This window comes from Perca fluviatilis, chromosome 2 (assembly GCF_010015445.1).
Source record: "Perca fluviatilis chromosome 2, GENO_Pfluv_1.0, whole genome shotgun sequence".
Classification (NCBI taxonomy): Eukaryota; Metazoa; Chordata; class Actinopteri; order Perciformes; family Percidae; genus Perca; species Perca fluviatilis.
This window is the reverse complement of record NC_053113.1, coordinates 10,456,930-10,601,108: the sequence shown is the minus strand read 5'-3', so window position 1 is coordinate 10,601,108 and position 144,179 is coordinate 10,456,930. Positions and strand designations below refer to the sequence as shown.

At 42.6% G+C, this 144,179-nt stretch overlaps 2 protein-coding genes across 2 annotated transcripts in view; one reads left to right on the top strand and one right to left on the bottom strand.

Annotated features, from left to right (window-relative positions):
* Positions 1 to 33,717: 33,717 nt before the first annotated feature.
* On the top strand, positions 33,718 to 107,994 carry si:cabz01090165.1 (uncharacterized protein LOC100333421 homolog; the record flags this gene model as incomplete). Its single annotated transcript, XM_039788477.1, has 10 exons — positions 33,718 to 33,769; positions 37,497 to 37,765; positions 42,075 to 42,275; positions 49,014 to 49,180; positions 59,004 to 59,244; positions 66,341 to 66,553; positions 68,109 to 68,419; positions 104,257 to 104,440; positions 105,325 to 105,553; positions 107,888 to 107,994. Coding segments are annotated over exons 2-10 (1,908 nt in total), but the record flags the coding sequence as incomplete, so codon positions are not given.
* A 28,761-nt stretch (positions 107,995 to 136,755) lies between these two features.
* The window catches only part of LOC120551211 (scavenger receptor cysteine-rich type 1 protein M130-like), an 8,597-nt gene continuing 1,173 nt past the window's right edge, over positions 136,756 to 144,179 (bottom strand). The window contains exons 3-7 of the mRNA XM_039788464.1: positions 143,173 to 143,481; positions 139,294 to 139,599; positions 137,935 to 138,267; positions 137,455 to 137,540; positions 136,756 to 136,866 (exon numbers count right to left, since the gene is read on the bottom strand). Of these exons, the coding sequence (XP_039644398.1) occupies positions 136,756 to 136,866; positions 137,455 to 137,540; positions 137,935 to 138,267; positions 139,294 to 139,599; positions 143,173 to 143,481 (1,145 nt within the window). The remainder of the gene's footprint in view (positions 136,867 to 137,454; positions 137,541 to 137,934; positions 138,268 to 139,293; positions 139,600 to 143,172; positions 143,482 to 144,179) is intronic.

Here is a 144,179-nt window from a genome sequence, read left to right as displayed (position 1 = left end):
AATGACTGTAACGGCACAGTAGCGACACTTTCTACATATATATATATATATATATATATATATATATATATATAGTGTGGTTGTGACATTATAATCTTACAGAAGTCCTGACGGCTCATTTAAAGGCACAGTTGACTACTGGCTGTGGTGCATTTCTCTGTGGAATGAGTGTTTTGATACGTTCACATTATTTGTGTAGCACATCAACCTGCTATATAATACAAAAGACATGGACATCTTACTTTTCACAATATGGGACCTTTAATATTTTAAATATTAGTACACTCTGTAACATCCACAGTGATAGCTTGTTACACTGTAGGGTTTGGCAATGTCTGTATGTTTCTGTGCTGACGGTAATTTAGTCATTAGTTGTGGAGGCATTCTGTCAGTAAGTGGACCTATAGTTGGTAAGAAGTCGGAGGATCATCATAGTCTTTAGGATTCATCTTCTATGGACCATAGATGTCTCTGTTTCACGACAAACCGATCCAATTAAAGTCCAGACATCTGAAGTAAAACGTTGGACGGACGAGTGAGAACATCCCATGAGCCACTCGCCAAGTCCACTCTTACCATCTCTGTTCATGCAAGGAGACATTTTTCAGAGGATTGTTTCTCTACTTTAAAAAGGACTTTATTCTTCCAAGGCATGATGAGCTTTCATCGTAAGATGAGGAGTCTGACAGCCCTTCGAGGGGAGCGCTGTCCCTTGTGATGGTTTACCGTCGCCAGAAAAAGAAGATATAGTTCTGTTGGGTCTGTGTGAGCCTGACAAAAGGTTCTGTCTCCATTACTTTGCCCTCCCTTGGCAACCGCTGATGCGCTTGAAGTGGTTCAATTAAGGAGGCGTCCCCTCCCTCTGCTTCTCATCAGCAGCCAGGGGAAGCGCGATGAGCTCTCCTTCTGCCACAGGAAAATTAATTTGTCACATTGTTTTTTACAATATTACGTGCTACGTAAAGCCTCAGAAGCCCCCATGAAATGCGTAAACCCAGGTGTTTGGAGGACTTCCTTGCCTTCTGACTAGCCGTTTTGTCCGTGGACCCTGATGGGGGACCGATTTGGCCCTTTGCCAGATGACTTTATCTTTCATCTGGTTCCTGGAAGGGATTTTACTTATTCAATATCTCCATTGACGTTTCATTAAAGGCTGATATAAAGGCTTTTAAGCAGGGAACCGAGGCAACCAGCTATGAGAGGAGAAACATTGGATTCAGTGCAAAAGAACATTTTGAAAATACGTCAAAAAAGGCAATGGTACAAGTAGGGCTGCTCGATTATGGGAAAAAAAAATATAATCACGATTATTTTGGTCAATATTGAAATCACGATAATTTAACACGATTACTCGTTGAGTTCTGGAAAGATGTTGCAATTATTGAACTTAAAAAAATAAATCAACAGTAAAAAAATCACAACTGTGAAATTTGCCTAAATACTTTTCCTATTTAAACTTTATTTTTTCATTCAGAACACAAGAGACAATAAGAGTTTACTTGCAAAACGTAATGAGCTAAATAATAGTTTTTCTCGATTTTTCTGTTTTTGTGATCATTGGGAGCAGAAATCATAATCACGATTACATTTCGATTAATTGTTAGATTAGATTAGATTCAACTTTATTGTCATTGTGCAGAGTACAAGTACAAAGACAGCGAAATGCAGTTTGCGTCCAACCAGAAGTGCAAAAAAAACAGCAGAAAAGTGCAATGTGATATACAGGCACGCCCACCGATGGGGGGGGGGGAGACAAACGGGTCTGTTGTCCCGGGCCCAGGGTAGGATGGGGGCCCTCATTAAATTATGGAATAATTAAAAAAAAATTTTTTTAAATAGGCCTGTTTCTGGAAACAATATGTAATAATTGAGTTACATAAAAGCTTTGAATTTGTTTTCTTCCTAATTGTCCTTGAAATAGTGGTCAAGAAAACCGATAGGGACTGGATAGTATATAGCAGCTCAAAAAAGGCCTTATTTTGCCTACCGTGCTTGCTGTTCTCCTTCTGAAGTAGAGGAAAAAGTCAACTAGTGCGTTTAATTCCACAGATGGGATGAAAATATTGACTATAAAATACAGAAAGCGTTATGAGAGATTTGCAGAACATGAAAGAAACTGTGCACACAAACACTGTTATTGAAAATGGAAGAACCTACAACATTCTGTTCTACAGACTTCTGGAATTGACAGCCAACAACAAAAATTGATGGAGACAGAAATCGAAAAAAAAAAAAAGCACTACTGAAGTGGCTGCTGGATGTAATGTTCTTTTGCAGAGAGGAGAGGAGAGGAAAAGAACAGAGGAGAGGAAGAGCAGAGGAGAGGAGAGGACGAGCAGAGGAGAGGAACAGGAGAGGAAGAGCAGAGGAGAGGAAGAGCAAGGGAAAAGGAGAGATCTGGAGGCCCAGGCAAGACTGTCAGCTGTGCCTGTATACAGGTATAGACAGATGGTGCATAGACAGGACAGAAATATATTGCAGTAGAGCACAATAAATATGGAACAATGTATGAACAACATGTACAGATTATGTGCAATGTAGTAGCAGTGACATTATACTCGTAGTATGAATAATATAGATATAGATATATGCAGTGTATTAACAGAATATATAATAAGAAAAACAGAATAATAACATGTATGCATGCATCTAAAAAAAATGACAAAAAACGTTGAAAAGAATCAGTGTCAGACAAAACGACTAACATTTTGGAAAAAGCGGCAAAAACTTCGAAAGAATTGACAGACACTTTTTTTTTAAAGCCGAAAAAGGTGTCCAAAGACGCCAACAAAAACATGGTAAAAAATTTTTCTGAAAAAACCTTGAAAACGGCAAACATATTCAAAAGGAACAAAAATGATGCCTTTGTTTTTTGTTTTTTTTTTGCGAAAAGAACCAGCAATGCATCCGTTGCGCGTTTGAGCAACGTTACATCCCTGTACGAACACAAAGACAGCGTAGCTTCAGCGAGACGTCATCCGTGCGACTTTCAAGTGTGTAGTCTTTCTAATTACTTTATTATAATTATTTTCACAGTCGCTATACTTCAACAATTAGTCTCTCCCCATTCACTACTGCACATATCTTTTTTTTCATGTTGGTCTACCGGAAAAGGGAGAGACTTCGCCTCTCTATACCCGTTTGCGTGTTTCGGTAAATGGCAAGCTCCACCAATCAGAGACATGGCTGTCACGCTTAGGCTTCTGGGTAGTGTGGTACTTCGCCACATTGTGAAAAAAACATGTTTTTCTTTAAAAAAAGGTTGATTTCATACAGACTTCTAGCTTCTACAGGAGAAGAAACCTTTGTTTCCCAATCTCCTAGCTCATGGTCAGTCTACCTCGGATGGTTTAGAAATTATGGATAATAATCTAAATCTTTATGGAGAAAATGAATGGGATTTTTACTTCCAGAACACACTGTTGAGCTCTGTATCCGTAAGACGGTAAACTATTTCGTTAGCACCGCATTTTCTCACTTACTCTTTTTCCTCTTTCTTTTGCAGGGAGTCCTGCGAACCCGTGTTTAGACCTTGGTTCACTAAACCAGATTATATTATTAGCTCGGGTCACTGGAAGGGAGAAGTGGGTCTTTTCTGTTGTGAGTATATCAATCACAGTGTTTCCCTCAGAATGTTGTCAGCAGGGCGAAAGGTCTCGGAAACAGACTGTGTTGCATCAAACACGGAGACAGTTAAAGGTGAAGGCAGGGCAGAGCAGTCCACCCTGAGTTCTGACTGGCGCTAGCTTCACTAAATAAATGGTAGGTGGGATAAAGTGATGCACTGCTGTGTGCATTTATCTCTCTGTCTTTCCCAGATAATCCTTCCCCCGGTGGGCTGGAAAGCCAGTGCAACAGCATTCAGACAATGTGACACTAAACTCTCTGGATGCGAAGGAACACGAATTAAGTTCTTTGAGCCAGAATGTCAGTTTCTCTATCTTTTAAATGGTCCTTCCTGCCAAAAAAACTGTGGAGAGGGAAACATTCTCTGAGGTGATAATAAGATAGATAGATTTTTTTTAACCTTTATTTATCCAGGTAAGTCGATTGAGAACAATTTCTCATTTGCGACGACGACCTGATCACATTCGCACATTTCCACATTCATACCTGGAAGCTGCCCAGTACAACCACAGTCTGATCTGCCGATCTGTGTTCACGGGGACGTTTTTGTCGTTTATTTCGTGGTGGCCAGCACGAAAATGTAAACTAATGTATTTAAATGGGAAGCATATGTCGTGGTCACAGCACGTCTGCGGTAGCGAGCACTATGCAATGCCGAAAATCCGCGTAAGGAGTTTGGTTGGGGTGGTGGATGGATCCCAAAATTCTGGACTTTCACGCCGGAGGCCGGGATCGCGTCCCGCGTGTGGCGTTTTTTTTTCCCCGTTAACCGTCCCGTTATTGTCGCGCGTTTCGCCGTTCAAAAACGCCCCCGTGAACACATATCAATAGATTAAAAATAACGTGACCATTTCACAAACTGCCGTGAGACCGGGTTAGATCTGCTGAGCCACTGAGCAGCTCCACTGGAGCGGCTGGAGGTTAAGGGCCATGCTCAAGGGCACATCAGTGGTGGTAATGAGGGAGGGACTTTCCCCATCCAGATTTTATGGGGATTGAACCGGCGACCTCCCGGTCCCAAGCTTGCTTCCCTAGGCCAACACTGCCCTAGGGCTTGTCTATGAACAACATTTATACTGCTGTGCCGTAATCCTTCACACTCACACAGTGAGTATTTACTTGCAAGGGTCAATTTATTTAACTCCCTCGTTTAGACCGAGGGGAAATGTAGCACCATTCAGGTCATCATTAGAAAATTTAAGAAAGTTTTTTTGCTTTAGTTTCCTCCGACAGTTTGAAGACGTGTTTGTCAGGGGATTCAAGTCGTTAAATTGTCCACAGCTGAGTTTGTGTTTCTCTGTGGCCCAATTTTTTGAGTCTGCGTTCTTGTCTGGACTTGTTTTGATTGTCCTACTTCAAAGTACCAACCCCGTTCTCATTCCCAACTCATTAAAATCCAGACGCTTGGTCAGTGGCTCTCAGCGTCAGATACCGACGCAAAAAATCGCCCTTCAGCGTCCGTATGGAACGCACCGCACCGGGCAGAGCAGCTGCTTGACCGCGCCGCTGTAAAATCCAGTTCAGACCAAAGATATGAGACAAAACCGTTTTAGAACAGGACCAAGTTGCAGCAGTCTGAACCAGCCTGTCTCAGTTTGACTCAAACCAGCTGATGGTTTCAGCTGGTGGTTAGCTGGTTTTAGAACGTAAGAGACGTCTCCTGTTTCAGCAGCCAATAGAGAAGTCCGCTGCATTTTTTTCTCATACTAATGACACACGTACATTTGTTTGTTTGTGGAAAGCCCGCTTTTATTGAGCAACTGTAGGAAGGCATTCGGAAATGTCAACAGATGAGCGCATCAGCGCACACGGGGCAACAAGCGCACGTTAATAAGCTGTTTAATTTAAAATGTTCAATGCCTTATCGCGCTGATGTGACCGAGCCCGACCCGAACATCATCTCTAAATATCTGTCCGAACCCGGCCCGGTTCGGGTATCCATCCTCTAAATGTCCGCAGCTCTGCCTGCTTGGAGCAGATGTAGCATTAGTGAAAAGAAATAACCCATATTCTGCAGACAGGCAGCAGGAGAACAGCAGCACCAATCTGTCATTGTCAGGGTGGAGGAAGAGTGGATCAGACTGGCTTTCAGTTTGCATTTTTGTATCCGTTGATCTGGCACAGGGTTTTTCACAGGCGGCACTGAGGCTGTGGCGAACATGGCGCATTTCTTTCAAGCGCATCACATTCAAATGAATGAGAATCGGTGTCATTTGGTTTTCACAGTGGGAGTGAGAGTTTGCGGTTTGTTTGGTTATTTGGATCCCCATTAGCTTTAGCATGAATTTACACAATCACATTAAACGCAACAGACAAACATCACATTACACAAACTACACAAAATACAACTTCTATGTAATTACAAAATTACAGCTGACACAATTAACCAAAAAGGCAAAGAAAAACAAACATTACACAACTCCAAATTGATCTGTATCTAAAGCAGGGATCTTCAACAGGTGGTCCGGGACCCCTAGGAAAAAGTTTTATCAAAAATCATAAAGCCTTAACATGAATCCAACATTTTATTAGCAAATATAAATCCCCACTGAGGACAGGCTTACTGACCTAGTCACTAAGGCAATCCACAGATGCAGTTAATCCTTATAATGATATTTTTAAAGCTTTGTATTCCACGCAAAAAAGGTATGTAGAAAGGCTGTCGGCCGCCCTACATGTAATTGTCGGCCCAGTTTAATATGCAACTTCATTTTATATAATATACAGTATGTAGTAGGGCATCCCTGCATCTCACTCTCAGTAAAGGGGTCCTTGGCTTAAAAAACGTTGAAGACCTCTAATCTAAAGTGATAACGAAAAAGCCCCTGTTACCGACTCACTTCAAGAATTAGTATTAGATACTGAAGTTTCTTTGAAGGTAATATTCTTTAATTTTTTTAGTGTATTAACAGAAGATATAATAAGAAAAACAGAATAAATATGGATATACAGAATGAACCATATAGACAGATATGTACAGTATGTACAGCTATGTGCAGTGTGGTAACATTAATATAAGAGTAGTAAGTATATATATATATATGTATATATAACTGAAGTCAATTTGGTTTGTCTTTTTTCAAAAGCATTTAAACGACAAATGTCATGTCATGAAATACATCTTTTTACGAGAATTACTTTTACAGTACTCGGGTGCAAAATGTACTCCATTGACGGCAGCTGATGGATTCTAATGCTTCACCCAAAATGTCCAAGAACAGGAGAGAAGTCTCTCATAGAGGGTTTTAAACCGAAGTGTGCCATTCAGTGTACATATGCAGTGTCTGGTCTCTGCACACGCTCGTGCTACGCAGGCTGTGCAGCACTGTGTTTGATGAAAGACTCTCTGATCTGAACCTCTCAGCACCGTCGCCTCAGGCATTGCACTCAGCTCAGATTTTATACCTTTAACCGCATTTCCCACTGACCTTTTCAAAGTGTGTCCTATCAGATTACCAAAAAGCTTAAACTTGAGACACCAGAAATATAATATTACTCTATTAAAAAAAAAATGAGTGCATTGGCCGTTTCGTTCAGTACAAATCTAACAGCCACGGTGTTTATTAATGATAAAACGTTCTCATGTGCAGACGTCCTTACAGGAATTGAACGTTGCGACGATTTAATTGAAGCCAATGACGGCATTGTCTGTAAAAGTGACAGCCAGGTGGCCGGGTTAGCTCAGTTGGTAGAGCAGGAGCGTATATACTGTACAGAGGTTTACTCCTCGACGCAGCGACCACGGGTTTGACTCCGACCTGCGGCCCTTTGCTGCATGTCATTCCCCTCTCTCTCTTTCTCCCCTTTCATGTCTTCATCTGTCCTGTGGAAATAAGGGCCAAAAAAAAAGTGACAGCCAGAAGTGGAAGAAGTATTCAAATTCTGCTGTGCGCGATCACGGAAGGCTTGTATCGTGTGGACGCGCCGACAGTTTTGTTGTCATTGCTTAGAAGTCCTCATGGGGGAGACAGAAACTATGCACTATAGCTTTGATTAAAAGTACTAAAACCACATTGTTAAAACACTCTATTACAAGGAGAAGTCCTGCGTTGGAAATGTTAGTTAAGTAAAAGTATGTATCATCAGCGAAATGTACTTAAAGTATTAAAAATAAAAAGTACTCAATGCGGAAAAATCCTCCCATTTTAGAAACTGGAAACGATCCAAACAGTTGTGTGTTTAATAGGCGGCGTGGTGGCCCAGCAGGTTAGCACAGTGGCCTCGCAGCAAGAAGGTTGTGGGTTCGAATCCAGGTCATTCCGGGGCCTTTCTGTGTGGAGTTTGCGTGTTCTCCCCATGTTTGCGTGGGTTTCTTCCAGGTGCTCCGGTTTCCCCCACCATCAAAAACATGTACTAGGTTCTCCAGGGGCAGAAGAGGCATGAAAGTCGAAGGCAGGGGACTACAGATGAAAAATAGCCTTTTGGCTAATTCTGGCTTTATTAACCCATGGGAAATCGTGTGTTTTATTAATTTGCGCTGTCCCCTTTTATAAATAAACTAAACTCAAACTCAAAAGAAGTGCGCTGGCTGCTGCTGCTGCCGTGGTTTCTTTCTTTATTTCCACAGACTCATTTTCTGGCGATAGCTGTGTCGACCTTGCCTCCTGCGTGGACCTTGGCCCGAGCGGTCGGGTTGTTCGGGCTGATTAGGGCTGGCGCTGTCGGCCTGTTAGGAACGACGAACCCTCCGAGGCCCTGACCTCCGGTTGCTCTGCAGGGGAAGATGAGAAAATAGTATCTGTACCTCTGTGTGTGTGTGTGTGTGTGTGTGTGTGTGTGTGTTCTTGTTTAACTATATTCGTGGGGTCCCATAACCGGGAGTCCAGTATACTTGTGGGGTCCCGACAGCTTTGTGGGGCCTAAATGCTGGACCCCACAAGTTTAAAGGTCTGTTTGAGGGGTAAGACTTGGTTTTAGGATTAGGGTTAGAATTAGGTTATGGTTAGGGTGAGGGTAAGGGTTAAGGTTAGGCATGTAGTTGTGATTGTTAAGGTTAGGGTAAGGGTTAAGGTTAGGCATTTAGTTGTGATGGTTAAGGTTAGGGTAAGGGGCTAGGAAATGCATTATGTCAATGACGGGGTCCCCACAAAGATAGTGCCACAAACCTGTGTGTGTGTGTGTGTGTGTGTGTGTGTGTGTGTGTGTGTCCGCCCACCTGTTATCACTGGAACTGGCAGTTTATCTCACCTTTCAGACAGCTTAGTTTTCATTTTTTCCAGTGGGGCTTTTTTACTCTTCCATATTTCTCCCAAATCAAACATGTTTTTCACTATCACTCTTCTCCATGTGAAATCAACAAAAAAAGCCATCTCTGCGTGAGGGTTAAGGGTGCATTTCTGCAAAGCTAGATTACATATTAATAAACTCATTTTAGTCCACAAACGTTTGCACAATGCACACTGTGCAGTTACAGACTGTGCCTACTGTCGTTGGGGAAAGGTTTTACATTAACAGAAGTTCTGAACAATAAATATAAATGTGTGATATAATTAGGAGGAAACCAGTATTCTTTACATACAGTACAATCTTGCTATGCAATGATCCATCTTTTCAGCCTCTTCCCATCTGTTTCTCTCAGAGTCTATCAGGGAGCACAGCATGTACTGCACATAGTGTTGAGGTGTCAGCCTTCCTGCTGCCGTTCTCTGCTCCCGTTTTTTTTTTTTTTTTTCATCTCTGTCCCTCCCCTCCTCCTCTCTTTTCCCACTCATTTCGTCCTCTCCTATCTCTCTCTCCTCTCGGTGATTTATCTAACATCCTCTAGTCTCTTGCCATCTCACTTCTCTCCTGTCGATCCTCCACCTCCTCCTGACACACAGACTAGGGCAGAGTAAATATGAACATGCATGTGCACCCACACACACACAAACACACACACACACACACACATCACTGTGAGGCTGAGAGTGTCAATTAGCGTGCTGTTGATGAAGAATTTCCTAATGCTCTTCAGTGAAGAAGGAAAAGCAAAACTGTAGAACAAGAGGCAAATGTGAAGTTTAAATTTAGGCCGTGCAGTGTATGATTCATGTCTGAGTATAGGTGTAGATTTCGGTTAGGATGCACGTAATATTCAATATACAAATAATTTGACAACCCACTCCCCAAAAGCGGTAAAAATAACCATTCAGGGGGCTCAAAACATGTATATATCCTTCTTACCTGTAAATATATGATTTCACACAGTGGACCATACTATCTCAAACTTTTTACGTCACTTTTCTCAACGCCTTCTCATGAACGGGTCCGTGTGATATAGTACGAAAAGGTATGCACACCGATACGTATGAGATCCTATGAACTACATCCTACGGCTACAGTGGCCGGCTACGAGCTCCACGGCGCCGAGCGGCAGTTGCTAGTTGCTCAAGCCGCCACAGAGCTTCCTGCCGCCGGCTACAGACCTCCGTCACAGCTCGGTCACATCAGCGGCAGTTGCTAGATGTTTTATGGCGCTACAGAGATCTGCGGCGACGCCGGCTACGGTGCTCCGCATGGTGCTCCGCGGTATCAGCGGTAGTTGGTGGGTCCCTTACCTGAGAATAGGTGACTGTGAGCCGGTTGCAGAGCACCGCGAGCTGCCTGTCGTTTAGGCCGACATCACGGTTAAGTATAGGCCACAAACAGTGAGGGTTAGGCAGAAATGACAGTTAAGTTCAGGCAACAAAACGACTAGTTAAGTTTAGGAAAAATATTTGGGTTTTTCCAACAATTTCAACATTATTTTATTGAACAAATAAGGCATCGTAATCTATACTATACTATGACTTGCTTAATATCTATCTGCATCAGCTGAGGGGGGGGGGCGATAAGGAGCAGGAGCAGCGGAGGATGTTCAGGCATCCGACTTGGCAGATTTGTTTGTCAGCTTCTTTCTTTCGCCACGATTTTGAAGGTAAAATGCATCTTTGGCAGAGTTTGCCGTCATTCTCTCAAACTAAAAAATAATGACCATCCGGTTTGCCAAAGCATGAACAACTGTGGGTGGATTGTTTTTTGTTTTTTAGTCCCAGGGGGAAGTTAACAACTAAACCCTTCCTCTACATGCCTCCTTTCATCCCGAATTGTAGCCTCCATCTTACTTTGTCCAATTCTAGAAAGAGGCCAGTGTCAAGCGTCGGGTCTGGTTCTTAGAACTACTCCAGCAGAGCGTGGGTTTCCAGAGACCTAGGGAGCAGTTCACCACAGTCCTCAGAAATCCACCGGATTTACAATTCCAACACAAAGAAAGGGGAAGGAAACGGAAAAGAAATAGGATATAGACTATAAACATTTCATTTAGCATTGATGGAAACACTGATATTTCCATAAACCTTTGCATATTTTTTTTACTGCCAAATCTTGCTGACTAAAACAACTTTTAAACGTACACCCGTTCCACCAAAAACAAGTTCCTTTCCGAGCCTGTTTAGCAGCGGCGCCGCGACAGGATGCTCCGATAACGACGTCCGGCTTGGTGCGTGTACATCTGTCGCGCCTCCGTCCTCGCTCCTGTTGCATTTGACGCCACATTTCTGCACTTCGCCTGACCCTCTCATGTGCAGCGACTTCCAGCGCGTGCACGGAGCGCCTGCGCCAGCTTACGTTAATGCGTCTGAGCCGTCGTCAGGCCAGACGTCTCACAAACGGTACAGACGCGACGCTGTCGGTGCTATCGACGAAGAGATGCTCGCTTTTTCCTTTTCTCTCAGTCACTCAGTTCTCTTCTGTCCTCCTGTTCTCCTGCCGGTAACCCATCTTCCTCCTCTTCCTCCTGCTCCTCCTTTCTGCTGCTGCTTTTTCTTACTGACATGATAATCCTCTTGTCAACAACGAACAGCCGCCTGCGCTTGTAGAAACAGCACTAAGCATGTTTATCTGTGGCGTGTGGGTGCGTGTGTGTCGTGTGTGTGTGCGTGCACGTGTGTGTGTGTTGTGTGCACACGGTATATGACTGTGTGTGCGTGTTTTAGTATATTTTACTTGCACTTATGTATGTTTGTGTTAGAATTAAACTCTCTGTCTGTCTGTCTGTCTGTCTGTCTGTCTGTCTGTCTGTCTACAAATAAACATATGTTCAAATCATTTCCACAAGCTTTATTGTCATGACAACGCTGCCTAACCGCGTAAAAACAAGGGCACAATCCATGTAACGGCAGCAGAAATATGAAATATGTTAAAAATGTCAAATCCACTTCAGAAACTATTTACTTATTCATCCAAGCTGAACACACACACACACACACACACACACACACACACACAAAGATGCACACAGAAACTGGAGTAATTACAGTCACTGCTGTCTCTTTATTTCTTCCTCAGAGTGTGTGTGTACTACTGGCTACTGTTGCAACACATTACATTTTAAACGCCCCGCTGCTATAAATGACATCGGTTTGACTTTAGTTCTTCAGAATTTACTTTTGTTCCTCACAACAGTAGGAAACTCACAACAACAAACACTCATTTAATACACTATTTAAAAAGAATGGGGATTCTGTGGCAGCAATTAAAAGCTGAACGTTTGCAACAATCAAGCTGTTATAATCTTTTTTTTTTCCTTTTGATCTGACATGTAGCATTTTGAAATGAGACTGCCAACACACACAACACACACACACACACACACACACACATTAGCATTAGCCAGCAGAAAGCCCGTTCTGTGCAGAGAGCTGATTGGTGTTTCAAATGTCTGCTTCGTTTCCGCTCTGTGCTGTCTATATTCGGGGATTATGTAAAATTATTCAAGATAGACTCCAAAAGACACACACGCACGCATGCACGCACACACGCACAAACACACACACACAGACAATCCTGTATAAACAGCAGTAGCGCTGAGATTTAACTTGTAAAATTATTTAAATGCAGGATTTCGAAACATGCACATGATTGGATTGTGAGTTTAAACACGTATACACACACACTAGTGACATTTAGGGATGTAATTAAACAGGGTCAGCTCACAAAAACAAACTCAAGTCACATAATTAGACTCTGTCTCTTACAACACACACACACACACACACACACACACACACACACACACACACACACACACACACACACACACACACACACACACACACACGTACACAGACACCCTATTGGGAGCATACACTTTCCACAACCAAAGGCAAACAACTGATGTGTGTGTGTGTGTGTGTGTGTGTGTGTGTGTGTGTGTGTATGTCTGCGTGCATGTGTGCGCACACGGTGACTGGCAGCAGCAGTTTGTCAGTTTAAGATGAGCTGGGATTCTGCCACCACAGGGGCTTCCTGAAGTGAACTGTAGGAATTTTTTCTGAACATTATTGAAATGAAATTCATATTTTAGTCCTCAAATCAGTCCTTCCAGAAAAACGCTGCGTTTTTTTATGATTGTTACGGGCAAAAATCCTTGATTATGCGACACGTTTTCTTAAAAAACGCAATGGAATATGCTATATGATATTTATGCAATGAAATTGCGGGAATTTGCAAAAACTGCGGTTTTATGAAAAAGAGAAGAAAAAGTGATTCCCCTCAACACCCTGCTTTTTTTAAACTTCATTTCCAAAAATAGTTTACAGATATTCAGTCATTGTAATAAGTAAACAAATAAGATACAAAAATATATACAAATAATATAATATTAAAGTAAAAGTAATAGTCTAAACAGATTGAAATAAAAGATACAAAGGAGACAGACTTTCAAAGATTGTTAATAATATAGACAGCAGGAGCACTTAATAATAATAATAATAATATCATAATTAGGCAAGATAGATAGCTTTCTTATTGGATACCAACTTAAGAGACTCAAAGTACATGTCAAATTCAACCTCCAACACCCTGCTTTTCAATGATGTTCACGTCACTTCATAACGTTCCCATGGCAACAGGGGAAAATGGCTGCTCTTGTGTGAAGTAAACGCAACATTTTTTCCACTTTCTGCTAAGATATATTACGGGACTTTTTTGCAATGAAAATGCGGGGGTTATGAAATCATGCAAGCACCGCATATTTTGCGCGGAAATCTGCAATTTATGCGGCGAAAGTGCGGCATATTTGAAAAAATGCGGCCCCCGCATGAATATGCGGACTTTGGCTGATTATGCATTGAATTATGCGATCGCATAATCGCGTTTTTCTGGAGGGACTGTCAAATGTTTCACAGCTTCTCTTGTATTTGACAGGTAAAACACCTGCGTGTGTGTGTGTGTGTGTGTGTGTGTGTGTGTGTGTGTGTGTGTGTGTGTGTGTGTGTGGTGTGTGTGTGTGGAGGGGCATAAATTTGCGTTTTCTACTTAACGCAAAACACTTTAGGTGATAAATATATGGAATAAATACGATTTACAGTTCTTTACTTTCGTTGCTATATATGCGAATTGTTCATGACGACAGCCACGTTTCATTTCTGGGCTTGCTGCGGTGCTGCTGGAAAATTTTGAATTTCGAATCGAATTTTAGGCCGGATGTCCGTTACCTTCCTCTGTCTCTGTGTTGGCGTTCTAACCTCCGGGGGATTTGTGAGGACTATGGTTAGCTGCTCCTCAGATCTCTGCAGGGTAAATCCAGACAGCTAGCTAGACTATCTGTCCAATCTGAGTTTTCTGTTGCACGACTAAAACAACCTTTGAACGTACACACGTTCCACCAAAACAAGTTCCTTCCAGAGGCTATTTTGCAGCGGCACCGTGGCTCCGTTCGGCGCTTTGCGCCGCCTAAGACAATTGTGATTGGTTTAAAGAAATGCCAATAAACCAGAGCAAGTTTTTCTCCCACCCAGGAATGCTGTGTGGACTAGCCAGACCCTCCTCCAGCGCACTTTGGAGTAGGGTCTGGCAAAGCAAGACTAATGTGCACATCGCCTACTTATGGTGCGTTCAAATCCACTCCGACGTGTTATAAGCGTGGGGGAAGGAGGGCGCCGACATGTACATGTCCCCCACTTTTACCCTGTGTCTGTGTTTACACATTATTGATCGGATATAAAAACACCTTTGTCGTGGAACGTGATCGTCGCCTTTGCAAGATGGTCCGATAATGACGTCCGCTTTGCGCCGCCCAAGACGATTGTGATTGGTTTAAAGAAAATGCCAATAAACCAGAGCACGTTTTTCTCCAAACCCAGGAATGCTGTGTGGACTAGCCAGACCTTCTTGTGCAGCGCTGTGGAGGAAGGTCTGGCAATGCGAGACTACGTCGCCGTCTGCCTGAATTCTTGTGAATGCGACATTAAACTAATTCTGATTGGGCTGGTGGCTGGCAGCGATAATGGTATTCCTGTTTGTTCGGGAGATGAGCTGTTCCCAGGGCAACCTGGGGACATGCAAATGGGGTGATGATGATGTCACCAGAGGGGTCCTGAAGCCGACTGAGATTAGAAAATCTACCGAGATTGCTTCCCTCACTGCTGAGAGCTACACTTGCAATGAGTTCAGGTTTCTTTTTTCTTTTCATTTTCCCCCCCCCCAAACCACCTAATGAATTCAAAGTTAGACTTCCATTAAGTAAAACATTGATTAGTGTGTTTTTTTGATAGACACATTGAAATGTTGCAACATACCCTTGATTATGAGCGCTATAAATCTTGTGTAGTTCCAGTGAACTTTTGTTCAGATATGTGTGGATGTCAGTCAGGTGTTACTGAGAAGCAGCCAGTCTACCTTTCCTGGAAATAGCCAAACAGTAAACTTCCATCCCATTATCCGCTGCTCCAAACGGAGTCACACACACACACACACACACACACACACACACACACACACACACACACACACACACACACACACACACACACACACACACACACCAAATCACTGATTGTCTGCAATCCTGTGATCAAACAGGAGCGAAACACAATGAGCTTTCTGGACAAAAGCCTCCCACAAAAAAAAACAATCGTTGATTTGGAGAAGTGCGATGTGCGTGATCAAAGGCTTATTAAATTGAATTTTTTTATGAAAGGCAAACCCGATTTGTGTCTGACTTTGATCTCCGCAGCCTTTTGAGGCAGATTCGACACTGCTGGCGAGCTGCGATCACAGCGAGCACAGCTGCTGGACAGTGATTGATTCTGGCTGCGGTGGCGTTAATATGAATGGCAACGTTCAGATATCCATCACCGCAGAGAAAAGAAAAAAAGAGCAGCCAACAACGACGGGTAGAGCGGGGGGAGAAGTATTCAGATCCTTTACTTAAAGCTTTAGTGCGTAACTTTTCGATATTAATAAACGTCCATTACATTAAATCCGTTACTATATGAGTAGCTACAAAGCTAATGAAGACTAGAGAACTCTCTCTGGATTTCTCAGTGTGGCTATGCTCAGAAGGTTGTGGCGTCCGGCGACTTTACCGCGCAGAAACTCGAGTGAAGATAATGACCTCTTCTGAGGAGTCCATCATGTTTTTGTAATCCTCCGTGTCCTCCTTGGCTACTAGCAACTGCGTGGAGAAGGGGGGGTGGCTGTGCGCGATCACGGAAGGCTTGTATCATGTGGACGCGCCGACAGTTTTGTTGTCATTACTTAGAATTCCTCATGGGGGTGACAGAAACTATGCACTATAGCTTTAAGTAAAAGTACTAATACCACACTGTAAAAGTACTATGTTACAAGGAGAAGTCCTGCATTGAAAATGGTACTTAAGTAAAAGTATGTAACTATCATCAGGAAAATGACTTAAAGTATTAAAAGTAAAAGTACTCGATGCAGAAAAATCCTCACATTTTAGAAACTGGAAACGATCCAAATCCAAACAGTTGTGTGTTTTAATGGTCTAATCATATCAGCTGGACTTGTAGGTCGTTATATTGTTGGCTAGATTTATTTATAATAAAACATCAGATTTTATAAATGTTATGTGTAAAAAAAATCTTAATGTGTAAAGTAACTTAAGCTGTCAGATGAATGTAGTGGAGTAAAAAGTACAATATTTCTCCCTGAAATTTCAACCCGGTCTCACAGCAGCTCGTGAAATGTTCATGTCATTTAATCTATTTGATTTGTGTACACGGACACCTTTATCGAGTTTTTTTTTGTAATGGTCAGCACATTTTTTAAACTAATGTATTTCAAAGGGAAGCATCTTTCGTGATCACAGCACAATTCCACGATAATAACGTTTAAAGAACAACCTGAGCTCACAGAATTCCATGAAACGAACACGGCCCGTTCACGAACTGCCGTGAGACTGGGCTGGAAATGTAGCGGAATAGAAGTAGAAAGTGGCATGAAAAGACTCAAGTAAAGTACACGTACCTTTACCGTAAGATTTGTACTTAAGTACAGTACTGAGTAAATGTACTTAGGAATGTAACTAAGGGCTACCAATGAACCACAGCCACTTCCTCATTGGCTTCTCTGTTAAGTCTATTTTTAATAGTAAATTTGCTCTAGTGTATATCTCACTATGTAAAGCTATTGCTAAGAGCCAGTTTAGAAAAGTACTGCATCTCTTACATGTCGTTGTTCTGCAGTTTATCCCGAAGAGAGTTTTTTTTGTTTATATTTCAGCTGCTGAGGGATATTTGAGTTTTAATTTCACAGAAGTCTGATTAACTTCAAAGCGCCTTGGAGGATTTCTGAACGTTGAACCTGCTGGTGGTGAATATCTCGTGCCAACGTTGACTTGGCTCATTTCAAAGTTGGAGCGTGTAATCAAGCCAGAAGTCTTGAATTAGTTAGTGATTCTTACTTGATCAATTTCAACTAGGGCTGGGTTTTAAAAAAATCGATTTTCCGATTCAAATGGATCTTCATTTGATCCATTGATGCGATATCGATTCATGAAATCCCGAGACGGATCTTTTAAGAGGCCTCGTTTCAAAGATATTTGTATCATATGAAACTAGACGATCTAGAAAATCCTCGTCATGCTGAGTAACTGATAACTAATGAACTGGTATTGTTACTGAAATATCTCTGATCCAACCGATATTGAATGAAATCGGAAATCAAATGGAATCGGGACCTAACAGCAGTATTTTTACCTTGTCCAGTTCAGAGTGCGGATCGGGACGCATTTTTCTGTCCGAGCCCGGCCCGTGTCCGACAGAGCAGTAACCGAACCCGGACCGAGCCCGACAGGCATTAAGATATTTCTGTCCGAGCCCGACCCGAGCCAGACACAGTGAAAATCTCATACTAATGACACATGTACGTGCGTTTGTGCGGAAAGCTTTTATCAAGCAACTGTAGGAAGGCATTCGGAAATGTCAACAGATGAGGTCATACAACATAATAAGCTTTTTTCAATGCCTTATGTGACCGAGCCCGACCCAAACCCGAACATCATTTCTAAATATCTGTCCGAACCCGGCCGGGCCCGTCGGGTACCATCGGTTCGGGTATCCGTCCTCTAGTCCAGTTGTGTCTCGACGCCAAAACATCCCACAAAAACAAGGATTGAGTGTTTTGCCGGCTGGTGGTTGGTGGAGTGGACAAGTCTGAGTCCCAATGGGGTGCAGGTCTCAGTCTAAAGATGCTGCTGTATGCATATTTCTATCTAGATCTAATCTAGATGTGTTATTCTCAGTGTTAAAGTCTTTACATATAGACACATGTGTATTCCCTGTACAATGTATAGACTACCTTTATAGTTCAGGTATTTGAAGGTATGTTACAACATAAGAGACAAACATAACAGTTTGTCTGTACTAGACGGAGAGGTGGAACGGCAAGGGGTTGGCTCTTGGGTCAGTGTGTTTATTCATTTTTATTTATTTAACGAGGAATACCTCTCGAGATGTAGCATCTCATTTTCGAGAGGGTCCTCGATAGGACCGGACAGCACAAAGGACAAGACATTACAGTACAACATACAAATCCACTCACATACTAACCTCCCCCACCCCTACACCTCTGCCCAGACATCACCAGAATTATCATCAGCATTTACAGCAATTGCTTGTTTGCAAATAGATGAACAAAGATGTCTTGAAGGATCTCAAAGACGTGATTAATCTTAGTGACCCAGGCAAGCTATTCCAATAGAAAGGAGCTTTAAATTTAAATGAACGCCTGCCACTTTCTTTGAAATGCGAGGCACATTAAAGGTGCTCTAAGTGATGTGACACGTTTTTTTAGGCTACAACATTTTTTGCCACATACAGCAAACATCTCCTCACTATCTGCTAGCTGCCTGTCCCCTGAACACACTGTAAAAAAACATCTCCTCACTATCTGCTAGCTGCCTGTCCCCTGAACACACTGTAAAAAATATCTCCTCACTATCTGTTAGCTGCCTGTCCCCTGAACACACTGTGCTTGGTGTGTTTGTGGAGCCTGGGCTGTCTTCAGAGACCGCGTTTTTTTTACAGTATGTTCAGGGGACAGGCAGCTAGCAGATAGTGAGGAGATGTTTTTTACAGTGTGTTCAGGAGACAGGCAGCTAGCAGATAGTGAGGAGATGTTTTTACAGTGTGTTCAGGGACAGGCAGCTAGCAGATAGTGAGGAGATGTTTTTACATGTGTTCAGGGGACAGGCAGCTAGCAGATAGTGAGGAGATGTTTTTACAGTGTGTTTAGGGGACAGGCAGCTAGCAGATAGTGAGGAGATGTTTTTTACAGTGTGTTCAGGGGACAGGCAGCTAGCAGATAGTGAGGAGATGTTTTTTACAGTGTGTTGAGGGGACAGGCAGCTAGCAGATAGTGAGGAGATGTTTTTTACAGTGTGTTGAGGGGACAGGCAGCTAGCAGATAGTGAGGAGATGTTTTTTACAGTGTGTTGAGGGGACAGGCAGCTAGCAGATAGTGAGGAGAGGTTTGCTGTTTGAGACAAAAAATGTTGTAGCCAAAAAAACGCGTCACATCACTTAGAGTACCTTTAAAGTATAAAAATTCAATTCAAGTGTGTGTGTGTGTGTGTGTGTGTATGTGTGTGTGTGTGTGTGTGTGTGTGTGTGTGTGTGTGTGTGTGTGAGAGCTGGAGAATCTGCCCAGAGACAGGAGGGGGGGGGACGCCTTCAAGCAAGATGATAACAGATTAGGAATATGGTTAGACGGCGTTCATAATCTGACATAGACTTTGCTGACTTGAACTCCGTATACATTTGTCTGCGGTTAGTGAAACTTTTTGTGAACCCACAATTGTGTTCTGCTGCAGTCAGAAAACAGAATAAATTTGCGTAAAAAAAGTGCTGACAGAGAGTTTTTTTTATATATATATATATATATATATATATATATAGCCGCTTGGTTTCCCACGTCACTCTGGTATGATTTGCGTGATTAGAAATGACTGGTGGGACGGTAGGATTTGGATGGTGGTGGGGTTTTCCTGGCATCATATTAAACATTCAATAATTGCAGCAGCAACAAAACGTAGGAAACACAATTCTAAACATAACCAGCAGCGATGACTGGGAATGTGACAGATTTAAAATGTGTGAGATGCTCCCGTTGTTGTGAATGGTACTGAGGGATATTGATTACAGCTCAGAGTTAAAGATACGAAGCTGCCAGCTCTACCCAGTCTGGCTTGTAATGAGCGTTAACAGTGATGACTGCAGAAATGAAATGACATTTGAATATAAGAGACAATTTCCATGACATGCAGTCGCTGTGTGGAACATGTCATCGTCGGTATGAATGACAGTGATTGATGTTAATTAAAATGGCAATTTTTTTTCCTGCATGCTCCTCTTCTGCTTTCTTACACACGCATGCGTGCGCACACACACACACACACAAAAGCAGACAGACAGACACACAGACAGACAGACAGACACATGCACACACACAGACAGACAGACACTGACACATGCACACACACAGACAGACAGATACTGACACACACACACACACACAAAAACACACACACACAGCCACACACACACACAAAGGCAGGCAGACAGACAGACACACACATACACACGCACACACACAGACAGAGACAGCCACACACACACACACACAGACACTGCCTCACACACACACACACACACACAGACTGACAGAACACGCCACACACACACACACACACACACACAATAACACACACACACACTCGTACACACGTGCGTAACACACACACACACAACACAAAGGCAGACACACACACACAATAAACACACACACACACACAAAGGCAGACACACACACACACACACACAATAACACACACACACAAACACAATAACACACACACACACTCGTCACACACACACGACCACACAAAACAACACACACACACACACACACAAAGAAGACACCACATACAACACACACACACACACTAACACACTACCAAACAGACTGATAGATATTGCCACATTATGCACGTAAGCGTATTACACACATACAATAACCCCAACAACACACACACACATATCAAACACACACACCACACACACACACACATACATCCACACAAAATAATAACACCACACACAATACATTCCACAATAATACAATATTATTAACTACCCACCACACACCAACACTGCCACAATAACACACACACACACAAAGCAACATACACATATCACACAATAACATTATTACAACCAACACAACAAAGTAGCACACACACACACACAATATCAATACACACACAATAACACACACACACACTGCCACACACGTGCGTGCACACACACACACACACAAAGGCAGACACACACACACACACACACACACACATACAGACACTGCCACACACAGACACACACACACACACACACTGCCACACACAAACAGACTGACAGACATTGCCACACATGCACGTGCGCGCACACACACATGCACACTGCCACACACACACACACACACACACAAAGGCAGACACACACACACACACACACACACACACACACATACAGACACTGCCACACACAGACACACACACACACACACACACACTGCCACACACAAACAGACTGACAGACATTGCCACACATGCACGTGCGCGCACACACACATGCACACTGCCACACACACACACACACACACACACACACAGACAGACACTACCACACATGCACGTGCGCACACACACACACAGTTTGCAGCATTAATGGCTTTCTCCATCTGCTGCTGTAAACTTGTATTTTTTCATCTACCTACTCTTGATGTGAGCATGCCACTGTCACACTGCAGCCGGGTCTTCCCTGGTACAGATCGGAGTTCTGAACAACACTGTCGCCACTTTAAGTCCTCGCAGCATCATTTTTTGGTGCGATCCCCATCAGTAGACACTACAGTAAACCGTATCTGCAGTGCGAGTACGGCATTCTACTTAAGGAAAACTGTTACAGTTGAGAAGTTTGCTCCGAAACATCATCACACTCCCAATTTATTTCATCAGCAAATCGTACAATCAGGGCAAATGATGAGCCCACGGCTGCTGCCTGGGACGGAGGAGAAGTGCTTCAGTTAGCCGTGGACGTGATTGCTTTGCTGGACTCTATAGCTTCAGATAAATCCCTGTTCTTCCTCTCTATTATTAAAGAGTCTTCGTGTGGAGCTGCTCTGACAGTAGGACGCTCTCTGCTCTGTGGAAGAACAGCACGCGTGCAGATGAAAGGGTTCGGCTTTAGACGCGCGTACGTGCTGTGGTCACCAACTATTTCATTTCATGTTCGTCTTTTAGAACAGTGGTCCTTAAACTTTTTAACACAAAAATACCCCTTGAAATATTCTTTTCAGCTAAGTCCCCCCAAGACCATGCAGCGCAAAAAAAAAAACATTTTTAGTAGGTAGGCCTACAATACAGCGCTGCGTTATCAGTGTCTGATTTACTCAACAACCTTATTCATTCATTCATTATATTACTATTAATTATTTTAGGAACAATGCATGACTGATGTTTTTAAATTAAATATTACCAAATACCAAATAATATTTACAACAAACAAGACAGCAGCAGTAATTAAATTAAAAGTATGAAAACCTTCCACTGTTAGCCATGAGAGGCCGAAGACGAGACTTGAAGTGCACACGCGGTTGCGTCTGAACAAGAAAACCTTTTAAAAAAAAAAAACGAGATATTGTTCATGAACGATAAATCCATCTTTCAACAGAGATATTGTTCATGAAGGATTCAGAAAATGTTTGTGTCCGTTGTTCCAGTATCTTCCGATGTCTGAAGGTTGTGTTCCAGTACACAGATGGGTTTTTGAAGGCTACATTTAAATTGTAACCTTTAAAAAATCTTTTAATAGGCTTCTTTTTCTACGAAATATGTTGGGGTTTTTTTGCGCTGCATGGTCTCATTCCCCCTGCTCTGGCGTTTCCCCCTCTCATTCCCCCTGCTCTGCGTTTCTCCCTCCCATTCCCCCTGCTCTGGTGTTCCCTCCCTCCCCTGCTCGCTTCCACCTCCTCATTCCCCCTGCCCTGGGTTCCCTCCTCATTCCCCCTGCTCTGGTGTTTCCCATCTCGTTTCCCACCCCTGCTCTGGCATTTCCCTCTCATTCCCCCGCTCTGGCGTTTCCCCTCTCCCCATTCCCCCTGCTCTGGCGTTTCCTCCCTCATCTGTTCCTCCCTGCCCCTGCTCTGGCGTTTCTCCCTCCCCATTCCCCCTGCTCTGGTCTCCCTCCTCATTCCCCCCTGCTCTGGCGTCCTCATTCCCCCTGCTCTGGTGTTTCCCCTCCTCATCCGTTTCCCTCCTCATTCCCCCTGCTCGGGCCTTTCCCTCCTCATTCCCCCTGCTCTGGCTCCCCCTCATTCCCCCCTGCTCTGGGTTCCCCTCTCATTCCCCCTGCTCTGGCGTTTCCCCCCTCTCATTCCCCCCTGCTCTGGCGTTTCCGGCCCCTAAACCGGAGACATTTGGAAACACTTCTGACCCGTTTCGGTTGGTAACCTGCGGGGTCGTGTTGCAGTCTCAACGGCCGCAAACGGAGACCTTTGGCAACGCCGACACCGACGCCAACCTTTCTCCTCCTGATTGGGTCTTATCGGTCAACGCCGTCTCGTTCTCTGAGACGTAAAGCTACTAACGTTACCATGGCAATAGTCTCGCTTTGCCAGACCTTCTTCCACAGCGCTGCAATGGACGGTCTGGCTAGTCCACACAACATACCGGAATGGGGGAAAAACGTGCTCTTGTTTATTGGCATTTCTTTAAACCAATCACAATCATCGTGGGCGGTGCTAAGCGCCGGACGGAGCCACGGCGCCTCTGCTAAATAGTCTCGGGAAGAAACCTGTTTTGGTGGAACGTGGGTACGTTCAGAAGTTGTTTTAGTCGTGCAACAGAAAACTTGATGAAGATTGGACAGATAGTCTAGCTAGCTGTCTGGATTTACCCTGCTGAGATCTGAGGAGCAGTTAACCATAGTCCTCACAAATCCACCGGAGGTTAGAACGCCAACACAAAGGAAGAGGAAGGGGACGGGACATCCAGGCCAAAAAGAAGGACATCCACCGGCATCGTAGCAATGCCGGAAGTGGAACGTCGTGGATATAGACTGCCATGTCTCCATGCTGCCTCCTGTTTACGCCCAGTATACCAGGATGTTGATGAGATATTTTGGTTTTGGCCGTGTTAGTTTAAACAGAGATTAGTTCTTCTACTGGAGCTATAAACACTTGTGTGCACGGAGATCACCTTTTGGCTCAAAACTCCGCTTGAAAACCAAAATGTAGCAATTTAACTGTAGCCTTCAAAAAACCCATCTGTGTACTTCGAAATACAAATACAATTCAGACATCGGATGATATTGGAACAATGGACACAAACATTTTCAGAATCCTTAATGAGAAAATCTCTCTATTGAAAGATGTTTTCTTGTTCAGATGCAACCGTGTCTGCTCTTCAAGTCTTGTCCTCTGTGCTCTCATGGCTCATGGTTGAAGGTTTTTACATTTTTAATTACTGCCGCTGTCTTGTTTGTTGTATTTTGGGTCAATATTATTATTATTTGGTATTTTATTTTCTGTATTCATAAGGACATGAGATCATGTCCTTATGAATAGCGTTTTTATTGTTGTCGTTTTTTTAAATCTCGCTTTAAATTTGCTGCACCAGCCCCACCTGCTGGCAGCAGAGAACAAAGTCTGTTACAAAGTTGTTGTTTTTTGTTGTATATGACTATTCATTTAGAAATAAATATAAATCTGGATTAACGTATGACATAGACACATTGGTTCCGCAATTTAAGATCAGTGGATGATAGAATAGTTTTAAAAATGATGCTTTAATTAACAGAACAGGTCCAAATAATTCATTCCTTTGATCCCACGTGGGACTGATTGTCCAGTTGCCCCGCTGCAACGTGATTGGCTGTTTTCCGAGTAGGCCCACTGTTGTCGGCATCTCGTATTTGTCAGAAGTTAGTATTTCTTTTAAACAGCATGAACGATGTGAATCATCTTCGACATATTTAAAAGTCTGCCTTTTTGAAGAAAATCTCGAAATTAAACAACTCGCGGTGCTCGCCAGCCGTGGGATATTATTATCAACCAACAAAAAAATCATCAAATTTAACGTTGGAGGGAGTGGTTCTCCGGGACAAAATGGCTAACTGCTAGCTTATCAGAGAAGTTTCTTTTTGTCCTTCCCGAGTTTGTTATTTGGAATCAGGCTAATTACTGATCACTAACATGCTAGTTAACATTAGTAATTAAACTTAAACAGCTAATGTAAGTCCAAACTGCCTGAGAGCTTTTCCTGTACTATACGGTAATTCCTCTACTATGCGACAGTAGCCTAAGTCGCGTGGTTATAACACAATCGTTAGCCTATTTTTACAAAACATAACGTGAGGTACAAGGTAATGGAGCCTTTTATACATTGTCGGTTTCTTTAGAAATAAACAACGGACAAATAGAGTCTTTAAACGCTTCAGATGTGAAGTTATTCGCTGTCAAAGTGGCGCCAACATGAATGGGAGTCAATGGGACGCTAACGGCTGGTGATGGCTTGATAGCGTCAAAATGGCGCCAAAGGAGCTACGCTTTGTGGACGCTTGATACTAACGGGGAACGGAGCCCTTTTAACAGCACGTTGAGGAGAACGGCTATGTGCTCAGTCACCTGTGTTAAACTGAAATATATTCTGGGATCATTTTTGCCAAATTGTATATTTTTCTCGCTTCATCATCCGTGCAAAAGCAGTTGTTGCCCCGCTATGAACTCGGTTCGTCCAGATCCTTGTTCCATGTGTATTCATGAACCTCCGAGAGATTTACAGCCTCATTAGCAGAGGCTAATGGGACTCCTGCAAACAATAGCAGATTATACAAATCATGACATGGATTCAGCATCCTGTACATGCTGCAGCCTGCTGTCTGTAGACGTCTCAGCATGTCATCCATTGGTATGAATGCTAACACAGTCTGTATACAAAGGAATGAATGCTGTTTAGACATCCTCCACCAGTGCTGCAGCAGCAGCAGCAGCAGCAGCTGGCCCTGTGGATGTCAGTTATTATTGATTTTAATCCCATTTGAAATGCATCATTCAAGCAGCATCAACAACAGGCTGGCTGTGGCAGAGCAGCACTGTGAGACAGACAGGTAGGCAGGCAGGCAGGCAGACAGGCAGACACAAAGACAGACAGACAGACACACAGAAAGACAAACAAAGAGGCAGACAGACAGACAGACAGACAGAGACATGCACAGACAGAGACACGCACAGAGACAGACCGACAGACACAGACAGACAACACACACCACACACACACACACACAGACAGTAACGCACACACACAGACAGACAGACAGACAGACACATAGACAGACGGATAAACAGACAGACAGACAACACACACCACAGACACACAGTAATGCACAGAGACAGAAACATAAACAGACAGACAGACACATAGACAGACAGAAAAAAATGTGGCAGAAGTGTTCAGCTTGATTCCTATCTCCTGCTGTGAGTGGGTCATGATCAGTCTGCAGAGTACTGTCTGACGCATGAGTCAGACAGTACTTTCACAACGGGAACATTACAAGACTGGATATAATGGAACACGAAAGGACAGGACATGGACAAAGCATCCACAGCTTTTTATGAGCTCCAGCGAGGGACATTTTACATCACAAGAATACATCTGATACCAAATTCTGTGAGACAATTTAAGAAAAAGTTGACAATTATCATTGTACGATAAAAAGAAATCAAATCAAATAATCCTATATAAACTGTTATTTAAAGACAGTATTACAATTGAAGTGTTGCATTCTTTTTCTTATACATCTTCCTTTGCAAGGAGAAGCATCTTCTCACAAACTTTTGACAGTTAGTACAACTTCATCTTCTTCAAAAGGCGCTGTGAAAGCGAGCTGTGCAACCCAGTTTAACAAAATAAAAATATCGGAATTCTGTAACTAATGTTGGCTGGATTAGTTTAAAAAGTGTCATGCATTGAAAGATTTGTCCGGCAGTATCGACGTTGAGGAGAAGTGCCTTCAGAGAGCTCGACACACAGGGTGAAAAGAGGAGCTGCAGCAATGTGCAGTACGACAAAAAGATGGTGTTTTTTTTTTTTTTTTTAATTAAACCACGACAACCTCTAAATACAATTATAAACCTGACAATGAGCGGAATATGAGCGCTTTAAAAGATCGATATTGGGATTGTATTAATCAATATCAGAGCACTCAAACAAAGGTCGATGTTAATTGGAGAACCAAATATTTCAACCCAGCCCTCCTTGGCAGCTACTTTGATTAAACCCATCTTTTCATTGTATGGATTAAATGTAATCTGGGTGGCATTAGGCTTCTCCCAAAACGTACTGAATGTTGCAAATAAGATAAGATCAACTTTATTGTTCCGCAGTGTGGAAAGTTTAGCTTGGACCAACACCCATGCTGCTGCCATTACCATCATAAACATACGTACATACATACATGAGTTGTATATGAGCGTACTATCTAATAGATACAGCAGGAAGATTGAATACAAAGGAAAGTAGGACGTAAACAAGAGGACAGCGAAGTGGTGATTTGTTCCGTGTACAGTGTATGTGACAGGGTGACATGTGCCGGCCACACACAGCAGCATGTGATGTAGAACGTGATATAGGGAGCATATATATTTTGGGATACAGCAGCAAGAGCACGCACCACATAATGACAGCTGTGGAGCTTATGGAGACACCGAAGAATCCAGAATATTTTATTCACAGGGTGATAAATGTAAAAGTGCTCCAACCCACCTGTCGGTCTCTGTCTCTGTTCCAGCTCGCTGTGGCACAGTGGCCTCCCTTTCCTCTCAGCCGAGAGAGAGAGAGAGAGTGTGTGTGTGCGTGTGTGTGTGTGTGTGTGTGTGGGGGGACGTGCATGTTTGCGTGCGCGTGTTTCCCAAAGATATAGCACAACATCCCCACCATCTGGATGGAAAATGCAACGTCCGTTACATACATTGTCTTTTTTTCCTTCCTTCTCCTGTGTCTCATCCCTCCCCTCTCCCCTCCCCACACACCCCTGCTCAGCCTCCTCTTTCACCAACCTCCTCCTCCTCCTCCTCCTATCCTTTCCTCCCATCCTTTCCTCTACAAAACCCCTCTCCATCTCCCCTTTCCTCCATTTCCATTTGTTTAGTTGCTCCTTTTGCTCCTCTGTCCTTCATCCCCTTCACCTTTCCATCCCCTTCTCATCCCAGATGTGATCCTCCTCTCTAGAGTTGGTCCCGTACGATACCCATATTGTTAAAAAAAAAAACAACTCCAATACGTACTAAAAAGAAACATCAACTTTAACATAGGGCGGCACGATTGATTGCGATGTCACTCTGTGCGAATGTTTGTATTTTGTGCATTTTCCTCGATAATCAAGCAAGTAGCCATGTCCTGATACCACTACATCGCAATCGCAGTATTGTCAATCGCATTGCGACTCTTTCTCCCAACTCGTGCAGCCCTACTTTAAAGCAGTTAATAACGTTCTTTTCTTTTAAACTGTCAGACCAGATGATAAAAGCGAAAGTTCAACAATCATAGCAATCATATCGCACGCATACAGGGTTATCAGGTATCAGACATGTACTCTGTATTGGCTGATACGCAGGTACAGGTATCGGGAAGAAAGAAAAGGGTATCGGTACATCTCTACCTCTTCTTCTTCTTCTTCTTCTTTTCCTCTTGTCCTAGTGTAATTTCACTTATCTTCTTCCGCCCAGCTCCTTGCTGGTGTTGTTTATCTCAGCCTATAAGGTGACATGTCAGCTGAAATAATTAGCTGGCTCCTCAACCGTGTGTGATTGTGTTTCTGCGACTGTTTTCTGCGACTATTTTGTGTTTGTTTGTGTGTGTGTGTGTGTGTGTGTTTGTTTGTGTGTGCGCGTGTGTGACAGTGTTAATAGGATGTGTTCTCTCTGTCTATAAGCAGTAAACAAACTCTCGTTGGCCGACCTGCTCAGCCTGCAAATGTAGCTCGACTCGCTCCACTGTCAGCGCCATGTGAATTTTTATTTCTACTCAGCATTGAAGCTGCATGAGTGTCCGTTAACATTTTTCATGCCGGTGGAAGAAATGTCAGTTCAATTGTATGAACATTCATCTTGCGCCATCTTTAGTTTGAAATCTTATGCTTTAGAGCAGGGGTCTTCAACAGGGGGTCCTCAGAGTCAATGCAGGGGGGCCTGCATGTAATTGTTAATTTTTCAAAGCTTTTTCTAAATCTTAACATGAATCTAACATATTATTAGCAAATATATATATCCCCACAGCTTACTGGCCTATCGTCAAGGTAGTCACTAAGTTCCTCCACAGATGTGTGCCACATGTATATATACACACATACATACATACATTATAATTAAAACATGATTTATAAAATCATTCCAACAATTATTAGGCTATGTGAATAGCTTAGTATTCTGTGCAAAAAAAGGTATATTTAAAGGCTTTAGGCTTTATTGTAGGCCCAATTTCATATGCTACTTCATTTTATAAAATATATGTAATAGGGGGTCCCTGCTCCATCTCTCTTTGAGTTAAGTGGTCCTTGGCTTAAAAAAACATTGACCCGTGCTTTAGAGTAAAATCCCAAACATTTGGTTCAGACATGTCCTTCAGCATTTATTGCATTTTTCATTTTGGTGATTCTCCCAACTTTTCATCCAGTAGCCTACCATCTGTTCAAATTATTAACGTGTCCAATACATAGAAATAAAATGGATAAAAAGTCCATTAAACTGTTTCCCATGCTCATTTTATGCCCAGCGGCAGTGGGTCAGCTGACTTCTAACGTTAGACCCAGCGGCAGTGGGTCAGCTGACTTCTAACGTTAGACCCAGCGGCAGTGGGTCAGCAGACCGCTAACGTTAGACCCAGCAGCAGTGGGTCAGCAGAGCGCTAACGTTAGACCCAGCAGCAGTGGGTCAGCTGACCTTTAACGTTAGACCCAGCGGCAGTGGGTCAGCAGAGCGCTAACGTTAGACCCAGCAGCAGTGGGTCAGCAGAGCGCTAACGTTAGACCCAGCAGCAGTGGGTCAGCAGAGCGCTAACGTTAGACCCAGCGGCAGTGGGTCAGCGGACCGCTAACGTTAGACCCAGCAGCAGTGGGTCAGGGGACCGCTAACGTTAGACCCAGCAGCAGTGGGTCAGCAGACCGCTAACGTTAGACCCAGCAGCAGTGGGTCAGGGGACCGCTAACGTTAGAACCAGCAGCAGTGGATCAGCAGACCGCTAACGTTAGACCCAGCAGCAGTGGGTCAGCTGACCACTAACGTTAGACCCAGCAGCAGTGGGTCAGCGGACCGCTAACGTTAGACCTAGCGGCAGTGGGTCAGCGGACCGCTAACGTTAGACCTAGCGGCAGTGGGTCAGCAGACCGCTAACGTTAGACCCAGCAGCAGTGGGTCAGCAGACCGCTAACGTTAGACCCAGCAGCAGTGGGTCAGCGGACCGCTAACGTTAGACCCAGCAGCAGTGGGTCAGCGGACCGCTAACGTTAGACCCAGCGCGCTGTTGAGCGCATTCTCTGTAATTGGTAATTATTTCAAACAACTGAACTGGTCAATTTTAAAGTTGGTTTGTTCAGCAATCCTACTACTACAAGACTTCTAGGCCAGTGGTTCCCAACACACGCACACACACACACACACACACACACACACGCTGAAGTTAGCATTTATCTCAAAGCACCGCTGTGTTTAAGTATATCCTCACAAGGCCAGGAGCGTGTCTCTTTTGCTTAGTTCTGTAACTTAGTGATAAAATTTGAGAGGACTTCTTCCGCCTCCTGCTCAGTGTGAGCTGGGATAGGCTGCGCCCCCCCCCCCCGCCATGTTCACATTAGCACCTCTGAATGTTTGGAAGTCAGTTTTTTTTTTCGCGCACGAAGACATGAAACCCAATCAGCATGTAAATCAACACGGCCACTTTCAGTCATACATTTCATTATCATCTCACGTAGGTAAACGAGGATGTGTCACTCAACATAATCTCACCGCCCCACGTGGATGTCATTTCATCATGTGAGGGTATATATATATATATATATATATATATATTTATGTGCATAAATACATGTATTATTATTTATGTGCATAAATACATGTATTATTAAACAGGATGTTTAAATATGAAGGGACCGAGAGAATACTTGAATGAAAGGGGGAGATATGAGAGAGAGAAAGAGAGAGGAATGTGGCGAGAGATGCACAGAAAGATGGAGGTTATTTGGAGAGACGGAGGAATAAATGATCTTATAGTGACAGACAGAGGAGCAGATACAAAGGGATGGATTGAGGCAGTGGTTCAGACGGAGGAAAAGGGTGATGAGAGGATGGCCCGGAGAGACGAATGGAGGGATGTTTTGTGCGTCGGAAGAGAGGGAGATGGGAGGGATGCAGGTGGAGGGGTGGAGGGGTGGAGGGATTGAGAAACGGAGCGACGCGATTGACATGAGAAGTGCTTTAAGTTGACGACAGCGATGGAGAAGAGCTGCTCGGCATTTTTCTCACGCTGAGCTGACCCGACTTTAACGAATGAAATCTGTTCTCAGAGCGGCAGTGTTCCCGAGGGACGGAGCAACACATTCCACCCAAAACCTCTGCTGCAAAATAATCTGAAGATAATCTCATACGGGCATTGATTAGGGCTGGGTATCAAATAGCAATTCAAATCCTCTCGACATGTGTTTAAGAGCAATTAACCAAACAACCGTTGAGTAAGCAGAACATGAATTGGAATAAAAGCAAATAAATTTAGAACAAAAAGTAAGGAAATTTGTGTTTGGTAGATTATTTCTCTGTGGAAATAATGCTTTTTGGCAATAAATCTTTCCAAACTATCGGTATCTGCATTTATAATGGCCGATAAATGAATATTTGAAAAGAATAAATAAAAAACGGACGAAACACCCTTCAACCATGTTCTGAGTGTTGGCGTTGTGTAGTTTGTCCAGCAGAGGGTGCTCTACAACAGTTCTATTTATCAGAACTTTAATATATCTTGATGTTCCTCTGTTCTGTTGTGACAATAAAACAAACAAGTTTATTTTTAAAGGTCCCATGACATGGTGCTCTTTGGATGCTTTTATATAAGCGTTAGTGGTCCCCTAATACTGTATCTGAAGTCTCTTTTATATAGACCTTAGTGGTCCACTAATACTGTATCTGAAGTCTCTTTATATAGACCAACGTGGTGCCCTCTAAACTTCTGTATCAGAACTTTTTTTATATATACCTTGATGGTCCTCTGTTCTGTCAGACAATAAAACAAACAAGTTTATATACTTAAAGGTCCCCTGACATGGTGCTCTTTTGGATGCTTTTATATAAGCGTTAGTGGTCCCCTAATACTGTATCTGAAGTCTCTTTTATATAGACCTTAGTGGTCCAATAATACTGTATCTGAAGTCTCTTTATATAGACCTCAGTGGTCTCCTAATACTGTATCTGAAGTCTCTTTTATATAGACCTTAGTGGTCCAATAATACTGTATCTGAAGTCTCTTTTATATAGACCTCAGTGGTCTCCTAATACTGTATCTGAAGTCTCTTTTATATAGACCTTAGTGGTCCCCTAATACTGTATCTGAAGTCTCTTTTATATAGACCTTAGTGGTCCCCTAATACTGTATCAGAAGTCTCTTTTATATAGACCTTAGTGGTCCCCTAATACTGTATCTGAAGTCTCTTTTATATAGGCCTTAGTGGTCCCCTAATACTGTATCTGAAGTCTCTTTTATATAGGCCTTAGTGGTCCTCTAATACTGTATCTGAATCTATTGAGGAGGAAGGGGGGGGGGGGGGCAACGTGGAGGGTGGGGGTGTGGCCTTGACCAACTGCCACTTTGCTCGTTTGAAAGCCATGATGTCTCTCTCTCTCTCATGGGTTGGGCCAAATTCTCTGGGCGGGCAAATCAGAGAAAGGGGAGGTAACCTTGCTCCTTATGACCTCATAAGGAGAAGATTCCTGATTGGCCCATCTGAGCTTTCATTTTCTCAAAGGCAGAGCAGGATACCCAGGGCTCGGTTTACACCTATCACCATTTCTAACCACTGGGGGGCCATAGGCAGGCTGGGGGAACTCATATTAATGTTAAAAAGCCTCATAAAGTGAAATTGTCATGCCATGAGACCTTTAAACTGAATTATCATATTATCTTAGTGAGGACTCATAAATAACTACAAATAACTAATGTTAGGGAAATCTATTTATGTTTTGTTACACGTTTCTGGATTTAAAAAAAAAAAATAATATATATATATATATATATATATATATATATATATATATATATATATCGGCCGATATATCAGATTTTTAAATCACCAAATATTTGTATCGATATGAGCCTTAAAAATCCTTTATCGGTCGGGCTCTAGTATTCACCTTGAGTGAACTTCTGCGAGGCTTTAAATATTCTCACTGAAGTCACCAACCTGTGAGTTCCAGTCGTCGCTCATTATTGCCTGCAAGTCTTCGGCGCTCGCGCACTCCCTTCACGTGCACTACACTCTCCAATTACCCATTGACATTTGGGTTACCCTCAGTTGGGTTTTATTTATTTATTTATTTTAATTCTCCCGATCATTTCCACTGAATTGATCTCATTCCATTCCATCTCTCCCATTACTTACTCACATTTAGCCCCGTATCCTGCACCCCCACCCCCCGCTCTGTTATGAGGACACTTGCGCACTTCCTGTTTTGCATTCTGCTCTGCAGTCGAGGGACAGTTTGAATATTTCAGCACTGTAAACAAAAGAGAGCGCGTCTCTTTCCGCTGTTTTTCGCAGTCGACCTTCCTCCAGTCACTCGGCATGTAAGTCAGGGGAACTTTTCAGAGAGTGCGTACATGTGGGAGTATGCACGCATGCGACGGAGGAGTGAATGAATGCGTTTGTGTGCGTGCCTTCCTCTTGCATGTCACTCCCTTGCTTGTGTGTGCCTTTTTTCTTTTTCCCCTCGTGTGAATTGATTCACGGCGCCGCTGAGCCGAACGTGCAAACCCGAAATGGAGAGCAATCAATATCAATGTAAATGTATTCCTTTATTGCCTTGGCTGGGAGAAGCTTAGTCTCATTTTTATGCACAAAAACAGCCATGAAATTTATGAAGTGAGGCAGATAATCGTGCAGAGGATAATTTGTGTTCTTTAATGTTCTCCTAGGGTTGTAATCATGCGAGTGCAGTGAGCTCAATTGATCATGTATGCGATGTTTGCTTTCACTTTGCCAGGACAACTTACTCAGCAGAAAAAAGATCTAACTGTTGCCCCAACAAACTTTTTTTTTTTTCTATCTCTCTCTCTCTCTCTCTGCCTTTGGCTCCCCTCATGCTGGCCCTCTTTATTCGTCCTTCCCTCTCTCATGAAGCATTTATTGTACATTTTATTATGAAAAATGCTGGGCTCCTCGTGTCTTCAGTGCCCGGGAGAAGCATAAGGGAAGGATTTCTATGTTCTTATATGCCGCAAACAAAGTTTGTGAAAGCATAGAAAATGCCCTGATACATTTTCTGCAGCTGTCGTCTCGCATGTGCGGCATAATCTTCCTTCATAAAGTCGTACAGCATTGGAGGAAAGATGACTGTCTTTGCCCGACAACAAAAGTCTTTAAAATGAAATAAAGGAGCGAGGATTTGGGGGCGAAGCATTTTCAGTTTAAATTCAAACCTGGAAGTTATTTTGGGTGCCCTTGCAGGATTTTTTAAATCCAGTTTGAGAGCTACTATATGAGCTGCCTCCCCCACCTGCTGGTCTTCTTTTTCCTGGAGATTCTGGGCTCCTTGTGTCTGCAGAGCCCGGGAAAAGCATAAAGGGAAGGATTTCTATGTTCTTATACGCCGCAAAAACAAAAAAAAGTTTGTAAAAGCACAGAAAATGTCCTGATTTACGCAGTGACTCCACATTTCCTGCAGCTGTTATCTCACATTCTGTGTCGCATGTGTGGAATAATTTTCCTTTTATGAAGTCATACAGCAGCGGAGGAGAGATGACTATCTTTGCCGAACGACAGCATCTTTAAATAAAATAAAGGAGCAAGGATTTGGGAAGTGGTGGAATGTAACTAAGTACGTTTACTCAAGTACTTTGTACCATACTTAAAGGTGCCCTGCCACACGTATTTCATTATGTGGTACCAAATATACTACAATTACTTTGTGGTAATGTCTGAAGTTCTACCATGGACTCTGTAACATTTTTTGTGGAAAACATGCCTTGGTTACCTTGTTTCAAGCCATTCTAGCGTGGTATAGAAAGCCTACAGGAAGACTCAGCTCGATTTGTGCCAGTTCTCATTAATATTCAACAAGCTAAGCTGTTTGAATCTGATTGGCTAACAGCTAGCCAATGAGAGCCTGGCTGTCAGAATCCTTTACCCAGCCCAACTGCGGGGCGAGCTCATGAATAGTAATGAGCTCAGGCAGTATGATGTCAGACTGACCTTATCTGTTGTGATTGGTCTGATTTCTCTGCTTATTTCTGTTCAGTGTCTAGAGCTGACAGAGGAGGTAACAGTTCATTTTCACATTCACCACATAACACAAACACATATGGACCTGACATTTTTCAAAAAATATAAGGAAAAAACGTTTTTTTATGTACCTTTAAGCACAAACTGGAGGTACTTGTACTTTACTTGAGTCTTTTCTTTTCATGCCACTTTCTACTTCTACTCCACTACATTTCAGAGAGAAATATTCTACTTTTTACTCCACTAGATTCGTCTGTTACAGCTTTAGTTACTAGTTACTTTACACATTAAGATTTCTGCAAACAAAACTCATGTAGTTTATAAAATCTGATTTGATTATAACTGAAACTAGCCAACAATATAACAAGTATACCAGCTGAGATGATGAGACCATTAAACGTACAATATGTAACTTTCTGCCACTAGGGGTCTCTCAACCAAAACAATGGACGGTAAAACTGGACTTTTGATGACGTTGGGAAGTTGCGTGGAATTATGGGAGTTTTAAGTGTTAAACACCTTCGCTGCCAGTTAGAATGCATCAGTTCACGGACGAGTTTACCCGTTCAAGTTTATTCACGTTACGTTTATTCATTCTAATAAAATAGCTGCAGTTTCCCCAACATAATTACGTTTTTCTTGATTAGATTTTTATTTGTAGCTGACCAGTTAGTTCGTGAGCCAGCAAGCTAACAGTAGCAGCAGCTAAAACACAAAATATTTCACATATCAGTGTCACCTTTTGGATCGTTTCAACACCGGGGCGGACGGGGTTTTTTGTTACGCTTAGCTAGCTACTAAACGAGGCTGAGAGACAGGTGTGGGTGGGGATTGTCGGGGAATCGCCGCGACAGCGCAGCCAGGCGACCGATGCCGGTCGTGCAGCAGCAGAACATCTCCCAGCTGCCCGGAATTATCTCCCCTTCACTTTTCAGTAATCTTAACTTTTCGTTTTGGTGCTTAACCCACCTTTTGTCAGGTTAATTTAGCTAACCGTAAAGACAGCTTAACGCGAAGAGGGGAGAAATTCGGCAGGGAGGAGATTTTCAGCACATACACCGGTACGCGCTCGCGGAGATGTAGCTAACTCTATGGATGGGCGCTGTTGTGACTCGGTGCCTTGGTCCGTTTCCGACGTTTAATTAAACTGCCGTTAAGCGTCGTAGCACCAGGCACTGGAGATAAGTTCTGGCCGGGGGTTGCTGTAATAAAAGTAGCTGGCTGATAGCTGACTGGGGGCTAACGATAGCTAGCTAGCTATATGTCCGCGGGCTGTTGTCAGCTGTCATCCCCGACTGGAGCTCTCTGGCGCCGGGGAGTGAGGCAGACAGACCGGGGTGTTCTAGCTAGCTAAATTAGCATTAGATTAATCGTCTATCTATACAGTTAACGTTGCTAGTGAAGTTATTCGTGGGTTAGCCCAGTCCTGTTAACTGTGGTCGAAACAGTCATACTAAAGCGTGTCGAATTATGTTGTAACCTCATAATGTTACCCACAAAGCATTAGCATCAATGTTAGCTACTTGTCGATATTGAACTTTCAAAATAAATAAGGTATCTGTTGTATTACTGTGATAAAAAGTGGGATGTAATTAATCACAAAATGATGCTTTATGGCCAAAAAAAGCAGTATTACGGTTACAAGTATTTTTTTTCTGTGACATTGCATGATTTACAATTACTCCTGAACGTATCATCTTGGTGCCAGTGTTCTGACGGAAGTTAGAGTAACTGGAGGGTGAAAGGTTATATGACGCCACTGACGGGCGACTAAAGGAAACGTGCCGTGTCTGAAAATAAAATAACAGATTTCTCTGGGTTTGACATTTGGTGGAAACATTTGGGATAGTGTAGGAACACAACTCATAAAAATATATAACATAGGTATGGTCATTTTTAGACATTTTAAAGCAGAAATGTTACATATTGTACCTTTAAACACACAGCTATTGGGATCATTTCCAGTATTTAAAATGTGAGGATTTTCCTGCATTGAGTCCTTTTACTTTTAATACTTTCAGTGGAAGGATTTTTGAACTGACTCATGCCGCTGTTGTGTTTTGTGTGTTGCAGCCCGGAGAGCAGCCATGGACGCCGTCTCCTCGCTGGTGGGGCCTCTCCTCCTGGTCCTCCTGTCCTCCCTCCCCCACAGCTCCTCCTCCATGCTGTGTCCCAAGCGCTGCACCTGCCAGAACCTGCTGCCGTCCTACACAGTGCTGTGTGCCAAGACGGGCCTCCTCTTCGTCCCACCCAACATCGACCGCCAGACGGCCGAGCTGCGGCTCATGGACAACTTCATCACCACGCTGAGGCACCGCGACTTCGCCAACATGTCCAGCCTGGTCAGAGCTGGACTTTTACATTCATGTTGACTTTGATATGCACACTCACTTGTTTCTACTAGAATCAGTAATTACATGTTCTTGTTTAACCACGTAAGCCGATTGAGAACAAGTTCTACTTTGCAACGACGGCCTGGCCGAGACAAAGCATAAACTTGCCAGACAACATAGAGTCACACAGTAAATACGCAGAATATAAACATTCATAATACAGTAAAGAGTCTACTAAAAATACAGATCAGATAAAGAGTCAATAAACAGTTTGTGCAATATGATGTCTAAAACAACTTTTGAACGTACACAGGTTCCACCAAAACAAGTTCCATCCCGAGGCTATTTTGCAGCAGCACCATGGATTTGTGCGGCACTTAGTAGGGCTGCACAATTAATCACAATTTTATCGAAATCACAATATGGACTAGTGCGAAAACCAAAACCCCAGGGGAAAAAATTTTAAAAAAAAAAAAAAAGTGAACCACCCCCCATGAAAAAGGTGGGGTGGTGCTGCCGCGCCCCCCCCCCCCCCCCCCCCCCCCCCAAACAACACAACATCTTAATATGGACAGATCCTCGCAAAAAAATCACAATATAATAATTTTAATTTTTAAGATTTAATATTAATCAATGAAAATGAGAATAATGATACAAACATGATCATTCCCTTCAATATCGCGAATCATATTGCAATCGCAATATCAGTCAAAATAATTAGATATTTTCCTCATATCGTGCAGCCCTAGCGCTTAGTGACGATTGTGATTGGTTTTAAAGAAATGCCAATAAACCAGTTAAACCGCTAACGTTAGACCCAGCAGCAGTGGGTCAGCGGACCGCTAACGTTAGACCCAGCAGCAGTGGGTCAGCGGACCGCTAACGTTACACCCAGCGCGTTAGACCCAGCGGCAGTGGGTCAGCAGACCGCTAACGTTAGACCCAGCAGCAGTGGGTCAGCAGACCGCTAACGTTAGAGTAATTTCACCCTAGGGTCCTTTGCACCATGACCTCGAGCCAAACACTCACCCAGAAGCTTTTTTCAGCTGGGTCGAACATTGGGAGAGTTAGCGTAGAGGAGCGTTATCAGCTGAATAGCTTAGCGCAGGAGCTAATGGATCCGAAGTGTCTCTTAACATTACCCCACTAATAATGCCCAAAATGATACCAAACGTCTACAGTAGTACAAATAGGTTATGCTCTCATAAAACGATGGATTTTAATAGGTTATGTACTCATAAAACGATGGATTGTAAAGTTTGTAAGTACACCAGAAGTTTATGAACACTTGCCTGCTGGCTTCTGCTCTCTGCTGCTGCTGCTGTTACTACCGGGCAGTAAGAGTGCTTAGGGACATCTACAAATTACAACACCGAAAAGAGATGCAACAAAAATATTTATTAATTTAATGATTAAATAAGGTAATGTCTCCAAACTTACCTCAATTATAACTTGTCTCCTGCTAGTTATTCTACAGTACTTACTCTAAAAAATAAGTTAAATTAAAAAATATTTTTGTTGCATCTCTTTTCGGTGTTGTAATTTGTAGACGTCCCTAAGCACTCGTCTTAGAGCAGCAACAACAACAGCAGAGAGCAGAAGCCAGCAGGCAAGTGTTCATAAACGTCTGATGTACTTACAAACTTTACAATCCATCGTTTTATGAGTGCATAACCTATTTGTACTACTGTAGACGTTTGGTATCATTTCGGGAATTATTAGTGGGGTAATGTTAAGAGACACTTCGGATCCATTAGCCCCTGCGCTAAGCTATTCAGCTGATAACGCTACTCTACACTAACTCTCCCAATGTTCGACCCAGGTGAAAAAAGCTTCTGGGGGGGTGTTTGGCTCGAGGTCATGGTGCAAAGGACCCTAGGGTGAAATTACTCCGAACCATCACTTTAAGTTGCCTCGTAACGTTACTACTCCGCTGCTTGTTAGTCCGTCAGTTATTGTAAACCTCAGCTCCACAACTTGCCGGAAGTCGGCTTATTATCAGAAGTTTATACATTACCATGGCAATGGTACACATAAAAATGGCTGCTGCTCTGACCATTCTGCTAGGTTAATTTGAATGGACATGGCCTTATTAATCATTTTATTTCTATGATTTTATCAATTAATGAAGCCCAGACTTTATCTTATAACAATTGAATCTGTAATGTCATGTCTCAACTGAACCACTGTACTCCCATATTAATTACTAGTAGTATTATTAATGAAGGCTACCCTGTGGCCTGACTGCCGGTTTAATCCCCACAGCCCCGAGTGAACTGTTCTGAAGTGTAACATCAGAGCTTTATTCTGCCAACTCTGACGTTTGACATGCCCGAACAGGAGGACTGATAGAGTGTCACTTTAAAAACATGGTATAGTGCACAAAAAGTGAAATCCTGCTAAATTATTGCTGGTATAAAATTAAAGCAGCTTATAGAGCTTAAGAAAGAAAAGAAAGACACACAAACTGAGGCTACAGTAGAAAAAGCACAACTTCTTTGGAAAAAATTACTCTATACAAGACTTAAAATGATAACACTGACTGGACTAGAACAATAGTTAATAGAAAAAAACACCATAAACTCTCAAAGGCTGTAACAATGTGAAGGTACATTACATTTTGTGTCAAAAACACTTTTACCCACCATACACTAGAAGACTCTGAAAAGACTAATGCCGAGCTTACACCAAACAAACTTTCAAGTGGTTCCACCGTCACAGACTATTTTTCAATCTGGGAATGAAATCCTGAGAGTCTTGCTAGAGTCGGGGCGCTCTCGTCTTCTCAATCGTTTGGTGTAAGGTGGTCATACAACTCAGTCCCAGTCAGTCTTTTTCCCATCTGGACATTCAGACAAATGTAAACATCAAGACAACATTCATGTGAATATTGTCAACAACCAATGGGTGCTCTCCCTCCAGCACCAAACAGGAAGCAGCAAACGGCGAGAGTCAGTGTAGTTAATGGGTGCTATGGCGCTGCGCTAAGCTATACACTAAAGAGGTAAGGTGCTGATTTTCAACCCTTCTGAAGCGCGTCATTCAACAGGAGTTTTACCGGCAGATAAACACAGACCTCTGGGTACTGCAGACATTAATCTGCATGTACGGCAGAACAGAAAATCTCCAAACTTTCCCTCAAGTTACCAGCTAACGCCAGTGGTAGCTAGCTAGCTTGGTTAAGTCTTTCAAAACAAATCTAGTTGTAGTCTTGCAATGTGTGACCCTGGAAGACCTCCAGTCTTTACACATTATGACAGTCTTTAACGTTATCTGTGAGATGATTGTCTTTAGATGTGAGATGGTGTCAGACTGTAGTCTTTTCAAAGTCTTCTAGTATATAGTAGGCATTGTGTACACCATTTCACAGCTAAAGACAATCTGTCATAATGTCACTGAGTTTTTAGTCACAGACTAGAAGATTTTACTACCAAGACTTAGAACTTATGTTAACATCAAACACGTTTGATTTTGTCCAAACATCAAGAGTTTTCTGACCACCTTACACCATTGACTGGGCGTTCCCGACTCTAGCAAACTCAGGATTTCATTCCCATATTGGAAATGAGCTACGACAGTGGAATCGCTTAGGTGGCAACTTTTTCAGAATACGTTATATGGACTAAAATGATGGCACTGGACTAGAAAAAAGTGTTAATAGACAAAAAAATTCCAACCTTTATTTATTCCGACAGTTTCACTGAGAGGAAGCCTCTCTTTTGCAGGAAAGCCCTGATCACATTCACACAATTACAAATTACTCTCCAAGGCTGTAAAAATGCAAAGATTTCTCTTTGCTTTGTTTGCTTGTGTCTGTGGGTTTGTTATTTTGTTGTTACATTTAGTGTCAAAAAAGAGTTAAGTGAGAAAAAAAAGAAGAGAAAGTAGGTAACTTAGGTGCCACCCTTTCACTAAATTATTGCTGGTATGAGATTAAATCAGCGAATAGAGCTTTTAAAACAAAGAGACACAAACTGAGGCTACAAGAAGCGCAACTGGACAGAAAATGAGAAAAATTTACTCTATACAAGATTCAAAATGATGACACTGGACTAGAACAATAGTTAATAGAAACATTACTCTCCAAGGCTGTAAAAATTGCTTGGCTGTAAAATTTCTTTTTGCTCTTTGCTAATGTTTGTGGTTTTGTTATTTTGTTGTTAAATTTAATGTCAAAAAAGATTTGAATGAAATAAGAAGAAGAGAAAGTTAGGTTACGAAGTTGGCAACTTTTTCAGAGATACTGAGAGTTGATCCAGTATTTCAGGAAAAATGCTACGTGTTCTACAAATAATGTCCTGTGTGTGTGCGTGTCCAGATCCACTTGACGCTGAGCAGAAACACCATCAGTCAGATCCGGCCGTACGCCTTCGCTGACCTCCAGGACCTGCATGCTCTCCACCTGGACGCCAACCGCCTCACCACCCTGGACGACTCGCACTTTCAGGGCCTGGTAAACCTGCGGCACCTGATCCTGGCCAACAACCAGCTGCATAGCATTTCGGAGGGAGCGTTTCAGGTACCAACACCGCACCCGAACCATGGTCATGTTCTTAAAATACATGATACCAAAACAAGCCCATCTGGAGATCAGCTGTTTAGCTTCCTTCATGCAGATAAAGATACTACAGCTGTTACTGCTAAAACTAGTACTGAAGCCTGATGTATGGTTCTGCGTTGAATCTAGGCCGTAGGTAAGTCTGTAGGTAAGTACGTAGGTAAGTCTGTAGGTAACTCTATAGGTAAGTCTGTAGGTAAGTACGTAGGTAAGTCTGTAGGTAAGTATGTAGATAAGTCTGTAGGTAAGTACGTAGGTAGGTCTATAGGTAAGTATGTAGTTAAGTCTGTAGGTAAGTAAGTAAGTATGTAGGTAAGTCTGTAGGTAAGTACGTAGGTAAGTAGGTAGGTAACTAGGTAGGTAAGTTCATAGGCACATGTATATACAGACCATACGCACTAGCCTGACGTGCACCTCCCTAGAAATGTAACTTCATGTTGTGGCGACACAGACGGCTACAACTGTTGATTGGTCTGCTTGGCTGGGCTAGGTAGCGTCGCAAACAACACAAAATCAATTGAGGGTTAACTTTTCCTGCTACAGCTTTTCCGACCGTAAATAGACAACACAAGGGAGACACTTTGTTTGTTTCTCCGTCTCCACCGCTGGGCTCGGTACAGGCTCCGGAGCTAATCCCCGTCACAGACACTAGATAGCCCTGCTATTACTGCTCCTGCCACTACCACCATGTTTCTATGTATGACTTACTAAATTTACGACTGCATCGGGAGCCATTTAGTATCAGGCAGCGGTGAAATAAGTATTCTGATTTTTCTAACTAAAGGGATACTTTGCCAATTTCAATCCGGCTCTGTGTCATCTTTGTGTGGGCAGCGTGTTTGTGTGTCTTGGCTTCCCTCTGTGGCGCCAGTGCAGTGGAGTTTGGAGCTGAGGTATGCTGAATTCTCAGCGTACCTCTGTGGCGCGTTTCGCGTGATCCAGCGGATCTCAGCTGCTGGGAGCTCTGTACGACCATGTAAGGGAAGCCACACACCGTTCATCTGAACACACTGCCCACACGGCCATGACACAGAGCTGCTGGATTTAAATCAGCAAAAATCTCTTCCAGTAAATAGATGATAGTTGAAACACCACTATAAAGAAATACTGGATAACAAGTAAAAGTTTTTTTAATTGGGCTAACTTTATTTGTGTTAATAAGCGTTATTGCTTTGTTTATCTTAACCTGAGATACTTGATGTCTGTGAAACAACCCAAAACTGCTTTTCAACCACTCTTTAATTTGTTGAGGAAAACCTGAAGCAAGCAACAGAAGCAGAAGCAGTTGTCTTATTTTTACATTGTTCAGTTGATTTTATATTAGAATGTAATGTTGAGAAATCAGACCACAATCTAGTTCATTAAATAAATGTAGATGGACAAAATTATCCAATTCCCCTTCTTCAGCTGCACATTTTAATAATTTCAATTTAAAATCAATCTTTGTGGTGCTAACACTTTAGTTTGGGTTTGCCAATATGCAACATGAAGTTAGTAATTCCTAGTTTAATGAAGTAATAGCTCTGGAAATGTACTAAAATTACTTTGAAAGTCAGGTCACGGCAGCAAGAATTGTCTTGAAACAGCCATTTTAAATCAGCGCTGCCAACAAACCGTCATCACCCGAGCATTCTGCCAAGATTATCGGTTTTGGAAAAAGTTCTTGCAAAGTCAATTAAAAGCTTGTCACACTCGTTGCGGTGCGGAGGGTCGAGTGCTGTGTGGAAATGACGCCACATTTCTGGCTCTGACTATGAAGTCTTAACAGAAGCAGCCAGCCATGTCAGCCTCCTCTGCTCAGCTGGACACCTTTTTAATAACCCGGCCCTAAAATAAACTGCCATCCCCTTTTCATTACATGACAACGTCCTTTCTCTGCTCATTAAAAGTCTGGCGCTGAAGCACCAAAAGTGTCCCCTTTGGACCGGCTCTCAGACCTCTGCAGAGAGACGTGAACTCTGAACTCACTAATGGACAGGGCCTCCTGAACTTTAGCCTAATCACTCTCCCATCCATTTCACTCTCTCTCTTCTGCCTCTCATTGTTCAGCAAAGATTTGCATGGTTTTTATTTAGAGATGGTCTGACTTTTTCTTTCCCGATTCTGATACCCTAACTTGCGAATCGGCCGATACCGAATACTGATCCGATACCAGTGTGTCATATATTTTATTATGTTTAAACAGCTGTATACTGCTGTCCCTGTATTGATGTAATATGCAGCCCTATTTCAACGATCTAAGGCGTGAAGCGCCTGGTGCAAGTACGTTTAGGGCATGTAAGAATCCATTTTTGCTACTTTAACCGCGAAAAGAAAAAGGTTCCGTGTGCCAGACTCATGGCTCAAAAGGGTTGTAATTAGTGTCTTAATAATCAGAGGTGTGTTTTGGGTGTAACATGCAATAAATCAATCAGAATGTCATCTCCCATTCCCTTTAAAAGCCAGGCGTGTTTGTACTTTGGCGCATTGCTATTATGATGGAGGATTTGCTAAGCAGGAAGGAGAGATTTTCTGTTGTCTCTCAATCCTCTGTCCCAAGAGGTATTCCATGTATATATACTGTAGATATACACAATAATACTATTTCACATTGTAATGTTTTTATTTTTAATCTTCTGCATGTTTGTGTGCTGCTGCGCGTCCTTAACAAGCATAGTGTGCGCGCTGTGCACGAGCATTTAACTAATGTGTTGTTAAAATAACAATGAAATGCTGAGTTATTGACTTTAGACCAGGTTTTTGTTGGTCAATGGCGCGATCACTTTCCGCTGCCTCAAGATAGCAATACGCCAAGACTGCACCTGAACACCCCTCCCTGTAAGACCAGCACGCCCATGGGCGCACAGATGGGCGCAGGTGCATTTGCTATTTAAACGACATGGACGCGCTGGACGGTAAATTGCATCTTAAACTAGCAAAGACACTTGCGTTGGGCTTTGCGCTGCACCGGGTGCAAGATAGGGCCCACAATTTCTGTCATTGTTGTATATGGCCTGGCTCAGGTTAAACTCCTTGTGAACCATGAACAAACACAGAAAATAAATGCCACAGAAACTTTCTTTAATTATCCCGTTTGACAGTCAGTCTTAACGGGATAATTGTCTCTAAATTTCACTTCAAGTAGTTTTGGTTGCCTGAACTTAACCAGACCTTAGGCCTTAGCAATAGGGGTAGCAGATAAAAAAAATGGTGATCTGACTAACTAACACTCATTTTTAAAGGCACTTACAAACAACCTTTTTTGTGTTTGGGCATAAGTCTGTCACAGACCTGCAGATTGTTTAACTGTAACCATCTCTGAGCTTCCCCTAACCTAAACCTAATGTTAGCGTTTATTTGCCTAACCTTAGTCATGGTTTATTGTTGCCATAGCCAAGATCATCCGCCACTACGTCACTATATTCGCATACTATAATTTCCATTGACTGTGAATGCGATTGCACGATTTCAAAATTTTGCTTCAAGTAGTTTTAGTTGCCCTAACTCAACCAGACTTTAGCCATTACCAATAGGGGTGGCAGATTTTTTTTAAAAAGGACAATGATATGAACAATTTAGCACTTGTTTTTAAAGACACTTACAAACAATTTTGGGGCTTTTCCCTTTATTATAGTAACAGTGGATAGACATGAAAGGGGGAGAGAGTTGGGGGATGACACGCAGCAAAGGGCGGCAGGTTGGATTTGAACCCGCAGCGCTGGAGGATTCAGCCAACATTGGGTGAACGCTCTTACTGGGTGAGCTAGAGGCCACCCCACAAACGCTATATTTTTAATAAAGAAGACAAAAGTGGCAGGAGCACTTCTGGTATCCTTTTAACCACCGGTGCTCATGGAAGGGAATAAAGTTCATGTAAAAGGAGGAAGAATTATGACTAAAAAACCATGTTCAGGCACTCAAAGTTGGTTACAAAAAGTGATAAAATGCCTTAAACATGGCAAGACATTAAAAAATACATGTATGCAATATAGTTTGTTGCTCGGGCATAAGGACTGTTGGCACGAGAACCCCAGTCCATAGGACAAAGCCAGATGATTGGTACGCCCGTCCATCCACCCTGAAACTAAGCGTAAACATGAGTCATTTTCAGTAATTTTTTTCCCATATAGGTAAGTCAGGAATTTTACGCTATTACGGACGTATTTTCTGCTCACAAAGCAATTTGAATTCCCCATCAAAGCGCTTCAAGTTTCTTTTGTCATTAAGAAATGAGATTCTCGTCGGCCAGAAAGCAATAATGCACATATTATCGTTATGTGAATTGAGGCATTGTGACATCCAGACAGAGTTCTGATTGTGCGAATTACGAGAGCAATTACAGCTGACAACAACCTGGCTGATCAACAGGCTCTTATCTCTCTCCTTCCTATTAGTCTCCCCCCTTTCTCTCCATTTCCCTTCTTTTGTATTTTCGCTGACTGTGCCGACTCGTGGCATTTCAACGGTTATGAGAATTGCATGGAGGCAATTAGATATAATTGTAATATGTTTTGAGTGCACAACATTGACCAGGGTAATTGATCTGCGTTTCTGTCTTTTTCTGTTATTCCTTTTCCTCCCTTCTTCCCCTTTATTCCTTTCATCTTTCTCCCTCTCTCTTTATTCCTTCACTACATTTAAATCTATCGATTAGGGCTGCACAATATATTGTTTATTTTTTATCGTCATCGCAATATCAACTGGCGCAATAAACACATCGCAAAAAGGCTGCGGCATATCGCGAAAGACACTCAGAGGTTTTAGTTGGAAATGGTTTCCAACATGCTTTTATTAAAAGAAATTGAACATTGAATTAAATACAAGAGGGACCATTAAAAAAGACTAACACAAAAAATCTCTGTCATTCAACCTGATCTCACAGAATTCCGTGAAATGAACACGGCTCCATAACTCAAAATCTGTGGCAATTTCACGGAATCGCATAAAGTTCTGTGATGAGTCCGCGGAAGAATTCCGTCAAATGTACATGGCACCCTTAGGTTTAGGAATAGGTCGTGGGTGGGCTTACGTTCCCATGACACCTGGGACAAGAATGGGACGGTTGGGTTTAGGTAAAGAAGAACGGGACAGTTGGGTTTAGGAAAAGAAGAACGGGACAGTTGGGTTTAGGTAAAGAAGAACGGGACAGTTGGGTTTAGGTAAAGAAGAACGGGACAGTTGGGTTTAGGTAAAGAAGAACGGGACAGTTAGGTTTAGGAAAAGAAAGGGGACATTTGGGAGGTAAAGAAGAACGGGACAGTTGGGTTTAGGTAAAGAAGAACGGGACAGTTGGGTTTAGGAAAAGAAGAACGGGACAGTTGGGTTTAGGAAAAGAAGAACGGGACGGTTAGGTTTAAGAAAAGAAGAACGGGACGGTTGGGTTTAGGAAAAGAAGAACGGGACAGTTGGGTTTAGGTAAAGAAGAACGGGACAGTTGGGAGGTAAAGAAGAACGGGACAGTTGGGTTTAGGTAAAGAAGAACAGGGCAGTTGGGAGGTAAGAGAAGAACGGGACAGTTGGGTTTAGGAAAAGAAAACGGGACGGTTAGGTTTAAGAAAAAAAAACGGGGACGGTTAGGTTTAGGAAAAGAAGAACGGGACAGTTGGGTTTAGGAAAAGAAGAACGGGACAGTTGGGTTTAGGAAAAGAAGAACGGGACAGTTGGGTTTAGGTAAAGAAGAACGGGACAGTTGGGTTTAGGTAAAGAAGAACGGGACGGTTAGGTTTAAGAAAAGAAGAACGGGACGGTTGGGTTTAGGTAAAGAAGAACAGGGCAGTTGGGAGGTAAAGAAGAACGGGACGGTTAGGTTTAAGAAAAGAAGAACGGGACGGTTGGGTTTAGGTAAAGAAGAACGGGACAGTTGGGTTTAGGTAAAGAAGAACGGGACAGTTGGGAGGTAAAGAAGAACGGGACAGTTGGGAGGTAAAGAAGAACGGGACGGTTAGGTTTAAGAAAAGAAGAACGGGACAGTTGGGTTTAGGTAAAGAAGAACAGGGCAGTTGGGAGGTAAAGAAGAACGGGACGGTTAGGTTTAAGAAAAGAAGAACGGGACGGTTGGGTTTAGGAAAAGAAGAACGGGACAGTTGGGTTTAGGTAAAGAAGAACGGGACAGTTGGGTTTAGGTAAAGAAGAACGGGACAGTTGGGTTTAGCAAAAGAAGAACGGGATGGTTGGGTTTAGGAAACGAGACACGTGGGACACGATCCCTGGTCTCCTGGGTGAAAGTCCTGTGTTGTTTGACCTGTCCCCTCCCCCAACCAACCTCCCTACGTGGATTTTCGGGCTTTCACACTACTCGCTACTGTAGTTGCTCCTAATCTTCTCATTGACTTTACATTGGCATTGTTTACCGTGGTTGCCACACGGAATTTTCACACATTCCGTGCCACCCCCACGTAATGCAGCGTTAACAGTTCGTGATTGTTTTACGGAATTCTGTGAGACCAGGCTGTTTTTAATGGTCCCTCTCTTATTTAATTCAATATGTTCGATGAAAGAATGTTGGATATGATGTCCTTTCATTTGTCGTACCTATGTACGTAGCCATTCGATTTTACACAAGGCTATAAAACACCCTTTAGAATGAACCCTCCTAAAAGTTTCTAAAGTAGGGAATAATAAATACTGATTTCTGCAATTAAAGTTGCTGACAACAACGCTGCACAAACCGTAAACGTTTGAATCTTTGATCATGCTTACAGTCTCTTCCCCCCAACGCAGGACTTCCTGGAGACTCTGGAGGACTTGGATTTGAGCTACAACAACCTGGTGAACATCCCCTGGGACACCATCGCCCTGCTGGTCAGCGTTAACACCCTCAGCCTTGACCATAACCTCATCGAGAGCGTCCCCGAGGGAATCTTCTCCAACCTGCACAAACTGGCCAGGTCAGGATCATGTGATAGCACTTTACAGCAGCAGCAGCTGCAGCCTGCGGTGGTTCAACAGAAAGAGAGAGGGGGAAGCATTACCTTTAGCTTTTCACTGGAATTCCAAAGAGAAATGTTTGTAATTTGCATTTACCTGCTCTCTTTCACTTTCAAATGTAACTTCATGCAGCCCTGCATAACTAACATATATTCCATTCCAGTTACGGCGGAATTTTTTCAGGCTACATTTACATAGCTATGTTTTGGTTTAAAACGGAATATTGTTCCCCCTCTCATTCCCCCTGCTCTCGCGTTTCCACCTCTCATTCCCCCTGCTCTGGTGTTTCCTCCCTCTCATTCCCCGTACTCTGGCGTTTCCCCCTCTCCTTCCCCCGGCTCATTCCCTCTGCTCTGGTGTTTCCCCCCTCAATTCCCTCTGCTCTGGTGTTTCCCCCTCCTCATTCCCCCTGCTCTGGTGTTTCCCCCTCTCATTCCCCCTGCTCTGGCGTTTCCCCCTCTCATTCCCCATGCTCTGGGGTTTCCCCCTCTCATTCCCTCTGCTCTGGTGTTTCCCCCTCTCATTCCCTCTGCTCTGGTGTTTCCTCCTCTCATTCCCCCTGCTCTGGCGTTTCCGAACCCCTAAACCAGAGACCTTTGGAAACACTTCTGACCCGTTGTGGTTTGTAATCTGCGGGGTTGTGTTGCAGTCTCAAAGGCCTTAATCAGAGACCTTTTGGCAACGCCAACACTGATGCCAACGTTTCTCCTCCTGATTGGGTATCATCGGTCACGACGTCTCGTTCTCTGAGACTAAAGCTACCAACAGTTACCATGGCAACTACCAGCAATGGGCGGAGTCTCCACGCTGCCTCCTGATTATGACCAGTATACCAGAATGTTTGTGAGATATGTGGTTTGCGCGTGTTAGTTTAAACTGAATATATTTCTTCTACTGGAGCTAAAAACACTGGTGCGCGGAGATCACTTTTGGCTCAAAACTAATCGGTAGTCGAGTAGTCATTTTTGAATGCATTTTTCACGCTGAATGAATTATTTCCAAGGAACTTAGTGTACATCTCTGGTAAACACAAGATTTATAGTGGTGCTTTCGCATGACTGTCTGTGGAGAAGCTCCGTTTTATAGATCTGCTGATGAAATCAACTCATCGATAAGTCGACAAAATCAAATCAGTGTTCGTCGACCAAGACTTTCTTTAATCAAGGACAGCTATAAAGAAATGTAGATTTTTCTGAAAAGAAAACCAATCAGTTGTTCATATAAGAAACCTTTATATACCTTTTATATATTTACATTTGCTCTTTAATGAAGCCAAAGTTTTTCTTATCCGATTACTCGATTAAACAATAGAATAATCAGTAGAATACTCGAATACTAAAATGCACTGCCTAGCTTTAGCAATTAAGCCTTCTAAGCATTCACACGCATTATCTGCAGGAAATGCATTATACCCGTTTTTCATTTCATGAAGCAGCAAGTATTTCTTGCAGCCCTGATTCCAAAGTGCTGCCTGCAAACACTGCAGTAAAGCAGCACATGTAGGTCTTTCAGTGAAAGTTTGCACACTGTGACTTTGGTCTTGTTGTACCAAGACCCACTCTCTCCCCGGTACGTTTGAGTGCAGTAAACATTCAGCACGGCATAGGGGTTTTGATATGAACTACAGCTTTAGCTTGATGGATGTTTATAGCCTCCTTTCGCTCATAGTTTTAGATTTACAGCACACACTCTGTGCAGTCTCAGCCCCTTCCACATAGGCAGTTTGTCTTCAAACCAGCGCTCATAAAGCCAACTGACTGGCAAAACTAGCTGGGGAAGAAAGTGGAACCATAAGCATCTTAAGAGCCAGATATTTTTTTCTCAGGAGTTGGTAGTCTTTCGTTCACCAGGCGGTGTTGATATGGCGGCGGTTGTGTCGGCTTCTGCCAGTGTGTTTTGTATGTTTTTACGCCCCCTGGTGGCCAAACATGAGTCACTGCTATAGCTGCAAAGATTAATCAATTTGTTGTCAACTATTACAATTTTTTTTATGATTGATTAATCGGTTTGAGTCATTTATTTTAATGAAAAACAGTTTTTTTTTATTAAATCTCTGATTTCAGCTTCTTAAAGGTGCTGTAGGTAGGATTGTGAAGATCCAGGACTTAGCCAAAAAATTTGAACATCGACAACTTCTCAGTCCTTCTTCCCTTTCCGCTAAAGCCCAAAACGGTCTCCTAAGCCCCTCCCCCCACAAGGGAGAATGAATGTGTGTACATGAGCAGTGATTGACAGTGATTAGACATCTCCCCTGGCCCTGATTGGTGCATCTGAACAGCGAGCTGTGGATTTTTGCAAATCATACTACAGGCTGTAGGTGGTGCCAGGAGAGCTGGATTCTTTTTTTTAATGACCTGCTTCATGTAGTTCTACTGGAACATAGGGTCAGTTTCAGCAAATATGACAGAAAGTTAGTTTTATAAGTCTTACCTACTGCACCTTTTAATGTAAATAAAGAAATGCTGCTTTTCTTTTGTGTTCAACGACATTAAACATAATCTCTAAGTTTTAGACCGTTGGTCCGTGACTCTTTATAGAAGAGAAAATAACGGGCAGATGAATTCTAGAGCTGCAAACATTAATCAATCAATCGATTAGTTGTCAACTAATAAATTAATTGCCAACTACTTTTTATAATCGATTAATCGGTTGATCATTAAAAACTCTAATTGGAGCAAGTTAAATGTGAATATGTTCTAGTGTCTTCTCTCCTCTGTGACAGTGAACTAAATATCGTTCAGTTGTGGACAAAACAAGACATTTGAGGGCATCATCTCGGGCTTTTTGGGAAACACTGATCCACATTTTTCACCATTTTCTGACATTTTAGAGACCAAATAACTGGTCGATTCATCCAGAAAATAATCCACACATTAAGAACGATTGTTAGTTGCAGCCCTGTCATCTAGCAGTGGCTGTTTAACCTGGTACACTATTGTTTGTTTCCCATTTTACACCTGTTATTCCTGGCTTCGCCTGACTTCTGCCTGGAAAACCCTTCTAGTTTGGCCTTTGAAAGTGTTTTGTAACAAACAAACGTCAGTCTTTATTATTAGATGTGGTTGCATGCATGTGTGCAATTTAATTTTCCTGGCACCAAATAACATTTGAACCCCATTAACGGTAATCAATTTCAATTTACGTCCCACTGACCAACAGTCTGAAAAAAAAAGAAAAACAGCCAGGTTTTTTGATAAGCAGTCATGCATTTATTAAAAAGACGGTAATGGGTTATTTTTGCCCCGGAGACATACACACACACACACACACACACACACACACACACACCGGAGACACACACGCCGACCAGCTGGTGAAACTGTGAATTTGTCTGTGTGCACAGGTGACCGTTTTACACACACACACACGCACAGTCGCACACCACAAAGCTGCAGCCCATGAAATAACATAATTGAACTTTTGTAAAGTGCAGCACGCTCGCTGCTCTCAACATCTATTAACTTCTTGTTAAGTCATCGCTGTTCTTCAATACTTCTGGAGGGATTTTGTGGGGGGGGGGGGATGGACTTTCCCGTGTTTGTTGCTGACTACACTGAACATTTGAATCGCCTTCGTTATTATTACGAGTCTTCAGGTCCAATGTTTTGGCCGGCAAATCGCTGCTCAATTCCCCGAGGTGGTGTAGTGGCTGAATGAGCACGAAACACACCCTGGAATATTTGTCCACTGTTGGATCGCATTATTCGGCTGCTGGTTTGTGATTGTACTTGTTGTGCGAGTCCCAATTTTCCTCAACCTGCCCCTTTCAAACTGTACATTTATTAGATTTAATTTTCAACATGTGGGTCAGAATGCCTTTGAGAAGGGAACAAACATCTTCGATGCTGAGCAGGAGACAGAGACTTTGCTTAACTTAGTTATTAGGGGTGTTAAAATTAAGCATTGCATCGCGATGCGGACCTAGACAATTCTGCTTCGATGCAGTGACAGAACATAATCAATTAATGTTACTTGTTGATTTTCCGGTTGCTGCTTTTTTTTTAAGTTTTTGCCTTTTTTTTTCTACTGTGTTAAGACTCCGCTACATTCAGGAAGTGTCTTTTTTTAAGAGCAGGCACTACACTAGGGCTGCACATTAATCACAATTTAATGAAGTCGCAATATGGACTAGTACAATATCCAAATTCCTGGTGGGCGCAATTTTTGTTGAAGGCAAAATATGTGTCAAACTATTCTGAATGAAGTGTTGTGGTGCTACAGGGACGTCCCAGCCTTCAAATCATTATCCTACAGACTAAAGAAAACATATTTGTTTGGTACAGATCCTCGCAAAAACACTATACACACTATAATCATTTTAATCATTTTAATCTTAATATTTTTCAGTGAAAATAAGTGATATATCGTGAATCCTATCGCAACTGCAACATCAGTTAAAATCATCGCAATAAGAGATTTTCCTAATATGATGCCGCCCTAATTTAAAGGGATGATTTAAACCACATAGTCCCAGACCTCTCAGGTCTATGGGACCCGTCTGCTTTCTGTCCCCAGAGTCAGAACTAAAACTAAACATGGAGAAGCAGCGTTCAGTTTTTATGTCCCACAAAAGATAAGATAAGATATACTTTATAAGATAAGATATACTTTATAAGATAAGATATACTTTATTGTCCCCGAAGGGAAATTTGTTTTGGACTCTGTCCGTTCTGCAGCTTAACAAGGACAACACAAAATACAGAAAATAATATATATATATATCTCATATACATTAGACAGGTACCCATATAGTAAGTACATTAACTACTCCTTTCATTGGCATTTTTTAATTGAACAACACTGTCGGCTGCATTCTCCGCAATACGTGTAGCACAGTCCTTGCACAATAAGATATTGCACAACGAACATATTGACCAACCCCAATAGCCTACATATTGCTCAAATAACACAATGCACTGACATAATGCACAAGCCGAATAGCCTACGTATTGCACAACTAACATATTGCACAACCCCAATAGCCTACGTATTGCTCAAATAACACAATGCACTAACACAATGCACAACCCAAATAGCCTACGTATTGCTCAAATAACACAATGCACTGACATAATGCACAACCCAAATAGCCTACGTATATTGCACATCTAACATATTGCACAACCCCAATAGCCTACATATTGCTCTAATAACACAATGCACTGACATAATGCACAAGCCGAATAGCCTACTTATTGCACAATTAACATATTGCACAACCCCAATAGCCTAAGTATTGCACAAATAACAGAATGCACTGCCATAATGCACAACCCAAATATCCTACGTATTGCACAACTAACATATTGCACATCCCCAATAGCCTATGTATTGCACATATCTGAAAAAAACTCAGAGAAAACTTGCCTTTCTTTAAATAATTACTGCACTGTAACTTCTGTTCTCATATTTCAGCCCGGTCTCATGGAAGTTCGTGTAAATGTGACGTTATTTGAATCTATTGATACGTGTTCACGGAGACGTTTTTGTCGTTTTTTACGTGGTGGACAACACGAAAATGTGAACTAATGTATTTCAATGGGAAGCATATTTCGTTACCACAGCACGAAATTGTAGGGAGTAATATAAAAAGCCGAAAATCCGCGTAGGGAGGTTGGCCGGGGTGGTGGATGGGTCAAACAACACAGGACTTTCACCCGGGCGAGCGGGGGTCACGTCCCGTTTGCGGCGCTTTGTTTCCCCGGGTATGGCGTCCCTGCGTGTGGCGTTTTGTCCCGCGTGTTACTGTGGCGCTGCCTCCCGCGTTTAACGCTTTCTCCGCGCATACCCCTTTCCCGGGCGTTAAGGCTTTCTCCGGCGTTAAGGCCCTCTTTCCCCGTACGTTTTTCCTAAACCCAACCTCCGCCATCCCGTTATTGTGGGGGCCCCCCAGCGGGCTCGCGGGCCGTCTTCGGTGCCTTCCCGGCTTATGGAGCGTCCTTTTGGCGCCGCCCCGGCTGGTCCCTCAGCTGGCTGTTCGGCCCCCGGCTTATGGAGGACCTTTTCTCGGCCCTCCGCCCTTTCCCCGAGAAAATAATTCGACATTTACACGTAAAAAATAACGTGACAGTTACACGTAAAAACGTCTCCGTGAACACGTATCAATAGATTAAGAATAACGTGGACATTTACACGAACTGCCGTGAGACCGGGTTGCATATTTGATCTGTTTTTATATTGTTAATTGTTTATTACTGCTCTTTAATGTTTTATGTGAATCACTTCCAATCGCCTGGTTGCTGAAATGTGCTTTATAAATAAAGCTGCCTTGCCTTATAGTCCCGCTCCATGCGTGTGAACATTTGAGCTGGTGAAGAAAACGCCTCACCTCCGATCCAAAAGATAGTGGCTTTAAGTGTAAAGTAAGGAAATGATTGAATTGATCTAAATGTAATATGACTCCACTTCACCATCAGTACCTCGGCTGCAGCCAGAAGGAGTGAGATTGAAGGATTTTCATTAAAAAAAAAGAAAAGAAAAGGAAATGTAAAGCTCATGGAAACAGGTTCAGATTTATACACTTCCAGTAGACATTTATGATTCTTTCAGCTCTAATCTATCTAAGGAAATCCGGGGTCTGGGTGAGGATAACTATTACCAGCTCCCCCTCCCCTCCTCACTTTCCTCCCTATTTCTTAGATTCTCAGATCCCTACTAATCAATCAAGCTGTTTCTAAAGCTTTCACCACCCTGCCAAGAACATAATTGTGGTGGAGAAATTCTCCATCCATCTTGGACTGAGTAACTGAGTTTTTGATTTGCCGTTTGATTGACCAAATGTGTCGGGCTGGGTTCATATGTCCCGTTCCATCTTAGGTCCCGGTCTGATTGACTGACTCCCAGTCTAATGAATCTCATTTCAGTATTTTCATATTTTATTTAAATCTTTTAATATAGGTACACGTTCATGTTGCCATCTAAAGTTGAGTTTGTTACATAATCTACTGTACCTGCCAAAACTGGAGTTTGAATTCCAATTTTGGTTTGTTGCAGTGCCTGAATTGGTTCAAAAAAATGTGCCAGTACCCTAATTAAGCTGTGTGTGTGTGTGTGTGTGTGTGTGTGTGTGTGTGTGTGTGTGTGTGTGTGTGTGTGTGTGTGTGTGTGTGTGTGTGTGTGTGTAGAACGGTCACCTGTGCACACAGACACATTCACAGTTTCACCAGCTGGTCGGTGTCTTTTGTGTCTCCGTGGCAAAAATAACCCATTACCGTCTTTTTAATAAATGCATGACTGTTTATCAAAAAACCTGGCTGGGTTTTCTTTTTAAGACTGTTGGTCAGTGGGACGTGTGTGTGTGTGTGTGTTTATATATTTTTATGTATATACATACATACACACATAAAAATATATAAACACACACAAGAGTTAAACCTATTAAATCAGTTTCAAACAGATCCAAAGGTTAACAGAACTGATCTGTGCATGCTGACAAAGCAAACTTTAAAGGTCCCATGGCATGAACATTTCTTTTTATGAGGTTTATTAACATTAATATGATTTCCCCCAGCCTGCCTATGGTCCCCCAGTGGCTAGAAATGGTGATGGGTGTAAACCGAGCCCTGGGTATCCTGCTCTGCCTTTGAGAAAATGAAAGCTCAGATGGACCAATCAGGAACCTTCTCCTTATGAGGTCATAAGGAGCAAGGTTACCTCCCCTTTCTCTGCTTTGCCCACCTAGAGAATTTGGCTCCCCCATGAGAAAGAGAGACACATCATGGCTTTCAAACAAGCGAAGCATGGCAGTTGGTCAAGGCCACACCCCCACCCTCCACCTTGACCCCCTCTCTCCTCTAGTGGCTGTAATTCTGCACCAAGGCTGAATTTCGGGAAAGAGACTTCAGATACAGTATTAGGGGACCACTGAGGTCTATATAAAAGAGACTTCAGATACAGTATTAGAGGACCACTAAGGTCTATATAAAAGAGACTTCAGATACAGTATTAGGGGACCACTAAGGCCTATATAAAAGAGACTTCAGATACAGTATTAGAGGACCACTAAGGTCTATATAAAAGAGACTTCAGATACAGTATTAGGGGACCACTAAGGCCTATATAAAAGAGACTTCAGATACAGTATTAGAGGACCACTAAGGTCTATATAAAAGAGACTTTAGATACAGTATTAGGGACCCAACTAAGGCCTCATATAAAAGAGACTTCAGATACAGTATTAGAGGACCACTAAGGTCTATATAAAAGAGACTTCAGATACAGTATTGTAGAGGACCACTAAGGCCTATATAAAAGAGACTTCAGATACAGTATTAGAGGACCACTAAGGTCTATATAAAAGAGACTTCAGATACAGTATTAGGGGACCACTAAGGCCTATATAAAAGAGACTTCAGATACAGTATTAGGGGACCACTAAGGTCTATATAAAAGAGACTTCAGATACAGTATTAGGAGGACCACTAAGGTCTATATAAAAGAGACTTCAGATACAGTATTAGGGGACCACTAAGGTCTATATAAAAGAGACTTCAGATACAGTATTAGAGGACCACTAAGGTCTATATAAAAGAGACTTCAGATACAGTATTAGAGGACCACTAAGGTCTATATATAAAGAGACTTCAGATACAGTATTAGGGGACCACTAAGGCCTATATAAAAGAGACTTCAGATACAGTATTAGAGGACCACTAAGGCCTATATAAAAGAGACTTCAGATACAGTATTAGAGGACCACTAAGGTCTTATAAAAGAGACTTCAGATACAGTATTAGGGGACCACTAAGGCCTATATAAAAGAGACTTCAGATACAGTATTAGGGGACCACTAAGGTTCATAAAAGAGACTTCAGATACAGTATTAGAGGACCACTAAGGCCTATATAAAAGAGACTTCAGATACAGTATTAGAGGACCACTAAGGTCTATATAAAAGAGACTTCAGATACAGTATTAGGGGACTACTAAGGCCTATATAAAAGGAGACTTCAGATACAGTATTAGGGGGACCACTAACTATATAAAAGAGACTTCAGATACAGTATTAGGGACACTAAGGTCTATATAAAAGAGACTTCAGATACAGTATTAGGGGACCACTAAGGTTATATAAAACATACTATAAAAGAGACTTCAGATACAGTATTAGGGGACCACTAAGGCCTATATAAAAGAGACTTCAGATACAGTATTAGGGGACCACTAAGGCCTATATAAAAGAGACTTCAGATACAGTATTAGAGGACCACTAAGGCCTATATAAAAGAGACTTCAGATACAGTATTAGGAGGACCACTAAGGTCTATATAAAAGAGACTTCAGATACAGTATTAGGGGACCACTAAGGTCTATATAAAAGAGACTTCAGATACAGTATTAGGAGACCACTAAGGCCTATATAAAAGAGACTTCAGATACAGTATTAGGGGACCACTAAGGTCTATATAAAAGAGACTTCAGATACAGTATTAGGGGACCACTAAGGTCTATATAAAAGAGACTTCAGATACAGTATTAGGAGACCACTAAGGTCTATATAAAAGAGACTTCAGATACAGTATTAGGGGACCACTAAGGCCTATATAAAAGAGACTTCAGATACAGTATTAGGGGACCACTAAGGTCTATATAAAAGAGACTTCAGATACAGTATTAGGGAACCACTAAGGCCTATATTAAAGCATCCAAAAAACAGCATGTCATAGGACCTTTTAGAAAAGGGTTTGGGTTTTTAACAATTACTGTAATTCCATGTGATTTAACAAACTGATCTCTGCTGACAGACCGATCAGACTGATCCCTCTCGTCTGTCTCCATCTCCAGACTGGACATGACCTCCAACAAGCTGAAGAAGATTCCTCCGGACCCGTTGTTCCTGCGGATCCCCGTCTACGCCAAGATGAAGGGTTCTCCGCTGCTGGCGCTGGTGTTGAGTTTCGGTGGGAACCCTCTGCACTGTAACTGTGAGCTGGTGTGGCTGCGCCGACTGACCCGAGAGGACGACCTCGAGACCTGCGCTTCCCCCAAAGACCTCGCCGGCAAATATTTCTGGACCATCAGAGAGGTTTGTTAAAGTTCTCATATTATGCTTTTTGGCTTTTTATCTTTCCTTTACTGTGTTATAGATCTTTTTAGTGCACGTTATAGGTTTAAAAAGTGAAAAAGCCCAAAGTCCACTCTAAAGCTCTATTGTAGTCCAGCCTTTACTTCAGTGGCGAACGTAACTTTTTAACACACATTATAATGCTCGCCTAGCTGCTAGCATGGCACGCCCTCATGCTCTGCTTCTGACTGGCTAGTAGTCCTTACCTAGGTACTGTCAGGGCACGCCCTCATACTCTGCTTCTGACTGGCTAGTAGTCCTTACCTACTACTACTGCGCATGTGTGACTCCCAACAAAGATAGAATAGAAGTGAGATGCCTCACTCTGTAGCTAAAACAGAGAGCTCAACACACAGGGTGAAAAGAGGAGCTGCAGCAATGTGCTCTACAACAAAAATATGGTGTTTTTTGAAAATTAAACCATTTAAACCTACAGTGCGTATGCTGTAACCGCTATATTCCACCGGGCGCGTCGCAACCCCCGCGAGCAATCAAAGCCATTCAAGTCGATGCTTGACAATCCACCAGCGTCCCAGAAGCATGCGTGAAGGGGCTCGCCGCTCCAGATACGCAAAACAGCGAGACTATCCAGTCAATTCCCCAATAAATTGAAGTATTTGTAGAGACAGTATAAGCGGAGACGCTCCCCGTTTGGTATGGCGTGTGGCGGAGGACGGGACAAAACCAGAACGCAGCACAGGTGCGCCCAGCGGAGAAGTGGGGTGGCGCTTTGGCTACATTGAACGCGTAACGTATGCAGACCGTTCACAGCGTGCATGTGCCGCAGAATGTATCTTTTAACCGGCTACACCTGCAGCTCCACAGGGCGTAGGGTTGTATGAGTCACAGGCCAGACGGAGAGCTTTTGCTTTGGGATGGTCGTTGTTTTTTCAGGTTTTTTTTGGAGCCGACACAGCGCTGCGAAAACATCCATCTACTGTCAGCTGTTATCAGAGGACACAGGTGACGGGAAACCAGACATAAAAACAGAAACTCTCAAAATGAAACTGCCAATGCGCTCATTGACGGTCATTAAGTCGTTTCCTGTATATCGGTAGTTTAATTTAAAAGACATATAGTCACTTTATGATCCATTTCTGCACACACCTCATGTTAAAAATATAAATAGAAGACTGTCAAATTATAACGCTTGTAGAGCGGATCTCCACTTACACGCTGCTTTCTGTCCCGTGTCGCCACTTTCACTGATTATAGCGGAAGCGTAGTGTTTGAACTTCTGCTCTGCATACGTTGCGCGGCCCGCAAGAGCTGCAGAGCTATTGTTATTTACAATATAGTAACATAAGGATAGGAGAATGCACAACAGAGTTTCTAGATATAATACAAACAATGAATTAAGGACAAAGGATCCATCGTCGTCTATAGCGGAACGCCTCGGAGTGCTTTATCACACTTACACCATGAGCACTTTACCTTTTTAACTTTGATAAATATCTCTGGTTTGACTAGGGACAAAGGAAACGATGCCGAGATCACAAAGTCTGCCGCGATACGATTCAGTTCAACTCTGGTTACAACGTTCTCGTTCAATACAGGACCGTGTTCCAAGATTTTTGTTCACATTAGTGTCACTTAGACACAAATGCGTGAGATAGTCGGGTCCAGGATTTAAAAAAGACAAACAAAATGAGCCTTTAAGGTGCCAAACGGGTCTAAACAGTGAGGTCAACCAGATTCTCTCAGGCCTGGACCTGCTTTGATAAATAACACTAAGTATTCCAACAGAGGTTATCTTAAGTGGCCTCTGGTTGATGATCTTGTTACCTTTGTGGGAAAAAAAATAACCCAAATATTGTACTCCTTGATAACCGGAGCCCCAAGTCATCATTACCAGGCCAATTCTGTCGCCTACAAAATGACTACTTTAAACATGTTGGTCATAGAAACTGCATTGTGGGTGTTTGGCGTCATAATCCACTGCAAACCCTGCAGCAAAACAGTGTCTGTCCTCACTTTTAGCCCTCTGTGGCTGCACGAGCACTTTCCTCCTCAAGGACGCGAGAGCCGGCCAGATGGTCGGTGTCACACAGCAGGGAACCTTCCGGTCAAAGTGTGGAGTCATGGAGTTTGCTATACAAAAATGCATCAGAACCGTGACTTTGCATTCTGTATTCTTTTCCCCCTATATCATTGTAGAGAAGAAAACTCTGAGATCTGCAAATACCTCAAATTGAGTTTAAAGTGCTCATATTATGCTTTTTGGCTTTTCCCCTTTCCTTTATTGTGTTATATATCTTATATAGCAGGTTTACAAAGTGAAAAAGCCCAAAGTCCCCCCCAAAGGGACTTACCATCTCCAACAGAAAACACTGTTCACCAACTGCTCCAAACAGCTCTATTGTAGTCCAGCCTTTACTTCAGAGACAAACGTTAGAATCTATGCTTCTGACTGGCTAGTAGTCCTTACCTAGGTACTGTCAGGGCACGCCCTCATACTCTGCTTCTGACTGGCTAGTAGTCCTTACCTAGCTACTGACAGGGCACGCCCTCATACTCTGCTTCTGACTGGCTAGTAGTCCTTACCTAGCTACTGACAGGGCACGCCCTCATACTCTGCTTCTGACTGGCTAGTAGTCCTTACCTAGGTACCGCACACTGCGACTCCCAACAAAGATGGAACAGAAGTGAGATGTCTCACTCTGTAGCTAAAACCTGAGAGAGACCTGAACACAGGGTGAAAAGAGGAGCTGCAGCAATTTTCTGGTACACCCTCTAAATACAATTATGAAAATTGTCATTAACAGTCATGAATCCAACACATTATTAGCAAAGATAAATCGGCCTATTCATGAAAACATACAACATTGATAATAGGCTTACTATAGATAAGTTAGCAGCGGTGGAATGTAACTAAGTACATTTACTCAAGTACTGTATGTTGAGGTACTTGTACTTTACTTGAGTCTTTTCTTTTCATGCCACTTTCTACTTCTACTCTGCTACATTTCAGAGAAAAATATTGTACTTTTTACTTCACGATTCATCTGTTACAGCTTTAATTACTTTCAAATTTAGAATCCTGCTCACAAAACACATATATATTATAAATGAAACTAGCCAACAATATAATGGCCTACAATTCCAGCTGAAATGATTAGACCATTAAACACACAACTGTTTGGATCCTTTACACTTAAAAGAGAGTGAGTATTTTTCTGCATTATGTACTTTTACTTTTAATACTTTAAGTACATCCTTCTGCTTACATACTTTTGGTTAAGTGACATTCTCAATGCAGGACTTTTACTTGTAACAGAGTATTTTTACAGCGTTGCATTAACAAAGCTTAGCTACAGTGTCTGCTAGCTGAAGAGACAGCCACACCGGAGAAGTAACGTTTAAATATTGTGTTATTAGTTGAGGAAAAATAAGACTTAACACATTCAACTCACATTGGATCTCTGAATACTGGGTACTGGATCCTTAGACTTAGACTTAGAAAACTGTAATGTCCCCGAGAGGCAATTTGTTGTACAGTACAGGCATATTATATAACATGCACACATCAATAAATATAATACAATAAAAACGAGTATGTTGCACTTCCCTAACAGGCCTAATATCATCAATAAATGAAACTACTGCACAGTACTTCACGTATATTCCTCCTCCAGTCATACCCCCGCCCATGTCTTATTTAATAGGGTTATTGCCATGGGAATTAATTAGTTTTTTGCACGGTTGGTTCTGACCTTAATGTGGATAATAATATATAAAGGCGATTAGGACTAGCACTCAAATGTAAAAATGCATTTTGGGACTAATTGCTTTCATAATATGGCAGAAATGGATCATCAACAGATACTTCAATTATTACTTTCTTTTGATTGTGGCAAATAATTGAAGTCTCTATTGGTGATCCATTTATGCTATATTATAATAAGAGCAAAATGCATTTTTGAGCATCTTAAAGAGCACGGTGCCAAAGCCGTGCAGCTGTGTTGTAGCTGCACGTTGCAGTTGGAAGATGGTGTGGCACTGAAGTTCAAGGAGCCGCTGGGGAAATCCATCTATACGATAGCAGCTATGCTGATACTTGTCGAGATAACGGACTTAAGTGGTGTGGTTCAAGAAGTTCCCTTAAAGAGGATGATATGGAGGGTTTAGCCTCACCTGGAGATCTCGAGGGGCCGACCCCTCGGGGCTCTTTGAGAGCTTCAGTGATAAGTGGAGGTGCACCAGGAGATAAAGACGGGATTAATTGGTATCATCTTAGAGAAGGATGTTGTACAGACCTTTGCCTCACCTTGAGTAATAGTCCCGGACCTCCCTCCCCGAGAGCCGCTGTAGGATCACTATAAGAGGATTAGTGTGGTAAAGAGGTCGATCCAGAGACCTCCGTGTCACCAGAGTGTCTGGGCATATTAATGCTCGGGGAGTTTAATGGCCTCGTTCCGACTGCAAGGACAAGTGAGCCCTCCACGGCATCCATCAGAGGGGTCGACGCCAGCCCTCAGCCGCCAAGGGGATTCCTGCTGGGAAAATCGATGAAAAGATGCTCCGCTGTTTAGTGCATCTGCGCCGCTTCTTCTCCGACGGGAAGATGTAAAATCCAAGAGGTTATACTCTCAGAAAACGTTTATGCTTGTTTGGAATCTGAGGCCTTAACCCTTGTGTTGTCTTTCCGTCGACCCATGCAACTTTGTGTTATTCTAGGTCGAAATTTCCACATTTTCTTGTTGTTCTTCTACACTTTTCTCGACGTTTTTGAAGATTTTATTCCAATTTTATTCCAATTTTTTTCTCACTTTTCCCCCAATTTTTTGACGTTTTTTGAATTATGTTTTTGTCCATTTTTTAAAAAGTTTTTTTTTTGCTTTTTAGAAGAAAAAAAAAATCTTCACTTTTTTCAAATTATTTTGTCACTTTTTATGTATATTTTTATGTACTTTATATGTATTTTTACGTTCGCCACCTTTGTGATTCATTGTGATTTTTAGTGGCATGGATGGGTTTTAGTTCTTTTATTTATTTATTTATTGCCTGCGAGGCACTTTGTGACTCTGACTGTGAGAAGTGCTATATACAATAACTTTACTCACTCACTCGCTTCCCTCCACTGACCAACTTCACATTCTCACACTTTCACCCTTCCACACAATGGATGGAAGCTGCTCGGCTGTTTAGTGCATCTGCGCCGCTTCTTCTCCGACGTAAAGATGAGAAAATCCAAGCGGTTATATTCTCGCGAAAGGGGACAAAAAAAGTTGCCGCTGGTTGGAATTTTAGGGTCAACTGAAAAAAAACATACAGATATTTATTAAGCCGAGACGAGATGACAAGATTTTCCCTCTGATGACCAACTTCACATTCTCATACTTTCACACTTCCACACACTCGCATCACCGAGTTCAATCACAGCCTTTTTTTTTTTTACCCTGAGCTTCTCTGGAACAATTGAGGGTTAGAATGTAATACAAGACTGAAAGGCACTGGTGCTGTGTTTGGAGCTATAGCCCCAGCGGTCATCAGGTCAGCAATCTTCTCTGCTGGTAACAAGACCCAAGAAGGACGCAGAGAAAAGGTTTTGAAAATGCACTGAGTGGTAGGAATGATGAGTAAGCCCAGGTAAGCCTTGGCTGGCCCTGCAGTAATACTCACCCAGGGTTTTGGCTGGCTTTATAGTGGCTTAGGTGCCAGCGGGTGGGTTTTAAATATTGCGAGGGCTGAAAAACTCACTTGATCTCCATGTGCACACAATTGAACTCCTTCTGAAAGTCAGAACCCTGTGTGCACAGCAAATGTACTGTTCTTTTTTTGAAATTGACGTTTTCTTTAAAACTCCTTGGATATTTTTATCTCGCCTGTTATTGTTGTTTTCATTATGAGCTCTAAATCGAAAACTAGTTTAAATCAAGATCTCTCCTCTTGATAGTACTGCCCTTTTACTGCAGCTATTTATAATTTGTTACAACTTTTGTAAAGTTTGGGGAGATACTGTAAGTGTCAAAGACAATACGATCTTCTTTCAACCTGGACCCTAGTTTTCTATGTTTTTGTGTCCAAGGGACTGATGGGACCAGAAATCTTTTAAATTGGTCCAGTATTAAGCGAGAACGCTGTAACCGGCAGCTGCGAACCGGGCTGCTATGTAACCCTGTAGGGCAAATGTGCATCGTCAATTTTGTCCACTAAAAGTGCTGGTTTTGCCACTGACAGGCTCAGATTATTATTCTTAAAGGAGAACTGCGGGCAAGTTTTACGTTAATCTTGATCGCTATATGTATTTGAGTATAACGAGCCGAATCGGTGCTAGCAACAGGTGTTGCTAGCACCAATTCGGCTCGTTTTTTTTGCTATCGACAGTACTCATATACATATAGCGATCAAGATTAACGTAAAAATTGCCCGGAGTTCTCCTTTAAGTGTCTGACAACATTACAGAAAGGATCCCTACAGAGATAGACCTTTTTATTAAAGAGTAAGATCCTTTTTGTTATACCAGAAACAGTCCGAAATTGCTATCGCTAAACCCATCAGACTCCATTTAAAAAAACAGTACTTTTAGCGTGTATAGAGCCAACATATTTTTGCATGTAAATCAGTAAACAGAGTTGGGATGGTTGTAAAAGTGGAAAGACGACCCAAAACGGCTTTGCATAGTTTTATTTTGTGTCTGTCGACTTTGAATGAAGTGTATTTTACGATGCTAAAATTACTGTTTATTTAATAGGCGTCTGGTGAGTTTAGCGTGGATGTTTTATGTTTAAAAAAAGGATCTTCCTCTTTAACAGAAAGGTCGACCTCCTTAGAAATCCTTCCCATAATGTTGTCAGACACTTTCAATAATAATCTGAGCCTGTCAATGGCAAAACAAGCACTTAAAGGTGTGCAATTGCCCAATAACTTACATCGTAGCTTGTTTCGCTGCTGCCAACTTCAGCGATCTCGGTCAATACTGGACCAATGTCAAAGATTGTTGTTCCCATTAAGTCACTTAGCAGTCAAAAACATAGGAAAAACGGTTACCATTTAAATCTTCTGCATCGTTTAAAGTATGACTTATATATTTTTGTGGTCTTGTGTCCCCTAACAGGAGGAGTTTGTTTGCGAGCCACCGATGATAACTCGCCACACCTCCAAGATGTTTGTGATGGAGGGTCAGGAGGTCAGCCTGCGCTGTAAGTCCATCGGAGATCCCGAGCCTTCGACACATTGGGTCAGTCCAGACGGGAAGCTGATCGGCAACACGTCCAGAACCATCTGCTACGAGAACGGCTCGCTGGACATCCTCAAGGCCTCAGTCAAGGTAGAGTAATATGGTTGTGTGCGCTCTTTTGATTTATTCTAAAACTGTTGGTCACTGTGAAAACTTTAAAAAGAAATCCGATCTTTGCATCATGAGTAAAGTGAATAAAAGCTAAAGAGTCTGTTTATCATAACAGTGATTCCAGTGAAGCCAGATTGAGATTAGCTCAACTGATTTGGAGAAAAAAAAGAAACTAAATTATAATACCATTTAAAGAATACATCCACATATTAACATTAAGCCAACTGTAACACCGGAACACTACATGTTGAAGTTATGGGTGTGTTGGAGTTGTGTTTGGACCTTTTATTTTGATGAATTGTGCATAACAGCATTGGTATTGAGAGTAAACTAGACTCACTGTAAACTAACAAGTTGTGTTAATTGATCTTGGTACGTGGCCTATCGTCACAGCCTTTTGACAATCAGCTGATTGAGGCACTAATTGCATCAGCTGGTATATAAGAGCTGACCTGTCATTCAGTTAGGGTTCCTTTGGTATGTAGCCATAAGTTTGTTTGGTTTTTTTTACTGCTGAGTACCGCTCAGAACAGATTATGTGATTGTGAAATTACGTTTTTTTTTTATTTATTTTATTTTTTGGCTCTGCTGTCAATCCTTGTACACCATCTGATAAGGATAGTTCATTATTTGCTTGTGGAAAAGAAGAAAACGTATCAAAATGAAGTTTGAATGATAACGGAAAATAAATGTGACATACGAAAGAGATCAGTGCCTCGGCGTCTTAAAAGTATTAAAAAAGTCCTGAATTTAATAAACTAAAAATAAAGCCTTAAAAATATGCAATTTTGTTTACAAAGGTCCTAATTTTATGTTTTCTTGTCTTTTTGTAGGATTAAATGAATGCCGCAACGTCATAAATAAATATTCTGTGTGGGTGAGGTTTAAATGTACTTTATTTTGTACTTAAAACGTTATTTTAAGTTATTAGAGTAAAAACACATGTCAGTAATGTTTTATTAAATTCAGGTAACATTACTTCTTAGATAATTATTTTCTCGGGCTTAAAATCCTCACTGATTTTCCATTATATGGTCGTGAAGTTGGCATAAAATTTCATCCTTGGTGGTATCTTAAATTTAACTTGGAGAATCCTGGGAGCACCTGTTACAGCGCGTCTACCAAGGCGCATTCCAAAGGACAACAATTGATCAAATATGTTGGCTAAAAGTCGCTGGTGTGTGAAAACAGAGCGCAGAAGGTCAAACCGGTAGCTAAATGTAAAGAATAAACCGTTCAAATGATTAGCTAAATATAACGTTAATGGATAAATGGTTACTACATGTAGTAGTAGCTTAGTAGGCTTATTGTACAATTGCTGACCAAACCAAGGGATTGTTCAGTTGTATGGAAACATTTGTGTTATACATTGGTAACGATAACTGGGTATGTGACTTCATCTGTCAGGGCTGTGGGGGGGGGTACCTCGGTCCAAAAAGGTTGGGAACCACTGTCACAGGGAGCCAACAAACAAAGTAAAAGCAAAGATAAATGCTGAGTCTTCTCTTGCCTTTTGTTTTCCGATGATTTCTAGGATTCCGGAAAGTTCACGTGCATAGCATCTAATGCAGCCGGGGAGGCCACCGCTCCCGTCGAGTTAGTCGTCAACCCCTCGCCACACTTTGACCCTAAACTGGACCCCGACCCGGGGCCTTCGGACATCCCCACGTCCATCAAGTCCAATGTCAGCGGGGGTCACGCCCGGTACGACCAGCAGAGGGTCAGCGTGTCGGATCTAACGTCCAGTACTGCCACCATCAGATGGCCCCCGCAGAACCACATACCAGGAGTCCGCATGTACCAGATCCAGTACAACAGCTCCTCGGACGATATCCTCATTTACAGGTAAGAGTGTGTGTGTGTGTGTGTGTGTGTATGTGTGTGTGGGTATGTGTTGGATAGAGGGTGAGTCGATTTAACTTGTGTTACAACTAACTAGTCTCACACTGCCAGACCTATCTCCACACCGCCGTGGGGTAAGGCAGAGATGGGCACTCTTTGAGTTTGAGACTCGGACTCGGGTCGCACTTAAGCTGCACACACAGTGACTTCAGACTTGACCTGAGACTCGTCCTCAAAAAACTTCAGAACAATCTTCATTTTTAGGAAATTCAAACATGTCGACCGCAACGGCAGCTGCTGTGCCATTCATCAGAAGCTTTGGCTTTAAAAACTTAAGACAACAACAAGGCCCAAACTTAAGTAGCGCCAAATGCAAAATATGTGGACTCTAGCTCAAAGACTTGTTAGCATCTCTGGAGTAAGGTACCACAGATAACTGTTGACACAATACAGTACCGTGAGCTATTTAAATGAGCTGATACGTGGTTAAACCTCATTGGCTCTTACCAGTGTATCTCTGTGTGTACTTCGTCCACAGCAATCCCACCAATCGGTCCCAAAACCTCCCAGTTAGAGAGGAAATGCCGTAAACATAGTCTTTGTAAATCTTTACAATCATTCCCCAGAAGAACCAAGCAGACCTGCCATGTTACCCGATCCAAATTTTCTTCAGAACTTGCCATTTCCAGTGCGTAACGTTAGCTTGCTAGCTCGGAGGTTTCGGTTGCTGTTCCTCGATGCGACCGCAGTTGTGACGCGATCTGTATTTTATGTCTGCGAAACTAACTTTGGGTGAGCAATGCGCCGCATGTCAGGCTTCATCCTGGAAATGTTCTTCTGTTGATCAACAGGCACCTTCTAGAAAAAGCGATCCATGCTTTTATGAGTTCAAGGTTGGATTACCGTAATGCTCTTCATGTTGGTCTGAATCAAACCTCCATCTCACAACTTGAACTTGGGCAAAATGCTGCTGCTCGCTTTTTAACAAATACATCTAAGACGTGCACACATCACTCCCGTTCTCTACAACCTACATTGGCTCCCTGTGCGTTTTTAGAATCGATTTTCAAGATTTTATCGTTCCTTTTCCAGGCCTTGAATGGCCTGGCCCCGGAGTATTTGACCGAGATTTTCACCCTGCGTGAGCACAACCGGTCATTGCGGTCTTCAAAGCAGCTGGTTTTAGAAGTCCAAAAGTCAAGGTATAAATGGGTGGGTGGGGGGGGGGGTGATCAGGCTTTTGCAGTTGCTGCCCCGAGACTCTGGAACAAGTTACCCCCTGATATTTGGACTATTACAGATGTAGCTCTTTTTAGGTCCAAACTCAAAACCAAAGAAAATTAGTTTTTAATACTTTTAATACGTAGTAGTGGTGTGACAATTCCCCTCTCCTCCTCCTGTTTCTGTGTAACCTTTTCTGATTTTACTGTTTTCTACGTTCCACTCTTTTTACCGTATGATATGTTGTTTTATTCTTGGTTCCTAATGTAAAGCACTTTGGATACCTGACAAGTGCTATATAAATAAATGTCGATCGATTGATTGATCAAGACGAAGACAAAGCTGGTCTGCACGCACAAGCTTTATTCTGATCTTTGAAACACAAGCGTCATTGACATTTCCTTTTTGCTGTGCAAGAACATAATGTAATAATGTAGCAACGGAGGTTAAGAAGAAAAGGATAAAAAAAAAGGGTTTTAGTTGTGATTATCTCCCTGAAACTGGCAATCATTACCTCCTAACAATGGTTTCTTTGAGAGTAATCAACCACTCAGAACAATGGGAAAGAGTGCTTTGGAAATGACAAAGAATTCTAGGCACAACAAGAGCGGTGCATATAGAGATGAATTAACTGCCTGGTGGCTGACGAGGCGGGATGCTTTGATGAACAGAGATTATTTTCAATTTACAAACCAATCAACTGTGTAACGCACATTGTCTTCAGCTCCAAGAAATAAAATCATCCTGTTCCACTCGGCCTCGCGGTAACCCACACGTTCTCTATCATCATGTTACAGCTTTGTTATATTTACACCAAGTGAAATATTCAAGCCCAAGATTCCCTGTTTTTATAGATGCACTGGTGCATCTGTTTCAGGGCTCCAGACTGCCACCAAATTTTTACAACCATTTTTTGAGACAGTGCGAGTATTTTTATTATTTTTTTACAACTATTCACACGTGTGACTCGCAAATTTGCCGATTTCGTTTCTCGCTATGTTGACGACCGGGGGGAGAGGGCGAGCCTGCCAGAGTTGGCCAATGTGTGTGTGAGAGGGGGAGGGTGTCCGTGAGCGATTAGTTAAGTGCGTGGGTAGTCTTCGCTTTGCCAGACCTTCCTCCGCAGCGCCGCGGAGGAAGGTCTGGCGAGTGCCCACAGCATTCCGGGATTGGAGAGAAAAACAGTGTAGGTTTCAGTTTGTCTTGGAATAAATGCCGCAGCTCCTCAAACCCCAAGTAACGTTCCCGTGTCTTTGCTTCTCAAGAACGCACACTGTCAATACACCACTGTAGTATTCTGAGGAAATATCAGTTACTTACCTGGGATAATCTCATTGAATTAAAAAATATGTTTAATTTATAAAATTAGACATGGTTTAGCACCTCCTCCACTAACTGCAGCGTGAAACCAAAAGTTACCGGACAGATGTACACAAACATGAACCTCCTTAGGCCGGTTACACACTGGCTGCGAGGCGTGTCCGTTTATATTTCGGCTCCCATGTTAACAGGTTAGAGCTTGCACGCCGCCTGCGTGACACGCACGTCTCAGGCGAAAACGCGTGCCTGCTAGAAATAGAACCGATGGCTATTTTTCACGCGACACGCAAGCGTGTTGGAAGCGTTTCCAGGCAAAATAATATAGGAAAAGATGTTTATATGTCATTTAGACACAAATACATATTAATAAATGACATGTTGATGTGTGAAAGTCTCGAGGTTTTGATATAAATGCATATATAAATGTAATAAAAAAAAAAAAAATTGATTTTTCTAATATTACACCTGTCAATAGAGAACAAAATATTCTGGAGCCTATTTTGCCGTCAATACTGCCGACGTTGTCTTTGCTGTAATCAAATCAGAATATATTTATAGTTATGTTTATGGGAAACATCCACGTGTACAGACAAGGCTAGCAGCTGCAGCGCCGCGTCAGACACGTTTCTGGTGTGTAAAGACAGAAAAATCCACGCAACAGAAATGCCACGCTCACGCCACGCAGGCAGTGTGTAACCGGCCTTAGGCGCAGACCGAATTGCCTCTAAAGTATTGAGAATCGAAAAATGCCTCGTTATTTAATACCGAACATTCTATGCCAAAAGGAGTAAATCTCAGCGTCCCTGAGCTATTCTGCACGCTTCTACTGAGATCTGATAATGTCTGTGATTGGCTGTCTAATGTTACACGTCGTAGAGACACGCAGGAAAAACTCTAGGTTACACAGAGACGGGTACACACGTAGTACGAGCTGAAAAATGAATCCAAAAAAAAATTTGATTAATGTGGAATGTTGAAAAACAAATACACGTAGCACATAAAACAACACATACAATGTACAGCAATGCAACAAAGGAAGCCACACACCGATAATGTATATGTAATGTATATTAAAAAGCTCACTTTTGAGAAGGTTAATGAGCAGTGAAACTTCCCTGAATTAATATTTTGGTCCGTGTCCAAACCCCCCCAGGCAGCAGCAGCAGCAGCTGATTTGCACATCCTAATCACCAGATGTGGATTTCGGGGGCGCGTTTTTTGTGCGCGAGCTGCCGAGTGGCTGAGCGCGTGGACCGTCTGTCAGCCCGTGATGCTGAGCGACCACCGGACGGTGCCATCAGCCACTTAGCCGACTCTGTAACCTAGCAACATCATTTAGGATGTATAATTGAGGGTTATTACGAAGCATTTTGGAGGGCTGACAGATGACCGTTTTGAAATGTGTCCACGGCCTCGATTTCTCATTTTAATCGAAAAAAAAACAAACCCAAATGCACTCGAGTGACCACTTTTCCAGCCTTTAATTGGAGAGAACACGTGGGCAAGTGCGGAGCGACCAAATGGACGGTTTCAGATTGAAGTGTGATTGGGGGGGGGGTGATCTAAATGGTTTACCCACCACTGGGAGGGCGTTGCACTCACAGCAGGCTGTTGGGCGCAATCACCCTCGTCGACTGTTTGTATGTCGCATCGGACGCTGTCATAAACAAGCAGCCGAGCTGTAATTCCGAGTCACTGACGTCGTTGACGTTTGACAGCTGCAATTTCAGACACTACACGTTTGCATTAAAGAACTCCAGCACCCAGCGCAATTATGACTCTGTGTCTTGAGCGAATGGAGGAACCGGTTTGATGTTGTCTTAAAGCTACAGCTTCCAGAAGAATGACCCCCCCACTGCCCTCAAACTGGCATTTTTTAAACCAATCGAGGATGTAGGTTGTTATTACGACCTACAGCAACGTTTTCCATCCTCCTATCTAACCCAGAGAACGTCATGGTCATGGTTTTTAAATCACGTCGTAAACGTGACACGGTCGCTGTTTGGCATAGGCGTAATATGGGGGATGGGGGAATGGGGGGTGAACGCCAACTGCCCTTTTTCAAATCCTTTTCCTGTTTCTCTTCAAAATATGACAAAATCCCCCCAAAAGGTCTTAGAAAAATCCACACCAGTCCGAACCAGATGTAAGAAAAAGAGAATTTAATGTGCTCGAGAAGAGTTCAACACACAAAAAAAACCGAGCGAGTTCCGGACAGCTTCCTAAAGGCAGCTACACACCGGGCCCGATAATCGGCCGTTGGACAGTCTGGCGAGGTCGGTGACTCGAGTCTGTTCGGTGTGTCCCGTGCCGTCGTCAGTCTGGAGGGCCGGCGGCAGGGCAGTCGGGACTCACCCGGAAATGGCGAACGGAATGAGCGTGACTAGAGTCTCTCAAAATCTGACGAAAATCTTTTAAACTGACCTTTGTCGATCTGAAATGAAGACAGATTCAGCAACTGCACGGCCTATTTCTCTCTTAAAATGTTCTCAGAAACATGTTTCAGGTGAACTATTTTAGTACAATATGCGATCGTATTCTGAACGAGCCGCCATGACAGTCTGGCTTTGAATTTCCGGAGAAAACAAACCCACGTGACGCGTTCGTCCAATCAGCCGCCGGTTTTCAGTTTTTGGGCAACAATACAGATTAGCGGCACTTGCTGTTATGGAGACGTATTACGTCTCGTCTCTTCGGCGTGTTCTGAGGCACTTTTTTGACCAATTCGGGGACACTGATCAGTCCGACTGGCTTTTCTGCTGACGGTCGGCCGTCTGGTTGGTGTGTAAGCAGCTTAAAGATCCCTTTGTCTAGTGTCGTCTTATATTTGCCAAAAGAGACTTTTCCCCCAAAAAGAAATCCACCAATATCCGTTTTTAAGACATGCCGTTTGAGAATCCAATTGGATCTAAGGACCGCCTTTTTAGTGACAGTCTTTCTGGTGAAGTCATATTGCTGATTTGGCTCGTTTTTAGCCGAGTTGGCATATCCAGAGAGTTCTGTTTGATTCCCCAACTCTTTGTTTCTCATGTGAATTCACTTGTTGATGTTCAGCATGCATTAGCTATTTGAATTTTTCATTTGTGTTCTGTGACCCACGTGTATCATGAATTAAAAAAGAAAAGGTTTTAGATTTTAGGAATTAAAGATGAAAAGATAGAGAGGAGAGAGTAGATGTTCTAATCTCTTCCGCGTGTATCTGCGCTGTAGTTACTTCGTCTACCGTGTATTTTCTGAGTTTGAAAAGTATTTACAGGAGGTGACCTCTCTCTTCTTTTAACATTCACTCTGCTGTGGCCGCCCGAAGGCACAGAGATGCAGCCTTCTTGTGTTTCAAAGGTCAACAGTTTGGTTCTCTGGCTCGACTTGGGACCATCAGAGTGTGGGAAGTGAGACAAAAAAATCGCTCTCTTCTGCTTTTAAACCGGCTAATGTTCCCTTGAGCTTGGCATTTCCACCCTACAGACGCTCCAGTGGAGCCTCTAGCAGATTAAGACTGAAGCAGCACTCGGGTTTGTTGATGAAAAGCATCCAGTCATCTGGATAATATAGTGGTGGAAAACAAACCAGAAAACTAAAGCATTTTCTCAGAAAAATGTGTTTTTCTCAATTATTTTGCAACATAAGAGTCCAGAATCTAAAGCAACAAATGCTTATATAACATGTAATTTGGCTGAAATCAATGCCGTATTATTAATATTGTGTTATCTATACACAATATGGCCAAAGTATGCATGATCACACAGAACAATAATGAACCGTCTGAGGGCATTTCCTCCATTTATAAAATCTTAAACGTACCTTTTAAGGGTATTTGTATGTAACCTGATCCCTATGTTTTTCATTATCAAAATGTTCAGAACAAGCTCAGCTTTCTGTAGAATGGGGGTGGGGGGGGCACATTTGTCCTAAAGCAATGTGTAAAGAGATCATTTGGCCCTAAAGTTGAAGTTCACTTTTTGAAATCTCTTGTGAAAACATACCGACACTCATGTGGACGAATTGTTTTGCCGTTTGAAATGAGTTTACAATTCTGGGAATATCTAAACCACATTTCTGCGCCGTGTTATCGCTGGAATATTCACCGTATAGAGACTTTGAATTACTGTTTTGACGTGCTCACGCGTCAGTCATCCTCAGAGGGTTAAATTGGCAGTCAAAGCGATGAATCGAGTTGCACTTTTATGTAATTTAACCCCCGCAAACATTCAAATAAAACGTAAGAGCTCCTTTTGTCAATTGAGTTATGTGACGAAGGTCTCAAGACCCTAATTGCATCCTGTCTTTGCACAGAAACTTTGTCCCTGCTGGCCACCATACCCTTTCTTTCATTACGCACCCAGTCAGCTCTCTGTGCTGTGGCTTTTCTGGCCTCCCTTTATAATCCATGACTCAAGTAAAAAGCACCCATTTTAGCTCACAGTGGCAGTACTTATACTTTTGACTTTAAGTGCAAAACATTTTATAACACAAGTGCAGCTCTCTGGCAGAGTAATTGGCCTCTCCACTGTACACTGTAATAGAAGAGACTCGGGATGCCCACTCTGGCCTCTCTGCCCCGCCTCTGCAGTCTGATCCCAGGCTTTACAGAGACTCTGCCCGTCAGAGCAGCTCCAGCGCCGAACTCTTCATCTTCACACACTGAGGCACGCGCTGTACTCTGCAACTCTTCACATCAATTCTTGTAATTACGGTTACTTCCCTGGCCCTTATTCGCTGAGCAGCGCCTAGTTCTTTATCTTCTCAATTGTCTTCAAAGGCCCCATGAAATGCATGTTTGCTTCCTTTGAGTGCGGGGGCAAGCTAATAACATATGTGGTCGGGGGGGGGGGCAACGGTACACAGAAGTCACGGTTTGCTTTATACCATATTAGGGATGCACTGGATCCAGATTTTTGGGGTTTCTGCCGAAACCGAATACCGAATCCTACTCCCGTCCTCAGTCCATTAACACAGTAAACACATGAATGAAGCTGGTAATGGTTGTCTGGTTAACGCCAGTATTTAGCTGTGACTGTCCTTCCTTTGCCATACCTGAAGTTGCTCCATTCTGGCTGCTGTCTGTAGATTCCTTCATGCACAACTCGTATTCTTTCGGATGTTTCATACGCAAATTTTGTAACAGCGGCCATGTTGTTTACAGTTTAGGGTCCTCGCCACCACCAGACAAATCGGCATTGCAGATTGAACATGTAGCTGGACTTGAATGGCCTTCTTTTGACTGAAAGTACTGCCGAACAACAACTTTTTCTGCTCACCACTTCCATGTCCACTTTCTCACAGCCTACTGCATTGAACGGTCCACCTACGTAAACACCTTCCCGTAATCAACGGCGCCGTCATTACATCGACCAGCGTAGTGCAAGCGTAGGGTTCAGTGGAAAAAGAATTATACCTTAAATTCTAAGGTACGGCAGAAACCCAACCCCGTCAAACTGCCCAATCTTCGTCCGAATCCGAAGCCGAATCCTGCATTCGGTGCATCCCTATACCGTACATAACGACATAATGAACAAAGCATGTCTGCAAAGTGTGTGTCTGCACGACGTGTGCTGTCTTTACCACGGTATGCTTTAGTGGATCAACGTGTGCAAGAATGAGTCTGCAGCAGAAAGCTTTTGAACATGAGGGGCTCTCTGCAGCCTGCACAGTCAGACATTTTGTTCAGTTTGGCATGTGGATAACTACAGTAAGAACTGCAGCATCAAAAAGCATTGAGACCTGGTAAAAACAAGTCCTCCAAACCATACGACGATATAGGTTGCTGATTCCTATCTGAACCAGAGAATGTAAAGCTCGCCGTTCTAAACACGCCGTCGACGTTGTGAAACGGTCGCAGTGTGGTCAGGATTAGGCACCGAAACTACTTCCGGTTACGCACGTGATGCTGAATGTGAAGTCGCTCGGATTGTACCGTAAAGTTTCAAGTTTAAAAAAAAAACTCCCTTTACTCAGCACGATGTTCCTCTCCACCCTTTACTTTTAAATGTCTAACGGGACACTAAGTCCTGCGTTTGTTTGACCCGTCCACCGCCCTAACCTGCCGCCTCGACGCTCCTAGGCCGGCTACACGCTGGCCGCGTGGCGTGAGCGTGGCGTTGCTGTTGCGTGTCAGCTGCGTGGATTTTTCTATGTCTTGGCACACCAATACATTTATATCTGCATTTATGTCAAAACCTCGAGACTTTCAAACATCAACATGTCATTTATTAATATGTATTTGTGTCTAAATGACATATAAACATCTTTTCCTATTCTATTTTGCCTGGAAACGCTTCCAACACGCTTGCGTGTCGCGTGAAAAATAGCCGTCGGTCCTATTTCTAGCATGCACGTGTTTTCGGCGCAGTTGAGACGTGTCACGCAGGCGGCGTGCAAGCTCTGACCTGTTACCATGGGAGCCGAAATCAAAACGGACACGCCACGCAGCTGACACGCTCACGCCACGCAGCCGGTGTGTAGCCAAAATTACCACGGCCACTAGAGGACGCCGCCACTATAAACGTAAACATGAGACGTAATCGCTGCTTGGACAACAATCTATGGACGCATTTATTTCAAGGGAGGGCAGTTCTGATATCAAAAATGGCTGCTCTTTTGACTTTCATCTCTGCTTCAAGTCCAGTTACATGCTCTTTTTCTATTTTCTTCACTCACATTTTACCAGGTCTTGTTCAAAGACCCTTTTACTCTACCTTTTCCAAGCCCTCGTTATAATCTGCCCTCGCTGTGGTCTAAAAGTCTGGATGCAGTCAGCTCCCCGACAACCGTGCACGGCCTTTTTCTAACCTTTATCCTTCCAGGGAAAGTCAAGTGAGTGAGTGAGGGAGGGAGCGAGCGAGCCTGCCTGCTGCTATTCCCCGCCCGGCCTGCTTCATATTCACATTTGGGAGCTGTCCAACACTGCTGAACTGCGTTAACTGTGTGAATGGAGCAGCTGCAGTCAGGCCGTTTGCCCGAGCTCTGGGGGCAATCCTGGAAGTTGTTGAGGGATTTGCGGGAGGAAAGGAGGGGTTGCTCATGTTCATGGGCAATGAGATTCTTAGAAGCTCAGTGACCATCATCGCGGATATCACGGCTGCCCATGCCACAGGGGAGAGCAACAAATGATGCATTACACATGAAAAAGATGTAGGTGTTTTGGTGGTTCACCATATTGGAGGGAGTGATCATTTTTGCACAGACATTATAACTGCATTTGTGTCTGTTAAGAGGCACAAAGGCGCTCTTTAGAATATGCCCCCAAAATTGTCGTTTTAGCTAACTGGGAGCTATGGGCATTAGCTGCTTCGTTTTTTTTTTGCTATCGGCAGTACTTTATAGTGATCAAGATTAAAATAAAAATTTCCCGGAGTTCTCCTTTAAGAAATATTGTGCAGCCCTAGTTAACACCATAGTAATGAATAACACATCCTATCTTAACTCTGATAAGTAGACACTGTATGTCCACCATTATAACGTTTTACCTTCCTTTTAGAATAATAAAAAAAAAATATGCCAATTATAACAATGCATGTAAACACTTTAGGTTTAAAGTATTACTCCAACCCTGTTTAAAATATATATATATACAGTATATATACATAATTTTTTTGACCACACACACAGGACTCAGGATGTGCACCGTGGTCCGGAAAAGCTGTTGCAACCGAACAAAATGCATTTTGCAAAACAAATTAGGATCTAAAGATACTTTTAGGGTGAACGAGTTGTAAAACTTTGAAAAAGGAGCAAATGAGTGAGGGAGAGCAAGGATACAGAAAAGGGTGAAAGGCAAAGGAATACTGGAGAAGGATGGAATGAGAGAGAGAGAGAGAGAGAGAGAGAGAGAGAGAGAGAGGGGGAGATTTGAAAGCTGGTTTCATGATGCAGTCAGGCTGCAGGGTTTCCATCTCAGCACCTCCTCCTCTGTTCTTCCCCCATCTCAGTTCCCCTCACACACTCAGGTTTTCAGTTTTCAACGTGCTGCGCTGGCAGAAAAGTCGAGAACCGAAGCGGCGAGATAACGGATCGACATTTCTTTCTCTCTGTGTCTGGTGGACTCTCAGTAGATGTAGGGGAGGGGGGGGGGCGGGGGGGCTGGGAGGAGGAGAGGAATGGAAAGAAGGTTGTATTTTAACAATATTCCCTTCTTCTCAATTCTGCCCATGGGCAAGAACAACCCGGCCAGCTTTATCCTTCACCTCTCTCCCTTACTCTATCTCTCTCTAACACACACACACACACACACACACACACACGCACACACACACACACACACACACTCTAAGGATTATGGGTCCAGGGAGAGATCAACCTCTGTCAGCACCAGGAAATGAATCCATTGATTCTCCCTCCTTTAATATTCTCTTCTGCTCCTCTTTCTCTTTCTGTCCTAAACCAGGTGTGTGTGTGTGTGTGTGTGTGTGTGTGTGCGTGCGTGCGTGCGTGCCTGCCTGCCTGCCTGCCTGCCTGCCTGCCTGCCTGCATGAAAGGCTTAATAAAGCGCAGTGTGAGAATGTATGTGTGTCTGCATTTAAAAGTGTGTGTGTGTGTGTGTGCGCGCTGGCTTTCTAATTACCATCCTGCCCGGCTCTCGAAGGAGAGATTAAAGAAGCGAGAGAGAGGCAGAATGGAAAAGTAGAAAGGCGGCGGAGGGCTGGATTGATGCAGTGCTGTGAATAAGAGATGTTTCTTTGACTCAGCTGATACGGAGATAGGCGCAAGGAAGTGAGGGAGGAAGGAAGGAGGGAAATGCAGAGGAGCCAAGGGTCCAGGAAGTGACGGCCGATCATATTCTGCTGAGATGATGAGGCATCAACTTTCCTCTTTTTTTTTTCTACATCTCTTTTTTTTTCCCTCATCCTCCTGTCTCCTACCTCCATTTTTTCTATCGCTCTATCAGTGCACAGACCTTTTAGAAAGCCAGTGTAATGTCATCTTCCCTCACTCCTTCACATCGCCTCTGCACACGCCTCGTCCCTCGCCTTTTTCCCCTTCCTCTCTCTCCTCTCCCTCCATCCAAATGTCACTTTGACCCGCCGGGGTCTCCAGTTAGAAAACCCTTCAGTGCTTTTAGGCTGAGATCAAATCAAAAGGTTGTCTTTCTCTCCTGCTCAGCGTCACAGCTTGGGCTCTCTGTGTCACTGCTAGAGTGATCTCACATCGTCTTTGCCAGACCCGTCCTCCACAGCGCCGCGGAGGAAGGGTCTGGCTAGTCCGCACAGCATTCTGCGATGGGAGAAAAACGCGCTCTGGTTTATTGGCATTTCTTTAAACCAATCACAACCGTCTAAGCGCCGGACGGAGCCACGGTGCCTCTGCAAAATAGCCTCTGGAAGGAACTTGTTTTGGTGGAACGTGTGTACGTTCAAAAGTAGGGTTGGGCATCGAGAACCGATTCCTAATCGGAATAGTTTCAAAAATTACGATTCCATCGAAATCGTTTCTGTATTGGAATCGTTTTGGAATCGTTTGGAGGATTTGGTTTCAAATCCGATCATCACTTCCCAATTTAACATGCGCAAGTTTTGGTTTCCGTAGCGGCCAGGTGCCTGTTGTGTTGCAGCCTTGGAGCACAGTAAGCAGCGCTCTAGTGTGGCTTTATTTTACGTTGAAAAAGCTGTAAAACTGCAAACCACCTTTGAATCAAAATAAAACTTTCTTCTTATTTGTGAAAATAGGCATGTGACCCGTTTCAACTCCACCACTCAAAGAATCGGAATCGAGAACCGATAAGAACCGGAATCGAAAGGAAGAATCGGAATCGGAATCAGAATCGTTAATATCTAAACGATGCCCAACCCTAATCAAAAGTTCTTTTAGTCGTGCGACAGAAAACTCCGATTGGACAGATTTTTAGCTTAATTTACCGTAATTTAACAGCTTCGGAGTCATTGGCATGGATATATGACTTATTTCTAGTTGAATGGTGGTCGTCTCGCTCCCCCCCTAGCGCCTGCGAGCGGAAAAACCACCCTCGCAACTTTCGGGCCGGCGAGCCGTCGGGAAGTATGGCGCCATATCAGGTCTCTCGATGTAACGAGTTGCTTCACGGCACTGCACACGTGCGCCCATTCAGGAACCGGCTAAAGAGGGAGCGATGGAGTTTTTCCACACTGTCGTCATGGCCGAGCCGGCAGAAAAAAAGAAGCAGAAAGCTAGGAAAGCGTTGTCGGAGGAACGGAGAAAGAGGAAACGGCCGACTGACCGAGAGAGGAGTCAGACACGAGTAAACGTAGGAGCTGCCAAATATCTATTGTGAAGGTGTAGGGGGGGCTCTATAGAGAAACCTGCCAGCAAAAAGCAAAGAAGAAATGGCCAAAACTGCACAGCGCCTCTTTAACCATAGTGCTCATAAATCCACCGGAGTTTAGAACGCCAACACAAAGAAAGAGGAAGGGGACGGACATCTGGCCGAAAAAAAGAGGGACATCTGGCGGTACTGTGTAGATGTAGTACTATCTATGTTGCAACATAGAAAAAAAAAAAAAAACACATTTTATGAGTTTCACGTCAGCAAAAGGAGTCATCATCAAGAAAAAAACGTTATTGTCTCCCACCGTTTAGCTCAGTGAGATATCTCAAACTTTATTTGAGGGATTTACCGTGAAGTTTAACTGAAAATGTCCACTTGTGCAACGCTTTGCTTTCATGACGGCTGCCTCCACAAGCAATGGCTGAATTCACACAACAGACTTCTACTGGTTTGACTTGAGGTTGCACATTGTCAGAAAGTATTTTGTTAAAGCTTGTTTTGTTGTAGCCGTGTTATTTTTTACTTTAGCCAGTTGTTGTTGTTTTTTCTCCAGAAAGATGCATCATGTCTTTTACCAGAGTCCGGCGAAGTTAGCATTTGCAACAGTTTCTACATACTGACTTCAGTCTCCAATATAATGTCATCCATTCACTACCCCCCCCCCCCACACACACACAGCAGACCGGTTTCTATATCTGACACCATTATCTCTTGACCTGCCTCACCGGCCTCCGTCACCTGAACGCACCGTCACATGTCTGCATGTGTGTAAGACGTTCCTTTAGTTCACCCAACCTGAGGCCACGCTGACCTTTTCCCACTAATGATGCCCGCCCTCTTCTCCGCCAGCTGTCTCTCTATTTCTATCTTTCTCTCCATCTCCTTTTATGAATCCTCCTTTCCATTCCAATCTCATGCACAAACTTTTCAAATGTAGCTCAAGTGAAATCTGAAATAGGTGAGCTACTTTAAAGCTGTAGGGCCCTATTTTAACGATCTAAGCGCACGGCGAGAAGCGCCTGGCGCAGGTGCGTTTAGGGCGTGTCCAAATCCACTTTTGCTAGTTTGACGGCAGAAAAAAGGGTCCGTGTGCCGGGCGCGTTGTTCAAAAGGGTTGTACTTAGTGTCGTCATTAATTCATAGGTGTGTTTTGGGCGTAACATGCAATCAACCAATCAGAGATCTTCTCCCATTCCCTTTAAAAGCCAGGCACATTTGGACCTTGGAGCATTGCTGTTATGATGGAGGATTTGCACCCTAATATTTTTATTTTGTAATCTTCTGCATGTGTGTGTGCTGCTGTGTGTCCCTGTGTGTGTAACAAGCATAGTGTGATCGCGCTGTGCATAAGCCTAGGAGCATTTCACTAATTTGTTGTTAAAATAACAATGAAATGCTGCGTTATTGACTTTAGACCAGGTTTTTGTAAGTCAATGGCGCGATCACTTCCCGCTGCCTCAAGATAGCAATACGCCCAGAATGCACCTGAACACACCTCCCTGTGAGACAAGCACGCCCATGGGCGCAAAGATGGGCACAGGTGCATTTGCTATTTAAACGACGCGGGCGCTGGACGGGAAATTGACAACTGCGTCGGTCTTAAACTAGCAAAGAGACTTGCGTCTGGCTTTGCGCTGCGCCGGGTGCAGGACCGGGCCCATTGTGCGTAGTTTCTGCCGCCCCCATGAGGAATTCTAAGTAATGAAGCAAGATGTTCCACTTCCAATTCCGCAGTACATCACGCTTTTTGGCCGGATGTCCATCCCCTTCCTCTTCCTTTGTGTTGGCGTTCGGGTGCAAGATAGGGCTCCATGTGTGTGATACCCAACACGCATTGTTGTGTACTGAGTTGTGAATGGGCCATCATATTAAATGTCGACAGGATTTTGTGATTTAAAAAAAAAGTGTATTTGCTGTCTGTCTCTCCATCTACACAAGGATGCTTGTTCTTCTCCTCAGCATCTGCTCTCGATTTGTCGTGTTTGCTTTCCTCTCCTCTGCTGTCTTTCTTTCCCTTATTGATATTCAGAGGATGAGGGGCGGTAAAACCCTGACCTTGTGTCTTGGGTGTGAAGGGAATGATCCGCGTATATTTTATACCTTTAGTGTCAATGTGGAATCTCCATAAAGTCACCTTTTCAAGAAATTGAAACCACATTAATAAAAGATGTAGGGCCGCAACTAAGAATTATTTGCATAGTCAATTAATGTGTCGATTATTTTCTGGATGAATGGATGAGTTATTTGGTCTCTAAAACGGTGGAAAATGTGGATCAGTGTTTCCCAAAAAGCCCAAGATGATGTCTTCACATGTCTTGTTTTGTCCACAACTCAAAGATATTCAGTTTACTGTCACAGAGGAGAAGAAACTACAACATATTGAAATTTAACAAGCTGACTACAGACAAAGTTTGACCATTTTCTTCTAACAAAATGACTCAAACCGATTAATTGATTATCAAAGCAGTGGCCGATTAATGTTAATAGTCGATAACTTTCAACCCAGTCTCACGGCAGTTCGTGAAATGGTCACGTAATTTAATTTGATTCGTGTACACGAACACGTTTATCTAGTTTTTTTCGTGATGGTCAGCACGTTTTTTTAATAATACCAACAATTGCAGAGCTGTATACATTGGGACGGTTGGGTTTAGTAAAAGAAGAACGTTGGGTTGGGTTTAGGAAATGTGACACGCGGGTTACACCAAAGTCCTGTGTTGTTTGACCCATCCACCCCCTTCCCCCAACCAACCTCCCTCCCTACGCTTTCATACTACTCGCTACCGTAGTCGCTCTTCATGCTGCGTCATCTTCTCATTGAGAATCGTGCTGTGATCAGCTTTGAAAAGAGACTTCTGTTGATGCTGTGTTTCCGATGTTAATTGATTTCACGAATCCTTGTGAGGAACCAAGTTCCCTGTTCCATGAAAGCTTATTTGGCCATTTATCTGGTTCACATGTTCCCCGCTGTTGGATTATTGGTGATCTTTTTCTCTCTGCTTCCCTCGGCTTCAGACGGCTGACACCCTGCCAGGTGTTCCCCTCCGGTTCATGTCTAATTGTATAGCTCTGACTCACTGCTGTCAATTACACACTCGGCTTGTTGTCGGGCGGCCACCGTAGGGTTTTGTATTGATACACCTTTACTCAGAAAGCCATGCTCGGCTCCCATCATGCCTTTGTGGTTATATATATCTGGTGGAAAAGTACTGGACAGTTCACAGGATGCTGTTTCTGTTCATGCAGTGATTCAGTTTCTGCATTTTGCTTTTAACCCTAAACCTCCTGATGTCCCCAGGGTCCAATTTGACCCAAATTTCTATATCACAAATTTGGGTTTCTTTCAACCAAATTGTCCGATAATGTAGATGGTTCCGTAACAGCATTGCTCTTAACAAGTAAAATAAATGATCAGTTCACTACTTTCATTGAATTTGGGTGTTTAATTCGATTTGATAGCATTTAAAAAAAAATTGGTGAAAGAACGTAAAAAAAAAAAAAAGTGACAAAAATGTCCCAATATTTTTAAAAAGTCATAAAAAAAAAAAAAAAAAAACGCTTTAAAAATCATGAAAAAAATACTACAAAAAAAGTGTTGATAAAGTTGACCAAAGCGTTGAAAAACGAGTTTTAAATTCAATTTAAAAGTTTGACCCAGAAAAACAAAACGTTGCAGGGTGGAAAAGAAGACAACACGAGGGTTAAGGAAGTTATACATATTGTTTCACACATTTATATTTGAACACCTTGTGTTGCTGTTTTTTTATGTATGTACGTGTAATACATGCCTCAATTCAAACGGGGTCCCACGGTGGTCCACCGGAAGGGACTTCACTTCTTTCTAGTGTGTGGCCATCTCACTAAACGGTTTATGGCCAAAATATATTTCTGATCTGCTACTACACTATGACCCACCCAGACCTCTCAGGTGGTCTGGGACAGGTCTACTTACTGTCCCCAGAGCCAGAACTAAACAGGGGGAAGCAGCGTTCAGTTTTTATGCTCCACATATCTGAAAAACTCCCAGAAAACTGCAGGTCCGCTGCAACTCTCAGTTCTTTTAAATCAAGGTTGAAGACCTATCTTTTTGAGGTTGCCTTTCTTTAAATAACCTATTTTATCTGCTTTAATATGTTTAACTGTTTAACTGCTCTTTCTTTAAATTCTTATCTTAATTTTTTTGGGTCATTAGATAGGACAAAGATATAACTGAGGTTATGAGTGACATTTTAATTGTTTTCTAACTGCTCTTTAATGTTTTATGTAAAGCACTTTGAATTGCCTTGTTGCTGAAATGTGCTATACAAATAAAGCTGCCTTGCCTTGCCTTACATCAAGTCATGTACACTTTTTCCATTTTCTGCCTCTAGGGGTTTCTCAATTAAAAACAGAAACAATAGATAGAGTTTGGTGACGCCATGAGGCTGATTCAAACCGGTATCAGAATCAGAAAAGCTTTATTGCCAAGTATGTTTACACACACGAGGGATGTGTCTTGGTATCGTAAGTGCAAATCACATTAAAACATTAAAGCAACATGCACAAACACACCGAGTCGCCATATGCGGCGCCATCTCAACTCTCTCCTAACTCTCGCAACAGATACAGCATGACATTGGGAGAGGAGAGGGAAATAAAAAAGCCGCTCTCAGACTATCCTCATAAAGATAAGAACAGTGTGGGAACAGGAAAAAACACCTCAGCACATAAGCACACAAGCAATACATTTGCACTGCTGCACATAACACAATATAACATGACACGCAGTGGGGGTGGGATGTTGGGTGCATCGGGATGGGGGTGATGGAGTAGAGGTAGTCCAGGACAGGCAAACAGACATCTAGTATAAACACTGAATTAAGTAGTCTCGCTTTAAAAATCATCTGTTTATGGAAGGTGCTTAATAGGGGTGTGGGAGGGGGGATATCGAAACAGTATAGTATCGTGATATTTTCCGTGGCAATACTGTATCGATACAAGAGGACGGATACCCGACCCTGAGCCCAACGGGACCCTGCGGTACCCGACAGGCCGGGCCGGGTTCGGACAGATGGTTAGAAATGATGTTGGGGTTCGGGTCGGGCTCGGTCACATCAGCGCGAAAAGGCATTGAACATTTTAAATTTTAAAACAGCTTATTATATAGGTGTGTTAACGTGCGCTGATGACCTCATCTGTTGACATTTCTCGAATGCCTTCCTACAGTTGCTTAATAAAAGCTTCCCACACAAACAAACCTACATGTGTCTGGAACCTTTTTCTCCGTCTCCTCGGATTCTGTCTGATAAACTAGGTTCGGGTAAGGAGATTGGCAGTAGCACTAAAGCATGAGAGCAGTAGATCCCCCAGCCCACATAACACGCAACACAGAGTGTGGTATAAATGTATAATATATTCAAATATTAAAATTTTCAAACATAAAATGTTCAGCCTTACACTTGTTAAATGAAATGCAGTTCCCTCCATATAAATGAAATGCACAGAATGAAATAAAATTAGCTGACCTAGGTAAAAAATATTTTAAAAATAAAATAAATGTGTTCTTTTCCTCCCTTAATGGGTTTAATAGTCCTTATTCTTCCCTGTTTCCCGTTGTCTGTTTCAGTTTATTGTCTTCCAGGGTCCTCCAAGGAGGAGACCGTTTTCAGGTTCCTTTGTCAGTTTGGTTTTAGCAAAAACAAAAAGTAAAATAAAAATAAACCCCCAAAAATACTGAGATCTCAGGAAAAAAAAAAGAAAAAAAGAATAGATTCCAACTAAAATGTCACTCCTCAGGACTGAGCCTTGTCCTACCACACTGCGGTCCCTATGAACCAAGAGCCTCCATGCAGCATAGCGGGTGATACAGGTCGCAGTTGAATCGGAGAACTCGTCCCTCAAAAAAAAACAGCCTGCATAATATGCAGCGTAATTGTACATTAACCATGCAGCTTAATTACATGGAATATAAACAAGTGAACTACAGGAAATATGAAACACATTGTTTTGGCATCTGAGCTACAGCGACAGATATGTAGCTGTGCTTGGCCTCATTACCAGGCCGCAGCTAAGCTAGCAGCTCTGAAAACTGCTAACAGTTCATCACGGTAACACACAACATATCACAAAAACATGTCTCAGTACCATTTAACATTTATCGACTATTCTGACTGGCTTTTTTTTCACTTATATACACTGAACCAGAAGGATACCGTTAATGAAGCTAACGGTGTAGCTAACTCACCAGAATAGTTCAGAAAAGCTCAAGGAAACGCGCCGTCGGAGTCGCTCCCGTGATTGATTTCACTTCCACAAAGTAAATATCTCTTCACACTCACTTTTTAACGACCGTTATATCACAACGTTCACAAAATATCGTCTGTGCGTCGCTGAACGAGGACACTTTGCTCCGCGGCCGCACAAGGTTCTTTTTTTCCTTTCTCTCTTTTTTTTTTTTTTACCTTCTCACACACCGAGAGCTACAGGTGATGCATTCAGGTAAGCTCAGAAGTTCCACTACTAGACGGAAACAACATGCATTCAAAGGTTTCTGTAAATTACAGTACCATAAAACTAACCAGGGTTACATGTCATTAATATGAGGACACATTTTAACTGTGTCTGGCTCGGACATAAATATCTTAATGTCTGTGGGGCTCGGGTCGGGTTCGGTTACTGCTCTGTCGGACGGGGGCCGGGCTCGGACAGAAAAATGCGTCCCGATCTAATCGATACACAGACGCCAAGCATGGATCTATTATTATATAATGTATGTGTTTGTCACAATCAGTTTGTCTGCTTGACAATCCTATTATGCAGCAAAGAAATTGACGTGAGATGAACAAACAGAGAAATGTATCACACATATTTCATGACTTTGTGGTGATGTCTGAAGGTCTACCATGGACTCTGTGACCTTGGTTACCTTGTTTCAAGCCATTCTAGCGTGGTATAGAAAGCCTACAGGAAGACTCAGCTCGATTTCTGACAGTTCTCATTAATATTCAACGAGCTAAGCTGTTTGATTCGGATTGGCTAACAGCTAGCCAATGAGAGCCTGGCTGTCAGAATCCTTTACCCCAGCCCAACTGGGCGAGCTCATGAATAGTAATGAGCTCAGGCAGTATGATGTCAGACTGACCAGCTGTTGTGATTGGTCTGATTTCTCTGCTTATTTCTGTCCAGTGGCTAGAGCTGACAGAGGAGGTAGCAGTTCATTTTCACATTCACCACATAACACACACACATATGGAACATACCTAACATATTTCAAAAAATGCAAGTAAAAACGGTTTTGTGTGGCAGGGCACCTTTAACAGATGTTGACAAAGTTTCCTTTTGGGGACATCATTTTCAAATTGGGAAAAATTTGGAAGTTGGAAAAACGGTGATAAATTGCAATATGTCACAGAATATTGCAATATGTTTAAAATCTGGCCTCTGGTGATCTCTCTCCTCTCCCCCCTCCCCCCAGTGAATAGCTCAATATAATTTTTTCAAATGAGCCTCTTTTCATTTCCTAAAAAAGGAACCGTTTTGGACAGTTTTCACCCGACAGCGACGATATTATACCTTTTAAGGCGATTAAATAAATGACTGCTCTCATTTTTGGAGCGAGGACAGGATCTCAGTACTCAGTCATAATGACCTGACTTGATCAAACATAAAGTTATTGATCCAATTTAATGCATTTAATGTAGGAATAATGTGTGTGTGTTGTCGGATAGTTTAACAGTGATACAAACCTGCGACAGTTCCTCTGAAGAATATAAAAGATAGATGCTCGAGTTTCCAGAGGCAGGTTGAGCTACATTTCGGTTACAATTGCAGTTTTAGAGTGTGTAATTTAATAAAAATGAACGGCGAATAACATTTCATACATGTAGATGGTGAACACGGAGTGGTCGAAAAAGGGTAATGTAACCCGAGCGATGGGTTGGATTTAGTGTCGTGCCTCGTGTGAAATCCTGAGTGGCTCTATTTCTTCTTTGTGGCCGCTGCATTATTCACAGAGCTGTCATGAGCACACAGTGAAGTAACAGTTGAGGTCACGCTTCTCTCTAAATCCTGAACGACATTTTAGCGTATTTCATGCCATTATGAGCGTTGCATTATTCACAAGCTTTAAATGACACACGCTGACATATTTAAACTGCAATTATCTTGGCTCTTTCCTGATTTTCATTATGCAGGATTGGAACTTGTTCCGTGCCCAAGGCGAGGGTAATTTATTGTTTAAGGATAGCCTCCACTGCTGCTATTCGTTTCATTGTGAATGCATCATACCTCAGCCTGCTAAGGAGCTGGTTGAACACGAAAACGGGGGCGTTTGATTCTTAGTGCTGGAAATGTTTGAGTGCCTTATTGTCTGTTTTTATTCTAGAAAAAGGGAATGGAACTCTAAGTTGGATATGTCAATCCGTTTTTATTTTTACATAACAAAAATCAATCAAACAAAATAAGTCAAACGAGTATCTCGCGTTCTACTAGGGTTGGGTACCGAAACCTCCTACGCAACCCGGTAGCACTCGGATCGGATGAGAACGCAAATTTTGTTCATACTGCTCAGAAAAAATATATTAAAAACACAAACCTCCGTTACTTCTCTCCTTTGTCTTTGAAGGGCTTCCACTCTCTCCTCGTCATCTTTGGAGAGCGTCTCTTTAGTTTTTCTTTGCCTAGAGCGCTCTCACCGATCCACTGCCACCGGCTCTGTCTTTTGGTTTTTCTTTCCCTTTCCCCCTTCCTTTAGCTTTCCCTCGCTAACCGTCGCATCAACTGATCTCTGACTCCGCTCACGGACAAAAATATGTAGCCTACGCTGTAAACATTGCCTTACACGATTAATCTCGTACAAACAAGCCATGTTAATCTTGGCATACGGCCACCGTAGGAGTTAAAACGCGCTTGGAACGGGAGGGGCTAGAAAGTAATATTCAGTTGGTCGTCATATACAGTTTCACCGCTAGATGGGAGAAATTCTTACACAATGTAGCTTTAAAGGTCCCATGGGATTATAATTTCACTTTATGAGGTTTTTTAACATTAATATGGCTATGGTCCCCCAGTGGCTAGAAATGGTGATAGGTGTAAACCGAGCCCTGGGTATCCTGCTCTGCCTTTGAGAAAATGAAAGCTCAGATGGACCAATCAGGAATCTTCTCCTTATGAGGTCATAAGGAGCAAGGTTACCTCCCCTTTCTCTGCTTTGCCCGCCCAGAGAATTTGGCCCACCCATGAGAGAGAGAGAGAGACTTGGCTTTCAAATAAGCAAAGTGGCAGTTGGTCACGGCCAATTCACAGCAAAATGTAGTTTTCCCAGTAAAAATAGCTGAACTTAACAACAAGCATGTAAATCTGTGAAGTAATGTGTATAAACTGAACGGCATCAACCAAGAAAGAAGACTTCATAAGTCCAGAAATGTCACATCACAGAGTAGTTCACTAAAACTATGTCTTTAGGTTGCCATAATGTGCCCTAATCTGTCCTTTATTAAGCTACACGGGGAATTGAACAGCCGACCCTGAAAGTGGCCCTGTATTTGCTGTGTAAAGGTCTTTATCGAAGCCTCGGTGCTGGGACACAAGTTACCTCGAGCAACGACGAGGCCGCAGGCAACCAAAGTAGTGTGTCTGAGAGAGAGAAAGAGAGAGCCTGAGGCCTTCATTCAGCCATTAGTCTGACCCAGAGCACTGCAGCACTGGGTCACACACAGACCAGACCTCTATAATAGACCGCCTGTGTCTCTCTAGCATGCACGCACACACACACACACACACACACAGACACAAACTGAGGCGCCATTTAGAGACACTATCTCTATTTTTTTCTCTTAACTGTCCTGAAATGCACGGAAAAAATGCGCACACAAAGGCCCAGCGGGTCAGCCTAGGCTTTATGATTCCATTCCTTGTCTCGTCACCTCCGCTCCAGTGTTGATAAATAGCTACTGCCCTGCGCCGGGTGACACCTGAATAATACATAGGACACACACACACACACACACAGAGGACATACACAGACACAGAGGACATACACAGACACACAGGTACACACAGATAATGGATGCGGGCACCTGCAGGAACACACAAACATGCCTAGAGAGAGCACAGATGTAAGCACAAATACAGAAGCACACACAAGCACATGGTCTCCCGTTCTCTCTCATTCTTTCCATCTCTCTAATTCCGTTGTATTTCATAACCGCCAGAGCCGATTGCACAAGGCGGACACTGTGAATGTGATCATTTACGATGTTTAAAAGCTGCATACACCTCGTACAGAATCAAACAGATGCCTATTTCCACGCTGACTTTTTTTTTTTAAAGGCTCTGGTTTCCGGAGAGTCCCATTCAATGTCTCCATTGACGTAGCAGAAAATGCTTATATATGGTAGCAGCTCACTATAGCCGCCGGTGAGTGGAGGTGGACATTTCCATGGTAACAGCAAACTCCACAAATCATAGACGCCGCTGTTACGCTTAGTATTTTGGGTAGTGTAGTACTTCTCAGTGACTGCGCAAATAAAATGTGTTTTTTTTTTAAAAAACAAGGTTGATTTTTTTTTTTTTTTTGTGGCCGGGAGCATAAACCATCGTTTCACAATATCCCAAATATCTATCTATCTAATGTGTACCTTGGATGTTCAAATGATCAAATGAATGGGATTTCTACGTCCGGAAACCACCCAGTTCACCACTCATTGGGAGTGGTGTTTATGTCTTTCTGATTAATGTACGTCCAACATTTACGGTCTTTTAACTGCAGGCTTGGTTCAGGAATTCAGTCCATATTGGATGACATCACAATCGACGTCCAATGACAGACTGATCTCATGAAGTGGCGTATGTGTGACACGCCAAATCGTATACCATTATTGCCGTGTTTATCAAGACGCATAATCGCTTTTTAGCGTGTTTATCGACGCCGTTTGGCCTCCATTGACTTACATTACCTAGCGGATGTTGGTGTGTTATCAAGACGCATAATCGCTTTTCCTAAACCCAACCTGTCCGCTGTATACGGCGTAGCCATACACGCGGATAGCTCAAAATGCGTACAGATAGCACGCCACTTGTCTTTAGAAAGTGGCATGTATGTTTACGCGAAGTCATGATGTCACGTTGCCAATGAAGAGGTTTAAGCGTGCGTTCGCACAACGCTGAAAACCTGTGAAAAGGCCTTGAATTGCGTTTTTGAAGTGTGTTTTGGCTGCAGCGGGTGGGGGATAACACAGAGGTCTGCGGCAAAATGTTGAAACGGATCTGACTTTTGGAGAAACGCAACCCGATGATGATGCTGCGGTGATGTAAAACTATCAGGCTTGTTGGTGTGTTTTGAAGCGTGTGTGAGAGTCCCGTACGGGAAACAGGAAACACTACTGCCTCTATCTCTGCCACTGCCTATCTATTCTCCGCGAAATGAAGCTGCCTTCAAGTGCGGTCGCAAATGTCGAGATCTATAAACGATCTGACGGAAAACAGTAACTGTTAAGTCTTCTTGTGCTACATTGTGGGGTTAAAGTACCACACGACGTCACATAAATGGGCCGTAGTGACACTAAACAGTCCTTCCAGAAAAATGCTTTTTTGTGATTGTTGCGGGCAAAAATCCTTGATTATGTGGCACGTTTTCTTAAAAAATGCGATGGAATATGCTAGATGATATTTATGCAATTTTATGCGATGAAATTGTGGGAACTTGCAAAAACTGCGGTTTGATGAAAAAGAGAAAAAAAAGTGATCCCCACCCCCCCAACACCCTTCCTTCCGATGATGTTCACGTTGCATAATTATGTCACTTCATAACGTTCCCATGGCAACAGGGGACAACGTTGTGCAACATTTTTCAACTTTCTGCTAAGATATATTATGTGACTTTTTTTTGCAATGAAAATGCGGGGATTATGAAATCATGCAAGCCCCGCATATTTTGCGCGGAAATCGGCAATTTGTGCGGCAAAAGTGTGGCGTATTTGAAAAAATACGGACTTTGGCTGATTATGCGTTTAATTATACGATCGCATAATCGCGTTTTTCTGGAGGGACTGGGTAAAACGCCGGATCGCCTTTGTTGGTCTGGAATGTGCTTTAAGTCCAATCGCAGGAAGTTGCGTTCCCTCTAGAGATGGAAAGTAACAGTTTGGGGGTCGGGGTGATGGGCACAAACACAATATAGCTACCTAAGCCTAACATACAGTGCAGTGGTTGTCAAATCCTGATATTGTTGAGAAATAATTAAAAACATAATTTATAGAATTACGGTTCAGTATCGACGTTCTCGCCGATTGTTTGGTCTCCGCCAACTCCTGAGGGAAATAACAGCTTAATGCTCCACGTATGTTCACCTGTTTCTAACTGTGTCTGTTTGCTGTTTGCTGCTCAGCAGGTCGTGTTCAGTGGCTTTATACTGAGCTTGTTTGATGAAAACAGCTGCTGGAAACACGGAGACTGAACCAGACCAAGAACTGTGCCGTAAAAAACCAAAATATGGGCTGCTCCTTGAGTCTCTTATTTGATAGCTCCTCACTCACTAGCTCCAAACCGGAAACTTATTGTTGGAAGTTGTTCTGGACCCTCATACGGATGTCCGAGGAGCTACGATGGAGGATAAACGAGAGCGGCCTTCCCCCGGGAAGCCGTGCAGCTGACTCCGCCCACACAGCTGACTCCGCCCACACAGCTGACGGGTTCACGTGGCGCTTCGGAGGACATGACGGCTCATCCCCCTTAAAACACATTTACCTATCTCCTCGCATGAAGGAAACGCGGGTGCAAATGTTTAGACGGAAACGATCGGAAGAGAAAACACAAAAGCGGCGTTGCGTTCTCACTTTTTATTCCGCGTTTAGACGAGCGTTTTTGCGTGGGAAATGGTGGCGCGAAAGTGTGTGAAATTCAATGTGGTATGCACACCAGGCGGCTAGGTGGTAGTGTTGAAGCACTGCCGCGCACGCCACCACCAAGACGCCTGCGTAGAACCTTCCTTCCACTTCTCTCCCTAGCGACGGCGGAGCATTTTGAAGATTTCCACTCTGAAGAGTTACACGTCTGACGAAATATTTTGTCGTTTTCACCCCCGCGAGCGTTGTCGTGTGAACGGGTCCTAAGAACATGGGTTGAACGATATAGAAAATGAGTTCCATTTTGTTTTCTGCTGTCCTTTTTATTGTGAACAGCGTGATTTTTTTTTTGTTTTTGTTTCGATGTTTTTGATAAAATCTGCGATTGATTTTGTAAATCTGGATGATGCTCAAAGACTGAGATGGCTGTTCACATGTGAAACATATAAATGAGCCAGTTATCTTGAGAAAGCCTGGGAGAAGAGGGAATAAAGCTCTATGCAGTGTGTGTATATATATATATATATATATATATATATATATATATATATATGCATATATATACATGTGTATGTATGTATTTGTATTCATGTATTTCTCCGAATGATTTGTATATGCAACCGGAAGATGTTTGTGGTGTCTTGTAATCCCATGTGGGGATGGGCCAAATGTTTGGCATGACACAGAAATAAAATTGAACTAACTGTACTAACTGTACCCTAGGAGTTAAAAGAGGCTGAAGAGCTGCAGACTTGATGATCTTTCTCTGTGGATTTGTCAGTACAGGAAACGTCTTCGCATTACACACTAATTTGAACTAAACTAAACATTACTACAGAGTATACCGTCAGGGTGTGATTTTTCCGAGGGGGATGCGTGGGATTTCCCCCTTTCTGGTCTACATATCCCTGCCTCTGCTGAATTATTGTATCCCCACTCAAAGTGATCAATGCTACTTCACCAATAGACCATTATATACCTAAAATAGAAGTAAAGCTCTGTAAGGTGAACACAATCCATTCAGCAGTTGCTGGTTGTATTTAGCCGCTACAGAGCCCCGGGACGCCGGCTACCAGCGGCAGTTGTTTAGCCGCCAAATAGGTGACTGCGAGCCGGCTACAGGCACCGCCAAACGGCGGCCCTTTCAGGGGCCGTGGATGGTGATGGAGTTCAGCCCGAAAAAAAGCGAGCGTCGTGCGGCGACGACAGCTAAGTTTAGGCGCCAAAACGACTCGAAAACTTTAGGAAAAAGATCGTGGTTTGGATTAAAACACGACGAGCGTTTCCTGGGTGAAAGCATTTTTGCTTTCGCCGCAAAGTGAACTCCACCACGTTGTGCTATTTCATTTTCAGATCATTTTCCATTGGATATTGTGTATTGTGTAAGTGCATATTTAAGTGTCTTGGAATGGCTGGCCCAGTAGCATGGTGGTATTGAAAGGGGGATTTAATTCTTACGTTTTGTTGGGCATGATCAAAAAATATCCCCTCTCTGCTTTTTTTTCACAAATTGCACCCTGGATACTGTGATACTACGATAAAGAAAAACTAATGTCTCTGTCAGACCTTCTTACAGTAAGACATGCCCTTATGTCTATATTCCTGCATGCTTGTGTTTTTCCTTGCGTGTGTGTGTGTGTGTAACAGAGCGAGCGAGTGGGTCCAGCGTTAGCAGTAATCTCGGTTGTTTTCAGAGCGTGGCCTAGTTCACAGCTCCCATGTTTCTCCGCTTAGTTATCATTCCAGCGATAACATCTCTTTCTCTTTCTCTCTCTGCTAGCCCAGATTACTCTGCCTTTGTTCTTTTTTTTTTTTTCTCAGTTCTTTTTACAAGCTGTCCTCTCATCTTTCCTCCATCGCTATCTGTACTCTCAAATTAGTTAAGGAATCAGAACGGGCTCTCGATCTTAAGGGTGGCGCGGTTCTGCTGCTGCTGTTTCTGTGCCTGAACAGCCACCGCAAGGCAGCTTTTTTCTGCCACACAGCAGCTTTGTTTCTGAACTTTAAAAGGTGAAAACTCACCTACATCCAATACGGAAGCTGGCTTTGTCCACGTTGTCTTAAATTGTCGAAAAGTCCAAAGACATACATAGCGAGTGCTTCAAACATCTTGGGTGATTGGTTTGCCTGGAACACACCAAGAATAAGACCCAGTTAGGGCGGAAACTAACAATTTTTTTTTATTATTGTCGATTAATCTGTTGATTATTTCCTCCATTAATCAATTAGTTGTTTGGTCTCTAACATGTCAGAAAATTGTGAAAAATGTCTAAGTGTTTCCCAAAAGCCCATAATGACGTCCACTGGCTGGTCCACACAGCATTCTGGGATGGGATGGGAGAAAAACGTGCTCTGGTTTATTGGCATTTCTTTTAACCAATCACAATCATCTTGGGCGGCGCTAAGCGCCGTATGGAGCCACGGTGCCGCTAGAAAATAGCATCGGGAAGGAACTTGTTTTGGTGGAACATGTGTACGTTCAAAAGTGTAACAGAAATCTCAGATTGGACAGATAGTCTAGCTAGCTGTCTGGATTTACCCTGCAGAGATCTGAGGAGCAGTTAACCATAGTCCTCCACATATCCACCGGAGGTTAGAACGCCAACACAAAGAAAGAGGAAGGGGACGAAAATTTGGACAAAAAAGAAGGACATCCGGCGGAATTTCCGGTGGCAATGGGGCAATCCTGGAAGGTTTATCTGTGTTTTAAGCCTCCAACGTCTCCTTCCAGGCAGCGCTGCCTGGAAGGCACTAGGCTATGGTTATGGTTACGGTTACGGTTAGGGTTAGGTGCCTTGAAGTCATCGGTCGCAGCGTTGCCTGGAAGGAGACGTTGAGGGCTTAAAACACCATCGAGGTCCCGGAAGTGGAAGGTGGTGACTAATCAGCAGTGGATGTGACGATGCCAGGTCACGAGCCTGCCATACATGTGTCTCCAGCTTTGAGAGATGTTTAAAATGCTGGGTGAACTGATCAGGACAGAGACGTTTGTATTTACTATAGCCCGGCAAAAGCAAAGAGACAAAAGTGGAAATGGGCCGAATGGAAAAAAAAAAGATGGGTGGGCTGCTTCAGGTCGATACATTTCAATCATCTGTCCAGTACGGTGTTAACTGTCTCTGCATCACTGTCAGCTTCTGACCCCAAATCTGAAAAAAGCAAAGTTTGTATATTCTCGTCTCTCCAACTTCCTCTTGTCATCTCTCTTGCTTCTGTCATTTCTGTCTGTGTTGTGTCTCATCTTTGCCTCGTTTCTCTCCACTGTGACACTTCTTTATTTTCTCTCCCTCACATCCCGCTCCATCTTTCTCTTTCCTGTCTACCCTTGTGGCCTCTTTCTCATCACTTTTCCTCACTGTCTTTTTCTTCGTCTTCTCTATTCCCCATATTTCCTCTTTTTCACTGCCGTCGTCCTCCCCTCCCCTCGGTCTTTAATCTCACTCTACTTTGTACTCTTCTGATTTTCAAGTTGGAAGTTGAAAGTGCTACATCATTGCGGAGCAGAAGAGACAAGGCTCTGTCTTTCCTCTCTGTGTATATTCTCTCCACTTCAATTTTGTACTCCAACTTCAATCTTTTGTGTTATTGGAAAGGTCCTCTGCCCTTAATTGTGTTAGATCTCTACTTCTGTTTGTCTCCAGGACAACCGGAACAGAAGTCATTTCAACCAGCAAAGCCGCAACATCAACGCAAGGATGTAAACGTGTGTGTATGAGGACTATCATGTCTTGATTAGATAGAGACAGGGCGAGACAGAACGATAAGGGACAGGGCTTCACTTTGTAGCAGCAGATTTAATTTAAAGGTTAACGTGGACTGGCAAACATGACAATATCTGATTTAAAAAGTACAGCATGCGAAGATCAAAGTCAACACTTCAAGTAGCGGAGATAAGAATGAAACTTGAGTGACACCTTAAAATCGCAAAATAAAATTCAACTTTACTCTGTGGATAACAAATAGGAAAAGAGCTGCAAAGATGAATCGATTATTCGATTAGTTGTAAACTATAAAATTAATCGGCAACTCTTTTGATAATAGATTAATCGGTTTGAGTCATTTCTTTAATGAAAAAAATCTGATTGCAGCTTCTTAAGTGTGAATATTTTCTAGTTTATTCACTCCTCTGTGACAGTAAACTTAATATCTTCATCGCCAATCGTCAAGACGGGCTTGGGGAGAAACCCAGTCTCACAGCAGTTCGTAAAATGTTCACGTAATTTAATCAATTGATTTGTGTACACTGACAAGTTTGTCTCATTTTTTTCGTGATGGTCAGCACGCTTTTTAAACTAATGTATTTCAAAGGGAAGCATCTTTCGTGATCACAGCACCATTCCACGATAATAACGTTAAAAGAACGACCCAATTCCGTGAAATGAACACGGCCCCTTAAGTTAAGGAAAAGGTCGTGGGTGGGCTTACGTTTCCATGACACGCGAGACAAGAACGGGACGGTTGGGTTTAGGAAAAGAAGAACAGGACAGTTGGGTTTAGGTAAAGAAGAACGGGACAGTTGGGTTTAGGAAAAGAAGAACAGGACAGTTGGGTTTAGGTAAAGAAGAACAGGACAGTTTGGTTTAGGAAAAGAAGAACGGGACAGTTGGGTTTAGATAAAGAAGAACGGGACAGTTGGGTTTAGGTAAAGAAGAATGGGACATTTGGGTTTAGGTAAAGAAGAACGGGACCGTTGGGTTTAGGAAAAGAAGAACGGCACAGTTGGGTTTAGGTAAAGAAGAACGGGACAGTTGGGTTTAGGAAAAGAAGAACGGGACAGTTGGGTTTAGGTAAAGAAGAACGGGACAGTTGGGTTTAGGTAAAGAAGAACGGGACATTTGGGTTTAGGTAAAGAAGAACGGGACAGTTGGGTTTAGGTAAAGAAGAACGGGACAGTTGGGTTTAGGTAAAGAAGAACGGGACAGTTGAGTTTAGGAAAAGAAGAACGGGACAGTTGGGTTTAGGAAAAGAAGAACGGGACAGTTGGGTTTAGGAAAAGAAGAACGGGACAGTTGGGTTTAGGTAAAGAAGAACGGGACATTTGGGTTTAGGTAAAGAAGAACGGGACAGTTGGGTTTAGGTAAAGAAGAACGGGACAGTTGGGTTTAGGTAAAGAAGAACGGGACAGTTGGGTTTAGGTAAAGAAGAACGGGACAGTTGGGTTTAGGTAAAGAAGAATGGGACAGTTGGGTTTAGGTAAAGAAGAACGGGACATTTGGGTTTAGGTAAAGAAGAACGGGACAGTTGGGTTTAGGTAAAGAAGAACGGGACAGTTGGGTTTAGGTAAAGAAGAACGGGACGGTTGGGTTTAGGTAAAGAAGAACGGGACATTTGGGTTTAGTAAAAGAAGAATGGGACAGTTGGGTTTAGGTAAAGAAGAACGGGACGGTTTGGGTTTAGGTAAAGAAGAACGGGACATTTGGGTTTAGGTAAAGAAGAACGGGACAGTTGGGTTTAGGTAAAGAAGAACAGGACAGTTGGGTTTAGGTAAAGAAGAACGGGACAGTTGGGTTTAGGTAAAGAAGAACGGGACGGTTGGGTTTAGGTAAAGAAGAACGGGACATTTCAGTTTAGGAAACGTGACACGCAGGACACGATCCCTGGTCTTCTGGGTGAAAGTCCTGTGTTGTTTGACCCGTCCACCACCCCCAACCAACCTCCCTATTCAGATTTTTGGGCTCTTATACTACTCGCTACCCAACCCAGTCTCATGCCAACTGGCAGAAATAATCATGCTGTGATCACGACAGATGCTTCCCATTGAAATACATTAGTTTTAAAAAACGTGCTGACCACCAGGAAAAAAACAACTAGATAAACATGTCCGTGTACACGAATCAATAGATGAAATTACGTGAACATTTCACGAACTGCCGTGATACTGGGCTGTGGGGAAATACTGATTGACATTGTTCACCATTTTCTGACATTTTATAGACCAAACAACTAATCCATTACTCAAGAAAATAATCGACTGATTAATCGACAATACCAATAGTTGTTAGTTGCAGCCCTAGATAGGATCCATCAAACACGAGATCATTTGAGATGAACTGAAATTGAACGAAACACAAACAACTCACTTTTGCGAGTACGATCTTTTTGCAATTAACACATGACTGCATATAACAATGTGCAATCAAAGTGAAATGTTGCTCTGCTGAAATGCAGCTTTTATTCTATTAACTCAATTTTTCTATGCAATCAGACTATTCAGCCAATCACAACATGCAGCTACAAGGGAAACATAATTGCAACAGATCACCTTATTGTTTGCTTCTGGCACTTTTAAAAGGTTAATATCAAACACACTTATTGGGACTTCAGACCCAGTTAACAGTGAAATTGGAACACACGTTAACGACTGTGCACATGTGCCCTCCGGTCAGTGATGGATATGACGTCTACATGATCTGATGCCGGACCAGCTGATGGTTTGCTACAGCCTCTGTCTCTGTAAATACATTCCAGCAGACCTACAGATTCCGAATGCAGCACAGACGCCCTATCTCACAATGTTAACGAGAGTGAGAGAATAATGCGTGCATCCACCCCGTGATTGGGATCCACTCCGAAATTGAATGGGTTCTTCCTCGGCCCATTCTTCACCCTTCCACCAGGTTTCATGAAAATCCGGCTAGTAGGCTTTCTGTAATCCAGCACACAGACAAACCAACCAAAAAACATACAAACCAAGCCGAAAACGCAACCTCCTTGGCCGAGGTAATACCACCCCAAAATTCAAAAACACATTTCTTATCTCTTACCTAAAATGCTATTTATCAGTTTAGCTAGTTTTGGTGGAGACTGAACCCAAACCACGATCTTTTTAGTTCTGGTGCCTAAACATAACCAAACTGCGACCGTTTCACAACGTTAACGACATGTTATTAACATTACATTCTCTGTAGATATGTAGAGATGTCTTAAAAATAAACGAGAATTCATACATAGGACCAGTTGTACTTGCTACTGGCAAGGTTCCATGTTTACAGTAACTCTCTGCGAAGCTGAATTGTTTCGAGCAAGGCTCTGAGACCGCCAGGGTCCGGAGATTCAATTCCCCACAGCCAGTAGTGGTAAAAGGTTTTGTTTTTTTTCCTAAAAGTTTATTAAACAATGGATGAAACAACCCATCCAGCACAGCATTAATACGAGAAATAGTTTGTCAAATAGGTTTTTCCCAAGTTTTGTTATTCTCAAACTTATTGCATGAGGAAGAAATGACTTGGACATTTCATTGTGACGGAGTCACAATGAAAAGTCCATTTGTGTCACAGTTCAGTCCCTTCATTCTGTCTGGTTCAATACACACACACACACACACACACACACACACACACACACACACACACACACACACACACACAATAGTCAGTCACAGTGAACATTCAAATTGATTTCTGCTCCTGTGCTTAGGCTCTGTGCCTGGTATTACTGTAGCATCAATATGGGACTTTCAAGGAAATGCTGTACAGAAAAAAATTACTAAATCGTAACAATGTTCCAATAAGTTAAACTGACAGAGTGCAGAGTTTACTGCTAGGGTTTAGTGTGTTTGCAAATGAGAATGATGGCCTTTGACACCCACGGAAAGCGTCTCGGTCTTCTATAAAACAACACGTGTATGCCAGGGTTTCCACGGAGTCTAAAAAAAAGTCTAAAATTTCAAAATCAAAAGTATTTTGATCTAGGTCTTAATCATTTTAAACAGGTCTTAATTTCCCTACGTACATGTAACGCCTCTAATGCTTATTGAAATGTTTTTGTTTTTTTATTCTGTGGTGTTGTAGTTCTTTCTTTCGCTTGTCTGGATGTCATTCACTGTATATGTACAGATTTATTTATTTATTACTCTGTGTAACTTATGCAATTTGAATACATTAATTTACTCTGCAAGGACTTTAGTGACTGCATTTCGTAGTACTTTTATGTCGTGATATAGCTCTTAAATTTAATTCATAATTGTCTTAGAGGACAAAAGACAAAATGAACCTAGGGGTTAATAACACATGTGTACAGAGTCGACCGTTCTCTGTGATGGGTTTTCATGCTAATCGAATGTGACCAGTTTTAGCCCAAACCGCTAATTAGCTTATAACGCTAGGCGTCGGGGCAGAGGGTAAAGTAACAAGAAATCTCAATTTTATACCGCTAACAAGGCTCAAAATAGCACCACACTTCCACGGTAGCATGATGAGGGTCCCTACATGTAAACCGAAGCATTGCGAACTTTGTAAGTGTACAGACAGTTTATTAAAAAGATAGTTTATAAAGACGGTATCGTTCGCGTATACAGGCGGGCGCTATCTTGGGAAAACAGTCATGACCAGTCCAACGACGAACGCCGTGCTTGTTACTGGTTACTGGTTACACGGCATTCGTCGTTTGACTGGTCGCGACTGTTTTCCCAAAATGGGAATGTGTTATTAACCCCTAGGTTCATTTTGCGCCGGATTTGTCATTTAAAAAGTCTTACATTTGACTTGGTAGAACCTGCAGAAATCCTGGTATGCAACAAAACAACCTAAACTACATGGAGCATTTACTTTTTTGGGGGGGGAGCTTTCAACCACATCTCATGCTTCTTTCTCCATCCGTCCACTGACCCCCGGTCGATGACGTTTTGTCCCCTTCCCGGTCGATGCCGTGACGTTTTTTTGGTCTGGTGGTCACAGACAGAAATGGGCTTCATTTAGAGTGAGAATATAAAGCTAACCAACCACAGGAAACAATCTGAAAGATGAAAAGGGGGCCTGAACTGTCACTCTTAATGTATCCCTAACTAATATAAACACAAAAAAAAGAGTATGGAGTATCACAGACGTTGCAGCTGATTCTCTGACCTATTTACTGTGTGTGTGACTTTTAAACACTGCCTTTTCTTAACTGGACTAGACAGAATGAATGGTGGTAAAGAAGGCCAATCTCTAAAGAAGAAAGAACCATAGAACCTTGTATACAACATTAACTTTAAATGTAATTGTTGCTGTATAATAATTATTGACCGGAATATGGGAGCCATGTGTATATATTATCCTTGTTTATAGCTCATTTCACCTATAACGCAAGGTAGGGCTATTTATGCACCTGTGCACCTGCATGGCTAAAGTTTCTGCTGACCGCAAATTTCACTTCATTACTCTACTCTATGTTGTTGTTGTCAGTAATGCCTGGCCAGTGTCTCAAAAACCGGAAATCTTGCACCACTAAACGTGACTTTAGAGTATACAAACATGATGAAAACGGAAGAACGGTGCTGCCCAGGCTGGGCTTCCTGGGGCAGATCCTGTCAGGACAGTCTTCAGAACCATCAACAAAATCCGGGTTCGGGGTCCCCAGATAGCTCAGTTGGTAGAACGGGTGCCCATATATAGAGGTTTACTCCTCGACGCAGCGGGCCAGGGTTGGAGTCCAACCTGCGGTCCTTTGCTGCATGTTATTCCTCCTCTTTTCCCCCTTTCATTTCTTCAGCTGTCTTGTCAATTAAAGGCCTAAAATGAAGAAAAATAAATAAATAAAATAAATCCGGGCTTGGCTGACCGCTGTCGGGAGTGGGGAATCGGCTTGATTATTGTGTGGTTTGTACCCTCAACTCTTAAAATACTGAGACTTGGTCAGTGGCTCTCAGCGTCAGATACCGGGGCTAAAATCCCCCTTCAGCGTCTGTGTGGAACGCACCGGGCAGAGCAGCAGCTCGACCGCGGCGCTGTAAGATGACGTAGTATTAAGAGCGACAACGGTAGAGAGTAGTATGAAAGACCGAAAATCTGCATAAGAAGGCTGGTTGGGTCAAACAACACAGGACTTTCACCCAGGAGACCAGGGTTCGTGTCTCGTTCTTGTCCCGCGTGTCACTGAAACGTACACTTTTTAACTCCACCCACCATCGTTTCCTGAACCTAACTGTCCCATTCTTGTGCCACATGTCAGTTAAACGTACGTCCGACCCAGAGCGTCAAAATATGACGCTAAAGGAGACTTTTATCATCAGTAACAAACGCACCTGACCAAGCGTCACATTTTGACGCGATGGGAGTGAGAATGTAAACGGTTCTAAAGCTGAAATAGGACACTCGGGAAGAATTTAATGAATGTTTCTCCCTCCACAATCTGAACCCCTCTCCTACGAATAATCTACTAATCAGATCACACACAAAAAAAGAGTCAAATGTCTTGTCTCTGCCAATCAGATCCGAAAAAAAAGCCTAAAATGACCTTGTCTCTGTCTTCCTCTCATTCAGGATGATCCCCGCCAACCACAAGTACTTCCTGCTGAGTGACCTGGCGTCGTCGCGGGACTACGAGCTGTGCGTCTTGGCCGTCTACGACGACGGCATCACCGCCCTGACAGGCACCAAGCTGGTGGGCTGCGTGTCCTTCTCCACGGAGACGGAGTACGGACGCTGTCACTCCATACGAGACCAGGTGAGCGTGTTACACCTGTGTCGGCCTGAAAACGCACGGAGCTGAACAGCAGGAATTAGGATGAGGACCCGGAGTAGCTTGATGGACGGACAGAGAGAAAGACGATCAGGCAGGAAGCTACGCTTGACGGCTATCGCCGGCGCTTCAGCGTATAATATCAAACACATCCCATTGATGTGAATATGTTGCTAAAAAGGTCTGGCTACACGACCTATCTATTCTGGGATAGAGAAAAAAAGTGCTCTTGCTCTGTTTGTATTTCTTTAAGCCAATCACAAGCGTCCTGGGCGGACGATAGTGGAGATAGTGAGAGGGGAAGGACTGATGATAAAGCCCATACATAAATATTCTGATAATAACCCATCCCAGCAATGTTCATCTATTGATCAGTGTACTTTTGTATTTGTCTGTTGTTGTTTACTGCTTGTATTTCTGCTTGTTCTTTGCTGTGCACCTGTTTTTTTTTAATCTTTTGTTGTTTGTACATGTAAGGTGTCCTTTTGTGTCCAGGATGTCGCCCATAATTAAAATGTATTATTACTATTGAGCCAGACTAAAAGAGACACTTAAAAAACTGATAAATCTCTCTCTCTCATCCCGTCTCTGTGGCCTTTGACACCTAGTAAGATGTTGACTTGTTGTACTTCTTTTAACTATTTAGATTGATTGTTTTTCATTGCACAGCTATTATTTTGTATTCATGTTATATTGTTATGTATTTTATTTATGATGTCTTATTTATTCTTCTGTACAGCACTTTGGTCAATTTTGGTTGTTTTAAAGTGCTTAACAAATAAAGTTGGATTGGATTGGATAAATCATCGGATCGGCTAACTGTCTGCATGCGTTTTGATCCCTCTCTCTCTCTCTCTCTCTCTCTCCAGTTCCTGGGAGGTACCATGATCATCATCATCGGGGGGATCATCGTCGCCTCCGTCCTCGTCTTCATCTTCATCCTCCTGATGAAGTACAAACTGCACAGCAACCACTACAAGCAGAAAGCCGCCGCGCGCCACGCCAACGTCTGCTCCCAGACCAATGGAGGAGGAGGGGGAGGAGGAGGAGGGGGAGCCAACGTGCTCGCCGGGCCTCCGTCCTCCTCGGCGGGGCAAGGTAACGGCAGGAAAAAGAAGAACATGCGACTTGTCCTAATCATCTGCTCCTAATCATCTGCCTCCTTCTCCATAATCAGTAGCTAACCAGAATCCCAATGTGCAGAACCAATTTTGGTCAGTCCTAAAAGGTGTACATTTATGGAACGGTTTATCCACGGAACTTAAAGTGCTCATATTCTGCTCATTTTCAGGTTCATAATTGTATTTAGAGGTTGTATCAGAATAGGTTTACATGGTTTAATTTTCAGAAAACACCATATTTTTGTTGTACTGCACATTGCTGCAGCTCCTCTTTTCACCCTGTGTGTTGAGCTCTCTGTTTTAGCTACAGAGTGAGACATCTCACTTCTGTTCCGTCTTTGTTGGGAGTCACACATGTGCAGTAACTAGGTAAGGACTACTAGCCAGTCAGAAGCAGAGTATGAGGGCGTGCCCTGACAGTACCTAGGTAAGGACTACTAGCCAGTCAGAAGCAGAGTATGAGGGCGTGCCATGCTAGCAGCTAGGCGAGCATTATAACGTGTGTTACAAAGTGACCATGTTTGTCTCTGAACTAAAGGCTGGACTACAATAGAGCTGTTTGGAGCAGTTTGTGAACAGTGTTTTCTGTTGGAGATGGTAAGTCCCTTTGGGGGGGGACTTTGGGCTTTTTCACTTTGTAAACCTACAATGTGCACAAAAAAAGATATACAACACAAGAAAGGAAAGGGAAAAGGCCAAAAAGCATAATATGAGCACTTTAAATCAAACTAAAACAGAACTAAAAGTGTTTACCACACAAGCCAAATGATGGCTTAACCCTCCTGTTGTCCTCAAAAAGTTTCTACATCAGAAACTTTGGTTTCTTTTGACCAAATTTAAAAAAAAAAAAACGTTGATGGTTCCCTACAACGCTCTTTGCAAGTAAAATAAATAATCCTTTCACTACTTTATTGCATTTGGGTGTTTTATTCAATTTTATAGTATTTGAAAAAAAAAATGATAAAAGAACTTTGAAAAAAGTGACAAAGATTTTGGAAAAAGCTTCAAAAACGTGGGGAAAAAAAACCCTACCAAAAATGTCAGAAGGCACAGAAAAAAAGTGATAAAAAACTTAATAAAAGTGACAGAAAAAACGTCGGGAAAAGCTTAATAAACATGGGAAAAGTGACAAAAAACGTTGAAAATGTCAGTTTACTACTTTCATTGAATTTGGGTGTTTTAGTCAATTTTATAGCATTTGAAGAAAAAACTATTGACAAAAGAACTTTGAAAAAAAGGGACAAAAATGTCCAAAAAAAGTGACACAAATGTTAAAAAAGTGACAAATGTCAAAAAAGTGACAATGTTGAAACAAGTGACACAAATGTTAAAAAAAGTGACAAATGTCAAAAAAGTGACAAAAATGTTGAAACAAGTGACAAAAATGTTGAAACAAGTGACAAAAATGTTGAAACAAGTGACACAAATGTTAAAAAAGTGACAAATGTCAAAACAGTGACAAAAATGTCTGAAAAAAGTGACAAAAATGTTTTAAAAAAGTGACAAAAATGTTTTAAAAAAGTGACAAAAACGTTTTAAAAAAGTGCCATAAATGTTACAAAACGTGACAAAAATATTAAAACAAGTGACACAAATGTTAAAAAAGTGATAAATGTCAAAAAAGTGACAAAAATGTCAGAATGAAAGTGACAGAAATGTTAAAAAAGTGACAAATGTCAAAGAAGTGACAGAAATGTTGAAAAAAGTGACAAAAATGTTTTAAAAAAGTGACACAAATGTTACAAAACGTGACAAAAATATTAAAACAAGTGACACAAATGTAAAAAAAAGTGACAAATGTCAAAAAAGTGACAAAAATGTTGAAGAAAGTGACAAAAATGTCAGAAGAAAGTGACAGAAATGTTAAAGTGACAAATGTCAAAGAAGTGACAAAAATGTTGAACAAAGTGACAAAAATGTTTTAAAAAAGTGACAAAAATGTTTTAAAAAAGTGACAAAAATGTTTTAAAAAGTGACAAATGTCAAAAAAACGCCAAAAATGTCGGAAAAAAAGTGACACAAATGTTAAAAAAGTGACAAATGTCAAAAAAGTGACAAAAATGTCAGAAGAAAGTGACACAAATGTTAAAAAAAAGTGACAAATGTCAAAAAAGTGAAATAAATGTCAGAAAAAAGTGACAAAAACATCGGGGAAAGCCACTAAAGTGTCAAAAAAAGACGACCAAAACGTTAAAGGTTTTTGATTTAAAATTTGGACTCAGAAAAAGTTGTGACCTGAGTTGCAGGTCGTCGAGGGGGCAACACGAGGGTTAAATAAACAATAAAATAACAAAATCTTGTTGTCTCCTAGGCGGAGGCGCTAATAAAAACTGCCAAGCGTCATCGTCAGCGGAGGGCATGGGAGGAGCTTCTCTTCGAGGGACGACCGTAGTGGACTTAAATCCCACCCGCGACGGCGATTGCATATCTCTAAAAAAATCTATTTTTTTGGGATTTGTTTCGTTGCTGGTGCCTGGAGCCAAACTACGCTTCACGCCGAGGAGCAGCTCCTGTCATGTGGTGAGTAGCAAGTACCGGGTGAGGGAGGCGGGGAGGAAAAGCAGTTTTGGTGTTTCCACTCAACATATTAGTAGGGATGCACCGAATCCAGTTATAATCCAGGATAATCCTAGAATGTTTTTCCAGCGAACCGAACCCTACGCTTGCACTACGCGTGCTACGCTCTTCGCCGTAATGACGTCGCCGTTGACTACGGGAACATGGAACTGGTGAGCAGAAAAAGTTGTTGTTTGGCAGTACTTTCAGTCAAAAGAAGGCCGTTCAAGTCCAGCTGCATTTTCAATTTGCAATGCCGATTTGTCTCGTGGCGGCAAGGACCCTAAACTATACACAACCGCTGTTCCATCATCCGAAAAGAATACGAGTTGTGCATGAAGGAATCTCCAGACAGCAGCCAAAATGCAGCAACTTCAGGTACGGCAAAGGAAGGACAGTCACTGCTAAAAACTGGGATTAGGATTCGGTATTCAGTTTCGGATTTGGCAGAATCTTAACCAGTGGATTCGGTATTCGGCCAAACCCCAAAAATCTGGATTGGGTGCATCCCTACTTGTTAGGGCCCAAACACTGACAACGACAACGAGGCCCTGTTGTTTCTGTTAGGTTCTTTGTTGCTATTATTGTGCAAAGTAATCAATTTCGAGGGCCTAAACGTTCATGTTTTGAAGAATCGAATTAGAAAATCTAGATGGAAACGGCAACATTTTGATTTTTTTTCTCAATTTCACTTTTTCAATTGCGAAACAAGATTTTGTATTTTTTACCTGATGCGCCAGAGGTCTCTCCATTTATTTATTTTTTTGCGATTAGATAACGCAGCTACCGAAATGCAAAAGCAGTTGTGACAATCAAACTGTGAAGTTGCAGTCAGACTGCATTTCACTCCCCATTCGTTTCTGTTAGGTAAAGTGGCGAGACACGTTTACTTTCTGACATAAATGTACAATTGTTGCCCACAATCAATCTTGAATCAATCAAAAGATGGATGCTATTAGAAAAGGTATTTAGATATTTAGGTTGCAGACATTGGGGGGCACTATCTTGCACCCGGCGTAGCAGTGCCTTTGCTAGTTTAAGACAGGCGCAGTTGTCAATTTCCTGTCCAGCGCCCGCGTCGTTTAAATAGAAAATGCACCTGTGCCCATCTTTGTGCCCGTGGGCGTGCTGGTCTTACAGGGAGGTGTGTTCAGGTGCATTCTGGGCGTATTGCTATCTTGAGGCAGCGGAAAGTGATCGCGCCATTGACCAACAAAAACCTGGTCTATAGTCAATAACGCAGCATTTCGTTGTTATTTTAACACAGAATTAGTAGCTCCTATAGGCTCGCGCACAGCGCGCTTACACTATGCTTGTTACACACACAGGGACACACACTATGCTTGTTACACACACAGGGACACACACTATGCTTGTTACACACACAGGGACACACAGCAGCACACACACACGCAGAAGATTACAAATAAAAATATTACAGTGCAAAATCCTCCATCATAACAGCAATGCTCCAAGGTCCAACCGCGCCTGGCTTTTAAAGGGAATGGGAGATGATCTCTGATTGGTTGATTGTACGTTACGCCCAAAACACACCTATGATTAATGAAGACACTAAGTACAACCCTTTTCTGCACTCAGATCTTTAAAATAGGGCCCTTGATCACAATATCAGAATCATAGTTAGTTACTTTTTCCGACTCGTTCAAGTATTTTCAGGTGCAGTTTTCCTCAGGTGATAGGGTTAGGTTTAGGGGACTGGAGCGCTTGGCGTGCTCACAGAGACGTAACTTGTACGTTCAAGTTTTCGCTGCTGCCGTAAGTAGTGAATCCAGTTAAATATGGTACACAGAAGTGCAGCCAGAGAGACGGGGAAGGAGAGGCGAGAGAGAGAGTTTCATTTGAAGTTTGTTTGAAATTGAAACCTGAAACCAACGGGCGTAGAGAGAGAGAGAGAGAGAGAGAGAGAGAGAGAGAGAGAGAAAGTGACAGGCAGTGAGCTGCTTTAGTAAACCAAGTGGACAAAGTTCATTCAGCCTGCTTGGCTGAGCACCAACTAAACACTCTTCCATTAAAAACACGCTTTAATGAACAGTCACTCACCTGGATAAAACACCAAAAAAAAAAAAAAAAAAAAAAAAAAAAAAAAAAAAAAACCCCACACACACCCGCGGGGGGGGGTGCTGTTCCCCCCCTCCCCCCCCGGGGGGAAAAAACCCCCCCCCCCCCCAAAAAAAAAAAAATAAAAAAAAAACACACAAAAAAACCCCCACACACACACCCCCCCACACACACACACACACACACACACACACACACACACACACAAACAAACACAAAAAAAAACACACACCCCAACCCCCCCCCCACACCCACACACACACACACACACACACACACACACACACACACACAGACACACACACACACACACACACACACACACACACACACACACACACCCACACAAACACACACACCACACACACACACCCACACACAGACAGAGACACACACACACACACACACACACACACACACAGATTTAGCAGGAAACAAAGAGCATACAGTATATATACACACACACACACACACAGACAGATTTAGCAGGAAACAAAGAGCATACAGTATATATACACACGCACACACAGACACACACACATAGACAGACACACACACACACATGCACACAAAGACAGAGACACACACACACAGACACACACACACACACAGATTTAGCAGGAAACAAAGAGCATACAGTATATATACACACACACACACACACACACACACACACACACACACAGAGATTTAGCAGGAAACAAAGAGCATACAGTATATATACACACGCACACACAGACACACACACATAGACAGACACACACACACACACACACAGGTTTAGCTGGTCAGGGGTCTGCAACCTGCCGCTCTGGAAACAGTTATATGGAAATCAACAGTGGTGGAATGTAACTAAGTACATTTACTCAAGTACTGTACTTAAGTACAAATGTTTATCTACTTGTACTTTTCTTGAGATTTTTCTTTTCATGCCACGTTCTACTTCTACTCCGCTACATCTCAGAGAGAAATCATGTGGACATTGTCTACAACCAATGGGTGCTCTCCCTCCAGCACCAAACAGGAAGCAGCAAACGGCGAGAGCCGGTGGTGTTCGTGGTTGCCACGGCGCCGCGCTAATATAAACGCTAAAGAGGGAAAGTTGCATAAAAGTTGGATAAACACAGACCTCCTGGTGCTGGAGACGTTCATCTGCATGTACGGCAGAACACAAAATCTGCAGACTTTCCCTTGAAGTTACCAGCTAACGCTAGCGGTAGCTAGCTAGCTTGGTTACATCTTTCAAAACCAATCTAGTTGTAGTCATGCAATGTGTGACCCTGGAAGATCCCCCAGTCTTTACACATTATGACGCTCTTTAACGTTGTATCGCGATGATGATGCAAAAAAACCTATATATTGTGCAGCCCTAATGTTTAAGGTCATTAGTTGAACCCAGACTGTCTGGTATGATTTCTTCTACACATTTTCTCTTTTTCTCTCTCTCTTTAAACCCTGAACGTGGCTCTGCTTGGACTTTATTTGACAATGAAAACCGAAACACAAAGGCTTTCTCACTGTATCCACCCTTACAGTAATGACTTTCTCTCCCTACCTTGGGGCATTCTCTGGATTACTTCCTGTTGCCTCTTCCTCCCCATACGAAAAAAAGTCTTGTTGTCTCGGCATCTCTCCCTTTAGTCATTTGTTTGATTTGAATGAGTTGTTGTGTCGCGACGCCATTCCTTCTCTTCTCCTCGACCTTTTTCATATCAGACTTGAAGGTTGTTTTGTTTGTCTGTTATCCTCCGCCACAGCTTTTTCTCTTTATCTTGTGATATTTCTGGTACCAATTTCACTCTTAAATTGCGATGTAGTATGCCTTATCGCTGGGTACCTATCAAAGCTCGGGAGGATTTTCTCCCCTTCACACAATTTATGAGCTTCTTTTCTTTTCTTTTTTTTTTTTTTTTTTATCTCTGTGAATTTCCGTGCAGTTTGATGGATTGAGTGTGATACTGATGCTGTCGGGGCACATCAGCGGCTCCTTTCACTGTTTAACTAAACCGCAGAGCAAGTCGTTTACGCCTGCGGTGTGAACAGACACATACGGGCTCACTCACATTGCGGGCAACATGACAGAAACATGACGGTACATGATCTTTTCTGTATCGTGACGTTCTGCAGCAACCTGGCTCGCATAGTTTCAGTCGCTATTCACAGTTCTGCTCCTTTTAAAATGAATCATTCCGCGTCGTTCCTTCAGATTGACGGTGCTGCGGGTTACAATTCTCGCGTTGCCAGACCCTTCCTCCACAGCGCCGCGGAGGAAGGGTCTGGCGAGTCCACACAGCATTCCTGGATAGGAGGAAAACGTGCTCTGGTTTAATTGGCATTTCTTTAAACCAATCACAATCGTCTTGGGCGGGGCTAAGCGCCTAAATAGCCTCTGGAAGGAACTTGTTTTGGTGGAACATGTTTACGTTCAAAAGTTGTTTTAGTCATGGAACAGAAAACCCCGATTGGACAGATAGTCTAGCTAGTTGTCTGGATTTACCCTGCAGAGATCTGAGGAGCAGTTAACCATAGTCCTCACAAATCCACCGGAGGTTAGAACCCCAACACAGAGACAGAGGAAGGGGACGGGACATCCGGCCGGCGCAATCCTGGAAGTGGGACATCGTCGAAATACTCAACAATTGTGTGAACAAGAAATCTTATTTGAGCGTTATGTTGTATGAACGTTTGTTACATCCAATCCGTTACTAAATTAGTTGCTACAAAGCTAATTAAGACTATCAGCTCCACACAACTCTCTCTGGATCTCTCAGCGTGGCTATGTTCAGAAGATTGTGGCGTCCGGTGACTTTCGCGCGCAGAAACTCAAGAAGATAATGACCTCTTCTGAAGAGTCCATCATGTTGTTTTAATCCTGCGTGTCCTCCTTGGCTACTAGCAACTGCTTGGAGGAAGAGTGTTGCGAGATCACGGAAGGCTTGTATCATGTGGACTAGAGTCCGGATCGGGCCGAATCTTTCTGTCCGAGCCCGGCCCACGTCCGACAGGCATTAAGAAATTTGTGTCCGAGCCCAACCCAAGTCCCGACACAGTTAAAATCTCATTTTTTCCTCATACTAATGACACATGTAGGCTACGTTTTTTGCGTGGAAAGCTTTTATTAAGCAACTGTAGGAAGGCATTCGGAAATGTCAGCAGATGAGCTCATCAGCGCACACGGGGCAACAAGCACACGTTAATAAGCTGTTTAAATTATAATGTTCAGTGTGTTAACCTTTCCTGCTTGCTTCGTTTCCGACCGTGATCAGAAAACCAGCGGAGACTGGTTACCTCCAGGGCCCACGTTATAAAATGAATAACGTCGGGGTTAAAAATGCTGTTTCTGGTGAGCAACTGACTGAACTTGGCTTTCAGTCTGGGGTTTATTTCGGACACCGCACACACTGTGTACAAAACTTCAACTTATTCCACCAACTCTGCTCCGGTCGCATCTACAAACACGTCTGCTTCCTCTTTCTCTCTTCTGATCACTTTCCACACACACTGAGCTCTCTTAAAAGGAGCCGCAGCACCATTTTACAACAAATGCCTTATCAAGCCCGACCCGAACCCGACCATAATTTCTAAATATCTGTCCGAACCCGTCGGGTCCGGTCAGGTCCCGTCGGACTCGGGTCGGGTATCCATGCCTTAATGTGGACGCGGCGACAGTGGTGTTTTCATTACTTAGAAATTCTCATGGGGGCGACAGAAACTACGCACTACAGCTTTAATGAACGTTCTATAGGGAATGGTGAGTAAGTGAATGAGGGAATGGTTTCGAACACAAGCTGCTGTCTTTGTTTGCGTTTCTCCAAATTAGATCCACTTTTCCCATCAGCCCCTCTGTCCTGTCCACCCTTTCACCAGACACTATTGGAACTTTAAATGTGTCTTGGTTGGTGAAGCTGTGTTAAGTTGTAAAGTGATGCAGCAGATTTTTCTCCTTCTTCTTCTTCTTCTTCTTCTTCTTCTTCTTCTTCTTCTTCTTCTTTTTCTTCTTCTTTTCTTCTTCTTCTTCTTCTCTCTCTCTTTCTGTTCTCTTGTATCGGCCCTCCATGATCCCTCCCATTATAAGCACTTTAATAAGCATAAAATAATGCACAACAACACTGATTGATTGGTGGTTAAAGTTATTATTATTGGGTAACACTTTCCTTGAAGGTATCGACATAATCGTGACATGACACTGTCATAGCTATGTTATAACACTGTCATAACTATGACATGACACTGTCATGAACGTGTCATAAATGTTACAAACGAGTCATGAACGTTTTTCTGTCATTAAGTGTCATTCGTTTTTTTGTCACGACAAGTTGACATTGTTTGGGTTGTCTTGATCATGACAAGTTGACATTAATCAAAGTGACATTAACCAGAAGTTGTCTTGGTCATGACAAGTTGACATTCAATTTCTTTGGAGTGTCCTTATTAAGACAACTTGACATTAAACAGGATGACATTATGTCAAAGACATCCCAAACAATATGTCAACTTGTCATGACCAAGGCAACTTCTGGTAATGTCTCTTTGATTAATGTCAACTTGTCATAATCAAGACATGCCAAACAATATGTCAACTTGTCATGACAAAAACCGAATGACACTTAACGTTCATGACTTGTTTATGACACGTTCATGACAGTGTCATGTCACGATTATGTCGATACCTTCAAGTAAAGTGTTACCTATTATTGTACAAAAATATGAGAGAGAAAAACACAAAACGCAAAAGTCTGAAAGTCCTTCTGACCAGGGAGACAGAAAATGCATCAAATAAAGTTTCCTTTGAACGAGACCGCGATAGTCTTAAAAAGGTAGAATGTGGTCCTCCTATCTGCCGTTTCTCTCTTCCTTACTTGTCTTTTTCTCTATCTCCCCGTTTGTTTTTTCTTCATCTCTCTTCCCTTTTTTGGTCATTTTTTTCTCCAGCCAGTCATTCATCCATCATGCACTATCACACTGTTCCTCTAAAGTATTACATCCCTCTTTTTATCTCCTCATCATATCGTCCCCCCACCCTTTTTTTTTTTTACTTCCTGTAATAACACATCTCCCGTATAAAACCACAGTTTGTCATGCATCTATGCATACGCACACTCATGCAGAAGCACCCTTCTTTTTTCCCCTGATGGAAGCAATCTCAGCAGCCCCCGCTGGCCCTTAGGCCATTTGTTGTGGGTTTAATATCTACCGCACACACACACACACACACACACACACAGACAGTATAAAACACACACACACAAACATACTCACAATCCTAGGCAATCTCAACACGCCTGCTTTCTCTCCAATCCATATAAACTGGGCTGGTGTTTGTTGACTCACCGCTCCTTGAAATGCCACACACACACACACACACACACACACACACACACACACACACACACACACACACAGAAGGGATGGCATGTCTGTCCACCACTTAGAGGAACAGTTCACCCGAAGACAATATCAATTGTATATAGTTCTCACCTCCCTCGGATCCCTAAGCAGTTTTTTATCGAATGGCGTTAAGGAGAGCATAGCGGGCGAAAAATATGAAAGCATGTCAGTTCACGCACACTTTGACCGTGGCCAAACTAAGGAAGTGTTGCGTGCGTGCGCGTTTGCCAGTAGACGCGCACGCACGCAACAAATTCCTTCACGGGACAATAATTGGGGAATGCTTTGTTTTAGCGATAGTTGAGCGGAAATTGTTGCGTTTGGATTTTTGTAGTCTGCATCAGTCATTTACCGGATGTAATCGCTGCCGGATGTTCCTTGCCAAAACTCGTTCGTTTCGATAGAAAGAAAAAAAAATCTTCGAGCTAGCAAACTACACGCTGAAAAATGCAAGTTTTGAAGAAAGTTTTGATGGTGTAACAAGGCAGGCCTGCTCGGTTCTTTCAGGGAATGATTGTATAGATTTACAAAGAATATGTTTAGGGCCTTTCCTCTCTAACTGGGAGGTTTTGGGACTGATTGGTGGGATTGCTGTGGATGAAGTACACACGGAGATACACTGGTAAGAGCCAATGAGGTTTAACCATGTATCAGCTCATTTAAATAGCTCATGGTGCTGTATTGTGTCAACAGTTAACTTCATTTAATATTGTCAAATGTTCCACCAAAACAAGTTCCTTCCAGAGACTATTTAGCAGAGCCACCACCCGAGATGATTGGGACTGGTTTAAAGAAATGCAAACATAAACATGCTGGGGGATGGGGGGGTCACTGAACTAGAGCACCGTGTTAAATAGAGTTCAGAGTATGTAGGTTTTGAGACGAGGCATGTTTATATGTATATATAATGTCTAACGACATTTTGGAGACATGACGTTCTCTAACACACAAACAACAGGTTCTCATGTTCTGCTTGGTCAGGTGCCTTTGGCGTTGTTATTGACGCTAAAAGTCTCCGTTAGCGTCATATAACGCAATTTAACTAAACGCGCTTGGTCGGGACTATTGGCGTCCCTTTTGACGCAGTTATGTTAAATTGCCCATATTGTGAAAAAAAATCACTTTTTTCTGGGATTTGGGGTGTTATTTTGTGTCTCTGGTGCTTCCACACGCATACACACTTTGAAAAAAATCCGTCCGTGCTGTTCTGAGTGAGATACTGTTTCTGAATGTGTCCTGCCTTCAGTCTCCGGGTGAGCTGGTCTAAATCTGCACGGCTTTCTACGTCACTAGCCGAAACGAGGGGTCAGGGGGCTAACCGTTAGCATGCTAGCACTAGCATCGTTCTCAATGAGAAAACACTGCTACAACACACACAAATTCACCCTAATCTACAAAATAAAGCAGCAATGTGCAGTACAACAAAAAAATATGGTGTTTTTTGAAAATTAAACCATGTAAACCTATTCTGATATAACCTCTAAATACAATTATGACCCTGAAAATGAGCAGAATATGGGCACTTTAAGGAAAAGGTCCGTGGGTGGGCTTCTGTGACACGCGGGAATAACGGGACGGTTAAAGAAGAAAGCGGCTTTAGGAAAACGTGATGTTTGTTTGACCCATCCACCCCCCCGACCAACCTCCCTACGGGTAATTCCCCCCTTACATACTACTCGCTAAACCCCGCGTAGCTGCTGCTCTTCCCGGTACGTTCTACGAACACGCTGAAAGGCGCATTTTTCGTGGCTTCAGACGCTGACAGCCACTGTCCAAACGTCCGTATTTTACGAGTTCGGAGTGAGGACGGCTCATGAACACAAGCTTCACACGGCACAGAAACGCACACATGAATGCAACACGTGATGGCTCCGTCCGATACAATCCCAACCTCCCAGCGTCCGCAGAGAGAGAGAGAGAGAGAGAGAGAGAGAGAGAGAGAGAGAGAGAGAGAGATCTATTTATTTACACATTCGACAAACGCAGACAACTTCACAACAATGCCATGAAACCAAATGATACCAAAATGAAATGAACTTAAAGCAACACATCTTTAAAGATGATTTGAGTCTTTTAAAGAGAAGAGAATGCCGTCACAGTTCCACCCATTCTCATCCTGCATCTTTACATTGTGAATTCATACATTTACAATTTGAAAATTGACACACAGTCCTATCTCTGTCCTCCATCCATCTTTTCCCTGCTGCTTAAAGCTATAGTGCGTAGTTTCTGTCTCTCAGAGAGAGAGAGAGAGAGAGATAGGCATTCATTCCCCCCCATGAGGATTTCTTGGCTTGGCCAAAATACACACATTAATGCAACACATGCTGGTTCCTTCCAATTCAATCCCACCATCCCAGCTCCGAGAGAGAGAGAGAGAGAGAGAGAGAGGATGAGAGAGAGAGCGAGAGGAAGGGAGGATGAGAGAGGGAGGGAGAGATGGAAAGAGAGAGAGGGAGAGGGAGAGGGAGGATGAGAGAGTGGGGGGGAGGGAGAGAGAGAGAAGTGGGAAGGATGAGAGAGAGGGAGGAGAGAGAGGGAGGGAGGATGAGAGAGAGAGGGAGGGAGGGATGATGAGAGAGGGGGGGAGGTAGAGAGAGGGAGGGAGGATGAGAGAGAGGGAGGGAGAGAGAGAGGAAGGGTGGGGAGGATGAGAGAGAGGGGAGGAGAGAGAGGGAGGGAGGATGAGGGAGAGAGAGAGAGAGGGAGGACAAGAGAGAGGGGGGAGGAGAGAGAGGGAGGGAGGATGAGAGAGAGAGAGAGAGAGAGAGAGGGAGAGAGAGGAAGAGCATATGGGTAAACCAAGCTGGCACAGAGCAGCACGACAGTGACTAAACGCGACACACATAGTGGATACAGACGGAGCGGCATTACAGCACAAATACCCACAGTGAAAAATAATCTGGGAAGGAAACACAGTGGTAAGATTTTAGTGAGTGTATAATATAGACCTCTTAAGTGGAATGTAGCATTATTAATAGTTTAAGTACACAGGAACTTTGTAAGTTGAATGTAGATCATAAATGGTTTAAAAGGACATGGACTCTAGGTGGAATGCAGCCATCATTAATGTAATTTTTTAATACAAGGACCTCTCTAAGTGGAATGCAGCATCATTAATGGTTTAATACAGGACCATTCCGTGGAATGCAGCCATCAGTAATGGTTTAATACAAGGACCTCTCTTAAGTGGAATGCAGCCATCATTGTTAATCAGGTTACCTACGATTAAATGCAGCCAGTCATCGTAATGGTTTAATACCAGGACCTCTCCTAAGTGGAATGCAGCCATCATGTAATGGTTTAATACCAGGATCTCTCCTAAGGGAATGCAGCCATCATTAATGGTTTTTAATACCAGGACCTCTTCTAAGTGGAATGCAGCCATCATTAATGGTTTAATACCAGGGCCTTGTACCGTGGAATGCAGCCATGCCATTAATGGTTTAATACCAGGGCCTCTCCTAAGTGGAATGCAGCCATCATTAATGGTTTAATACCAGGGTCTCTCCTAAGTGGAATGCAGCCATCATTAATGGTTTAATACCAGGGCCTCTCCTAAGTGGAATGCAGCCATCATTAATGGTTTAATACCAGGGTCTCTCCTAAGTGGAATGCAGCCATCATTAATGGTTTAATACCAGGGTCTCTCCTAAGTGGAATGCAGCCATCATTAATGGTTTTGAATACACCTGTGCTTTTCCTACTATGACATGTCAACATGTCTGCGGTGAAAAAGGTCTAAAAGTACTAAAACTACACCCTCAAAATACTAAAAAGTGTACAAGTAAAAGTCCTGCATTGGAAATGTGTGTGTAAGTATCATCAGGAAAATGCACTTAAAGTATTGAAAGTAAAGAACTCTCCTCCCATTGTAGAAAGTGGAAAGGATCCAAACAGTTAAGTCCAAATGTTGAGGTTCTTGTACTTTACTTGTAGTCTTTTTCTTTTCATGCCACTTTCTACTTCTACTCCGCTACATCTCAGAGAGAAATATTGTACTTTTTACTCCGCTACATTCATCTGTTACAGCTTAAGTTACTTTCCACATTAAGATTTCTGCACCCAAAACACATGTAGTTTATAAAATAAGTTATATTATAAATGAAACTGGCCAACAATGTAATGGCCTACAAGTCCAGCTGACATGATGAGACCATTAAACACACAACTGGTTGGATCCTTTACACTTTCTAAAACATGAATGCGCCTGGCCATTCATACCGGATGATCCTTCTCCTTTTGGCTCTCTCTCTCTCTCTCTCTCTCCCCGCTAGAAAGAGACAGGATGAGTGGGGAAAACTGTGGTAGTTGTAATTGTGTGTGCGTGCGTGCATGCGTGCCTGATCTTGCGTCAAGTCAAGACCGCCAAAAATCACCATGAACCTGCAGCGTTTTATTTTGAAATGTGTTTTATTTTTGTAAAGCATCCGGCTGCACTGTGGTCTTCCTGTCTGTGATTACCTGCCCGGCTTGACACGTAGGCTTTGCGTCTAGCGCCAGAAACAGCGGACAGACTGGATAACATGGGCGCCGAAATAAAAATAGCCGCGCTACGCTGCTATACGTGACGCTTACACGCCCGGTGTGTTTTCGCTGTAATACTTTTAAGTAATTTTCCTGATGATACTTACATACTTTTACTTAAAGGAATACTCCACCGTTTGTGGAAATAGTTCTTATCACGGTCTACCCTGGCTGTAGATAGGGGGGCCAATGCATTTTTTGTCTCAGTGCAAGTAATTAGGTTGTTTTTTTGTCTTTTGTTGGCTCACTTTTACTCACAACATGCTAACCGGCAACATAGGATTCCATTCACTACGCTAGGCTAACTAGCGGCGGCGCTGCCGGTGTTGCAGCGGACTAAAACGATGCATGCACAAAAAATGCGTTGGCCCACCTATCTACAGCTAGGGTAGACTGTGATAAGCCCTATTTCAACAAAAGGTGGAGTATCCCTTTAAGTAACATTTTCAATGCAGGCTTTTTACTTGTAACAGAGTGGTTTTTAGAGTACGGTATTAAAGTAAGTAAAGGATCTGAGTACTTCTTCCACCACTGATACATGTGTACATGTAGAAGTCAGGAAATGAAGACGTGTAAAAGAAGCGTAGCAAATTTATTTGGAGGTAAAACTTTCTTTGCACAATTGTAAAAAGATAACAGAATAGCGTCTCTTTAAGGTTTAAAGTAGTCCAGTTTGACTCTTGTCTACACAGCTGCTTACTCTAAATAAATCTGCACATGAAAGCACAGAAAGCAGAAAGAGAAATCCCAGCTCTGCTGTTTTCCCGATATCTATTTAAACGCGGAAGGCTTTTGAATATAATTTGCAGCGTAACATTGCCGGTGGCTTCCCATAAGCCCTTTGACTAAAATAAAACAAAGTCAAAGTCGTTTTTTAATCTCCATCTGAAAAAAAAAAGACCTGCGTGTATGAAGAGAAGTGCAGACGGGCGGAGTGTGGGTTTGTAGTTGGTGAAAGAGACAAACACGTCCAAAGAAAAGACAAACAGAGAGAGAGAGAGAGAGAGAGAGAGAGAGAGAGAGGGACAGAAGGGAGGATTATGGACTTATATTTAGTTAGCGAGACAGTGAAAAGTAGAGAAACAAGCCGAGGAAATGGAGAGAGAAGTGCGGATGAGTCACTGAGCCCCGAGACACAGTTATTGACGAAAAGAGATGGAGGGATAAAGAGAGACGGAGAGAAAATGAAAACTCAGGGAGGAGGTGGAGGAGAGGAGGATTGGGGGGAGACTGGAAGAGGAGAAGTCTGCAAATAGAAAGCTGAAGCCCAGATTTACAGCTCACTGGGAAGCCATCTAGAAACATTATTATATGTCCTTCATCCATCATGTCTTTCTTGTTTATTTGCCAATTATTTTGTCAAGGATTTGCTGCTTTTCATTCAAGTCATTGGTAATGATAGTTCAGTGATTTAAATTCAACTTTCGTTGTGATATTGATCAGGGTGCTTTCACAGCTATAGTTTGGTGTGCGTGGTGTGTGTTGTCACAAAGACGACAAGGTTGAACCCGCAGGCTATTAAATGCTTTCTTTTTGGTTCACTTCCTAGCCTAGAGATCTAGACGCACCCTATCACTAGCAAATGTGTTTTGCAGCCAGGGTGCGTCTAGCAACTCTCCGTTGGCTTGCGAGCTTGAAAAACCAAACTCTGGTCACGATGTCCAGTTACATCATGTATAGAGTCGGTGGGCGGGGCTTAACATAATGACGGCAGAGTTGCGACGGTTCCGCGTGAATTCCCCGCTACTTGAAAACAAAGAAGATGGCTGCTGCTGCTGGCGAACAGCTGTCTTTGGAATCGGCTTTGGCCGCGACTCTGGAAGACTTGGAGTTCAACTTTTCTTTGAGAAAAGAACAAAGAACGGCACTGAAGTCATTCTCAAAAAAAGGAAGATGTGTTTGGAGTTTAAAGTGTAATCTATCAGCTAGCGTTGCTCTGCCTGGTTGTAGCGCTTTCCTATTGCGTGCGGAGGGAATTTGAAAGACAACCGTTTATCCCGCCCCTCGGAGTGAGCCCTGCCAACGGTGAGTTCCCAGACCCCAACATCTTGACGTGGGTCTGGCTTGTCAGGCTATTCACTTCCTTTATTTGGGTCGGATCGCGTTCTCACCTGAAGTGAACCCAACTCTAGTTCACCCGGAAACGAACCGAGGCCCCCTGTTTTCCAGCGGAACCAGAGTTTGTTTGTTTGATCCGCACCAGAGTTCGGATGAGCTTTCACACCGCCACCAAACCGACGGGACTATCCTACGAAACGCTCAAGGCTTTCGGCTAAAGCAGACCAAACCGCTCAGGTGTGAACGCAACCTTACACCGTGTTCCAAATTATTATACAAATGATATGTTACACAGATTTTCCTAAATAGTCGATGCAAATGACAGTCAGGTTGCAGTGGGCCCAGAAATACATGAAGACAAATTTTCAAAACAGTCTTGTTTACTGATGAGTGCCGTGCAACCCTGGACGGTCCAGATGGTTGGTAGTGGATGGTTGGTGGATGGCAACCATGTCCCAATAATGCAGCGATGACAACAAGGAGGTGGCGGAGTCACGTTTTGGGCCGGAATCACGGGGAGAGAGCTGGTAGGCCCACTTTAGGGTTCCTGAAGGTGTGAAAATGACCTCGGCAAAGTATGTAGAGTTTCTGACTGACCACTTTCTTGGCTGCTATGGGCATAAAAGTAGAGAAACGGCATCAAAACTGCAGCTCTGGGAGGCTATTCTGACATCCTGCAATGAAATTCAAGCAGAAGTTCAATGGATGCAAGAATTGTGAAGGTGATATCAAAGAAGGGGTGCTATGTTAACATGTAACTTGCCCTGTTAAGGTGAGTTTGATTGAAATAGCTTTTGATTTCAGTAAATATGACATATAACATTTTCAGTTCTTTACAACCTATACAATGTTTTGAAACTCTGTTGTGCATAATAATTTCAAAAGAAATACCGTTTTCATTGGGTTCAATGAAATTCGAAAATTATACTGACTGTCACTTGCATCGACTATTGAGGAAAATCAGTGTAAAATATCATTTGCGTGATAATTTGGAGTTAACATTCCCCCATTCAGCTGCAGCGTTTCCCCCTTGATCATTGAGTTCAGTCGAGGTGCTGGAAGGCACAAGGTTTTGTTGTCTTTGCACAGAGCCAGGCGAGCTGCGTCTCCAATCCCATCTTGTTCTTGTTATTTTTCTCTCTCGGTAATGTGTGTTTTCCAGATTTACTTAACATTCAGCTTCACGGCGCTGGAGGGAGAGGAGGCGGGAGAGGTGAGAGATCAAACACACACACACACACCGGGCTGTTCTCATGAGCCAGGATCAGAATTTTCTCTGTCTCGTTGAAAATGAGACTGCAGTTGTTGTGTTTGGTCGTGCTGAACATTTCAGTGCCTGTGTCGATGCTCTTGGTACCTTAGGTTCCTATACATTCGTCCATTTACCAATAATCTGGGTTTTTATTTTTGACTGTGCTTTTAAATTGGAAAGACCGATTAGTTCTGTTGTTAAAGCTAGTTTCTTCTAGCTGAGATTTTTGGCTAAAGTCAAGCGCTACCTGCTACGCAAAGATTTCAAAAGAGTTAAACATGCATTTATTACGTCTCGATTAGACTTCTGTAACTCTTTGTATGTTGGGTTGGATCAGTCATCTCTTCGTCAGTTAAAGTTAGTCCAGAACACAGCAGCTCGGCTTTTAACCGGGACTACTGTAAAAACGAGTGAGCACATAACCCAGGTTTTAGCCTCGCTCCACTTGGCTTCCCAGATCCAGGTTAAAAAAATGAAAGGTGATTGAGCCTTTTCAGTGGCCACTCCAAACCTCTGGAAGAGTTTACCTATTCATCTAAGAACTGGTCGGGCCGCTGAAACTTTCAAGTCCTTGCTTAAAGGGTAACTAATGTTTTTTTCAACCTGGACCGTATCTTTTTGTGTCTAAGGGCGTTTTCACACCGACAGCCTTTAGTTCGGTTGAATCGCACTAGAGTTGGTTTGTCCCGCTGGTGCGGTTCGTCAGGGCAGGTGAGAACGCGGCATTCGAACTCGGGTGCGCACCAAAAGCGGACCAAACAAGCGCACCGAGACCTGCTTGAAGAGGTGGTCTCGCTACGCTTTCAATCGAACTCTGGAGCGGTTCGTTTGTGGTGAGAACGTGATTCGTACTCGAACCGCACCAACTATATGTTCTCCTCCAGTCTGAGCTGATGTCTGTAGTGTGTTTAGCAGTCTGCGATGCAGCAGAGCAGCAAACTGTAGCAGCTTGCAGTGTTTCTATCACAGAAATAAACTGCGGTCAAGCTTGCCGTCCGTCACTCGTATCTCCCTTGGTCAAACCAGCTGCCGCTAAAATTGGAAACAGACGTCGACAGAGCAGAGCGTAGTCTGGTCTCTCGCGAAAACAATGTCTGATAATTTTAATGAAATGAGCTGGTTTAACCATGGAGATGCAAGAAATATGCACTAGTCCAGAACACTGGACCTTCTTCCTGTATTTACTTTCTTGCTCCCGCCCCCAGACATATCCGACCAATAAGAGGGCTGGACGTTTTTGCCTGATTTGTAATGACGCATTTTGGTACGCTTGGATTTTTCCAGGTGTGAAACCAAACCAAACCGACCGAGGGCAAAATCGCTCAAAATTTACTAACTCACCAACTGATTCGGACCAAAGCAAACGAACTGCAGGTGTGAAAACGCCCTAAGTGACTGATGGGAACAACAATCTTTAACATTGGTCCAGTATTAAGAACGCTGTAACCGGCAGCCACATACCGGGCTGCAATGTAACCCTATGGGGTAAATGTTCAGCGTCAGATTGGTCCACTAAAAGTGCTTGTTTTTGCATCTGACAGACTCAGATTAATATTCTAAGTGTCTGACAACATTATGGAAAGGATCCCTTCAGAGATAGACCTTTAAAACCTCTTTGAGACCTTTCTGTTTAACCAGAAACAGCTCTGAAGTCTCTAGCTCTAAACCCACCAGACTCCATTTAAAAAAACACTACTTTTAGCGTGTATAGAGCCAACATATTTCCACATGTAAATCAGTAAACTATGTGTTTATTTCAACCAGAACTAGAATTGTGATGGTGGGAAAAGTGGAAAGACGACCCGAAACGGCTTTTAATAGTTTTATTATGTTTCTGTCGACTGTGAATGAAGTGTATTTTACAATGCTAAAATTACTGTTTATTTACATGGAGTCTGGTTTGTTTAGCGAACGCAATTTCGCGGATGTTTTTACGTTTAAAAAAAGAAAGGTCAACCTCCTTAGAAATCCTTTCCATAATGTTGTCACACACTTAAAATAATAATCTGAGTCTGTCAGCGGCAAAACAAGCACTTTTGTGAAGGTAAATACCAGCTGGACAATTGTCCTATTAACTTACATTGTAGCTTGTTTCGCCGCTGCCGACTGCAGCGATCTCGCTTAATACTGGTCTATACCCTGCTCGCAGTAACGTTTACTCTGCTAAATTTAACTTTTAAGCCGCCTACACATGATAGGCGGCCAAACCGCTCTGCGCTGGCTGTTCCATTGATTTCCTACGGGGAGAGCGGTGCCGCCCAGCTAGGCGCTTCTCCACTCTTGGCGTTGCCACTTTGCGCTGCGCTCAGAGTTCAAATTATTACAACTTTGACCTAGTTGCTGCTGACCTTTCAAGGCGCAACCAATTCCAGAACGTTCCTGCGCTGCACATTGCCTCTTTTGCTCTGCACCCTACCTCACGGTTCGGCCACGGATCATGTGTAGGCGGCTTAAAGATACTTAAACTCGGGGCGGCCTGGTAGCTGACCTGGCGAAGTGTGCGCCTCGTGTACTAAGGCTCTGTCTTTACCCCAGTGGCCCCGGGGTCGAGTCCGAGCTAGATGCCTGCCAACGCAGAAGGTCTTGGTATTTGGCGCTCTTCCTTTCAAAGGCCTTTTCACACCCCTCTTCCCATGGGACTGTAAGTTCTATGAGGAAGATCTTTTTTTTTTGGCCTCTTCAGACCACAGCACCACATCCGGCCTCAAGGTTGTCTGGACAGTCTGGGGGAAACGCAACCTTCCTCCCAGGTCGACCTTCATTTCCCATGATTGGGCCTTTTGTAGCCAGCAGACTGGTTCTTGTTGTTGCCGTGGTTGGTGGCTTTTCCCCCCTCCCTTACAAACTGGATTGATGTTTTCCGAAGTGGTTGGCAATAAACTTAACTGTCAACGTGATCGCCGTGATTTAGTTGGATATCACATGAATTGTTGTACTTGAGTTTATACAGAGCGTTCATGAAAACACACACGCACACACACACACACACACACACACACACGCACACACACACTAGAGTGCAGATCAGACCACGTTTTTCTGTCCGAGCCCGACGCGTTTTTTTTTCTCATACTAATGACACGTGTACGTTTGTTTGTGTGGAAAGCTTTTATTAAGCAACTGTAGGGAGGCATTCGGAAATGTCAAGAGATGAGGTCATCAGCGGTTGTCAGAGCTACATAAACAAATTTCCGCACACACGAAGACGGACGTTAGGGTTATATTTTAAATTTATTTAAATCACAAAATCGAACCTTGCACATCAAGTGAAACAGGCCCGTTGGCTACCTACATAATAAGCTGTTTTAAAATTTTAAATGTTCAATGCCTTATCGCGCTGATGTCATTGTTCCCTGAGAGAAGCTCCAACAGAACATCTGGAGGGAGAGAAAGGTGGAAACATGCCAGGCATACTTAATCAGAGAGAAAGAAAAGGTGGATGTGAGAGCCAATGAGGAGGAGATGGAGAGAGAGAGAGAGAGAGAGAGAGCAGCAGTAGCCATTAGCAGTCCTGGAGTCTGTCTGCCTTTAAGTGCCCCCGTAAATATCGCCTTGCCTTAGTAAACAACATTATTCCTCTTTATTGGGCCATTATATAATGGCCTGATCTCCGACTGTATGCAGATTGCTGTCGCTCCGTTATGTAAGCTGTCTCTCCGCTTATGTAAGCAGCATTTCTCCTTTCCACTCCTCCTTTCCTCTTCTCCCTCGCTTTGCTTCTCCATCACATCCTCGGCACTCTCTCCTCATCTTTTCAACACTTTTTGACTCCCCCCTCTTTTCAGCCGTTGCTCTTTTTATTTTGCTTTTGCGCTCTCTCTGCGTTTCTCTCTTCTGTTCTGCAGCTTCTCTCTCTTCTCTCTTTTTTTCCCTCTTTCTGTCCCTCTGACTGCATCACCTCCCTCTCTCCTCTCCTTTGAGCTTATTTCCCTTCCTCCTGCTACTTTTTCTCATCTTTCTTTTTCCTCTGTCTACTGAAGTCTTCTTTTCCTCTCCTTTTTTCTCCACTTATCCTTGACTCATTTTCTTTTCACTTTTTTTAATCTCTCCTCATCTTGTCCCTCTTGTCCTTTAATTCATCTTTCCTCTCTCCTTTTCCTTTCTTTATCCTACTTACTTGTCCTGTCCTCTTTTCTTCTTCTCTTTTGTTTTGCTTTTTCCTCCCTCTTCCTCCCTCTTTTTTCTTTTCTGTTGCAACTTCTCTCTCTTCTCCTTCCTCCTCCTGTCTTCATTTTCTTTCTTCCTACTCCCCCTCTCTCCTTTACTTATCCTTAACTTTACCTACTTTTTACTTCTTCCCTCTGACGGCATCATCTCCCTCTTCTCCTCTTTCATTTTTCTGTCTTCTCAAGTCTTTTTTTCCTCTCCTTTTTCCTCCATTCTTCCACTTGTCCTTGACTCACGTTTTCTTTATCTTTTTCTCTCTGCTGTATTCTCTCCTTTCTTGTCCCTCTTCTCCTTTTATTCATCTTTACTTATCAGTTTTTCTTTCTTCACCTTACTTACTTGTCCTGCCTCTTTCCTTCTTCTGTTTAGATTTTTCCTCCCTCTTCCTTTTTTTCTCTTCTGTTCTGCAACTCTCTCTTTTCTGCTCTTTCTGTCTTCCTATTCTCTCCTTTACTTTCTTCCTTCCCCCACGTTCTCCTTTACTTATCTTCTCATCTTCCCTTTCATTGCATCATCTGTCCTCCTGCTTCCTTTTCTCCTCCTTCCTTTCTTCTATGTCTTCTCAGGTCTTCTTTTCCTCTCCTTTCTTCTCCACTCATCCACATACATATATATATATATATATATATATATATATATATATATATATGGATGATATATGGGAAATTGAAAACCGCGTCGGTCTTAAACTAGCAAAGACACTTGCGTCAGGCTTTGCGCTGCGCCGGGTGTTAGATAGGGCCCTCAGTCTCCTCCTGGCCATAGTCGACTGTCATTTGCATTGACTGCACTTCGAGGGCCCCCTGCCGGCAATTTTACAAGTTGAAGTACTTTACTTTCCTGCACCTTTTTATTAGTATTTGTATGAGTATCTCACCGTGCATCACAGCACAGATCCACCATCTGCTTTATTTACCAGACTAAGAAAAGTGTTGTGATTTCAAGTACACCTACAAAAGAGTTTGTGGGTGTGAAGGAGGTAGTTTCCAAAGTAAAGCACAGGGAATGTTTTTTAAAAGCCTTAAATCTCAGCAGTTGGATGAGCCGGCGCTGAGTCATCGGTACTGAAAAGAACAACTTTACAGACCCCTGCGGATATATACTGTTGGGGTGTTTTTGTAATTCTGGACGAGGTGGGAGAGGAATGCGTGCACTCGTTTTTCTGTTGTCCAAAAATGGGATGTGTCAAGTGCGTAGGTTTAAAACATAGAACAAACAAATAATCAGGGAACCTGCACACACTATATATATATATATATATATATATATAAAAGGGGGAATAACTCAATAGAAGGCCAGCCGATGAAAAAGAAACTGCACTAATCATGTACATTTACTTCATACTTCTACTACGTTTCGGTGGGTGAATAATTGTACACTTTACTTCACTCCATTTATCATTTATTTGACAGCTGCTTTAAGATTTAATTTCACAAACCTACAGTTCATAAAATATGATGCACTGGTACAACCCCAACGGTATGTAAAATAGTTCAAATTACATCCTGCTGAAGGGGCTCCTACTTATTGCTTCAAGTATAGTCTCGCTTTTGCCAGACCTTCCTCCACAGCGCTGCGGGGGAGGGTCTGGCTAGTACACACAGCATTCTGGGATGGGAGAAAAACGTGCTTTGATTTATTGGCATTTCTTCACACCAATCATAATCTTCACGGGCCCTGCTAAGCTCCGCACGGAGCCGCTGTAAAATAGTTGTGCGAGGGAAAACTCCGATTGGACAGATAGTCTAGCTAGCTGTCTGGATTTACCCTGCAGAGATCTGAGGAGCAGTTAACCATAGTCCTCACAAATCCACCGGAGGTTAGAACGCCAACACAGAGACACAGGAAGGGGACAGGACATCCAGCCGAAAATACACGCATCTGGCGGAATTTCGGTGTTTGGTGTTTTAAGCCCCCAACGGCACTACAATTAGACAATGGTTATGGTTAAGGTTAGGTGCCTTGAAGTCGACGGTCGCTGCGCTGCCTTGAAGTCGACGCTGGGGGCTTAAAACACCATCGAGCCGGAATTTCCTGCGGTACCGAAAAAATCCCGGAAGTGGAACGTCAAGGATATAGACTACTTCAAGATATTATTAATATAATATTAGAGTTCAGGCTGTTCTCAAAAAAACAAACACACACCACAAACAGTCAACAAACAACTAAAATCAGACTTAATGCTCCTGTAGTTACAGTAATCAATCAATATGTACCCTTTCTCCCTCTCCTGTCTCCTTCAGGTACCCCAGTGGGTTGCATGGTCACATCCTTATGTTGAGCCCCGATGATCAGGTGTTCGACCCAGAGACACCCTAACCCTCTGACGCCACCTCGTACCAGAACCAGATGGGATGTGATGTGAACATCCGGTGGGCAGCCAGAGGAGGAGAAACAGCCTTCCTGCTGACACGCAGAAGTCTCCACACCGCTGGGATCGGACATGTTGGATACAGGTCAGGCTCTGGGCTTTGGACCCTGCTCACGGTTCGGTGGAGTCTCTTCTTCTTTTCTGAAGGAAGTATCCAATGATCTGACGGCTGGCTCTAAAGGGTGTCGCGTGGATTTAGCCTCTGAATTTGACAGTTGAAAATTCATGCGGACACTAAATGCTCTGGGAATACGCTGAACGGATTACTGTGGATTACGGAAAAACCCATTTTATGATTTTTTTTTGTCGTTGGTTCGGCGTCACCGCTCATCTCTTTTCCTCAGCATAAAGTCATATGCCAAAGGATTACTAAAGTACTATGACAGCATTATTACAATATCGGGAGAATATGCAGACTTTGAAAAGCACAACTCTCTATTATCTCTCTTAGCAGTCAAAGAGAAAATTCATGTTGGGCCTTGGATTGAAATACAAGCACATTGTCAACGTCTTGTCTCAAAGCATCGATAATAACAAACTGTCAAACCAAACGGTGAACTTCTCTGGCACTTTAATCCTATGTCTTCACTTTCCTTTTTTTTTTTTTTTTTTTTTTTTTTTTTTTTTTTTTTTTTTTTTTTTTTTTTTTTTTTTTTTTTTTTTTTTTTTTTTTTTCTCTCTCTCTCTAGTGCTCTCTCTTTATCTCTCATTTTCATGAACAAATGAATAGTATACTCTCCAGTATTACCAATCTAACTCTCTTGGCTCCGAATGACTTAGGTAATGTTGAAATAATCAGTGTGTTATGCGTCCATGGTGGATTGGTTCTCTCTATGTTGGAGTATTGAAAAAAAAACACAAGAAAAAAAAAAAACCTTGGTGTCCCGAGAACAGAGCCTTGAGGAACTCCGGTGAGGAATTATTCAAAGCCAGACGTCCGGCTCTACGTTTTGATGGCGAATTCTGATACTTTGTTTGACACTCGAAAGCAACTGTACCCGTACGAAACATTGGTGAGCTCGACCATAAGTGTTCCTGTTACTAAAAGCTGGCACTCGAGATAGTTAAATGTATTAAGCGGTTTTAAAAGATGGCCAGCAGAACTTGCGCTGTCCTGTCCCGTACCCTCCCTCCCTTCCCCCCCCTTTGCCGTTTGACAGTGTCTGTGTTTGTATGTGACATACACCTTACAGTCTTCGATGGTTTGATACCCATGATTTACTTTGAATATAACGAAACAAATGACCACAATAAGGAGGAAAAAAAAACACAACAACATGCGAAATGGGGATTTTATGCTTTCATAGATACAATTATGTGGATTTATAATGAAATAAAAAGGTATTTTTCTTGGAAAAGGTGTATGTGTTATGTGTAATTTTTTAGCAGAACTCTGTGTTTTTCTTTTGACAGAATGAATTTATTTAATTAGGGGGATTTAAACCAAACATGTTGCTGGTCCTGTCTGCTTGACTGGTAGCAATAACATCTAGTAGTGGAACAGGCCAAATTTTCTGAGGGAAAGTGGATTTTTTTTTTACAGAAATGAAATGTTTGATGAGCATGATTAATAAATCATCTAATGATTTCTCTTAAAACAATTAAACTTTTGGCTGCAAAATACACTGAGGGACAGTCAAATTTAGCACAGACCGCTGTTTCCAAGTGTGTGTGTGTGTGTGTGTGTGTGTGTGTGTGTGTGTGTGTGTGTGTGTGTGTGTGTGTGTGTTTCTTTGTGTTTGTTTGTGTGTGTACATCTGTGTGTGTGTGTGTGTTGGTGCGTTCGTGCGTGCGTATGTGTGTGGGGTTGTGTGTGGTTATGTGTGTGTGTGTACATGTGTGCGTGGGGGGGGTGTACATGTGTGTTTGTGTGTGTACATCTGTGAGTGAGTGTGTGCGCGTGTTTGTGTGTGTGTGGGGGGGGGGGGAAATACTCAGTTTGCAGGCCAATATCGAGAAAAGTCACCTGTTGCCGTTTAAGCAAATTCCAATGTTTCCTTTACACTTACTCAAACCAGAGTTTTCCACATACAGTACGAAGAATTAAACTGGGCATACAAAAAAGGGGCGTGGCATAGCGTGGCACACAGTCCAAACCTGAATTCTTCTCATCTCACTCTTGGATAGAAACCAAAGAAGCCTATTTCCCAAAATATTCTATTCCTTTAAAGTTAAATTGTGTTCAGATGACCTTGTGAAAGTCAGACATGCACCACAAAGGGTTTAATATCAGTATTCATGTGACTTCTTTATAGAAACGATTACATCTGCACACAAAGAACTTTTTATGTTCCAATCCTAAATTTGAATTGTGACGTCTTGTTGGCGGCTCATTTGCGGCTGCCATGTTTCACTGCACTGACAGCGGTTTCTGTGTCAACTGATTGTGATTGTCAGTTTTAAATGCAGAAGCTGAAATTGCATCGTCGTGGTTAGACGGTGATGAATGTTTTCAGATTGCCTCAATTGCTGCTTCCATTTCCCAACAGTGAAGTTTTAATGACAGGCAGCGCTGCATGTCATCATCAGCCTTCAGGAAAAAAATCTCCAGAATGTCGGCCTGTCAAGAATAAGAAAAGCTCATCTTCCACTTTGAGACGTGCATTTTTTTTTTTTTTCTTGCAGTTTTTCAACGAACTTTCGACGATTGGATGGATCCCTGGGAAAATATTGGATTTGTATTGGGCCTCGGGAAACTACTGGATTCTGGCCTTTTTAATGAGGCTTTTAATTCGGTTTGGTTTGATTTGAATTATAGTATGATCGGCACTTTTACCTGCCATCGACTGTTGCGTAACGAGGTTGCTGCAGAACCCGGATGACCCCTTCATTAGGATCTTAATTTAGCAATTATCTCTATGTTGTTCAAATTCTGTTGATTCTGTTAACCCTCATGTTGTCTTCCCGTAGACCAGGGGGCGTCAAACTCAGCTTCCCTTAAGGGCCACCGTGGAAAATCAGGATCACATCCAGGACGTGTCGAGTTAAATGCTTTTATGTCATCGAAAAAGTCAAATATCTTTCACTGTATTATTGCAGGTCTCATATAGTCGACAAAAATGTTGAAGAAAATGGCAAAAATGGCAAAAATGCTGAAAAAAGGCCCAAAATCTTTGTAAAAAGTGACAAATACTAGACGTAGACCATCCAAAAGTTGTCACTTTTGTTTATTTCTTTGACATTTTTGTTGTTGTTTTGAAACTTTCTCTAAAATGTTTTGTCACTTTTTGATGTTTTCTCACTTTTCCTGAAGTTTTTTGTCACTGCGGTTTTTTGGGATGTTTTTGTTGTTTTTTTTTTACTCTCATCTGTCATTTCTTTTTTTTTTTTTCACAAAATTCAACAATAACCGAACTCAATGAGTTAACTGCATACACGTATTTAACCTGTCCGCGATGTTATGACCATCCTCATTATGTTTTGACTAGTCCAAAAGTTCTACTAGCAAATTAAACTGCACTCACTTACTAGCTTACCTACAAGGCATCCTACCGTGCAAAACGCACAAAAGATGTAAGTACAAAAATAATCCTAAACAAACTTGTTTCTCAACATCAACACCAACACTATATATATATATGTGTGTGTATATATATATATATTTATATATATATGTGTGTGTATATATATATATTTATATATATATGTGTGTATATATATATATATTTATATATATATATGTGTATATATATATATATATATATTTATATATATATATATATATGTGTATATATATATATGTGTATATATATATATATATATATATATATGTGTATGTATATATATATATATATGTGTATATGTATGTATATATATCGATAATTGTTATTTTTTTAAATGACATTTATATCTGCAACCCAAAACGTAGAGACTTTTCAAACATCAAAATGTCATTTATTAATATGTATTTGTGTCACAATGACATATAAATATCTTTTCCTATTCTATTTTGCCTGGAAACGCTTCCAACACGCTTGCGTGTCGCGTGAAAAATAGGTGTCGGTCCTATTTCTAGCGCGCACGTGTTACACCACTCGGACCATGACGGTGCTAGTAGTGTATAAAAGTTCAGTTTAATTCCTTCACAGCAAGACTTATCACAAAACGGCAAGTTCAAGAGTACATCACCACCGCGCACACACACACACACACACACACCTTGTCCTATTCTTCAGGCCTTGACTACAACCTTGCAGTATCTTGTAACATCAAATCACTACTCATGTAGCCACCTACTGACGAGGTGAAGAAATGCATAACTTTTAATAAAACTACATGTCTCAATGCATTACTAAACAGAACACAGATTATATCATGTATTATGTGTAAACAAACTAAAATACTTTAATAAAAGGGTTATTTCCAGGTGCTACACACGCGTTTTAGGTGCGCCTGAGACGTGCGTGTCATGCAGGCAGTGTGTAAGCTCTAACCTGTTAAGCCGAAATAAAAACGGACACGCCACGCAGGCAGTGTGCAGGAGGCCTTAGAGATTAGCTGGTGAGGAAAGCTACAAGGAGAGTGGATATTGGACGTCCGTTGTCTTGTGTCTGCTGGAAGTCTACAGGCGAAACACTTTCTCCATAAAAACTCTTATGAGGTGACACATGATGTCAGTTGTTGTGTTTGCAGCTTGTTCCACTGCTCCAAAGTGGACAAGAAATCAATGATGGCGACATGACTTTAACTTAAGGACCTGTTGTCACAGCATTCGTCTGTTTGTTTGAGTCTGAAACTGTTTGAATTGTCTGCTTTCATTCTCTTTTTTTTATTGCTTCAGTCTGCAATGTCCCTGGCAATAATGTGTGTTTGGTTTTTTTCCTCAGCAAAGTGGAGACTTCTCCTTTTAACCGAGAGCTGGCCCACGGCGGGAAAAGAAACTATCCAGTAAAATCCAGAAACACGACCAACCAGTGTTCACCGGTCACTACATCAAAATCCTCCACACACTCACAGTTAATGCAAGCTTCATTTATTGGGATACATTATGAAAAAGTACATATTAACAGTTCAGAAACATTAACCTAGAAACATACTTTAGTTTTATTGGCTTAGAAGCCATCAACTCTGAACTATTTACGCAAAATGGGTAAATTCTTTAACCCTAACCCTAACACATTAACAATTACATCATCAGCTTTCTTAACTTTATCACCACTACTCATATCTTGTTTTCATTATGCAAAAAAGAATATAGTTAAACATATACACTCGTCTAATGTGACAGTACTTCATTATCATGAATAAGGCAAGCTAACAGCTAACATACTACAGCTTTCCTTTGACTGGCCCTGCAAATTATATGATGCAACAACAGTTCGCACAGCAGATTACATAATACAACAACATTTTCCTCACTACATCGTCGTTAATTCAAACACAGGTCCATATCAGTATAAAAACGTGAAAACACAACACAGACCAGACAAAAGTTATATAAATAAATTACAAAGGCAACTTTAAAAATCTCTTATCACCTAAAAAGCTACCAGGAAAGGGAGGGATTGAGTCTTATGAGACACTGGGAGACTTTTATTGTGAAACATCAGTGCAGGAGTTTAATAAGAATTTAAGGTTTACAAGTTGATTCATATATTTGAGCAGGGCGAATCTGTGGATCCTCTCCCAGGAAATTCTTCTTCTTGCATTCTGATAAATTATTTATGCCGTAATACATGGTGAAACCATCTTCATTTCTTTAATTGATGTGAAAGAAAACACAAATCCGACTTCACTTGACCCCAACGTTCAAATCGTTTTGATTAGTTTAAACGTTGTGTACTGAACCCAGGCCCAGTTGGTCCAAACCGTGGCCGAGTCCACCTGAAAAGGTGGTTTTGAGGCCTACGGTTCATGCGTTACTCCTGTACGGTACGCACCAGTTGTGAAAACACCTGTACCAAAACACGGAAGTGGACTGCTATTTAAGGCGATCAACTTCAATGAACTTCTTCTAGAAGTTCCACAGTCAAGGTACAGACTGGGGGGGTGATCGGGCTTCTGCAGTTGCTGCCCCAAGACTTTGGTTAAGTCACCTCCTGACATTAGCACTATCAAAGACGTAGCTCTTTTTTAAATCCAAACTCCAAACTTATTTATTTAGAATGGCTTTTAACATATAGTCGCGCTGTGACATTTGACCAGAGGTGTATAGTCCAGGTGCCAGAAAGTAGAAATCCTGTCCAGCAGCTGTCCCAACCATCACTAAACCAGCTCCTCTACCAGGTAGATGAGCTCGTTAGTGAAAACACCTGTTCTAGATGTAGAGGCAGATCCAAAAACATGGCAGGATTTTTACTTTCTGGCACCTGGACTATACACCTCTGCATTTGACCTCTCTTCCTCCTGTTTAAATGCAGCCTTTTCTGATTTTACAATTCTATGTTTTATTCTTTTTATTGTATGTTATGTTGTTTTATTCTTGGTCCTTTTCTGTAAAGCACTTTGGCTACCTGTGGGTTGCTGTAAATCGCTATACAAATAAATGTTGATTGGCTACAAGGAACTTTCAACCGCTTATAAGATGTTTAAATATAATGCTGATGCCTCTATATGAGAGACGGGGGGGGAGTTGACAGCTGAAAGTCCAGGATGTATTAGCGCTGATGATTTAATCATATTCTATAATTGTTTCCCCCTTTGCAATGGTTTAAAAGTTTGCCAATGTTGTTGATTGTCTGTCTGGGTCTTCTCTAGGAAAGCTATGCCTGATATTATCCCACACCTGAACTGCTCTGATTTGGCTGTTTGAGAGCACAGCCATCCATCTGGCTGTGAGATCCTACTCTGAGCCCTGCGCTCCTCCTGCCTCTTCACCCAGCAAGTCATCAGCACCACAGAGGTAACGCACCTCCATGTTGTCCTCTCGTCTTGGTGTCTGCCCTCTGTTGGCCTAGAGAAATATGACAGGAAATGTCTTAGATACCTTTTAGTTCTCCAAAAGAGAGATGCTACTCTTACAACACAGGGTTAGTGAACAGTACAAAGCAGCGTGGAGACCAGTTAAAATGTTACTTCTTTTTTATATCCGTTACTTATTCAGTCTCTCTGTCAAACTCTATTATGGCTAATTGGATTTTTGGAGCGCTGCTTGGGCCGGGACAGGAGGAATTTGTGGCCGAGATGACAGAAGTTACAGAAGAAGCGCGTCACAGCAGACTGCTGGAAAAGGGCAGAAAATGTGGATATCTACCAGAGTGTCCAGTTTCCATGACTGGCATTTTCTTTTTTTTTATTTTCTTTTTTTACAGAAATGCAGTTTTTATTCACTTATTTAAAATCACGTCTACTTTGCCATTTTTCTTCTATTGATGTTACTGTAGGCTTTCACGAGAGTGAAAAACAGCATTTTCTGCAGATGTTTTTTAATTAAAAAGCCTACCAGGAAAGAGAGAGATGAGCCACTTGAAGGCTTTTAATTTGAAATGTCCGTGAGTCTGATACATAGAGGAGTGTATAGTGTGTAGTGTGTGTATAGTACCTTGGAGTAGCAAAACAGGGCAGCACCGGACACGAGCACCAGCAGCACCAGGACGACCAGTCTGATGACCAGATGTGTTAGAGAGGCTGAAACAGATTTACAATCATTCTGGATGGACTCTCATAAACGCTAAATGTGTTTTTATACAGTCAAATAGTTGTATAAACCGGCTGATTCAAATTGTCAGGTTCTCAAATAAACACAATCTAGTTTAATAAACAACCAAATGCAAATTTAAAATGCAGTTAAACAGACATCCGCAACCTGAAATCAAACTACATATGAACTTTATACTTAGTCCCAGTTTGCGTGGCTTTTATCCATTCATTCATTCATGAGATTATTCTGAACAGCAGCAGGAAACATGAAGACATTGTATGTTTTCATACATGGACAGTTGGCACCTCATTAACTTTTTATCTAATCTAGACAAATAATACTTTCATGCATGCATTTGATTTAGATTCTCTATAAAGTTACCTGCGAGAGTGAGATGGAGCGGCCGGCTCTCAGAAGAGAAGTTATGGGAGAAAGCGTAGAGGTGATAAACACAGCGGTACTCCCCTCGGTGGGTGGAGTCTGCAGCAGAGAACAGGAAGTGGGCTGAATGATTGACAGCTGGCAGGGTGTATGTCTTCTGTTCTGGGTCAGAGGTGTTGAAGATGAGCTGGAAGGAGCCTCCTGGGTACTGTGGCAGGACGGAGCAGCTGATGGTGAAGTCGGAGCCCATGAGAACTCGCAACCCCTGCTGCGTGGCCTCAGAAACCCCGTCAATGTGGGTAGAGAAGGAGATGTTTGGCTGAGCCAGCAAATCTGTGGACACAGTGGATGGAAAATGAAGACCACATATCAAGAATATAAAATTCTACCATCATCATCTTTATTTGTTTTGTTAAAGTGATAAACACTGAGCAAAGTAAAACGTGTTTCATCCAGGGGCGGACGTTGTAAACATTCAGGGCTCAGCTCTAATCTGGGGGGGGGAGGTCCTGGGTTATGCTCCATTTACAGCAGCTATATACACAATTTTTTAAAGCCATTTTATAAAAGACTCCCTAAAACTCTGTAAATCATTTGAGAAAAAACACGAAAGTTGCCGAAGAAAAGAACCATCCTATAAAGCCTACATCCTGTTTTACATCTAATTGTTCTCCAACTGTCTTCTTAAATCAGAACAAAGCAACTCCTGCCACAAACAAAGTGCCAAAACTTGTCTGATGTTACTATTTTGGAAGTTACATAACATACTGTAGATAGGGTGGGGATTTGGAGTAAACAGCATCTTGAAACTAAGGCAATATTTCCTTTTGAACAGGTTTGACCGCAACCAGTATGAATGACCAGATGGTTCGCAGCGACCATATGTGCCGTCTACACCACAGGATGGATACCTGACCCGATGGGACCCGATGGGACCCGATGGGACAGGTATTTGGAAATGATGTTCGGGTTCGGGTTGGGCTCGGACAGAAAAATCCACACTCCAATCTACACCATCCCGACCGCGCTGACCGGATAAGATGACAGGATTTGTTTATTAGCAAAAGAAAGTAAAGGTTAAGAATGTGACTCTCACTGTTTAGGGTTACCTGAGCAGACCACCTCCAGGTTCGTGGGGCTTTTCCTGATACTTGTTAAGCCACTGTCTTGAGCGTGGCTCTGGTGAGCTGTGCCACGCTACGCTTCGCCACACCATTCTGTGTCGTGTCGCGCTGAACATTTTCCTGTTTTTTTGTCATGGTAAAGTCTTACATTTTCCTTTTAGAGGACTTAAAAAAGGACTTAAAAAAACTTCTTAAATTTGCTGTTAAAAAATGTGCAGATACTGTTTAGGGTTACCTGAGCAGACCACCTCCAGGTTCTTGGGGCTTTTCCTGTAACCTGTTAACCATAAACACTCCCGTACTAGCCAATCAGACTGAACACAAGAACGACTGATCCCCCAAACAGGTGTTTCTGAAGAGCTGCTGCTGATGTTTGTGGAAACAGCAGAACCACAGTCCAGCCGTTTACACACTGCAGATGATAACTTCTGGTCCCATTCAGTATCCCAGTCAGTCACTGGTCTCCACTGTCCCTGTTGTTTCATCTCTGGCGTACCAGCACAGCTACTGGCTCCTCCTGACAACCTGACATCATCAGGCTCTGAACGGAGACACCAGAATAATTAATACAATAAATAAAGTCATTTTTATAAGTATGTTTGGTAAGAATTTATTTGAAGGGTGTGCATAAGAGTGACATGACACCATGAACATGATGTAAAGTTGGCATTATATGACTTTAAGCAAGACCACAATCTCTGTGTTAATAACCTAGGTAAAATAACCTGTTATAAATATGTCATAGCAGGCCTAATTAATGTTGCCAGGACAATTCTGGCGCAAAATGAACCTTGGGGTTAATAACGTGTACCATTCTCTGGGACATGTTTTCATGCTAATTGAATGCGTCTCTAGCTTGAGACAAGTTATCTGCAAACTGGTGGTTAGCTGCTAACGGTACCTTTCGCGGCAAATAGTAAATCACTATTTTATACCACTAACAAGGCTCAAAATAGCACGAGATTCGAATCACTAACGCTGTGTTTGAGCTATGCTACTCGTTACTGGGCACACCGCTACTGTCTTTACAAACTATCTTTTTAATAAACTGTCTGTACATTGTCTTACAAAGTTCTCAATGCTTCAGTTTACATGTAGGGACCCTCATTATGCTACCGTTGAAGTGTGGTGCTATTTTGATCTTTGGTAGTGGTATAAAATAGTGATTTACTATGTGCCCCGAAAGGTAGCGTTAGCAGCTAACCACCGGTTTGCCGATAGCTTGTCAGTCCTTGTGATTGTTGCGGGCAAAAATCCTTCATTATGCGGCACGTTTTAAAAAAAAATGCGATGGGATTTTTATGCATTTTTATGCGATGAAATTGCGGGAACTTGCAAAAATTGCGGGACCTTGCAAAAACTGCACTTTGATGAAAAAGAGAAAAAAAAAGTGATTCCCCCAACACCCTGCTTTTCGATGATGTTCATGTCCAGTAATTACGTCACTTCATAACGTTCCCATGGCAACAGGGGAAAATGGCTGCTCTTGTGTGAAGTAAACGCAACATTTCTCAACTTTATGCTAAGATATATTATGGGACTTTTTTGCAACGAAAATGCGGGGATTATGAAATCATGCAAGCCCCTCATATTTTGCGCGGAAATTGGCAATTTATGCGGCAAAAGTGCGGCGTATTTGAAAAAATGCGGCCCCTGCATAAATATGCAGACTTTGGCTGATTATGCATTGAATTATGCGATTGCATAATCGCGTTTTTCTGGAGGGACTGGCTTGTTTCAAGCTAGAGACACATTCAATTAGCATGAAAACATGTCCAGGAGAACGGTACACATACAGTATGTTATTAACCCCTAGGTTCATTTTGCGCCGGAATTGTCCTGTAAGTTCAATTCAATTTTATTCATAGTATCAAATCATAACAGGAGTTATCTCAGGACACTTTACAGATGGAGTAGCTCTAGACCGCTATAATGTACAGAGACCCAACAATTCCTACAAGGTATGAAAGACTTCCTTTTAACAGGCAGGAACCTCAGACAGAACCTGTCTCTTGGTGGGCGGCCATCTGCCTCGACCAGTTGAGATTCAGAAATATGACTCATAATTATATCAGTGAGTATAATGGAATGGCATGATGAAGAGTGGCAATTATAGTAACAGTAAATATATTAGAACTAGGACAAATAAGAATAGCAGTAGAAGTGCATGGTGTAGCAGGCAATCAAGCAGGACCATGGCAGCAGCTGCAGACACGATCAGGGTGCATACCTGTCAAGTTTTGGATTTGAAAATAAGGGAAATTTTTCCGGCGCCCACCGCAAGCAGTCCCACCACCCAAACCAAGCTCCAGTATCCCTTACATTTTAAGACAGGTGTACAAGAAAGCTAAAATCACCACTTGATGCAGAATGCTGAAAACATTTACAATTTATAACATTGCTTGTCTTTACATTTTATTTTCATTCCACACATTCTTTTCATTTCATATTGCTTTTCTTTTACATTTTTCTTTTCATTTCACATAACTTTTCTTTACTCTTTTAGTGAGTTATTGTATAAATTTGTTGCAGACTTTGCATTCTTTAAGATTGTTTTGGAAGGAGTGTATTTGTGGGCTGGGCCAGAGTGGTTTACATGAGAGTAGAAGCGCAGATAGTTCTGTTGTCTAACAATTTTTTTTTTTTTTTTTTTTGCTTTTTTTTTTAATCTAATATGATCTGTAACAGTCTATGGGAATGCATGGTAAAACGCTCTTCATAAGTTTTGGCAGCGCACGCCTCTCTGTCGAGCGTCCATCATCCGTTTCTCATCATCTGACCTACACACTAAACTTCGCGACAACTGCCACCTACAGTACCTGTAGTAGGCTACTGCAGGTGGCAGTTATCGCGAGGCTAGTGACAGAGCTCAGATTGGGAATGTTTTTTTTTTTTTTACTCCGCTCTGACCCGGGGTATTATTTTTTAATAACGCAGGTTAAAATACGGGAGATTTACGGGAAAATACTAATACGGGAGGACGGCGGGAAAGAAGGGTAAAATACGGGACTTTCCCGGCCGAAACGGGATACTTGACAGGTATGTCAGGGTGCCACCACAATCCAAGGAAATCTGCGAGGCGAGACAGCACAAGGGCTCTGGGCAAGAAGCTAAGTTAGTACCATGCATTAATGGCTCAGTGTGTCATGGGAAGTCCCCAGCAGTCGTCTAAACCTATCGAAGTCATTACACAGGCATTGCCAGATTATATAGTTTTTCTTAATTTCAAATCATCATAACACAAACATCTTAAAGTGATGGTTCAGAGTAATTAACCCTAGGGTCCTTTGCACCATGACCTCGAGCCAAACAAGTTTATGTAAATAACACTTGCCTGCTGGCTTCTGCTCTCTGCTGTTGTTGCTGCTGTGAGACGAGTGCTTAGGGATGTCTACAAATTACAACACCGAAAAGAGATGCAACAAAAATATTTTTTTATTTAACTTATTTTTTAAAGTAAGTGCTGTAATATAACTAGCAGGAGACAAGTTATAATTGAGGTACGTTTGGAGACATTACCTTATTTAATCATTAAATTAATAAATATTTTTGTTGTATCTCTTTTCGGTGTAGTAATTTGTAGACGGTCCCTAAGCACTGTCGATCTGACAGGTAGCAGCGCTGCAGCAACAGTGCGCGAGAGCTGAAGAGAGCAGGCAAGTGTTCATAAACTTCTGGTGTAATTACAAACTTTCCAATCCATCGTTTTATGAGTATATAACCTATTTGTACTACTTATAGACGTTTGGTATCATTTTGGGCATTATTAGTGGGGTCATTTACGAGATACAAACGTGGGTCCATTAGCCCCTGCGCTAAGCTATTCAGCTGCTAACGCTACTCTACGCTAACTAGCCCAATGTTCGACCCAGGTGAAAAAAGCTTCTGGGGGGGTGTTTGGCTCGAGGTCATGGTGCAAAGGACCCCAGGGTAAATTACTCCGAACCATCACTTTAAATTGTTTTAACTTTGCATTAAAAGTCTCATTTTACCGAATGACAGTCAAACATTCATAAAGATTTGTTCATGTTCATGACCGGTGTCATGTCAGTCTTTTGCACACTTCAAATAAAGTTTTACTGTTAATTCAAAGCTACAGCTCCTCTTCTTCTACCTGAGCAGGTGAGTCCGGCAGCTTTGCCAGAAGAGCAGGTGTTTCTATCTGAGCTGTCACAGTCCACCAGAGCAGACTCATGGCCTCTACACTGGAACTCTTTGGTCCACACTGGAGCCTCCATGTCTCCATAGAGCGCCCCCTGGAGGACTGAAGGAGCCCCACAGCCAAGCTCCCTGCAGACCACCTCTGCATCCTGCAGGTCAAAGTCATCTTCACACACTGAGGACCACGACTGGTTAGACTGGTTAGACTTCACCTCCAGTCTGCCTGAACACAGACTAGTCCCATTCACCAGCCTGACAGAGTCTGAAGAAGAGAGACAGACAGAAAAACATGTAGACAGAGATTTGAAAGTGTATAAAAGTATGGCATTGCAAAATAACACTAACACCTTACAATACAGTAGCGCTGCCAGCTGCATGTTTTTGTTTTTCTTGCTAGGCAACCACCAAATCACCGGCTTTGGGCACTTTTTCTCTCTGAGTTGGAAGTTTTTTCAACTCAAGGCGCAAAAAATGCAAGGCGCACAGAGCAGACAAATATGAGGCGCTCAGCAACGCAAAAGCAGCGAGCAAAACGCTTCACTTTTCTTGAAAAAGCCGCCCAAGTGTGATCTGTAGGTAACACAAACACTACTGCTGTATCAAAGCGCTGTGGACTGCTTAGGGAAAAGGTCGGGTGGATGGGTGGGTCATAAAACACAGCGCTTTCATATTCGTATTGAACAACCAAATATGATTCAGCTGACTTCATTCTGAGTCTGGTACATACAGCAGTAGTTCTCCATTGCTGGCTGAATAAAATAACTTACTCAATGCTGCCTTTTCATTTCCCATAAACCTATGCATTGCTGCATGCACCTACAACCATTTCGTGCTGTCAGATGGAATGTAAAACTAAGCTCTTATTCTTGTTGACAACTCCTGGACCTACTGTAGCTTGGATGGTAACTAGAGTGCGGATCGGGCCGCATTTTTCTGTCCGAGCCCGGCCCGCGTCCGACA